Source organism: Saccopteryx leptura, chromosome 2 (genome assembly GCF_036850995.1).
Source record: "Saccopteryx leptura isolate mSacLep1 chromosome 2, mSacLep1_pri_phased_curated, whole genome shotgun sequence".
Taxonomy (NCBI): domain Eukaryota; kingdom Metazoa; phylum Chordata; class Mammalia; order Chiroptera; family Emballonuridae; genus Saccopteryx; species Saccopteryx leptura.
This window is the reverse complement of record NC_089504.1, coordinates 361,999,691-362,121,586: the sequence shown is the minus strand read 5'-3', so window position 1 is coordinate 362,121,586 and position 121,896 is coordinate 361,999,691. Positions and strand designations below refer to the sequence as shown.

At 49.2% G+C, this 121,896-nt stretch overlaps 1 protein-coding gene across 5 annotated transcripts; it reads right to left on the bottom strand.

The window, feature by feature from the left end:
- Positions 1–547: 547 nt before the first annotated feature.
- On the bottom strand, positions 548–89,846 carry MYOCD (myocardin). Of its 5 annotated transcripts, none has more exons than XM_066364905.1 (14): positions 89,491–89,846; positions 58,441–58,506; positions 48,037–48,092; positions 47,535–47,610; positions 44,702–44,863; positions 34,302–34,477; positions 30,723–30,848; positions 21,218–21,468; positions 19,810–19,963; positions 14,411–15,349; positions 13,260–13,403; positions 11,334–11,462; positions 8,219–8,276; positions 548–4,163 (listed from the first exon to the last, which is right to left on the bottom strand). In XM_066364905.1, exons 1-14 carry the CDS (start codon positions 89,543–89,545, stop codon positions 3,586–3,588), a joined length of 2,970 nt encoding a protein of 989 aa, XP_066221002.1. In that variant the 5' UTR covers positions 89,546–89,846; the 3' UTR covers positions 548–3,585. The 5 variants fall into 5 exon arrangements, with proteins under 5 accessions (XP_066221002.1, XP_066221005.1, XP_066221006.1 ...); XM_066364908.1 differs by lacking the exon at positions 89,491–89,846 and adding an exon at positions 62,841–62,880; XM_066364909.1 differs by lacking the exon at positions 89,491–89,846 and adding an exon at positions 53,599–53,644 and having other exon boundaries at positions 58,441–58,502.
- Between the last annotated feature and the right edge of the window lie 32,050 nt (positions 89,847–121,896).

Genomic DNA, 121,896 nt, shown 5'->3' with positions numbered 1-121,896 from the left:
TGTTAGAAGCAGGGCTCCTGTGCACTGGCTTCGTGAAAGCAATCTCAGAACTGCGTTTCCTGACTCTGCTGGGTACCTGTGAGCCAAAGGGACGACTATACATTCAAACTGGCTGCAAATGCCTGCGGGGCGCGACCCCATGGGCGCCAGGAGCATTAAGAACACCTCATGCAGTCAGTTCCCAGCTCTGAGAGCACTAAGAAACACGGATGTGGCCCTCTCTGTGAGTCTCTGTGCGTCTTCCCATCGGGCACAACGTGTCGCCAAAATAGAGGACACGACCGAGAGTTTGAAAGAACTTAAAATAAAAGTTCCCAGTCGGAGAGAGATGAATCCACACGAATTATCTGATCCGTGGGGAGATGCCAAGGTTAACAACTGTCTCCCAATCATCCCCGATTTTATCCCTGACGAACCCGTGTGAGCTAGGAAGAGACAGAGCGAGCGTGCCCTGTGGGGACTGGGGGAGGAGGTTGAGTCCGGCAACCCAGGACCTCGGGTGGGCGTGTGCTCGGCAGTAGCCAATGGGACCTGACCTTTGTCAATCGTGAGCCCTGTACATCATCAGCACAAGGTAACATCCTAGAATGACCCCGAGAGACGCAGGAACTTGCAGAGTACAGAGACCTCCTGACCGAGTCCATTCCTTCAGACGGAAGTAGCCACAGGGAGGTGTCATCAGCACTCAGACCACAGGCTCAGAGGAGGTACACTGTGAGTTTGTTTTTCAAAGGAAGGAAGGGGTAGAATGGAGTGTGTGGAGGGGTGACATACAAATCACACAACGTAACACGTGAGAAAGATACTGACCAGCAAAGCTTTGTTAAGATCCAAGTAGAATTTCAACATCTGAAGAATAAACACACGCGAGGAATGTGTTAAAAAGGGGGGGGGGGGTTCTTCCTCCTTGCTTCATCTTCAAAGAAAAGACTGGTCATTCCCCCCGCCCCCCGTTGGTTTTGGGTTCCGATGACTGACATCAAAGCAAAAGTAACAAATAAAAATTTACCCTGTGGCTCTTTTAAAATATAACGCAGACCAAGGAATGTAAAGCAATCTCTGTGTTCCTTCTGCGCTCTCCTACCAACGACAGTGACGGTACTGCCATTTCCGGCAACCGGTGGCGAGGCTGCTCCGTCTTTCCACACCCAAACTCATTGTCAGGATGAGCTTGTTCACGGTAAGCAAGTGGCTGTGAGTCACTGGTGGGAGCCGGTCGTCATACACAGAGAGGCAACGTGTGGTCTGGGTGGGTCATTAGAAACTCGGAGTGAGAAAGGCCAAGGGTCATTTCACAGCAGACTGAGGCTTAAAGGTTTTTGGTCTAGAACTCTGGAACACTGCTTTCCAAGATACATACACACACACATGCGTATAAGGCATATATCCACATGTAGATGTCTGTGTACATATATACACACAGACATACACATCTGTATATATCTATACACACATGCATGTGTGTGTGCGTGTTAATATATTTCTATCCCCGACCCCACGTAAGATCTGGCAGCTTTCAGAGTAGCCATCACCAAAAACACTCCGTTCACACACAAGTTTACAAGTTAACAATGGAATGACTTCTAAATCTTGGATTTATCAAAAAGAGAACTTCTAAAATCACAACATTTTTTGGTTATTTTCACCATAAGTGCACAGTGAACAACATTTTTTTTTTTTTTTTTACAAAATAAGAAAACAGTGCCCTAGTGACTGAAATTAAAAAAAAAACACCCACAAAACGGCAGTAGCTACTTTCTACAGCATGCAACACTTTTCTAAAAAACAGTGAGTTGAAGAAGGCACAGTGAGCTTTAGGGAGGCTGTCTGGACCTTGGAGTCCGCCCACTCCCAGCAAAAGCACGAGAGGTAATGAGGAATGCACACGAAACCACCGCCTTCCCCCCTGCCTACGTTTTCGGTGTGCAGCAGTGTTTTCCTTCAGAAACCCATACCTAAAACACCCCCTCCTTGTAAGTGTATTTCCTGTGTATCTTTACACTATAATGGTTTCCATATTCCCCAGAGCAACCCAAATCAACGACTGCTGTAAATCTAATGAGGGTAGAAAAGAGCCCTATGACTGATGGGTCACGTCATCAGTTTCTTCCTAAGGGCATTCTTTCAACTTCCTTTGGCCGGAAGTTATTATGCATATGGAGACTGAGTTTTCCAGGAAAACCTAGCATTTTAGCTTCTTAAAAATACGGCTTTAGCCTGACCTGTGGTGGCGCAGTGGATGAGGCGTCGACCTGGAAATGCTGAGGTCGCTGGTTCAAAACCCTGCCTGGTCAAGGCACATATGGGAGTTGATGCTTCCAGCTCCTCCCCCCTTCTCTCTCTCTGTCTCTCTCTCCTCTCTCTCCCTCTCTGTCTCTCTCTCTCCTCTAAATATGAATAAATAAAATTAAAAAAAAAATACGGCTTTACTAGGAATAGGGCAGATTGTTAAAGATTTAAGAAGTCTTCTTCTCCCAATGTTGGGGCAGAAAAATAAAGATATTCAAAAGAGGAGCAAAAAAATAAAAATAAAAAAATATTGTTATCTTGAAAGAAAAATAGAGGGGGAGAAAAATAAACCAAGGGCCACCCCTACTCCAGAAAAGGAAGTTGGACTTCCACAAATCGTCCTGTTAGCAACCCGGGGCACTACGCCCACCATTTGTGGAACACTGTTCTCTAGTGCTGTCTGAATTTCCCCTGATATGGCTTCCCGAGAATAGAGAGGTCCTTAGGTGGCCACTGCTAGTCTTTGGAACTAAAGGGGGTTGTGGTGGAGGACCCTCCGTAGCAGAAGTTTCTTGTCTGCTTCCCAATGCTCCTCACCGCATGGGGGCGATCTAACTGGTTGAGAAAGAGGGAAGTTGGGGCGCATCCCAAGCAGGTCAGGTTTTATCAGCGGCCACACAGAGTCCCAGGGAGAAGACTGGAAACCATCGCGGGGAGGGAGGGGGCAGCTCTGTGACTGAGGGACACGGAGCTCATTCCGTTTCCCTGGGAATGAACTGGTTCTGTCCTTACTCTGCCTCAAGAAGTCACTCCGTCACTGAAGCTGGGACTAATGTGTGTTTCGAAAGACAGGTCATAGAGAAATGACACTCAGCCTCCAGCACGGGTGTGCCTCCCGTAAGTTCTGACGGACTGACCTTCTGTGCTCCCGGGAGGGTCTGCATCTCCTTTCTACAGTATATTCAATAAACTCATGAGATAAGCTGACAAAAAATGAGATTTTTTTTACCCCAACAATGCCTTAGTTAAATTACGGGCTAGAAAAAAAAATATTGGTGTTTGAAAAGGTAGTGAAAAATATATATATATCTTTTTGGCATTCTTGATTCGAGAGAGCACATTTAAGCGCATTGCTAAGATCAATAGCAGTCATGGGACTTTGGTAAATATCACAATGCATATATACACAGAGACTCGTTTGTGCTTGCTGATGGTCACAGAAGTCTCCGTGGTGGCCTCTTTTCCATCTCCTCTTCCTCCCCCGCCCTGTCCTCTCGCTCCTCCTTTCGGACAACGTCGGCATTTCTGGTCCGATGACTCCGACTGGTCCTCCTGAGCACGGTGCCACCGGGCGTCCTACCACTGCTGCAAGTGAAGGTCCATGGGGGAGTTCAAACTGAGATCCGTGACGTCCAGAAAATCGATGTTGAAGATGCTGGGGCCGCTGGGGGCCAGGGAGCTGAAGCTGGGTGTGGAGCTGGGTGGCGTGAGGTCCAGCCACTCCATGGTTTCCCAGGGGGACTCCGTGAAGCTGAGCGGCTGCCCGCTGCTGTCCACGGAGGAGGGCGAGAACTGCGTGTGCATCGGCGACAGGGGCCCCGGCAAGATCTCATGAGCACTGAAGAGGTCTTCCGCCGCCTTCCCGGAAAATCCATCCATTATGCCGTCGAAAGAAGGTTCCTCACTCCCAAGTTTCAGAAGGGCCACGTCGCTCACCTTTCCTAAGGGGCTCTGGGCGTTCAGGAGGACCTCGAGGTGCTCGTCACTGTCTGCGCCGCTGCTGTAGTGATCGAAGGAGAGCTGGCCGCCGGACGACGCGTGGTCAAAGGAGGCGGACGGCTTGGGGAGGGCCGCGGCAGGGCTTTGGGAAGACCCGGGCAGCTTGGGGACTTTGTGAAGACACGAGTGATCCTCTCTGGCATCGGCCGGCATTTCTGTTGGATGAGACGCAACAGGAATTGTCAAGTCACGTCCGATAGAGCCTGCCACACAGTGTGAATCTCTGCAGTGCACGAGTCACCCCCAGATACAGGAGATGGCTCCGCGTCTCTGGTCACTGCTCCTCACCCCGTCTCACCTCGAGACTGCTCTGGGTGTCCCCAGATTCTTCTCCCCTGCCCTGCTCTCTCTTCCCCAGATACTTTCTTTCTGGTGGCTTCACTCTGTGTCTATCGAGCTTGCCACGTGGGTTCCTTTACCCGCTCATTCCCTGACCCTTGGTTGTCCCCTGAAGACAGTGCCTCCTCTGTTACCCCTTCAGCTGCCCCTCTCCGCGGGCCACTTCCCCCGCCTCCTCCTCTGTCCTCGGTGGTTTGAGGGTCACGCTGCCCCCCCCCCCCCCGCCGTCCCGTCCTCCCCAGCCTCCTGTCCCCGTCCCTCTTCCTCACACACTGGAAACTCGATTCCCCAGTTCCTCACCTTGTCCCCACTTCAGCTCTTGCTGCTCTATGTCATTTCAACATCCTCAGAAGGGATCCCTTGTGCCATCAACCTCTCGGTCCCTGGACACCTCCATCAACCTCCACCTCAGTGATGCCTTCACTCTCACTCTGTTGCACACCCTCCCCCTCTACCTTGTCATTTCCAAATACTGCCTCCCGCTGAAAGCTCAGTTGCGAGCATCATCTCCCATTGTCAGGCCATCCCCGCCTATTCCTCCGTCCCTCCAGCTTACCCAACGACAGTGGCTCGGCTCAGCCCGTGGAGAGGGCGCTCCCGGCTACCGACTCCACTGTTTTATCACCACCCACCAGCCCCTTCCGGCTTTCCTTTCTTTCCTTGCTGAGTCCGTAGTCGCTGGTCCACCACTATAAATTATTCTCTTACAGGTATCTTCAGTATCTTTGCTCTTTTCTCCCTTCCACCACTGTAACCTTGCAGTCTTACCAGCTACATTTTCTGAGCCCGCCCTGGGCGGACATCGTTAAGAGAAAAGTTACACAACCGGTTTCCCTTTGAATTCATGATGGTTTCCCTTTCGATTTGTTGTAGTAATATAATGTTATAGTAATTAGATATATAGAAATATAGAAGAACAAGAAGATACATAAAAGTAAGATACAATATTAAAATTAATTAAGGAAATTATATAAAGTGATGTCATCTGGATAGGAATTAATACAGTGTGTGCAGATGCGACAAACAGACTCTGACTTTCGAGCAGGGCCCAGTTAGTGTGTGTGTGAACTTATACATAGATAAGAAGTGGCTTGATGTCATAATTCTGTAAGTTAACATAAACAAGAAGCTTTCCAAGGAATATCTTAAAAGTGGCTTGATATAACATTTCAGGAAATTAACATAAAAGGGGTTCCCTGCGAGGAACTCCCAAAAAGGTGGTTTGAGGTGACAATCCTGTAGATTGTCACCTGTTAGAAGGCATTGGCCAGAAAAGGTACTAAAGCTGAGGGGCCCCCTGATGTGGTAGTCACTCAGATTCCAACGTGAACATGGACTGTCTCCACACCGCTCTGAGCTCTGACCAAAGACGGCCGAGAGAAGCACGCTGCCGGGACCCCCTTAAGCTGCACCCAGGCACGCTGAAAGGATTTGTGAGTAATAAATTGCCTGTGTGATTCTTGCAACTAACTTGTGTGTCGGTCTTGTGTCTTTCCTCCAGTGGCAGTTAGTGTCGGCACTGACTGGAAGAATCCTCAGAGCCGCCTCAAGAGGAGTCTCAAAGAGGCTGCCAGCCCTGCTGATAAGCAGGAGCGTCCCCCTGCACGGGGAAGTCGAATCAGGGACACCTGATCGACGTAGAGCTTGGACTCTACTGAGACACGATTCATGATATCGAGCCTACCACTGCCCTTAATACCGTGTAGTTATCCTACCGTGTTTCTCCAGAAAAGTCCGATGATTCCTGGTTGATGCATAACTTTCCTTCTATCCTCAAACCTCCCTTGCCCCTCCCCTGCACACTTACTCTTTGCGGACCTTGCCACATACTCTATTTAAAACAGAAAGGTGTCGGCCCTGGCCGGTTGGCTCAGCGGTAGAGCGTCGGCCTGGCGTGCGGGGGACCCGGGTTCGATTCCCGGCCTGAACACATAGGAGAAGCGCCCATTTGCTTCTCCACCCCCACCCCTCCTTCCTCTCTGTCTCTCTCTTCCCCTCCCGCAGCCAAGGCTCCATTGGAGCAAAGATGGCCCGGGCACTGGGGATGGCTCCTTGGCCTCTGCCCCAGGCGCTAGAGTGGCTCTGGTCTCGGCAGAGCGACACCCCGGAGGGGCAGAGCATCGCCCCCTGGTGGGCAGAGCGTCGCCCCTGGTGGGCGTGCCGGGTGGATCCCGGTCGGGCGCATGCGGGAGTCTGTCTATCTCTCCCTGTTTCCAGCTTCAGAAAAATACAAAAAAAAAAAAAAAAAAAAAAAAAAAAAAAACCAGAAAGGTGTCTGATAGGAACCTTCTCATCCTCCATCAGAAAGCCTATAATTATACATCTGTGCCTGTCTTTCCCTTCTCTGCTCTTGTTACAATGGAAACATTGCCCGTTCGCTTGCTTGCTGTCCACCTGCCTTTCCAGACAGCAGACTCCACCAAGGTGCAGACTGGGTCCAGCGCAGCCCGGGGCTACTGCCTGCACCTGCCTTCTCTGAACTCTCCAGGGTCGCTCCCTGAGGGCACAGCCCTGGGATTTTGTTTTCTTTTTTCTTTCTTTCTTACACCTTCTCCTTACGTGACCTCATGCATTTGTATGGTTTCAAATTTCAAGCACAAGCTATGCAATTAAAAAAAAAATAAGTGAATGACTTCAAAGGGGCAAAAAGAACATGCTAATTATTGCTAGCTTGAATGCCTGAGTGACTTCTCAGCAGGAATGGACCATCCAATGGGAGAGTGCGAACTGAATTTCATTCTGAGTCGGTAGCACAGACCTTGCTTGATCGGCGCCATTCTTCTTGTAATTGAGAAGACAGGGACATCAGGATGGGAACAGCAGAGAGGAATAGGATAGCAGAAGAACAGCGAAGAGAATAGAGGTGAGTGGACAGGTGTTGAAAGGACTGGTTACAATGTTCCTAGCACAACACATAGATACAGCTAATAGGACAGCAAATCTTAGAGGGACGGGGGGAGGGGTTTAGGGGAGGGGGCAAAGGGGGGTATAACAAGGGACACAGGGGTGGGGGGTGAGGGAGTTATACTCAATGGGACACCTGAATCCATGTCAACATGATAAATTGAAAATTAAAAAAGAAATTTTTCCTAGGACAAGGGACAATGGCAGTGAGGAATCAGTCCCTAGCCTCCCTTTCTCTGCTCCAGAGTGGACAGGGGACTCCGATGGAGTGACCACTCTACCCATAGACTTTTTGGTGCCATTTACAGTGAGCATCTGGGTTTACTCCCTAGAGTAGTACATGCAGGTGCAGGGCACCCTGACGGGCGAGACCCAGGGCACCGTGACAGGCGAGACCCAGGGCATACTGACAGGCGAGACCCAGGGCACTGTGACGGGCGAGACCCAGGGCACCGTGACGGGCGAGACCCAGGGCACCCTGACGGGCGAGACCCAGGGCACCGTGACAGGCGAGACCCAGGGCACCGTGACGGGCGAGACCCAGGGCACCCTGACGGGCAAGACCCAGGGCACCCTGACGGGCGAGACCCAGGGCATCCTGACGGGCGAGACCCAGGGCACCCTGATGGGCGAGACCCAGGGCATCCTGACGGGCGAGACCCAGGGCACCCTGATGGGCGAGACCCAGGGCACCGTGACAGGCGAGACCCAGGGCACCCTGACGGGCGAGACCCAGGGCAGCGTGACGGGCGAGACCCAGGGCACCCTGACGGGCGAGACCCAGGGCACCGTGACGGGCGAGACCCAGGGCACCCTGACGGGCGAGACCCAGGGCAGCCTGACGGGCAAGACCCGGGGCATCCTGACAGGCGAGACCCAGGGCAGCCTGACGGGCAAGACCCGGGGCACCCCGATGGCCGAGACCCAGGGCACCCTGACGGCTGAGACCCAGGGCAGGCAGTCTTACCTCCGCTTTCAATGAGGACGTCCAGGAGTTCATCCATCTGCTGACTACGAGTCATTTGCTATGATGAATTAACCAAAGGAGGACAGAGACATTAGAAGGGGGCTACCTCTTAGATAGAAAAGCATTAGAAGCAGTGCTAGCCGTATATGCACCAGGTTTGGTCAGCTACATTTTTAATGATGTAAAATACACAAAACGTAAAGTTTGTCACCTTAACCATGAGAATGTATAGATCAGTGGCACTAAGTGCATCCACACCGCTGTGCCACCATCACGGCACTAAGTCCATCCACACCGCTGTGCCACCATCACGGCACTAAGTGCATCCACCATCATGGCACTAAGTCCATCCACACCACTGTGCAGCCATCACGGCACTAAGTCCATCCACCATCATGGCACTAAGTCCATCCACACCGCTGTGCAGCCATCACGGCACTAAGTCCATCCACCATCATGGCACTAAGTCCATCCACACCGCTGTGCAGCCATCACGGCACTAAGTCCATCCACACCGCTGTGCCACCATCACGGCACTAAGTGCATCCACACCGCTGTGCCACCATCACGGCACTAAGTCCATCCACCATCATGGCACTAAGTCCATCCACACCACTGTGCAGCCATCACGGCACTAAGTCCATCCACCATCATGGCACTAAGTCCATCCACACCGCTGTGCAGCCATCACGGCACTAAGTCCATCCACACCGCTGTGCCACCATCACGGCACTAAGTGCATCCACACCGCTGTGCCACCATCACGGCACTAAGTGCATCCACACCACTGTGCCACCATCACGGCACTAAGTGCATCCACACCGCTGTGCAGCCATCACGGCACTAAGTCCATCCACACCGCTGTGCAGCCATCGCGGCACTAAGTGCATCCACACCACTGTGCAACTATCACGGCACTAAGTGCATCCACACCACTGTGCAACCATCGCGGCACTAAGTCCATCCACCATCACGGCACTAAGTCCATCCACACCGCTGTGCAACCATCACGGCACTAAGTGCATCCACACCACTGTGCAACCATCACGGCACTAAGTGCATCCACACCACTGTGCAACCATCGCGGCACTAAGTGCATCCACACCGCTGTGCAGCCATCACGGCACTAAGTCCATCCACACCACTGTGCGACCATCATGGCACTAAGTCCATCCACCATCACGGCACTAAGTGCACCCACACCGCTGTGCCACCATCACGGCACTAAGTCCATCCAAACTGCTGTGTGACCATCATGGCACTAAGTCCATCCACCATCACAGCACTAAGTCCATCCACACCGCTGTGCCACCATCACGGCACTAAGTGCATCCACACCACTGTGCGACCATCACGGCACTAAGTCCATCCAAACTGCTGTGTGACCATCATGGCACTAAGTCCATCCACCATCACAGCACTAAGTCCATCCACACCGCTGTGCAGCCATCGGGCACTAAGTGCATCCACACTGCTGTGCAACCATCAGGCACTAAGTGCATCCACACTGCTGTGCAACCATCACCGCCATCCATCTCCAGAACTTTTCTCGTCGTACCAAAGTGAAACACGGTCCCCATACATCAGTTCCCCATGCCTTCCTCCACCCAACCCCCCGGCAACCAGTCTACTTTCTGTTCCTATAAATCGGACTACTCTTTATGGTTCATTCACATCAGACTTTCCTTTCTTGTTAGGGCTACATGGTATTTATTGTATGTATGGACCACGTTTTGCTTATCCATTTACCCCCTGATGGACACTTCGCTTGCCTCCGCCTTTTGGCTTCTGGGAATAATGCTGTTATGGACACGGGCGCCACTGGGTTTTGACCCCTTTCTCTCGCTTTGACGTGAACGTGGCCCAGGAATGCGGCTCACATTCCCCTCGGTCCTCATTGCTATAGTTTGTGGGACCTGTTACCATGTGTAGGGAGTAGACCTCTCTACCCCGGCTCACTGGAGTTCAGTCGGGTCTTATTTGTGGAAGTCCACTTAGCTTGGCCTTTTTTTTTTTTTTTTTTTTTTTTTTTATCCTATGAAAGGTCAGTCAGCGTTTACATATACCAGGGAAAGGAAATGGGGAGAACTGACACGCATAACCGATCTCCCTCTTCCAACAACCCCATCCCGATAAATACAGGCACCAGTAATCGATACAGATGGGTGCCCAGGAAGCATTAGATGCCCACGGGGTCTGGCGGGTAACGTAAATGAGCCAAATGCAGAACAAGAGAGAAGGGCAGAGCATAGATCACATGCTGTGGTCCAAGAAGGCCGTGGATACTTCGTTCTGGAAGACTGTGTTCTGGTGGAAACCGGGCCCAGTGAAGCCAGATACCCTAAGTTCTTCAGAAACGAGAAAGACTACCTTTTGCATAAAATCTCCTAATATTTAAAATATTCTCTAAGTCGCTTGAAACCTAACTAATGGCCGGCTGATCTGATCCGTGGGGTATAGTATGCAGAAACTGATGTCGATCTTTTCTGGACTGAGCACATACAAAGGGCTAGCTGGCACTTTATCTAAACTCAGGCCATTTGGAATATGAGATCGTTAATTGCTTTTCTTTTTTTTTTCTTTTACTTTGAAACTTTTCAAACATAAATAAAAGTAGGAAATACAGGGAACTACCATTATCACCCAGCTTAAGAATCATCGATACTTTGCCTGGAACAGTGAATTCTGAAGCCAGGAAGAACCTTAGAAAGTATCACCCTGACAGCTGCTCTCATATATTTGAGTCCCTGTCCTGTGCCTAGACAAGGGGCAAGTGCTACATGTCCTAGAATTATTACAAAGTGGGTATCAGCCCGATTTCATGTTAGAGAACTTGAACACTTGCCCAGCCTCAGCGGCAGTGCTCGCTGTCTGGTGGCCGAGCTGGCCCTACGTCCAGTCACATCTGAGTGCCCAGACAGACCTCCTCTCTCTGTGGGTCACTCATAGCTCATATACACATCAGCACCTTTCTACAATCAGTGTCTCGGCACTCTGTCCGTCTGGTGGGGAGGGCCAAGACGCACTCTACCCCAGAGTCCACACACGTGAAGCTGAACCCCGGGAAGACAAGTCTAATTGAGCTAGTCTATTCTCTTACGGGTCGCGCGGTTACCTGCTTGACTGCGTCTTCATAGGACGGAGGCTGTGTGATCTCCGAAGCCGCTGAGGTTGACTTAGAAAACGTCGGGGACGAGATTGAAAACTTCGGCCCTGCCTTATTGGAAGAGTGTAAAACAGCCATCTGCGTGAGTAAAAAAAAGGCAGAGACAGTCAATTCACGTGTCAGATATGGTGCCACTTCTGCACGAGAAACTACAGGAAAATTTTGGAAAAACTGGTTTGGGACGTGTGGGGGGAGGGGAAGGGGAAGAAGCTAGGGCTTAGAAAACAAACCCACCATACTAACACTAGGATATATCACTTTGAACTTATGGCTGGGGGCATCTTAGGGTAGAGAGCTTGAGGATTCATCTCTCTCTTTAAGGGGTACCCCCTCTTCTGTTGAGATAAAATAGGACGAGAGGAGGAAATAATGTGCAAGAGTCCAGTCGAATACAAAGAGGTCCATCAACCCAGGAGCATCCAGAGTAATTTACCCTGTTGCATTCTTTTTTTTTTTTGGGGGGGGGGACAGAGAGAGAGTCAGAGAGAGGGATAGATAGGGACAGACAGACAAGAACGGAGAGAGATGAGAAGCATCAATCATCAGTTTTTCGTTGCGACACCTTAGTTGTTCATTGATTGCTTTCTCATATGTGTCTTGACCGCGGGCCGGGCCTTCAGCAGACCGAGTAACCTCTTGCTCGAGCCAGCGACCTTGAGTCCAAGCTGGTGAGTTTTGCTCAAGCCAGATGAGCCCGTGCTCAAGCTGGCGACCTCGGGATCTCGAACCTGGGTCCTTCCGCATCCCAGTCCGATGCTCTATCTATTGTGCCACTGCCTGGTCAGGTAACCTGTTGCATTCTTAACTGGGTGGAGCTGCAGAGAGTTGGAGGCACTACTGGGGGAGTCTCTTTATAAACAAGTCCTGTGTGCTGCGTGTTCTGTGGAACACCTGGGCTACTTCAGGGTCTCCATCTTCAAAGGGTGCCTTGTCCCAACGCAAGGTCTGTCACCCTTCTGTGTCATGCCATTTTATTTTGCTTTTTTCTTTTTCTTTTTTTGTATTTTTCCGAGTTAGAAGTGGGGAGGCAGTCAAAAAGACTCCCACATGCACCCAACCAGGATCCACCTGGCACGCCCACCAGGGGTGATGCTCTGCCCATCTGGGTCACTGCTCCGTTACTGCTGGAGCCATTCTAGTGCCTGAGGCAGAGTTCATGAAGCCATCCTCAGTGCCCGGGCCAACTTTGCTCCAATGGAGCCTTGGCTGCGGGAGGGGAAGGGAGAAACAGAGAGAAAGGAGAGGGGGAAAGGTGGAGAAGCAGATGGGTGCTTCTCTTGTGTGCCCTAGCTGGGAATCGAACCCAGGACTTCCACATGCCAGGCTGACACTCTACTGCTGGGCCAACCGGCCAGGGCTTATTTTGCTCCTTTTTTTAAAATCACCTCTTCATTGCTCCTCGGAACTCCCCATACCCTGGGTTCTTCGCATCCCTGATTCCTCCACCTGCTGATCTGCCTCCCCTCTTAGTTTTTGCTGTGGACATACTGCACCAGGACCCCAATGTTCTGGGACCCTCGGATCCCATCCACAGATCCGTGTCCTTCCCTCTGCGTCCAGTATTATTCTTTTCCTACGCTCTTTGATTTCAGCCTTCAACGTCACCGAAACTGGTTTGCTCCGCCATGTTGTTTTACAAACATGTCACAGTCAGGTTGATCACCGTGCCTTCTGGGACGAGCGCAGGCAATGACTCCTCGGACTGCCTCCTTCCTGACATCTGTACCCTCACTTCAGGCCGTTTCTAGGGTCCTTGTTTCTATCTAAAATGTCACTGTCTGTCTGCCTTTGACCTCATCATGGGGAGGTGAATGGTCACAGAAGAGAGGGGAAGCCAACTCCATCCCCAGTGTACACCTTTCCCCAGGTGCCTACCTTTTGCTGCACAGCTGGGCTTTTGGGACAAGGGTTGCCCCCAGTACCGTGACCGCTGTCCGCCGGGGCTCCAGAGAAAGGGGGCTGGAGGCTGGAAGGCTGGGGAGAGAAGCTGGAAGTATGGCCCTCGTGTGCCCCTGAGTTCTGTAGAAAGAAAAGAGCAGCAGATTAAACGACCGGCAGGGGCCTCCATGCGAGTGGGCTCTGCTGAGCCCGCTGAGCCCAGTGTCATATCTTAAATTCCACTCCTGAAGTCTTGGTTCTGGCTTTACGTGTATCACCCACGGCTTGGAAACTTTCGCGGCTCCTCAGGAACTGTTTGCGCTCCGCAGACCACCGCACAGAGATGCCGGTGAGGTCTGGGAGCTTCTCCTTGGGCTCTCGTCATGACGGGTGTGCCCTCCAGGCAGGTGTGATGGCCGAGGAGTCCTGAGGACAGCCCTGGGAGCCAAACCTGCTTTTCTAAATAGCGTGTCACCAGCACGCAGCCACATGCACTTACCAGTGGTCTACGGCTATGTTTTGGGATACAGGGCAGAGCTGTGTAGTTGTGATGGAGACCATGATGCACAGAAAGCCAAAAAAAAGTATTTAGTGTCTAGATTCTTTTTTCTTTTTTGTATTTTTCTGAAGTTAGAAGTGGGGAGGCAGTCAGACAGACTCCCGCACGTGCCCAACTGGGTTCCATCCGACATGCCCACCAAGGGGCGATGCTCTGCCCATCTGGGGCATTGCTCCGTTGTGGCCCGAGCCATTCTAGCACCTGAGGCAGAGACATTGGAGCCATCCTCAGAGACCGGACTAACTTTGCTCCAATGGAGACTTGGCTGCAGGAGGGGAAGAGAGAGAGACAGAGAGAAAGGAGAGGGGGAAAGGTGGAGAAGCAGATGGGCTCTTCTCCTGTGTGCCCTGACCAGGAATCGAACCCGGGACTTCCACACACCGGGTTGACACTCAACCATTGAGCCAACTGGCCAGGGCTTATTCTCTAGCTTCTTACACCACACGTGTGCCAACCCCTGTCTCCTAGAAGCAAGGTGGTCCTCTGAAGGCCGGACCAGGGTCCACCGTTCCCATCGGAAGTCCCCAGGTCACCGGGGCAGACCCCCCAGGAAGAGGGGCGGACCGGGCGCAGGGCGAGGCGTTCTTACCTGCGGAGGACACAGCTGGCTGCTGCCAGGTGAGGGGACCCCCCGCCCTTCGGGAGCTCCGGAAGAGGAAGGTAGGAAGTAAGGGTTGTTGGGGGACGGGGGCAGGCTGATATGCTGCGGGCTCTTCACGGCCCCGAGCGGGGAGTGCTGCGGGGAGCACTGCGGGCTGAGGAAGGTGGAGGACAGCACGTGGGCCGCCCCTGCGGGTTCCACCGCGCGGCCGCCCCCCGCGGGCAGGAGGCGGGCCTCGCCGCCGGGGCCGGGCCTGTTCGCCGAGATGTGCTGGGCCGCAAAGGGACAGCTGGGCGCGGCGTCTTCCTGCTTGATGGGGGCGCCCAGGAAGGGCGGCGGCGGCGGCGGTGGTGGCTTCTTCTCCGCGCCCTGGCCGCGCTTCTGCCTCTGCAGCTGCAGACGCAGCTCCTCCACCTGCCGCTGCTCCTGCTGCAGCTTCCACGTGAGCTCGTTGATCACCTTCTGCTTCTCCACCAGCATCTTGTCCTTCTCGGCGGCCGAGTCCAGCCCGTCCCGCTCGGAGGGGACGCCGCCCCCGGTCACACCACCCGCCACCAGGTTCTCCTCGGGGCAGACGGGGACGGGGGACGGGTGGAGGCCGAAGGAGGGGGACGCGTCCTGGAAGGTGTCCGGCAGGGACCCGGCCAAGGACAGGTCGGACGAGGCGGGCGAGATGGGCGGGCTGGAGCTGGTGCTGCCGAAGTGGTAGAAGCCGTGGGACAGGGCGCCGGGGGCCGACGGGGAGGACTGGTAGCCGGCCAGCGCGCCGGCGGGCGTCACGGGAAAGGTGACCGTGGTGATATCCCCGAAGTGGGGCACCGAGGTCCCAGAGCAGTCCTGGAAGGGCCGCAGCCGGTCCATCAGGGCCGTCTTGGTGCCGGACACGGGCAAGCCTCGTATTCGAAGCTGTTGTCTTAGTTCGGAGACCTGCGGAAAGCGGGGCACGGTTAGCGCGCTGTGTGCTCAGCGACAAGGTTCGAAAGCGCATTCACGGTTCCGCGAACTTGGACACGTGGCGGGTGGGATTTCACACCGTGTCCACTCTTCCTTTGATCCCTTCGTCCTGACTTCCTCTCCGGCCTCTAGTACTAACCGGGTTTGCACAATCTCAGCAATGCTCTCAAAACCTGTCATCCGCCATGTTGGCAGGGTTCTAGAATTGCAGGCGGATCCTAGAAACGTCAAGCTCAACTGGAGCCCAGAGGCACCTGTGTGCTGCCCCCCCCACTGCCCCCACCGGCTCCTTGTCACCGTTTTGTAGGTGAGTTCGGACGCCAGTGGGCAAGCAGTCACCCCGAAGCACGCTGACGCTCTGGACTTCTGCCCCCTCCCCTCCCAGCAGGTCCTTCTTGGCCGGGAATTCTCAACCCTGAGCCTGCACCACTGGTCTGTGGGTCGGGCCATCGCATCAACAGCTGGGCCAGCACAGAGCTTCTGATTTAGGAGGTCAGGGTGGGGACCGAGAATGGGTGCTTCTGAAGGGTTCCCCAGGGCTGTTGATGCCACTGGTCCCAGTTGTCAAGAAGCACAACTGGACGTTGACATTTTGTCCTACGTTTGACAACTGGCTGCATAACATTGTGCTCTATAGAGAGAGTGTGTGTGTGGTGACAAGGCCATCAGTTAAAACGCTGGCCCTGCCTCTTGCTGGCTCCGTGATCACTCTGTGCCTCGGGTCCAATTCTACAAGACAGAGACCATCACGCTTACCTAATATGTTTCCGTGAGGATGAAAGAGCTTAGCGTGTGTAAAGCACTGGGAATAGCGCCTGGCAAATGATCAGGGCGGTGCAAGGGTTTGCTGTTGTTATCACGTTGACACACATAGAATTATTTATCCCTGCACTTTAAAAAACAGTCACGAGTTTTAACCATCGGATATCTGAAACTATAAAAACTAAATAAGATAAACAATTGTTTATGGTATGTTACATTTTAGATGTTTGAATTGCTCAGTTCTATTTCTCTAAGATAAATTTTTCTATATAAATGAGTGTGTGTGTGTATCTAAACCGTGCGTGCAGATGAAAATATCTGAATAAAATGCTAATGATGTTTCTCTCTATCTGTATTTCCTACGCATTTCCCATAAGCATATTACTTTTATAATTAAAATAGAAACTATATTAAATATCTAAATGTCAATAATTCCCTAAAACTGCTAGAAGAATAGGTAGGAAAATATAGGGGTAGTCTGTAGGTAAAGATCTTTTGAGCATAAAAGCCAAAAAAAACCCAAAAACCCGATAAAAAGACAACAAAAATCGAAAACGCCTATGAGTCACCCAAAGGAAGGTGCAAATTAAAAAAATAATAATAATTGCAGGAAAAATAATAAATTACTAGTACGTTCAATGTATCACGTGTGTTTAACAATCATGAGAAAAAGAGCCACGCCCAATAAATAAAAACAGGTAATGACTTCCTCTAACCCTTCACAAAAGATAAAATTTGTACATGGCCAATAACGTCGACGTATCATCCTCGGTAGTCCAAGATATGCAAATAAAATAAACTACGTACACACTTTTGCATTCATCAGATTGACAAAGAAATTTGCAATAACCCTTTGTGTTATTTAAAGCAGCAAAAACAAGTGAATAAATGATTTTTTAAAAAGTGCTTTAATCCTTTAAAACCTGGCTACTCCAAGTATGCTCCATGGACAAGCGGAGCTGACGGCATCCGGGACTACGTTAGAAACCCTGACTCTCAGCTGCCCCCTCACCTGTTGAACAGACCTCCTGAATCGAAAGGTGCACTTTACTAAGAGCCGCAGGTGGCTCAGTGTGCAGCCCTGTGGAGCAGCGTTTGTGGACACACTGCTACTGGAGCAGACCAGCACACATGTTCAGGGCAGAGATTTGGCAATATGTGTCAAGAACTTCTCAAAATTCTGTGCTTTGCTTTAGAAATTCCATGCCTATGTAATTTAGCCTGGGGAGATAATTAGAGAAATTAAGAAATGTGTGTAGAAATTGTACTTTTAACAGCAAAAAAAAACTCGGAGGCAAGTTAAATGTCCTGTAGAGGAATGTTAACTAGGAGTGACATAATAGACTGCTATTAAAAGTTTTTTTAAAAAAACTATTGACTACGAAGAGTTGCAAAATATGAAAAATGTTCATACGTTAAAGCAAAAAAAAAATAAAAGTGTATGCCAGAAATTTAGGCTCATATAATTATTGTAGAACAAAATATATCCATATGCATTTCAAGTCTAGAAGGAAATATCATCTGTAACACTATTTTTGAGTCAACTGTTTTTTAAAATGCTCTTCACTTTTCTACCCATTATTATATTTTAACAGTGACTATGCATTACTTTGCACTCAGTAAAAGTTACATAAAAAGGACTGCAACAATTTACACTGCCCCAAGCAATAAATATGCTCCCCTCCCCTCCGCCCAGTCTTGCTCGCATTGTTTTTTTATTATTTTCTTTTAGATGTGCTGCTTTGAAAAAAAAAAAAAGTGACAAATGGCAACTCATTGTTTTAATTCTGAAGTACTTAAAATTAATGAGTTCTACACTTATTTTTAGAATCTGTTCTGACACTGAATAATTTAAACTACATTATTAAATAACGCAGCTCATTTTGAAGGCTTGTTGAGTTCAGTGTGCCTTAAGTTTCAGAATATTATGCTGTGTGTGTGGGCTTGCTTTGGACAAAGTAGGGTACACACCTCTTTCTTGCATTCTCTGGTGTCTCAATCATTGTTAACTTTTAAACCATTTACCAAGGAAAATTTCATACATACATGAAAGTAGATTGAAAAGTATAATGAACCCTTATATATCCATTAACATGCTTCGACAATTACCTACCCGTGCCCATTATTATTATTATTTTTTTTTTGTATTTTTCTGAAGCTGGAAACGGGGAGAGACAGTCAAACAGACTCCCACATGCGCCCGACCGGGATCCACCCAGCACGCCCACCAGGGGCGATGCTCTGCCCCTCCGGGGGGTCGCTCTGCCGCGACCAGAGCCACTCTAGCGCCTGGGGCAGAGGCCAAGGAGCCATCCCCAGCGCCCGGGCCATCTTTGCTCCAATGGAGCCTCGGCTGCGGGAGGGGAAGAGAGAGACAGAGAGGAAGGAGGGGGAGGGGGTGGAGAAGCAAATGGGTGCTTCTCCTATGTGCCCTGGCCGGGAATCGAACCCGGGTCCCCCGCACGCCAGGCCAACGCTCTACCGCTGAGCCAACTGGCCAGGGCCGCCCATTATTTTTTAAATACATACCCAAACCACTCCCTCCCCTATGCTTTCTGAATTATGCAGCCGCACATCATATAATTTCATCGGTAGGCATTTTGGTATCTTTGAAAGACGTCATCTTTTTCCAGCTCTTTCGTAAGTCCTGGGTGAATGCACACGCCGTCCTGAGCACCGTTCCGAGACACACCAGCTCACCTCAAAGCTCAGTGTCGTTTCAGCGAACTGGGGACCCTGTGCCTTGGGACCCAGAGTCCACTGCGGGCATGTACATTTTATGCAACAAGTCGCTGCTACATTTTACTCTGAATTATTGTTGCAGCAAATCATTTCACTTCCTCTGTAAATACTTTGCTATCTACCTCTAAAAGATACGTATATCAAAAGGAAAACAAAACGCCAGCACAATTTCATGATGACGTCTAAAAAAGAGGAACCGTTGTTTCTTTTTACATTTCAGAAAGTCTTAGGTTGGGGGGGGGGTCTCATCAGATAGGACATTGTTTTAAATTATTTGAAGGACATTGAATGACGAACATTTTATCTTGTTCAATAAAGGCTAATATCCTTATTTGATAATATTCCTTCTAATAAAAGGAAACAGAAATCTCCCAGAAACACTCAACTTTCATCCACTGTCATTGTTTCCTACTGAAACTATCTTTTAGCATTCAAAGCATTGGAAGCAAGTAAGTACTTTGAAAAAAAAAAAAAAAGTCAAATCTGTTGAACACACTTTATAGTATGAAAAGCGCTTTATGTGGTTCTTATTTTTCTAACTTCACCGGAGATCGATAAAAGGTCATCATGAAACTGGCCCCTGGCTTAGAGTTCACATCAACCTCATAGCTACTCTCTGTGCTAAGCTCTACCCTGCATATACGATTCCATTTGATTTTCATAATAAATCATTTAGGCAAATGAGGAACCCGAGGTGCAGAAAAATTCGGAAACCAGCCCAAGGTTCATAGCCTGCGAGAGAGCTGAGCTGGGTGTTCAACCACAACAGTAAATATCTGTCCCCTCCTTGAGTCCCTCCCATTGTCTTCTCCATCTGCTGATCCATACAAGAAAGCAGCTGGTGAAAATGCTATTTAAAATGTACTGATGTATTTGTTTCTTTAAAAAAAAATTAAAAGGAAGAAAAGAAAATCAGGCCGGATCTCTACCTTCAGATCATCCAGGTTTGGTGGGAGTGGGCCCGGTTTGAGGGAAGAGACACCGGTTGGTCCAGAAAAACTGCTTTTGACAGGAGACAGAGGGGTATTGCTCAGTGGTGTGGAAGAAGAGTTCGGGTTTCTGACCATCTGTTCGTTCGGTTCCCTGAAAAACATACAAAAAAAAAAAAAAAAAGAAGCACTTAAAATACGGTCCAATCGATCTCTGGGGGCGTGATATTATGATTTATCATAAATATATATTTGGTCTTCATATAGTTCTTTGCTAACAGCTATTAACTCCTTTGGAAGTTCCTAAGTGATGAGACTGACAAAGGTGTGTTTTTGCTCTGGCCGGATAACACAGTGGGTTAGAGCATCATCCGGAAGAGCAGAGGTTGCTGGTTCGATCCCTGATCAAGGCACCTACAGGAACAGATTGATGTTCCTGTCTCTCTCTCTCTCTCCTGTCCTCTCTCTCTCTGTCTAAAATCAATAAAATAAACATTAAATAAAAGAAAGAGAGGAAGGAAGGAAGGAAGGAAGGAAGGAAGGAAGGAAGGAAGGAAGGAAGGAAGGAAGGAAGGAAGGAACTAAAAAAAATGAGGTGACTTTTGAACTCTATCTAAGGAGGGATGCTGGTCACCAGAGAATCCCTCACGTGATTAGAGGGTTGAAGCTTCCAGTCTGACTGCCTTCCTTCCTGGCCTGACCTCCAGGCGGGGAAGACGGACTGGAGACTGACCTCACCAATGGCCAATGGTCTCAGCGGCCGCGCCTTCGTAATGACGCTCCTGTAAAACCCCACCGGGTCGGGGGGTCGGGAAGTTTCTGGGGTGATGCACGTGTGGGGGTGTAGGGAGAGGGGCCAGCGTGGAGATGGTGTGGAAGGTCCATGCCCTTTGGCCTTATCTTGCCTTGGGCGCCTCTTCCATCGGGCTGTTCCTGAGTCTGATCCTCCCCTAATAGACCAGCCACCCCGTGAGGACCACGTCCCTCTGAGTTCTGAAACCCCCGGGAGGAAGTCCGGGAAGCTCCCAGCTCGAGCCGGTTGACCGGAAGCCCAGGTGACAACTTCTGGACTTGCGACTGGCGTACCTCGAGGAGGTCTGGGCTGCAGTCTTGCGGAACTGAGCCCTGCGCCTGTGGCACCTGACGCTTTCACCCAGGTAGCTGGTGTCAGAATTGAGCGGAGTTGTCGGAAGCCCAGCGGATGTTGGAGAATCACTTGGCAATGTAGGGGAAAACCTAGCCCACACACTGGAACTGGGTGACCAGATTCCTGAGGGGGTGGGTGACGCAGCAGGGGACCCGCTGGGTCCCACGGTGCTGGCCCCATGCGCCTCGGAAAGAGGGATGCCATCCCTACCTCCGCGCACAACCGCCCCCCCCCCCGTCCCTCTCGTGGGCCCCGACTCACTTGAGCTGCGCGTGGGGGCCGCCGGGGTAGCTGAACCGCTGCTGCTGCTGCTGCTGCTGGCTGAGGATCTGCAGCTGCAGGAACAGCTGCTGCTGCTGCAGGAGCCGCGCGTAGGCCGAGTCCATGGGCGGCGGCGACTTCTCCGCCTTCTGGTCCGGGGGGATGTACTGGTGGTATTTGAGCTTCTTCACCTTGGGCTTGGGGTCCTTGGGCTTCTTGTGGCGGTTCTTGCTGTCGCCCAGGGACTTGGACTGCAGCAGGACAGAGACAGGCGGGGGGCGTTAGGCGGAGGGTGGCAATGACCTGGCGTCATGGGCACGGGGTACCCCGAGGAGGGTGTGTCTGACAAACGTTCTCTAAGGATCCGGAAACACAGTACATACAGCAAGGGCGCCACGAGCAGAGACCCTAGGACAGCGGTTCTCAACCTGTGGGTCGCGACCCCAGTGGGGTCGCCTAAAGCCATCGGAAAATACAGAATGCATATCAGGTATTTACATTCTGAATCGTAACTGTAGCAAAATTACAGTTATGAAGTAGCCACCAAAATTATTTTTTGGTTTGGGGTCACCACAACATGAGGAATTGTATTGCAGGGTCACGGCATTAGAAAGGTTGAGAACCACTGCCCTAGGACATCAAGCTATCTCGTGAGCAAATCTATTGCGAGTGTATCCCGCTGAAAGGACACACAGCCCTTATGGGGGGGGGGTCTTGAACCTTAGAAGTGGGTCCTGGAGTACAATGTTCTCCCTGGAGCACAGTGAGAGCGCGTCTGTATTCCGGTGAGAACCCTCCCCTCCCCTGGAGCTGACCGAGGGCCTCGTGCAGGATAGGATGCGTTCTGATCTTGGGATCTGGTTCATAAGAAAGCTCTTTCCTCTGTGTACACGCAGTCAGAGTGAGTTACCATAAGCCCTTTGTAAGGGGCCTTAGCAATGGCGTAAGCATAGATTAAATTAAGCTTGTCTTTGAAAATTCAGAATGTGAAGGTTTGTTGCTTCAGGCTGAAAAGTGAGATTAGACTGCCCCTCCCACCACCATTCCTAGATCCTGATATCGAATCTGGACGTGATACCCTCTGAACTCACGATCCTGTACCTACTGTGGGAAGGGTTGGCCACGCGCTGGGGCCCTTTTGGAAGTTACCCCTTCGTAGAGCGTGTTTGGGGACCCACTGGAAGAGGTTAAGGGCACAGGCTAAACAAGTAAGAGAAGTTTCTGACCATGGTCCAGTCACATGACTGCATCTTAGTTACCTCATCTACAAGTTGGGGGAAAAACATTCTCTACTTTTTATCCATGATCAACAGGAGGGTGATAAGAAAATAATAGGGAAACAGTAACAGGTCTCAGAGGACGGTGTGATTATATCTACAACCTGCTCCTAAAATGTAAAGCGCTCCCTACATTAGGGAGCACCGGGTCCGTACTGTGATGAGTTGAAAAATATACATTTTCAAACTCTGACTTGACTCCAGAAGGTCAAAATGAAGAACATAGATGTCATAACAGAAGGTTCTTGAGAATTTGGGGGAAAAGAAATGGAAGGGAAAGGGAGGTACCGGCAGTGCCCAGAAGAGGGGGCTGCTGAACAGCTGGCAGGCTTGTTCCCACTGGGCAGTGTCCCCATTGTAACCACAGAACACACATCCGAATGTGACCTAGCCAAGGGAGCGGGGACACCTGCCTTTCTCTGACTCAGAGTGTCCCACCCCTGAGGGACACTGTGTCTTCTCAAGGAGGCCTCCTGTTGGAGACAGTGAAGGAGGAGCACACCTGGTATCCCTCCCTGCTCACGCAACCCCGATCGTCCTGGCTAACGAGCCAGCCTCCTGCACTGGGGAGGATTTCTGCAGGGTCCTACGCTCAGCGCTGCCCTGCCTGCTCCAGGTCAGCTCCTGTCCCCACCTCCTCTTAGGACTAGCGTAGCCCTGGGCCTCGCTGAGGAGCTTCCTCCCCAGGTTGCCTGAGCACAGGGACGGAGCCATTCAGAAAGCCCTAAATTCAAATCGGAACTTCCTCTATGCGTGGCGAGGGCGCAGACTACAGAGCACACGGGTCTCTGAATTCGTGGAACTGTGCAGTTTCACACTCTTTGTTTTTGTTTTATTTTATTGTTTTGAGACCAGAGGATAGGTCTATGGTGGATTTGTTTTCCCTACGCCCTACTCCAGAACTGTGTGGCCAGTCTAAGGGGAGGACGTTCATCTGTCCAAAGCAGAGAGAGGTGCGTTTAAAGTCCAGCAGCTTCACCCAGGGGTAGATGTGTCAGGCAGGTTAGTGTGGTGCGATTGGGAACCGGGTAGCCTGTGGCTGAAGGCTTTCTCCTTCTCACCGGCACACACACCCACACCGGGCTGCCTGCCACACAGCACAGCAGCCCAGCCACCGCAGTCAGTCCTGCCCTGCACGGTGAAGTCCAAACCCTAGTCTGCCAACGCAGACTGCTCACCACACGGCCGAAACCCCTCCTCCCAACTGCTCACTCCTCCTGCCTTGTTCTTGCTGCCATTTTCTTTTCCTTGCAACTTCCTGTTGTTTGCAACTCCTTGCCTCTGGTGACTGTTGGCCCCGCACTGGGCTGTTGAGAGCGGCTCAAGCCTCAGGTCCCCAGGGAAGCTGGTCCGAATTCACAGCAGGTCTCTCAGACACCTGCAGGTCTCAGGGGGCATTGGGAAGCTGCCTGGTCACACCGCTGCAGAGGGGCTGAAATCCAGCTCTCCCTCTGCTGCCCAGGCTGGTGGCCCTGAGGGGTCGGGTGGGGGGCTCCTGGGGAAAGGGAACCTCTTTTTATATGGTGGCAAAATACAAGGAACATCTAAGTCACCATGGTAACTGTTTTAAAGCACACAGTTCACTAGTTCACTAGCATTTAGTATGTTCACGATGCCGTGCAAATGTCACTATGTCCTAAACATTTTTGTCACCCCCAAAGGAGACCCCACTCCTTCCTGCAGCCCCCGGAAACCATCGATCGGTTTTCTGTCTCTGTGGATTTGGATTCAGGACTTTTCATAGAAACGGAATCACAAAATAGGTTGCCTTTTGTGTGAGGCCTTTTGTGTCCACTCACCATCCTACTTTCAAGTGGATACTCGATACACCCATGGTATATCCTATATCAGTACACATATATACACAGATATCAGTACATATACATATCGTATATCAGTATGCATATATATATGTATGTATATCAGTACATATACATACTGCATATCAGTACGCATATATACATGATATACCCATGGTATATCCTATATCAGTACACACATATATATATAGATATCAGTACATATACATATCCTATATCAGTATGCACATATATATGTATGTATATCAGTACATATACATATTGCATATCAGTACGCATATATACATGATATACTCATGGTATATCCTATATCAGTATACGTATATATACAGATATCAGTACATATACATATCTATATCAGTACGCATATATATATACGGATATCTATACATATACATATCTATATCAGTACACATATATACACAGATATCAGTACATATACATATCATATATTGGTACACACACATATATATGCGTATCAGTACATATACATATCTATATCAATACACATATATACACAGATATCAGTACATATACATATCGCATATCAGTATGCATATATATACGTATATCAGTACATATATGTGTGTATACATATATATAAATCATATATCGGTACATATACCTATCGTATATCAGTACGCATATATATACGGATATTAGTATGTATGCATATCGTATATCAGTACGCATATATATACAGATATTAGTATGTATACCTATCATATATCAGTACACATATATATACGAATATTAGTATGTATGTATATCGTATATCAGTACGCACATATACACCATATACCCATGGTATGTCATATATCAGTATGCATATATATACAGATATTAGTATGTATGCATATCGTATATCAGTACGCATATATACACAATATACCCATGGTGTGTCATATATCAGTATGCATATATATACGGATATTAGTATGTATGCATATCGTGTATCAGTACGCATATATATACCATATACCCATGGTATGTCATATATCAGTATGCATATATACACGATATACCCATGGTATGTCATATATCAGTATGCATATATACACGATATACCCATGGTATGTCATATATCAGTATGCATATATACACGATATACCCATGGTATGTCATATATCAGTATGCATATATACACGATATACCCATGGTATGTCATATATCAGTATGCGTTTCCCTTTATGGCTGAATAATACTTCTTTGTACGGATATGTCACGTGTTCACCCATTCTTCAGTTGATGGACACCTGGGTTCGTTTAAAAACTTTTAACTGTTATGAATAGTGTTGCTGTGAAAGTGTTTATATGAACACTGTTTTCAGTGCTCTTGGGAAAATATCTAGGAGGGGACTTACTGGGTCATACATGTGGATGAAAATAAAAAGTTTTAATCAGTCAAGATGCGGCCAGGAACTGGGCCTGACAAGCTCAGGGAAAGCCTACACAGGGGCCTTGTGAACTCACGGAAGTACTAAGGTAAACACAGGATGGTCTAGAGCAGGGGTCCCCAAACTTTTTACACAGGGGACCAGTTCACTGTCCCTCAGACCATTGGAGGGCCGGACTATAAAAAAAACTATGAACAAATCCCTATGCACACTGCACATATCTTATTTTAAAGTAAAAAAACAAAACGGGAACAAATACAATATTTAAAATGAAGAACAAGTAAATTTAAATCAACAAACTGACCAGTATTTCAATGGGAACTATGGGCCTGCTTTTAGCTAATGAGATGGTCAGTGTGCTCCTCTCACTGACCACCAATGAAAGAGGTGCCCCTTCTGGAAGTGCGGCGGGGGCTGGATAAATGGACTCAGGGGGCCGCATGTGGCCCGCGGGCCGTAGTTTGGGGACCCCTGGTCTAGTCAGTGCTGGTCAACCACTAGTGGTAGTCAACCTGGTCCCTACCGCCCACTAGGGGGCGCTCCAGCTTTCATGGTGGGTGGTAGCGGAGCAACCAAAGTATAAATATAAAGATAGATTTAACTAGGCCCTGGCCAGTTGGCTCAGTGGTAGAGCGTTGGCCTGGCGTGTGGAAGTTCCGGGTTCGATTCCCGGCCAGGGCACACAGGAGAGGCGCCCATCTGCTTCTCCACCCCTCCCCCTCTCCTTCCTCTCTGTCTCTCTCTTCCCCTCCCACAGACGAGGCTCCATTGGAGCAAAAGATGGCCTGGGCGCTGGGGATGGCTCCTTGGCCTCTGCCCCAGGTGCTAGAGTGGCTCTGGTCGCGACAGAGCGATGCCCCGATGGGCAGAGCATCGCCCCCTGGTGGGCGTGCTGGGTGGATCCCGGCCGGGCGCATGCGGGAGTCTGTCTGACTGCCTCCCCGTTTCTAGCTTCAGAAAAATACAAAAAAAAAAAAAAAAAAAGATAGATTTAACTATAGTAAGTTGTTTTATAAAGATTTATTCTGCCAAACTTAGCGAAAATCTGACACGAAGTACTTGGTAAGTAATTATTATTATATGCTTTAACTTGCGGTAACTCTGCCTTATAAATTTTATAAAGTAAAATGACTTCCCTACTTTATAAATCACCATGACTGTGGAACTGGTGGGTGGTTAGAAAATGTTACTACTAACAGAGATACAACAGTGGGCAGTAGGTATAACAAGGTGGACTACCCCTGCTCTAGATCAAATCTTTCTCACTAAAAGTGGTTTATGGTGGGTAGTCACGTCCTAGGGAGTTATTTTCTATCTGAACAAAGATGGGATGTTTGCTTTGAAGCCTGTCTGTTGCCTTCGGCATCTGCAATAATGTCCCTGATCACATGCCTTTGAGGTGTGGGGTGCTCTTCTTTCTCTGGCCCCTCAGGGCGGGCATCCTACCACAGCAGGAACCAACAACCCCTTTCACTGTTATTATCATCATGTTGATTAACTGGCCTGTCCTTAGCCTCCCTCTGAGAGAGAGGTTTTTCAGGGTAAACATTGCACTTTCATCCCATCCCAGAGATTTCCCCTGTTTGCCTTTTCCCGCCTCCCTCATTTATCACCAATCAATTTCATGTGACCCTTCTGTCTTCCCCTTTAATTCTGATGGATCAATAAGTGCTGAGACCGCCATTTTCCGGAGCGTTTTCCTCAATCTGGTGAGACTTTGCTTCCCGGCAGTTGTCAACAGTTTGGCTCAAACCAACTCATAAGAAATTCTTACTCAGGTTTGGAAGTTTGTTTTCTTTTGTTGACATACAGTAATTCTATAGTTAATGTGCTGAGGAGCCTCTACGGTCCCCATCGTGGGTGGAAAGCCATCTTCCATTCCCACCAGCAACGTACGCACGCTCCCATCTGCACGTCCCCACTGGCCGTCGCGACTTCCCGTGCTTTGGGCATCGCCACTTCGGTCGGTGGATGGGATTTGATAGGGTGGTGGTTTTGGCTAGTGTTTTCCTGAGGATGAGTGGCACTGAGCACCTTTTAGTGTGATTATTGGCAATTTCTTTATCTTTGAAGAAATGTCTAGTCCAGTTTTGGGGGGCACATTTTTCTTACTTGCTCAAAAGACTCTACGGGGTGTTGGTGGTTGTGACACCAGCTAGACTCCAGGCTCCTTGAGGGTGGGAATCATGTTTGATTCGGTTCTGATGTGCCCCCTGTGGGTCAAATAAGTTTGTAAATATGATATATATGTTTGCTCGCTTATAGTTTGCATTGGGTGTGGGGGACAGGCTGTAAGCAGGCAGGGTCGTTGTGGCCTAAGGCTTAGTTTTAAGACTAAGCTTTCTCCTCACACCCTTGACTGTTGCATGATGTGGGGTGGTGCACTCTCGTGAGGAATCCCATTATGCCTCAGATAAGTGACTTTGTATCAGAGACTTCCTTGTTTGTATATTGGATTAAAGGTTTCGATTTCTACACTATAAAATGGAGCAGACCGGGAGCTTGCTCTCTCTTGGTTCTGAGACTGACAATAGAGAGGAGAGCAGAGAAAGGCCACGTGGAAGAGAGGAGAAGCAGCCAAGGCAGTGGAGTGCTGAAGGAGAAGCCAGTTTGTGCAGTTTGTACAGACAGAAGGAGATGGGAACAGAGGTGAATTAGGCTGGTAATTCTAGAAAACTCGGATAAGTCAGTGGCTTTGGGAACTCTGAATGGAAAGGGAAGTGTTTTCTCACTGTGTGTATTTCTTGCCTACTGGGTGCAAGCTAGGATTAAAGCTAATGGCTCACCAGTTCTTGGCTCCATTGTTTCATTACCGTCTGTCCGAATCTAATGTGAACCTGCACGGGCCAGGCGGCTGTGATGGTGGCCGTGGTTACTGGCTTTACACCCCCCCTCTTGGAGCCTGCATTGATAACACCTTCCTCTAGGTGGGAGGTCTCACAGTTTTCAGAGTATTCCCGTGCGTCCCCTCCGTGGCTTCACGTGACTCTTATGCAGTCAACAAGGCAGAGATGCTGTCCCAAGCTCGGTCACCTCCTCCTCTGAGAAGCCCTCTAGTACCCTCTTAATTCAGAGAGGATGGATACTTAACCACGAGACTTCACGGGCCTTGACAAATTGGGAGGGATGTCAGCTCCTCACACAAACAACAGGTCTCACTGTATCAGCTGGGTCTCTGTCCTGCTCTTTATAAAAACTGACCTGTCCTTCCTCCGGGGAGACTGTGACATTCTCTCGGCACATGGAGGTTGAAGGCCTCGCTCATTTGAACTATGAAATTTCAAATAACTTTGGTAGGAATGTTAATAAAATGTCCCTGTACATCACATTGGAACTGAGGTGAATCGTCCCCTCCTTCCGCCTGCGATGAACAAACCCCACCGATGGTCACATCGTCTCAAAGCTGTTGAGCTGAGTGAATGGGAAGTGAGGTTTAAGGGATGGCAGTGGGGGTGGAGGGGGCTGTGCTGGGCAGCCCTACTGCCCGCCGGCCCCTCCAGCATACGCGGCCCTACTGCCCGCCGACCCCTCCCGTGTACGCGGCCCTACTGCCCGCCGGCCCCTCCCGCGTGTGCGGCCCTACTGCCCGCCGGCCCCTCCCGCGTACGCGGCCCTACTGCCTGCCCGCCGGCCCCTCCCGCGTGTGCGGCCCCACTGCCCGCTGGCCCCTCCCGCGTACGCGGCCCTACTGCCCGCCGGCCCCTCCCGCGTGTGCAGTGAAAGAGACTATGGCACCATTATTTCAATATTAATTCTCACTCAGTTTGCAATTACTAAAAAAAGATTGCATGCCTGACCAGGCAGTGGTGCAGTGGATAGGGCGCCAGCCTGGGAAGCTGAGGACCCAGGTTCGAGACCCCAAGGTCACCAGCTTCAACAGCTGGGGTGTGAGGTCGCCGGCTTGAGCATGGGATCATAGACATGACCCCATGGTCGCTGGCTTGAGCAAGGGGTCACTGGCTTGTGTAAGGGGTCACTCTGCTCTGCTGTAGCCCCCCCCCAATCAAGGCACACATGAGAAAGCAATTAATGAACAACTAAAGGAGCTGCAACTATGAGTTGATGCTTCTCATCTCTTCTTTCCTGTCTGTCCCTGTCTCTCTCTCTCTCTCTAAATAAACAAAGAAACATTTCTGTACTCAGTAAGCAGTGGTCTTAGAGGTGAGGAGGCACAATCCCAAACCAATCAGAAGTTTTCGAAGATAAATGTGATAAGGAAGAGGCTACATGACCACCACCAGGCAGCTGATTGAGGAGAGCGCCCGGTGAACTGTTAGGCACAATACTGAGATACTTAACTGACAACTGCGCCGTGAGGCATGTTCACCTGCTTTTCCACACGGAGCCTGCTTCACCTGCTTTTCCACATGGAGCCTGCTTCACCTGCTTTTCCACACGGAGCCTGCTTCACCTGCTTTTCCACACGGAGCCTGCTTCACCTGCTTTTCCACACGGAGCCTGCTTCACCTGCTTTCCCACACGGAGCCTGCTTCACCTGCTTTTCCACACGGAGCCTGCTTCACCTGCTTTTCCACACGGAGCCTGCTTCACCTGCTTTTCCACACGGAGCCTGCTTCACCTGCTTTCCCACACGGAGCCTGCTTCACCTGCTTTCCCACACGGAGCCTGGCTGGAACACACAGGTCTTACTGGTGCCAGGTCTCCTACATCTTAAGCTAATTCTGTGTGCAATACCCACTGCCGTGTCTCTCTCCAGGATGAACTTACGAAGTCTTTGCCATCAGGGACATACTGCCTGAGCTGTGATCCCAAAGAACGGCAAACACCTTGTTCTCTCCTCTGCTGTGCTGCATAGATGCTGGGATCCTGGCCCCTGTGCACTGATGGCCCCTCGCCCAAGTCTCGTCACGCCACGCTCCCAGTGGACCAAACCCACACAGGGGTCTGGGTGGCTCCGCTCACGACACCAGACCTGACTGGGAGAGCGGTGCTCAGGCCGGCTCTGTGAGCGAGGGCTCGGGCCGGCGCTCGGGGGCTGGCCCGTCCGTACCTTGACAGCAGCGTGCCCGGGGTTGGGGGGGCTGAGGGGGCCCAGCGCCTGCTTCCCTGAGTCTGCCAGGTGGCTGGGCTGTGAGATCGGGTCATTCCTGTCAGTTTCCGAGCCAGCAGTTAGATCCTGAAATCCAAAACGTGGCATTAGTAAGAAGTAAGCGTAAACACCGTGTGGCCGAGGAGGGTGAGAGCAGAGAGCAGCCTCCGCCCACACGGAGCGGCTGCTTTAACCCTCGCTTCGTGGCCAAGCGCACGGACGGCTGCTTCCTCCAGGAGCAGGGGTCCTATGGACAGGTGTCACTTGTCAACCAGTCGAGGACGTTTTGAGGGGAGAGAGGGGTCATTATCAAGATCATTCCTCCAGATAAGCCTAGAACTGCCCTGTCTCTTCTTGGCAAACTGGGACATCCCGTCACCCTGCGTGCGTGTTTCTCCTGCCTGTGACCAGGTTCGCCTGTTGGACTTGATTATGGGAGTGACAAAGAAAGGACGAGGGAGGAGTGGGTGTACAGGAACTGGGGGGACGCCTAAGACACAAAAGCTAGATGACAGGGTGTTAGCAGATAGAGGGACTGTGTGTGTGTGTGCTTGTGTATGTGTGTATATGTATCTCTGTGTATACATGCGTTTATGTGTGCATGTGTGTGTTCTGTGTATAACAGTACCTCTGTGCGTGTGTGTACACATATATATGTAGGTATATATGTGTATATGTATGTGCAGATATGTGTACGTGTTCTGTGTGTGCATGTAATGTGTGTGCATCTGTGGTGTGTCTGTGTATATATAGGTGTATTTTGTGTGTATCTCTGTCTACATATGTGTATTTATGTGCACTTGTGCATGCACAGGTATATGTGTGTGTCTGTATGTGCAGATATGTGTACATGCTCTGTGTATGTACATGTAATATATGTGTGTGTGCATTTGTGGTGTGTCTGTGTGTATATATGTGTATTTGGTGTGTATCTCTGTGTACATGTGTATTTATGTGCACATATGTGTATGTGTGTGCATGCGTGAGTGCGTGCAGCATCAGGCCGACCTCTGTGAGAGGCATGTTTCTGTACGCAGAGGCCTTGGAAGGAAAGACAATGACCCCCTCTCCCTTTCCTTCATACCTGCGCTGTGACTTTGACAAACGGGGGCAGGGGGCAGCTCATGGTCTCCCCGGGGGCTGCTCTGCCCTCCCCCGAGCCCGGCCACCTGCGGGCTCTCTAGGACCCATTCCTCTCAGAGCCTCCGTGTCCTTCCCTGTCCCACGCAGCTGCTGGGTAAGACCACGACGTGCCCTCTGCACTCTGCCTGGCATTGCTCGTTCGGTGCCTTCCTTCCCCCCACCCCGCGAGGGTGAGGCAGGAACATAACTCGTCTTCTCCTCAAACCCCACTTGGATCAGGAGCTGAGGAATTCGCTGTCAGGTAAACAGCACCATGGTCTGGCACACTGTGTTATCGGAGGTGTGCTCCGGCTGCAGCGACCAGCTGGGGCACAGGGGAAGGGGCACCACTTTGCTTGTGGCCTCTTGCACAATCGCTGTGTAGGATTTCAGCTCTGCCTTTTGTGTCTGCCCTTCACTCCCCTCCCACATTCTCTCTCTGCCGGCAGCCTTGGCTTTGCTCCGATGGAGGAGTGAAGCAGGGCGTGACAGTGACCCGTAAGGAGTGAGCAGGGCGTGACAGTGACCTGTAAGGAGCACAGGTTTGGAAAACGGGGCCCTGGATGAAATCACCAAACGGTCCCTGATAATCCATATGGTGCTTGACAGTGTTAGAACGTATTTTTCAAATGTAACGTCCAGTTTCAATCCCCAGACTGATTCCTGGGAGGCCAGGAAGGGTCAATGCTGGCCAAAGGGCAGGGGCTGATGGTCTGGAGAGTTCTCTCCACGGTCGGCATGTAGTAAAACCAGGGGTGGAAGACTCCCACCTCCTGTGGGGGGGGCCCCCACGCCTGCTCCCAGGGCTCCGTGGGGACCAGTGCGCTGGCTGAGGACAGTCTCATTGGGCCTGGTGGCTTCCAGAGGTGGCTGCTGCAGGGGCTGGGGGAGTGTGCTGTGTCCCTGGAGACCAGGCAGCCCCTCAGCCTCACAGACCTCCCCCCTCCTCCTCTGTCCAGTCCGAGGTCAGGGATACCCGCCCGGAGGGCGCGCACCTAGAGTGGCTCGGGCCTGCTGTTAATAATCGCTATTGTTCTTTACAAGGTGCTTTTCTTTTTAAAGCAATATTTGCAATATACATTCTCCTGATTTGAAGAGTTTGTGGATTTATCCAGAAAGAGGCGAGTGCCGTGCTTGGTTCGGGGCTGGAAGTGGATCCGGCTGCGGTTTGACGGGCTGAAATCTGCTAAAGCCAGAACCCACGCGGGGCGCCCTGTCCCGTAACCTCCGCGCCCTCTAGTGACTGCTCGGTGCCTGGAAGACTGGGATTTGGACCCGGTCCCGCTCTGTCTGTCTGTCTGTCTGCCCCATGCTGCCTGGAGATTGTTGGGGGGGTCACCCCATCTCAGCAGACTGGGGTTTGGACCGGGTCCCACTCTGTCTGTCTGTCTGTCTGCCACATGCTGCCTGGAGATTGTTGGGGGGGGTCACCCCATCTCAGCAGACTGGGGTTTGGACCCAGTCCCACTCTGTCTGTCTGTCTGTCTGCCACATGCTGCCTGGAGATTGTTGGGGGGGGGTCACCCCATCTCAGCAGACTGGGGTTTGGACCCGGTCCCACTCTGTCTGTCTGTCTGTCTGCCACATGCTGCCTGGAGATTGTTGGGGGGGGGTCACCCCATCTCAGCAGACTGGGGTTTGGTCCCGCTCTGTCTGTCTGTCTGTCTGCCACATGCTGCCTGGAGATTGTTGGGGGGGTCACCCCACCTCAGTGGACTGGGGTTTGGACCCGGTCCCACTCTGTCTGTCTGTCTGTCTGCCACATGCTGCCTGGAGATTGTTGGGGGGGTCACCCCACCTCAGTGGACTGGGGTTTGGACCCGGTCCCACTCTGTCTGTCTGTCTGTCTGCCACATGCTGCCTGGAGATTGTTGGGGGGGGTCACCCCATCTCAGCGAACTGGGGTTTGGACCCGGTCCCGCTCTGTCTGTCTATCTGTCTGTCTGCCACATGCTGCCTGGAGATTGTTGGGGGGGTCACCCCATCTCAGCGGACTGGGGTTTGGACCCAGTCCCGCTCTGTCTGTCTGTCTGTCTGTCTGCCACATGCTGCCTGGAGATTGTTGGGGGAGAGGTCACCCCATCTCAGCGAACCTCCTTTTTGCTTTGTCAACATGGAGATAAAAGGCATCTACTTGGCAGAGCAGGTGCTTCAAAAGTCAGTCTGAGGTCACCGTCCTGGGGATTCTCCCACAAGGTTTTCTGGAGGTTTCTACCATGACCCACAGAACCCTGAACCGAAAAGGTATCTCCGAACCTCAAAGCAAAGCCTATGGCGGCAGCATGGATTTGAAGACGGTGATGAAATGACGAACGGAGGAGATGTGGTCTGTTTACCTGGGTGGCCTCCGGGGGACCCGGAGATGTGGTCTGTTTACCTGGGTGGCCTCCGGGGGACCCGGAGATGTGGTCTGTTTACCTGGGTGGCCTCCGGGGGACCCGGCACCGGGGTCTCCGCAGCCTTCGGGTCGGGCGGGGATCTCGCCGGGCCCTGCGGGTCGTCACCGCGACTATGGTCTGGAGAGAGCCCTTCGCTGCCGCTGTCCTCCTCAAAGGCAAATGCGTCTGCTGACTTGGAGAAGCTCACCTGGTTACCTGCGGGAGGACAATCCGAGACCGGGTCAGCGGCCCATTGAAGGGCTTTGTGAAAAACGTCCGTGTGTCCCCCCCGCATCAACCCCGATGAGGGTCAGCTAGCTCCTTGCTCCGATCCCAGTTCTAAGTAGGAGTAAAAATCATTACTTGGCTTCTCTTCTATTTACTCCGTATGGGAGCTTGTGTTTGTGAGAGTGACAATGTACTTGTTAAACTCTATTTTCGGGTTTATCCATTCTTGAACGTTTCGACATGGACTCGCATCTTTCTGAAACCAGGGGGGAGGAAGGAAGGAGAGGGGACCAGGGGGTGCAGAACGAGGCCAGCGGAGGAAGCCACAGGAGAGCGCCCCATCGCCCCCAGCTCCACGGTGAGAGACACGACTGAGATGACAGCGTGTCACCTGCACCATCTTCGGGGATCAAGCCATACGCACGGAGCAAGCTAGGATGGCCACCAAGGTGAAGTTCCTAAGTGTCATTACCAGCTAATGTCACCAGGGTGCCTCGCAGCCTAGCCAACTAACGCCCATCTGTTTAGAAAAGCCGCGGGGGTGTCTCAGAAATGTCAGGGTGATCTAAAGTGTGTGTTTACTATGTGGGTTTTCTTTCCATTCTTCATACCCCTCTGCGGCTGTTTTGGGGAAAGCTCACCGGCTCACACACGCAGAGAGCCCACGTGGTCTCTGGGAGGGGGACAACCTGGAGGGAGAGCTCGTCACACCGGATGGGACGATCATGACATCCCTTACAGGCCCCTTCTGTTTCTTAATGGCTACATTTCATCTGGTGTACTATCCAAAGGCACAGTACAAAGCGGGCTGTGGCCACATCACCCCTCGGACCCCACTCCAAGGCACAGCTCTTCCACAGGAATTCGGGTGTGAGCAGGAAGTTTTCCAGTCCCGTGTTCTGCAATCACACCGACAAGAACTTTTGACTCCTGGCTCCCTGCAGATAAGAGAGGGGGGCTCGCTTTCTCCCTGCTGGCTGGAGCGGCCCCGAGGAGCTGGAAGCAACAGAACAAGTGCGGTTTGGGGCTTGTCATCGCCACCACCGCTGGCATCTGTCACGGGCCCCTCACTCAGACATCCAAGGGTCAAGTCGGGAAAGGGGCCAGACAAGGACAGGACAGGTGGAGACGCTAGCTGTCGGTCCACTGGGCAGCTGCTAACCCGGACAGGCTTGGGGACAGTATTGCTACTCCAGGGAGTCAAAGATCCTTTATGAAAGTCATCCCTGCTTTTCTATTATTTAAAAGTCATGTCTACTTCTCTTGAAAATTCATACCATATGAAGTGTCCATGATAGAATCCTACTTCCCATTAATAATTTCTTTCTTCTTCTGGATTTAATTATATATATCAAGACATATACACACGGATTTAAAAAGCATTTCATCCGGACAGGACTGAGTGAAAGATCCTGTTCTGAAATGTACTCTTTTCCCTCTACAGTGTTTCCTGGAGATTTTTCCACGTGAGCACATAGAGATCTTCCTCAATGAAAATCATCATCATTGTTATTATTATTATTATTATTTTGTGGCCTCTGGTTTCTAACAAGCACGATGTGCAGGGTCAGAATATGCCAACAGACGCATGGAGGACCGACCGCGCAGGCGCTGCCCAGGCTCAAAGGTCCGGCCGTGGGGGGCCCCCGCCAATCCTCACTCCCCCCGCGCCCCACGTGGTCGGGATTTGTGGTTGCCAGGGCGGGGCGACCAGGAAAGGGCAGAGAGCCCACGCCCAGCGGCGCACCCTGTGGGCGAAGGAAGCCGTGACCAGGGGCGGGTCGCCGAGAGCACGCGGTGGCGGATGACGCCGCCTTGGGGATGACGTGCGCGCGCGCTCGGTGTTCAGTCTGGTCAATGAGACGCTGGATTCTGGAGTCACACCGACACGGTTTGTCTCTTGCTTCAACCAGTTCAGTGGCAAAGTGATTGCGGGCGAGTCATTCCACCCCATGGAGCCTCAGTGTCTCCATCTATAGGAACCGTAACAATGACAGCGACCTCTCGGGGTTTTGAGGATGCACGTAACAACACACGTAGAGCGTGTTCTATGTTATTTGCACGTTCCCTGCTGAGCAAGCCCTCAGTCATTTTGGGCTGCTATCATTGTTGTGACTGTTTTTTTGGTTAGGAGTGTCCACTTGTCTCAAGTTTACCGTTTTCAAAATAAGAAAAGAGACCACCCAGGAGGCAGTTGATCCCTGCGGTCAGCTTTGCGAGGGTTGGCACAACACCAGAGACAGAGAGACTGGTTTGTCCTGAGTGGTTCGTTCTGGGAAAGCAGAGACAGACTTTCCCCAGAGCGCAGGAAGAGTGTCACACGAAAGGAGTGTCACATTCCTCCTCCTCCCTGGCTCAAACCAGACCCATGTGCAGAGAGGGACAGAGGTCAGCTTATCTGGCTGCCTCTGGAACAACTGCGTCTATCAGCTCCGTGCTGCGAGCCGGCCCCTGCTCCAATCTCCCCTGGTGCGGGGCTCTCCGGGAGTGGTGTGCACTGGCTATTGTCCCCAGAGACACTTCAGGCGGTGTGATGACAAGGACCCGCTTTGGGAAGCCCTGATATCATCTCCCAGCTATGCTCATGGGGCTGGCTCTGAGCGCGGGCCCCTTGGGGGCCTCGGCCTGGTGACTCTTAGCTTTCCTTCTCCCTCTTGGGAGTGATTAGATGAATGAGTCAGTTGTACTTTCCTCTGCGTAAACATTTAAAATTCCGAGATTAGAGTGAGATAGTAGGAGTCCTAGTTACCTTTCTGCTGGGCCCGTCCCAAGGGCTGGAAACAGTGAAGTGGAATGTGGGAATGGACCTAGCTTGCTTATCTGCTCACAAGTCCGAGCTATTTTAATTCATGGGCCGACCCTCTCCTAACTTCCTCCTGGAACAGACTGGGGCAAAATCCGTTTCCCGAAGGAGAAGGCTGTTCTGCGAAAGTAAAGGCAGTTTCAACGTGGCTCTTGCCCGGAGACAGTTCGATACACTGATGATCCCATCGTCTGTGGAAGATGGGTTGTATTGTCCTGTGAAGACAGAACCCACTGCCCGGGTAGGTGATCAGATGCCTTCATTATAGAAATAGATGTCAGTGGAGTGGACGCTTGAAAGAAGAAAGATCCCGCCTGACCTGTGGTGGCGCAGTGGATAAAGCATCGACCTGGAAATGCTGAGGTCGCCGGTTCGAAACCCTGGGCTTGCCTGGTCAAGGCACATATGGGAGTTGATGCTTCCAGCTCCTCCCCCCTTCTCTCTCTCTCCTCTTTCTCCTTCTCTGTCTCTCTCTCTCTCCCTCTCTCTGTCCTCTCTAAAAATGAATAAATAAAAAATTTTAAAAAAAAGAAAGAAAAAAAAAAAAAGAAAGAAGAAAGATTCCTTTAGATTCCTGGCTAGACATTTGCCTTAAGTCTCTCAACATATCCTGTTCCTAGGACTACATGAATTGGGAAAAAGAGTTAACTTTCTTTTTAGCATTTGATTTTAGCTCTTGGGAATAATTCTGTAGGGACCAAGAACACCAGGGACATAAGGGGAGCTGAGCAGTGTGTCTAGCTTCCCCTCTCCGGGAGCCCCCCCCCCCCACTCCAGGGCTCCTTCCCAGACTCCCAGCTGCCAGCCCCACGTGGGCAGGCCCTGCCCACTCTCACGGCGGTCTGTGATCACCGCAGTGGGCAGCGAAGGCCAACACCGGGATGGCCACCTTCTCTCAGGCTCCAGCCGCCAGCCCCACGTGGGCAGGCCCTGCCCACTCTCACGGCGGTCTGTGATCACCGCAGTGGGCAGCGAAGGCCAACACCGGGATGGCCACCTTCTCTCAGGCTCCAGCCGCCAGCCCCACATGGGCAGGCCCTGCCCACTCTCACGGCGGTCTGTGATCACCGCAGTGGACAGCGAAGGCCAACACCAGGACGCTTTCTCTCAGGCCTAGCTGAACTTCCCTTCTTTCCACTCCTGTTCCTCCCAAAGCGACCAGCTCCCTGAGGCTCTTTCCTTTCTTTTCTCTTAAAAACATTTTTTATTGATTGATTTTAGAGAGAGGAGAGAGAAGAGAGAGAGAAAGAGGGGGAAGAAGCAAGAAGCATCAACTCGTAGTAGTTGCTCCCTGTATGTGCCTTGACCAGGCAAGCCTGGGGTTTCAAACCAGCGTCCTCAGCGTTCCAGGTGGACGCTTGACTGAGCCACCATAGGTCAGGCCTGGATTCTCTTTATCCCACCCCTTTTCCGGAATCTTCCTCAGAAAGGTATTTTTCATGTATGCCTCACTGTATTTCTGCCTCCCCCCTCAAAAAAAATAATTTGCACTTTGAAAATCATTTTTCCGAGAATGATCGATTTTTGTCCGCGAGAATGTTACAGGAAAGCAAACCTTTCCTTTTTATGCCTAAGCAACAACTCTGCCGTCCAGCCTGTTGTCTCCCTGCCTTACAACTCAACCACAAGAAAAGTGTCAAGACTTCCAGAGTCTCCGACAACGACTGGATTCTTAGGAACCACGATTTTGTTCTGTTGTGTTTTATCACCAAGTCTGAGCCCTGGGGACACAGGTCAGCAGGGACTAGTGCAGGGTCTTTCGGAAATGTACATGACAATCATGAACGGACGACTTCTGGGCCGGCCCTCGTGGACTAAGACATGTTGCTTTCCTGTGCCGAAGGGTTATGGTGATAAATAACTCATCCACCTGTCATCATGAGGCTGTGTATTGTGAATCAGAGGTTTGATGATAATTATTATTTTGTTTTTTCAAAAAGCAGCTGAGAAGCTGACTTGGGGATTCAGGGGGGGGGGTTGGGGGGGGGGAGCCTGGCTCGATCTAAGGAAACGATCAGGACCCCTGAGAGCAGGGGCTTGTCTGTGTGTGCAGAACACCAGAATGGTTCTACTGTTTGAGGAGTTGGGAAAGCGAGCTGGGGTTCTGTCTGACTCAAGCAGAAACCAGGACTCCGGGCAATAGACAGCTTCCTTCGCAGCTAAGGTGTGCTCCTATCAAGCCGAGAAAAGACTGAGATGACTAGAGAGAGAATGAACAAGCTTGGAGTAAAATCCCCAGGGCACTCATAAGAATCTAGAGGTCACTAAGTCATGTTGACCCGCCCAGAACCTGAGAAAGGCCACGCTCAACTCAGGCGTTGTCTCTGTTCTCGTAAATCAGCACTCCCATGGAACATCCTACTTGCTGCAGTCAGTGTCCTGGCCGGAGAGAGGGTGTCTGTGAGTGCTTTTCTATGAAGGAAGGACAGGGAGTCAGGTGCACACTCTGAGATGCAGCCCCCACTGCATGGAGGTCAAATCAGAAAGCCCCTGATTCCTCCACGTGACGTCATTTCTAGCATACGAGCCCTGTTTCCTCCGGCCGGACTCTGCAAACTTCTACCTGGCTCAGGAGACCCACTCTGCAGGCTGGAAGCGGGACTGGCGGCCGGCTCCATACAGGAGAGGGACGTTGCTGGGAAGACACTTGCTGCCTCCTTCCAGCCGGCTGCAGGAGGGAGGTGACATCTGGGAGTGAGAGGGAAAATCCCAGAGCGAGAACTGGTTCTGTCAAAAAATACGCTTCCCTGCATTGGGGGAGAGGTTCTAGATGGTTTGATCTTAGGATTCAAGAACAGTTGGCCTTTTAGTAAAACCCAGAGGGGCCAAGACAATGGCTGAGTTTTCCCACTCAGAGCTTGGCAGGGACACAGAAGCGCAGCTGCAGAGGGCCGGGGAATGTAAACACGGCGGAGAGGCACTCCGCACGGGGGTGAGAGGGGGCCGGGGGGGGGGGGGGTAGGGGATACACAGACGCCCGGGGAACAGTACACAGGAAGCCTCAACCCTGAGTCACCGCTTCATCAAGGGGACGAGATCACAAGCACCACAAGGGACAGGGAGGTGGCCCGGGTCATCGTCACGACAGGAAGGCCATGCCGTCTCTACAGCTGGTCTCTGAGCGACCCCCTCTGTCTCTGTGCCATTTCAGGTGCTGACGTCCCCTTGCCCATGGACACTCAGGCACATCGAAAGACAGCCACGGATGAGGCTGGCGCACGGGCTGCTACAGGTGCTCCCGTTTTCCATTACGGGTGCCACTTCCAGATTCTCCTCGGATTGGATCAACCTCCATCCTCCACCTCTTCCAATAGCCGTTCCTCTCTTTGGTTTTCACAGAATCCCTGCCTCCATCCTAAATGTTGTGTGAGAGCCTTGTCTCAACCCTCTTCCCTTTCTCTACATCAGGGGTCCCCAAACTTTTTACACAGGGGGCCAGTTCACTGTCCCTCAGACCGTTGGAGGGCCGGACTATAAAAAAAACTATGAACAAATCCCTATGCACACTGCACATATCTTATTTTAAAGTAAAAAAACAAAATGGGAACAAATACAATATTTAAAATAAAGATCAAGTAAATTTAAATCAACTAACTGACCAGTATTTCAATGGGAACTGTGCTCCTCTCACTGACCACCAATGAAAGAGGTGTTTCTTCTGGAAGTACGGCGGGGGCCGGATAAATGGCCTCTGGGGGTCGCATGCGGCCCGCGGGCTGTAGTTTGGGGACCCCTGCTCTACATCCTCCATTCCCCCCAACGCCCCGCTAGCGGGCACTCTTGAGTCTTCTGTACCCTATACTGCTTCTGTTTTTTTTTACACTTATCATCTCTTATCATGATTCATAATTATTGATTTTGTTTATTGGTTATGTCTCCCCGCTAGAATATAAGGTGTAAGAGCAAAAATCTTCGCATGTTTTGTTCACTGAACTATCCCGAGCACTTAGAATAGTGTCTGACACATTGCAGATGCTCCCTCAATATTAAGAAATAAATGAATGGAAGGGCAATTTTACCTAGCCCGTTAGTTCAGATGATGACACACACTCACGTTGCCCAAGTCTACACCTCTAGACCACTGCTTGCTTTCTTCGGAATCCTAGCTTCACAGAACCCATTGCTTACTTAATCCCTGCCTACGGAGTTCTTGTGAGTGAGCCTTTCAAATCCAAGAGTTAAAACAAGAACTTGTCTTCTTTCCCCAAGTCTGCTCTTCCCCTCATAGTTCCTACCTTGAGAAATGCCTGCCATTCACCCAACTGCCCCACCCCAAGAAGAAACCGTGGTGTCGTCTTTGACCCTTCCCTTCGTCCAAATCGATATACTGGTCTACAGATGACCTAATCATGCAAAACCAATGACCTCTCAGATCCTCTTTTTTCCACACTTGAAGCCATGACTCTTCTTCAGGCTCTCATCAATCTCGTACTAAACAAGTCCGTCTGTGTCCTAACAGAGCTCTTGAACTCTGCTTCATGTCTACTGGAGCCACTTCCCGCTGCAGCTAGACAAGTTTTTCTGCGTGCAAAATCTGCACCTGTTCACACACAAGGCACAGCTCTGATACCCATTAGCGACCCTTCCAATGGCTCTCCACTGCTTGTTATTAGTATTTTAAATTATGGTTCCCCTTATTGGGTAATTATAAGAGTGCTTAATGGTCCCCCCCTTAAGTGACAAAAGAAATTTGAACCCATCTACGGCTTTTAAGAAAAATTTAAAAATGCCCTAATAACCTGACCCTGGCCACCTCTCGGTCCTTGTCATTCTCTGTCCTCTCCTTTCAGGGGTCACGTAAGCAGTCACGTGTCCCCGGATGCCTTGGCTAGGTGCACACCTGCACATTCCCACTGTGTCTCTTATCTGTTCCCTTCACAGAAATCAGCGCAAGGAGTACTGGTTTCCTCCTTCCGTGCCTCTTCTCCTGCCGGGTGTAAAAGTCCTGGAGGTCAGAAAGGAGACTAACGTGCTGGCATGTCGCTAGCTAATTCTTTACATACATTTTGAAATAGAATCCACTTTGAAAAAAAAGAAAGCACCAATGAGAAAGTCATTATGATCGTTGGGGTTTTCGAGAGGAGCAGCTGAGGCACAAGGAGATAACTCAACGGCTCTGTGGGCGAAGTGACCGAGAGTCCAGCCTTGAACCCCGTTTCTCCTTTCCTGCCTTGGAGCAGCTTCATGTCCTGCTCATTATTATTACCTCTAACAGCCCTCAGAGTTGTTGCCTCCTACCTATCTCCACCGACCGTGGCCATACTCCGGTCCGTGCCCTCCCGACTCCTTGCCGGAATGGGTGCAAGGCTGTTAACCACCCCTCTGCCTCCATTCTCCCCACCCCCGCACGTGAAGGCAGCCGACATCGTGACCCTCAGCTCTCACCACGGGGACTCACCTGCTCAACGGACTTGGCTTAACGCAAAATGAAAGGAAGTCAAAGAAAGATAAGAAACCAACCGTTTATGAACAAACTCATGAATTGCTTCTTTGTAATAATAACCACTAATAAAATAAAAAGACTTTCAGCAAGTGTAATGGAAAAGTATCTATCTTGCAAGCTACTCTTAGCAGAGGAGGGTAGAGAAACACTGCCTTAGAACATCTACTTATAGTCAAAGCTGATATTCTCTATGAGGTGAGGGCCTAGAGAAATTCCCGTTGGTGATGGGAACAAAAGAGCTCATAAAATAGAACCATAAAACCGTGCAAAACCCAAGTGAGTTCTTTCTCTTCAACAATGCTCTTAAAAATGTTTATATGCACTAAGGATTAAAATATAAAAGTCGAGCATGGAAACATTAGAAGACAGTCTAGGAGAATGACTATACCCTTGAGCTAAACATGTTTTCAACAAATAGCTTCAGAAACCACAAAGGAAAAGATGAATAGACTTAACCATATAGAAATTAAGAACTGCTTACAGGTACAATCCATTCTACACGCACACACAAAAGCCCCAGGACACAATGGTAAGAGGATGGCAGTATCGACGACAGATGGAGGGTGGTTTCCCCCCATATCAGTAGCTTTTACAAAGCAGTAAGGGAAGAAAATACCCAGCAGGGGAGAAAAAAAAAAAAAAAAGAGCAGCCATGGATCGCCAATGACACAAAAAATCACATAGAAAAATGGAATCTCACCGTAGACCAAAGAATGCAAATGAAAATGAGATCTTTGGCCGAGCATATAAAAATCAATAGTGAATTCACATGCATGGAAGAGAATGTTCAAAGAAGTGATGAGAGGTGCCCGATGGAGGCATTTCCTGCCCTAGACCTTGTCGGAGTACAGAGGGAGAAGGGGTGTGGTCGAGGAGACTGGTCCACACTCGGAGGCCCAGGGGACCCAGCATGAAGGGAGAGAGTGTGGAATGTGTTCAACCACAACGGCATGTTTCGGGGACACTGACAGGTAGCCTATTGTCTCTCTTAGAGTTGATATTTTCATATTCACGGGTTCCAAATACAAAACTCCTGTGGCCTTTGAATGGTTGGGTGATTTTAGACTGTGAGTAACACATTTAATGATAAGTGTAATAATAAACTTAGTGTTCCATACAATGTCTTCATACACACTTGTTGACCATGTGTTGAAACATTTAAATGTCTCCGGATTATTAAATATATCATCCTCAGAGCTCTTCGTGAGCATAACGGGAAGAAAGGAAGTTTGCCTGCAAGAACATGAAGTTCCCCTTTCTTCCTTCTATCATCGTGTTCCCAAGTTTTACCCCAAAACCTCTATGAGCGGATTCAGTATGATCAGGTTATTGGGGTCCATTTGCTCTCAATGGTTCAATAGGGTCTACTCTACAAGATGATTTTATACAGTTCACGAATAGAATTAATGTTTGTGTCTCCTCCTTAAGTATTTGTACAACTGTTTAGCACATATGAGTGTTGTTAAAGAGTTGTCCCGTGCTGATGTAGCTTGAACTTTGCTCTGGGAGTCTAGGAGGTAGGGAGGTACTGTTGTCTTCATCTGAGAGAGGTGAAGTAACTAGAGAGAGCCCCCACGAACAGCACGCAGCCTGGGCTCGGATTCAGCCCTTTCCGCTTTGCCAGTCCACTCCCCTCTACAAGGGGAAGGCTGCAGGTGGACACGGCTCCTCAGTGAGGCAACCTTGTCGAGCGGTTTGGAGGGTCACACCCAGTCAAGTCCTCAACCTGCGCCACCAGAACGACCTTCATCTAGGTGTCCCTGACCTTGGAAGGAGGGTGGGTGGGCGGGGATCCGTTCGTTTCTCCTAGGAGCTCTGGTTTGGGGGGGGGAGCATTCCAGACAGCAACCCTGAGTCTCACCCCGGGAGAGCCCCTCACCCAGGAGGAGAGCCCCTCACCCCCGGGGCCCCAGCATGCCCGCGGATCTCAGGGCACAGGCAAGGGGCACGCCGTCTCTTCCACTACCTTTTATGGCCTCTTTCACAGCGGAGTCCACGGGCAGGATGTTCTTCTCCACCAGCTCCAGCGGCCCCGGCCGGAGGGCGATTTTCTCGTTGAGATCATCCGCCAGCCGGGCCCTTTTCAGCTTCATTGGGGCGGTTGGAATGGACCTCTCCACTGTGGAAGCTGAGGGGGGGAAGCCCACAGGATCAGCTCTGGAACCCGAGGTTATTGTTCTTGTTTCACTTTTGCAACCAAAGCCTCGTGTCATACTGGACTGCACCATCCTGATAGTTTTGCAATCATCATCATCACCACCACCATCATCATCATCATCATCCTTTCACATTTTTAGCAACGACGACTGAACACTTCCAAAGAAAGACAGAGTCAGTGTGCAGAAAAGTTACAGAAACGTTGCCTTGTGAGGATTTCTGGAACGAATGTACAGTGTGGTGGTTCTGTGAGCCAGCCGCCCACCGGGCCCCCGTTGCCCCCTGCGCCTGAGCTGCGACGTTTGGACGCAGAGCCCTGTCTGTTTCTTGGCACAGACTGAGTCAGCAGTATACATGATCTATTATTATTATTATTATTATTATTATTATTATTATTATTATTTATAGTAGTATGATTGTTTAAAGGCTTTTATATGTGTCAATGTGATACTAACTGATTCATATATCCAAGGAAGTCGTAAAAGAAAAAAAGATTATTTTGACACAGTTATTTAATTAAACAGAGGGATTTTTAAAAAAAATTGAATGTATCCAACATGCAGTACGGTCATTTGGAGGGTGAGAAAGGTCACTAGCTGAACCCTAAGTCACCCTTGCGCTCCTTTGTCAGGGAGAGCCGGCTGAACTTGGAGGGGAACCCAGTCACCCAGGGGCCGCTCGAGTGCAGAACCTGCTGCTGAGATTCCTGACGAGGCTGCAGCTGTGCTCCCCACTGAGCAAGCTTAGAAGGTGAGACGTTTATAGACAAGCCTCTCAACCCCGATGCTCTGTTGTTTTCATCCTGCTAACCCTGGCCTGGCGTCTGACCTAGAAATCTTGATGAAGCCGAGGTCTAGGGACGCCTGTTGTTGCAACAGGCCAGGCTGGTCTAGAAGTTGTGCCTGCAAAGCCCTCGACGTGCGGGCAGGATCAGGAAACCCCTCCCTTCAAATCCTTTAATAGGTAGGCATCTTCCTTAATTATTTCTATTTATTGTGAGGGCTATTGTTTTTTCATCGCAGACTCTGACTGTAAATATAGTTTCTGTGCATGGTTTTCTTTCCCTGGATTTGATTACAAATATAGTTTTGTTTTGTTTATTTTTTTCACCACACATCATCTTGTAAGCCTTCTCTCATTAGCTCACTATTCTTTTAAAGCCTTCTTTGTAGCGGCTGCAAGGTATTTAGTTGTATGGCTGACACAGAATTTGTTCAGCTCACCCGTCACTGCTGGACACACTGCCGGACATTCCACTGTTCGCAACACTTCACTACCTAAGTCATCCCACAGCGAACATCTCTGTACCCAGATCTTTGCATGGTGGGTTAATTCCTTTAGAACAGGAGTCTCAAACTCGCGGCCCGCGGGCCGCATGTGGCCCGCCGAACAATTTGTGCAGCCCACAGACTAATCCACAAAGTTCAAAATATTTTGGATAAAATTAAGTAAGCCTAGGGGCCTACTTGTATTTTTCATTTCTCTAGCATCCTAGCTAGATATTAGCTTAGTTAACAGCAGTTGTGATGTGAACTACAGTTTCTGGTCATTTTGTGACACTGAGTAAACTGCATGTACGATTGTGCTTGTTGTACTGATTTTTTTTTTTGTTTTCAACTGCAGTGAGAAAAGTGTTGTGTAACAGTTGCCTTTTGTAGACCTAGTGCGGCCCGCCGAACGGCTGTGATCTTGCTCTGTGGCCCACATGCTGAGTTGAGTTTGAGACCCCTGCTTTAGAAGAAACGCAGGCGTATCTTGTTTTAGTGCGCTTTGCTGACTCATGCTTCATCAACACTACGTTTCTGTGTGTGTGTGTGTGTGTGTGAGAGAGAGAGAGAGAGAGAGAGAGAGAGAGAGAGAGAGAGAGAAAGGGAGAGATAGAGACAGAGAGAGACAGAGAGGACAGATAGGGACAGACAGAAAGGGAGAGATGAGAAGCATCAATTCTTCGTGGCAGCACCTTAGTTGTTCATGGATTGTTTTCTCATATGTGCTTTGACCGAGGGGGGGGGGGCTACAGCAGACCGAGTGACTCCTTACTCAAGTCAGTGACCTTGGGCTCAAGCTGGTAAGCTGTGCTCAAACCAGATGAGCCGGCGCTCAAGCTGGCGACCTCGGGGTCTCGAACCTGGGTCCTCCGCATCCCAGTCCGACCCCCTATCTGCTGCGCCACCGCCTGGTCAGGTGACACTGCCTTTCTTACAAATCGAAGGCAAGACCTTCCACTACCCAAAAGATTACAACTCACCTTATTGCAATACTTGCTTTACTGTGGGGCTCTGGGACCGAACCTGGAATGTCGCTGAGGTGTGCCTGTACTAGACATTTACTACTGGGCTGAAGGATGGACACATGTTAGAGGAATCTGACACATGTTGGATGTTCCCTGGGTGCTCAGAGAGAGCTGGAAAGTGGTGCAGCTGGGCTTGGAACCCAAGTCTGAGACCTTGGTAGCCAGTATACGGCTTCCCAATTTGATTGCGTAAATGGCCTAGAACAACTAGGGGATGGCTCAAAAGTACTCACTTCTAATGGCAGAGTGACTTTCTAAGAGGACTTAGCGATTGCACCTAGATAAAGACCTCTGGCGAAATAGCCCACATTCGGCGGGCGTCCTGGTCTCTGGTCCCAGGTGGCCTTACCTTGGAGTATGTACATATTAACCAGGTCAGCACGGTCGAACCTGCTTCTGACCTTCCGTTTCAAGGTGTCTCCAGTCTGTCGGCACAAACAGAGAATAAAATCTGTTATCAACCACATGCAGTCGAGCTCAAGCAAGAGGTCACTGGCTTGGCTGGAGCCCCCCAGGTCAAGGCACATATGAGAAAGCAATCAATGAACAACCAAGGAGCTGCAACGAAGAACGGATGCTTCTCATCGCTCTCCCTTCCTGACTGCCTGTCCCTATCTGTCCCTCTCTCTGACTCTCTCTGTCTCTGTCAAAAAAAAAAAAAATTTTTTTTTTAGCCTAGTTGATTCTATTTTCACAGTTTTTAGTTCACAGGAGTAAGCCTCCCTCCGGCACGAGGGGGTGGTTGGGTTTCTTGTAGAAATTCTACCTGCGTTAGCCAACACTTAGCGTTCAGAGACCAAAACCCTGGAGTCTAAGTTCACAGCAAGAAGGGCAGTTTGCCCCCAAATTACCTTGTCACTATCCAAATGTTTCCTTTGCTCATGGAATACAGGTGGACTTTTCAGTGCTGAAACAGAAAGACAGACAGACACGTGAGCGGGTGCCCCGCGCTGCAGTGCTGTGCGTCTGCGCGTGCGCTGTTGGAGCCGTGCACAGGACGGACGGACGCGGTCGCCGCTGTTAGCCCGCAAGCAATTGGAAAGGGCTGGCGGACACCAGCTTCCCCACAGCCAGAGGAGACAGAGGACGGTGGCGTTTAGGTCTAAAACGGGGAAGCAGCAGAGGCAGGTGCGACAGGAAGAGAAATGGTGGTGACAGGGCATTCCAAGGTCCCGGGGAAACACAAGGGGGTGCCTGTGGGGACCTGGGGACAGAAGTGACGCTCTAGTTTCAGGGGGCGGCGGGCGTAGGCTGGGGAGAGGGACACCCTCTTTGACTCTGCTCTGCCCTTAAGTGCAGGACCGGGTGGAAGCGGTCGTCTGTGGGACAGGCCCCACGTGGTAAGAAGGGACTCGTCCTCGGAGGTGGCACATTGGCTGGCCGGGGGGGGGGGGGGGGGGGACATGCGACTGGGAGTGTTGAGTGGAAGCACAGAATCAGACTTGGAGGGCTGGAAGGGACCTCGGAGGTGACGACACATGACTCCTCCCACCCTACGCAGCAGAATGGGGACATGGAGGCTGGCAGAAGTCAGGTGGCCTGGCCCAGGGTCACGCAGTGAGGGCTGTGGAGCCTAAGTCCTCTGACAACCTAACTTCTTTACAGCTGTGTGTCCAAGGTGTTCACCACCAGGGGGCACGGGTGCTGGTCAGGCACAGCCCGCAGAGCTGCTAGCGACCTCGACTGAGGCCAGCCTCCTTCCTTTCCGCCGTCCCCTGCCGGCGATCTCTCCCCTCTCCTCCTGCCGGCAATCTCTCCCCTCTCCTCCTGCCGGCAATCTCTCCCCTCTCCTCCTGACCACTCACTCAACTCTTCTGACGCAGCCCAGTAGTAGGTCGTCGGGCCGTAAAACGTGACGTTTTTTCCGCCCGTTCCTCTGGCGCCCCGGAACAGCCCCAGTCAGGAGCCACGACCACGTGTCGTTGTACGTGACGAGGTGGCTCCGAGGTTCCCAAACGGCACTGAGCATTGTCCTGTGTGAGTCTGAACAAGCTGAGGGGTCACACGGTCCGCAGCTGTAACATGACTCCAGCAGGTGTCCACTGTTAAGCTACAGGCAATGAAATGTGCTTCCAAATTGCGGCCAGGAGGCCAGGAGAAAAAACTTGGTTTTCTGGCTAGATTGTTGGCGCTTGGGGCCGTGTGTGTGTGTGTGTGTGTGTGTGTGTGTGTGTGTGTGCGCGCGCGCGCGCGTGCCCGTACCTCATTCAGTCCTTAAGATCATGCAAAGGCCCTGGCCGGTTGGCTCAGCGGTAGAGCGTCGGCCTGGCGTGCGGGGGACCCGGGTTCGATTCCCGGGCAGGGCACATAGGAGAAGCGCCCATTTGCTTCTCCACCCCCACCCCCTCCTTCCTCTCTGTCTCTCTCTTCCCCTCCCGCAGCCGAGGCTCCATTGGAGCAAAGATGGCCCGGGCGCTGGGGATGGCTCCTTGGCCTCTGCCCCAGGCGCTAGAGTGGCTCTGGTCATGGCAGAGCGACGCCCCAGAGGGGCAGAGCATCGCCCCCTGGTGGGCAGAGCGTCTCCCCTGGTGGGCGTGCCGGGTGGATCCCGGTCGGGCGCATGCAGGCGTCTGTCTGACTGTCTCTCCCCGTTTCCAGCTTCAGAAAAAATACAAAAAAAAAAAAAAAAAAAAGATCATGCAAAATCTGAGTAATTTGCAAAAGGTTGTGCTGGACACTTAGCCCTCCTGGTGGCTGACCGACTATGTTACCCTTTATTGAGGACACTGCTTGGGAAGGTCCTACGCCTGCTCCCTCTAAATCTGCCGGCCTCTCCCCAGCACTAACAATGCTACCCCCCCCCAAAAAAAAACCCGTGCAGAATGGTCCCCACTGGCTGCCTGGGCCAGTGTCCCAGAGAAGCCCCTTCTCCTCCCTTCTCCGAGCAGATGAAGAGGCTTCCCTTCTCATAGAAAACGGAAATGTGTAGCTTGAACATCACACTTCCTAGTCCACTAACACCAGTTCTTCTTGGCCGCTTTCACCCTTTAAAGGGGCTTCTGTGCCAAACATGCCCTTTCCAATGCCTCCCTCCACTCTTGTCCTGACTCGGTGGCCCTGAGACAGCGTCTGGTGGAGTGTGCCGTCCCTTTGTGATGCTCACGCATTTCCGCTGATGTGGGTCTGGCCGCCGTCCTTAGTAAGGAAGCTGGCCTCTACCTGCGTCTGATGGGCTGTGAGTTAGATTGCTGGAGCTCTGAAAGCAACTCCCGTTTCCCTAGGCAACCAGATGCCGCCCCCACCCCGGCCCCCCGCTTGATGTCCGGTGGGCCCTTTCTGGTGGATTCATACAATCTGGTTTTCACCTGTGTCCCACACGGTGGTGTTTATCTAAGCAGCTATTCTAGACGGGTGTGGTTTCATCATTTATAATCCAGAAAAGGAATTGATCTGAGTGTGGCCCGATGTGTTAAAAAGAATAACACATCCACTTCCTTAAGAACAGCCCCTCGGCCCTGGCCGGTTGGCTCAGCGGTAGAGCGTCGGCCTGGCGTGCGGGGGACCCAGGTTCGATTCCCGGCCAGGGCACATAGGAGAAGCGCCCATTTGCTTCTCCACCCCACCCCCTTCCTCTCTGTCTCTCTCTTCCCCTCCTGCAGCCAAGGCTCCATTGGAGCAGAGATGGCCCGGGCGCTGGGGATGGCTCCTTGGCCTCTGCCTCAGGCGCTAGAGTGGCTCTGGTCGCGGCAGAGCGACGCCCCGGAGGGGCAGAGCATCGCCCCCTGGTGGGCAGAGCGTTGCCCCCTGGTGAGCAGAGCGTCGCCCCTGGTGGGCGTGCCGGGTGGATCCCGGTCAGGCGCATGCGGGAGTCTGTCTGACTGTCTCTCCCCGTTTCCAGCTTCAGAAAAATACAAAAACAAAAACAAAAACAAAAACAAAAACAAACAAAAAAAAAAGAACAGCCCCTAAGGGAAGAGCGTGAAGGCATCTTGAGGTATCACTTCCATTTTGAACTCAATTGACTTTCATGGGGTTTAAGACGAGGCGGTGGAATTGATCTAATTCTTTTATCCCCGAGGCCCTGCCATTGTCTTCAGCGGGGTTATTAATTGTTCTAAGAAACGTCGCCCTCCCTGTATCTTAGCGTGTAGAGCTATATAATTCATCACTTGTGGGTGTTAACAATTCCCCTGTGAAATGATTCGCACAGCCCAGTTCTCTGATGCCAAGAGCACAGAGGTCTTCTGGAACCTTCTCACCCAGGGTGGGAGAAGCTATGTGTGTTTAGCAAGAAGGACTTGGGAAGAAAGCCAAAGAGGTCAGCGTACTCTAACCGCAAGCTGTTGTCCTCAGGGCTTACGGGCTGTCATATGGGGCACTGGCTTGAGGTCACACTGTGGAAAAATACTCTGCCACGGACATTGGCCTTTTCAGTGACTCCAAAACAATGTGGGTTATAGCCGCCGCCTCCCCTGCTCTGCACAGAGGGCCAGCAAAGCCCATGATGCACTGCCCCCCGAGCTCACTTTTCGGGCCACACATAAAAGACCTCTTTTGCTGCCAACCCTGGGAATATCAAAAGGCAAGATTTTGTATTTAGGGGACATTGACATATAAGATCGAAAAGGAGTTTGAAATTCTAAATTAGAAAAAAGAAAAACCACTAAATCAATGATTTCAAATTAAACGACAGTTGTAAATTCCATCGGCCTCACACCTAACGTGATTCCCCGCCCCTCCCCCCCGCCCCACCTGGAGGAAGATAAACCCCTTTTCACAAGGTAAGCTATGTGCTCACCTCGGGGCTCAGTGACGGGCATTTCCTAGTCCTGTCCCTATAGCTGCAGCTCACCGGGTCAGCTGTGTACACACCTTGGCTTTCTTCAAGCTCAGGAAAATAACCCAAGGTAAGAAGGGGACCCTGTGTCGCTCTACGCTGCACCCTGACAATGTCACCTGGACACCTGTCAAACATGCTGATTCCTGGGCCCGAACCCCAGACCGACAGCATCCAAAGCTCCAGAGGTGTGGGCCCTCCAGGGGAAGCTGAGCCCCGGTGTGAGAACTGCTTTTCCAGAAGTCTACGGGCCAGTGGGCTCCGCTCTAGGGCCCTTGGGAGTTCAACAAGGAAGCCATGGTTTCCAGGAGTGAATTTCAGTGTCTCAAAAAGCTGACGGGCGAGGGTATGTGTGCCCTGGAGAAGGGGAAAAGTCTGCTTAGGCACACGGGACTGTCACTTTTCACTGCCACTGCCTAGATGCATAATGACCTGGTTCCATTAGTACTGGTCGTCCTCACTGGTTGGTGAGCTTAGTTAATCAAAGACAGACATAGGCCTTAATAATTCATATAGGTAAGGTTCTTTGGGAAGAAGACAAAACTATGAAAACATTCATTCTATGGCAGGGATCAGTCTAATTAAAGAAGTGTTGGCTGACTGGACCTTGGGGAGCCATCTGTTAGGCTCTGCTCTTGCTCCGCCATCTCTCTCTGGCACACCCTGGAAGCGAGCCGACAAGCCCTCCTGAGCTCTCGGTCTCCCGCCTATAAAATGGGTTTCGGAAAGCTGGACCTCGCTGTGCCTCACTCGTACAGACCAATGAGATCGGGGGTATTTTCCTGCCCAGCAGATGGCTCAGCTGTGTGGCTGTCACCGTGCCATGCAGAAGTGGTCACACTTGGGAAATTCCATTCTGTCCTGGGGTTGGTAATCCGTCATCAATTCGGGAACCAAAGGACCGTCTTAGGAGGGAGAGGGAGGGTCTTCCCAAGGTAGCTCTTTGATACTTAAAACCTGGCTTGAGCCCTTGGAGAAGGGGATGCAACATCTGGGAACATTTCAGAATTTCTCCTCGCAAAGAAGGCTACAAAGACACAAATTCAAAGGAGGCCAAGGTCGTCAAACTTTTTATAAAAACCGCCCACTTTTGCAGTGCTAGTCAACCTGGTCCCTACCGCCCACTAGTGGGCGGTCCAGCTTTCATGGTGGGCCAATCGCAGCGCTGTTTGGTTGCGCAGTAGGGACCAGGTTGACCAACACTGCAAAAGTGGGCGGTTTTTATAAAAAGTTTGAAGACCACTGTAGGAGTAAGAAACCAGAATGTGGAAGGAAAAGGGGAGAGGGGAGAAGGGGACTAGGGAATTTGGAATTGTTGACTTCAGTGGGTTTGCCACGGAAACCCACCGGGTGCCTTGTTCTATCTCTGAATTGGAGGCGTTAGGAAGGAGGGAAGAGGCAGACAGATGAAAACCCTTGTGCCGTGTTCTGCTCAAACAGCCAGCAGGGTGTGTGGTAGGGACGGTGCTGTAGGAGAAGCCAAGTCAGATGGATGCACGGGAGAAGAAAGAAAAGAAAGGCTCTGCCCGGTCAACGTCTCAAAACTATCACGAAGCTGCACGTGGTGTGGGTGCAGGAGCTGCCCCCGCCATTCTTCTCGCTATGCAGGAGGGGGGCACAGAGTTCGGGGATTTACCGGGGCTTTGCAGTAGGGAAGTGGGTGGCCGCTGGCTTGGCTTAGTCTGCAAAACAAATAGAGGCGGCAGCGTTCACAGACAGCTCTTCGCAGCTTCGCAGTCCCTGACGCAGGCGACCGGACCGGACCGTGGAACCCAGCGGCCCAGGCATTTCTGTCCTGGCCAGCAGCGGCTTTCTGGAAGTCTCTGTGGAGGGGGCGGAGCCACAGCCTCCCTGGACCCCGCCTCCTCCGCAGTGCATTGCAGTGCTCTAATCTCGTCCCCTGTGGGCAGGACAGTGAACTAACTGTTCTCTCGCCCTTGGATTCCTCTAGATGAGCCCCCACTTTTATCATTGTATCTCCGTGAGAGATAGAAAGAAAAAGTCATTTATTTCCTTCGATCTTCCCAGATCCCCACCCCCATGGCAGTGATGTAACATTGTCCAGTATTGTTCCTGAGGACCAGTTAGGTAAGGGGCCCCCACTAGACCGCAAGCGCTTCAAAACAGAATTTGTGTCTGACTCCTCTGTGCTCCCCTGGGCCTCCCTTGGGGCAGAGAGTCAGTATGTTTACTACATCGCGGTGTGACCATTCACGGTCTCTGATCCACAGAGCTGGTCCGCCTTCTGCACCAAGCTTTCCGAAGTGCTTGGAATAAAATTGTGATGCTTCAGATTCTGCCCTGTACAGCCATGCCCGAGAGCACGCATGGCGGGTGAGACCCTTTGTTCCTACGAGGAATGATGGGCAGATCCGTGGGTCTGCAAGGAGAGGAGGCGAGCTCTGTCTCCCACACAGCCACGAGAAGAGAGAACCTGGATGTCCTCTGCAAGGGGGAGGGGGGCAGGGAAGCCCTCCCCTGTGAGTTCTGGTTGGCGGTGACAACACAGGCAATTTGAAATCCCTGTTTTGAGATTCACGAGATCAGAGTTTGGAAATAAGTCCAAACAATGCATTCTTAAATATGCCTACGTGGCCCTCAATTGACTGCAAGAACATGACTTCACGAAGGTGTTAAGGACCATTTAGATTAAAGTGCGGATTTCACAGCGGATATCCTACATGTAAAAGCAGTCATAGAACCTGGGGGAGGTCCGTGCGCGCGGCTCGAGACCCCTCCCACTCTGTTTCAAGTTATTGTAGGAGTTCAGTGCTGGCCTCAGAGCCCCGCCCTCCTTGTCTAAAGGTCAAGGAACAGGCCTTTAAACCGCATTCAGAGCACCCACCGGGGAAAATCCTAAACCGGTAATGCGTCCAGGTAAGAAACAAGTAACCGCCTAGTGACGTGGTTACAGGGGAACATGTGAAGTCGTTTGTCCCTGGTGGCTGTGAACTCCTGGCTACTCTTTGGCAAACCCACAACCTGCAGGGTGCACGGCCAGGGACAAGGAAGGAATGAAACCCCCTTGGACTAGCTGCACTGGTCAGCTGAAAACTACGCGTGGAAGGGGTCCCTGGAGTCAGCCAGGGGAGAGACCTGACGATCGAACCGTCAGTTTGGCATGCAGTGGAAGTGAGGGCTGCCACGTGGCTGGGTCAGTGACATTCTGTCATGCTCTCTCGGTCACCGTGAGGCACAGAGTAAGGTGTAGAACCTGAAGCCACCTCAAAGACTATCAGTTTGTGGTTGTCATTCCTATCGATGCAACTGAATTTGTGTGTGTGTGGCCACAAAATGCATTGTAGTAGAAACTCAAGTGCTTTTAAAGTTCCCATGATTCTTTTGGATATTCAAGAAGAGAGCCCCAGGTGGGTGGGAATTGGAAGACACAGGTTCAGGCCCCAGCTCCTGCTCCAATGCCCGCTAGGAGGACATACACCTTGTCACCTCGTGTAAAAGTCAAGACTAATTCTGCCGAAGGGTAGCAGGCGTGTCTGCTGACCAGCTAGACACAGCAGGGCTATACCAGGATAACAGAAGAACAGTTAACCATTCACTTGGCCATCAGCTTTCAATTTAGGCAATTTATAACATTTTGAAATTTTTTTTTGGGGGGGGGAGATTGCAAATAGTTCAAATTTTATCGAGAGAGGGTGATTTTTATTAATAATTTTATTTTGCCAGCACTTAAACTCTCACAATTCAGATTGGCAGCAATTGGAACCGTTTGGGGACTCGGCTTTGGGACATTTGGAAAATGTCTTCGGCCTCCTCAACCGCAGTTTATTAAAGTCCGTGGGGCGTGGACGAGGCCAGTGACTTTCCGACTCTGCTCTGCAGAGAACCGGCGCCCTGGGGATGGTACTTGGGGCCGTGGGGTGGGATGAGGGGGCTGAGGAAATGGGCAGAGGCCCCTCCCTTGTTTCAGCCAACACACACACACACACACACACACACACACACACACACACACACACACACTATACCTTCAACAATTAATAATAAAATTGGAAAGCACACAATGAGATGATCGCTCGGATTATCAACTTTTCTTCCCTCCAGCCTAACCCTCTGCCTTCCACCTTCTCTCTCTTATTCCGTTTCAACCAATCCAGATAAAAGAAGGAAGGAAGAAAGAGCCCTCTTGGGGACAGAACAGGTTCCACCTGGAATCTCACCCTTTCTCCTGACCCCTTGAATTTCCCCGAAAGACAGCCGTGCCCCCGGTCCGTGTCTGAGCTGCCTGGCACACCGTCCTGCGCCCTCTGCTTTGAACCGAGTTCGTGCCCTTAGGTGAGTAAACACACTGCAGGTATTATATCAGCCCGTACCTGTGATCCCTGACCGGGCTGAAGGGGCGGGCTTTCTCCTCCCTACCCACCATCTCTTGACAGGTGAAGGGATTCCTCCCTGGTCTGGCTTTCTGAGAACAGCTGTGTTGTCAAGCTTTTCCGGGCTGGTCCTGCAGGGGACTTGGTCATTGGCTGGGCCTGCTATGGCTCAGACATGTTCCCTGCGGAGAATCTACCCCTTTGGAAAGCTGCATTGGGGGCGGGGGGGGGGGGGGGTCTGAAGACTAAGGAAAACTGATGCTGTTGAATTAACCTTTATCATTTTGTTATATTAAAAAAAGAAAAAAAGTCATTTTCTTATACCTAGGACCCCCCCACCCCTGTCATTATCTCGATGCAATGAGCCACGGATACAATACTGTCAAGCCGTATTTCATTCGTTTGTATGCTATCTGATTCCGGAACTCCTGGAGAACAGTTTGACAAATGGACAATTGCTTTACCCAAGTGACGTAGAGCTGTTATTTTAATAATGGAACACAGGGTTAATTCCTATCTTATTGGGTGGTTTTAGTGGTTGCCAGAAGTTTAATCCTATTAACCTCAAAAAAAATAAATAAATGAAAAGTTTACTCTCATCCAAATGCAAGCTGCAAGATTCAGGCTCAGGGAATTGAAGCACATGGGTGGACCGTTAAATCTATTGCAAACAGCTGGAGGGGGCCTAACAGTCCTGGGTCTGCCCACTCCATTTGCCCTTCTAGAAGGACGACAAAGAAACCCCAGTGTGGGCACAGATTAGGTTAATACTATTCCAATCAGTGGCGCAGGGTGTAGAGACTGTGGTCTGTGGAAAGGGTCCCCAGGGGACCGCCCTTTCCTTCAGTCCTAGTGAACAACTCTTTCAGATAATGGTTAAGCAAATCAGATTTTATACATTTAGTGGCGGGGTTCCCAAAAAGACTGACCTCGTCAGCCCCCAGTGAAGCCGTCTGTCACTGAGTGGACCTGAAGTCTGCAAACCTTGGGTCTCTCCTCTGTCCTGAGCATGTCCCCAAGCAGTGTGACTCAAAGGAACGAGGCCACACACAGGCGTGCTATGCTGGTTTCTCGTCCTGTTATGCACATGTTATTTAAGCGGTTTTTAAATGACAGGGTGAGTTGTTTCTTTCGTGTTTAGCAAACTTCTAAAAAAAAAAAAAAAAGAGAGAGCTGTTCCCCTCTAAGCTCATCCGCTGTTGACTGTTGGCTGGGTTTAGCCATGAACCAAAAGCTCCTTTTGCAATACAAAGGCAAAGCCTGAAAAATTCTTAGTTCTCTTTTGGCTCTGAACACAGAATAATACTCAGAATGTTTAGATCTTAAATTATAGTGCTCTAATATTACCCCCTGCGGGACATTTTACCAAGGACACATTTCCACTTGTTTCCCACTAAACCCTGAAGGACTGGTCATAGCAGGGACCTGGATTTCTGCAAAAGTCATTATGAATCTTAATTTTTAAATTTTCTTGGGGGAGGGAGCTAGAAACTGTGATTGAAAAAGCTTGAACTGGGACTTCATCCATCCAGAAAACCTTTTTTTCTTCTTCTCTCTTTCTACAGAAAACCAAAAGTTAGCTTTAATTGCTAAACTGGTAAAAAAAAAAAAAATTCAAATATATCTTTTTAAAAAATATGCTAACCCTTCTTCTTTGATCCAAATTATGGCCGGTAAGTCAATATTCTACCATCTATGCTAGAACGGTGTTGCTACTCAGCAACCCAGAGGGAAAGCAGGGGACAAAGTTCAAGTCACTGTGGACGCGGAGCGTCCCAAAGGAGTGCAACCCAGGAGGCGAGAAGAAGATGAAGCGATGAATGAATGCTTCTGGAGAGAAGAGGGATTCTATCCCTTTTTGAAAGTAAGAAGCGTGAACGGTCAGTGTTGACCCTAAAACCAAACCCACCACACTGAAATGTTCGGGAGCCACCCACCCTGTGCGTGAGCGGTATCCGGGACACAGCCTCCCGGGTCTGACGTTTCTGGTGCTATGGAAGCTGTGAAGATGCACGGAGCTTAGACAAAATGACCTCGGAGGTGCCATCCAGCTCCCAAATCACACGCGGGCTCCACCCCCCACCCCCCACCCCCATAGTGTCCCAAACAAGGGAATCCGTCACTAAGGCGAAGACGCAGCTACTCACGTGGTAGGATGCCTCGGTTAGCCAGCTGTTCCTGCGTCCTTCTCTGTTGAAGTCGTAACTGCAAAACTTAGAAAAGGAAGGGTCAGTCTGTGAGTTTCGGCCCAACGTGGTCACAATCTCATATTTTCAGCACACTTTTTTTTTTTTGCATGGCTCTCCTCTCTCTCTCTCTCTCTCTCTCTCTCTCTCTTTTCCCCCTAGAACCGTTGTGAACAGTTTGTGTTAGGTACATTGTTATTCCTGTGTCAGACCTAGAGAAAAACACTGATGAGGGACACTGAGGGGGTGGCAGGATTTTTCAGTGAGTTAGTGATAAATGAGGAGGAGAATACTTGTCCCCTCTTTTAATGAATGTTATTTTCACAGCCCCCAGCTCCCTTCTTGTCCCCACGATACTGCTTGGAAGAAGATCAATCCACCCAATTCTTCTGGGAATGTTTGTATAATTTTAAGAGGGGAGACAGAGTCAAGAAAGCGTAGGCTTCGGAAGACTCATGTGGGTTTACATCCCATCTCTAAGCAACTTCCTAGGTGAGTAGCTCCAGGGAAGGCCGCCCTGACCTTCAGTTTGCTTGTTTGCAAGTAGGAACAGTGCCGACGTCGCAGCGTCGCTATCAAGTTTGAGAAAACACAGCGTATGCAGATAGTTCAGCAGAGTGATTGGGTCAAAGTAAGTCATGGATCAACGGTAGCATTACAAGACTTTGGCCATCTGTAAATTCTAAGAAGGGCTCCTGGTGTCACGCTTTGCACAGTCAATAGGTACTCTATGTAGAAACATTATAGAGGCCCTGGCCGGTTGGCTCAGCGGTAGAGCGTCGGCCTAGCGTGCGGAGGACCCGGGTTCGATTCCCGGCCAGGGCACACAGGAGAAGCGCCCATTTGCTTCTCCACCCCTCCGCCGCACTTTCCTCTCTGTCTCTCTCTTCCCCTCCCGCAGCCAAGGCTCCATTGGAGCAAAGATGGCCCGGGCGCTGGGGATGGCTCTGTGGCCTCTGCCTCAGGCGCTAGAGTGGCTCTGGTCGCAACATGGCGACGCCCAGGATGGGCAGAGCATCGCCCCCTGGTGGGCAGAGCGTCGCCCCTGGTGGGCGTGCCGGGTGGATCCCGGTCGGGCGCATGCGGGAGTCTGACTGTCTCTCCCTGTTTCCAGCTTCAGAAAAATGAAAGAAAAAAAAAAAAAAAAAGAAACATTATAGAAAAGCTTCCAGGAGGAAAAAAACACCTGACTGCTAAAGTAGCGCTAACTGCCATTCATTATGGGATCTGTGTCCTCTAGGGCAGTGGGCCCCAACCTTTTTTGGGCCACGGACCGGTTTAATGTCAGAAAATATTTTCACGGACCAGCCTTTAGGGTGAGACGGATAAATATATCACGTGACCGAGACAAGCGTCAAGAGTGAGTCTTAGACAGATGTAGCAGAAGGAATCTGGTTATTTTTAAATTTTTTAAAAATTTTATTTTATTTTTTTCAGAGACAGAGAGAGAGTCAGAGAGAGAGATAGAAAGGGACAGACAGGAACGGAGAGAGATGAGAAGCATCAATCATCAGTTTTTCGTTGCAACACCTTAGTTGTTCATTGATTGCTTTCTCATATGTGCCTTGACCGTGGGGGCTACAGCAGACCGAATGACCCCTTGCTCGAGCCAGCAACCTTAGGCGAGCTTTTTTTTTTTTTTTCTCAATCCAAATGAGCCCGCGCTCAAGCTGGCGACCTTGGGGTCTCGAACTTGGGTCCTCCGCATCCCAGTCCGACGCTCTATCCACTGCGCCACTGCCTGGTCAGGCCATTTTTTAAAAATAAAACATTGTTCAGACTTAAATATAAATAAAATGGAAATAATGTAAGTTATTTATTCCTTCTCTGTGGACCGGTACCAAATGGCCCACGGACCGGTACTGGTCCACGGCCCGGGGGTTGGGGACCACTGCTGTGGGGCCTCTTTTCTTTATGTTTATATAAGACCAATTATAAGTTTCCCTCTGTGAGCTACCTTCTATTAGTAGTGTTATGTCACAGGTATATTCCCATACTATTTAACACCCTTCAAAGCATATGATATTTTGTAGCTGCAGAGTACTTTATTTTTTGTTATTCTCTGTCAGTTATTGAACCAAATGGCCACTATTGGATATTTAGTTTGTTTTCAATAGTTTACTATGAGAAACATCGGTGGACATTCTTCGCAGTTACTGTTGGCCCACAGTCTTGACATTATTAAGGGTGCCCTCCGGGGAGGGGAGGTGCCCCGTTTGAAGTGTCCTGTGTGCAGGCTTGGGCTCAGAAGGCGAACAGCTCTCGCTCAGAAGGTGTTCTGATTCTCTCCTCACTAGTGAAGGGGCCGGCTGGCTGGCCACTGCCCCTGGCCCTTAGCTCCCATGCCCTGGACGCTGCCTCACTCCTCCTGTCCACTGCAGCTGGTGGCCTGGCTGCCGTTCGGTGCCCCACGCCTAAAGAGAGTGGCCGGGGAGCGAAGGTCATCCCGGCCCAGCGGCAGTTGTCCCTGGGAGGCGTCTTCTGCAGGTTTGGCCAGGCTCCGCTGCTGGAGGTGGGGCTGGAACGACCGCGTCCCTTTCTGTGGCGACTCCCCTGTCCACGGGAGAGCCCTGACCCCCCGGGCCGCAGGCCTGCGCTCGGGGAGGCGGCCTTTCTCCCGGGCTCGGCGGTCCCCAGCCACTGCCCGGCTTCCTTCCCTGCTGTCTTTCTGTGCTTCGCTGAGCAGCAACGGGCTCCCCGCGTTCAGCGTGCTGTGGTCACTCTGCTGTCCCCAGATCTGCTGGCCATCCTCCGGTGCGCCACCGTAGCTGAAAACTGAGCAGAGGCTGCCTTTCCGCCCACGCCTTCCCCCCACTCCTCGTTCTCGTCGCTGACTGATTCCAGGTGTCCACAGGGCTTTCCTCCCGGCACCGATGGAGAGTGCGTTCCTGGGGCCTTTTCCACGTCATCCAGACATGTTCTTTTATGCTTCTGACATCTGGGTGTCAGTCTTGGTTAGCTTCCAGAACCAAAGCTTCTCTTCTTAAAAATGGACGTTTGCCTTCTTCTGTCAGGGTTTTAAGCCGCGTGTTTGCACTGAAGTTGCCTCTTGACTCGAGGTTCTGGGCGCTGGGTCCTGACTCGCTAATCTGCCTGCACCTGCTATACTTGTTCAGGACTCCACCGTTTCCGTTGCTCCAGACGCAGGACAGGTTTTCATGTCTGGCTGAGAGAACCTATTTTCCTTTCTTATAAATGTTTCTTGACAGCTCCAGCCCACCACCTCCACCCCTGCTCCCCAAATGAACTTCAGGACCAGAATAGCAAGTTCCTCCACTACCCTAAGCACTACCTCTCCAAAAGAAGAGGGAAATGTTTCTTTCATATTTTATAAGCGTCAGTGTAAACTCTATTATAAATTCAGAGAAGCAGCCCTCTGCTTACCGATTATTAATGAATATTTAGAAACTTCTGGATCAACTATAGTGAAAGACCAGGAATAGGTTCCCTGCATGCAGCTGGGACCAGGACTGGGCACCCAGCTCAGGAATGGGAGTTAGAATAGCTTTACACACGGCTGGGCTGCAACCAGAACACGGCACCGGCTGGTCCCCAGGGGAGGAAGAATCTAGGTCTTTGAGAGTTTCCGGTTGAAGCAGGGGAGATGTCAGGATTGATGGGCATTATTGCATTTCTCTTACCACTTAGACAGCCACCTTTGCCACATGCCCAGACCTGGTGGGTGGAACCTTTTATTTTTAGAGAGAGAGAGAGAGAGAGAGAGAGAGAGACAGACAGACAGGCAGGAAGTGTGTGTGTGGGGAGAGATGAGAAGCATCAATTCATGGTTGCTTCAATTTAGTTGTTTATTGATTGCTTCTCATATGTGCCTTGACTGGGAGGTTCAAACTGAGCCAGTGACCTCTCTTGCTCAACCAGTGAACTTGAGCTCAAGCCAGTGACCTTGGGCTCAAGCCAGCAACCTTGGGCTTCAAACCAATGACCCTTGGGTTCAAGCCAGTGAACGAGGGGTCATATCAACGATCCCATGCTCAAGTTGGCAACCCTGTGCTCAAACCAATGAGCTTGCACCCTAGCCTGCAACCTCGGGGTTTTAAACCGGGGCCCTCAGCATGCCGGGTCAATGCTCTAGCCATTGAACCACCACTGGTCAGGCCGGGCAGAACTTTGTAAGATGCAGAAGGGAGGCAGCTTGATGAGTGGAAAGCACAGACTCAACTTTGACCCCACTAAGCTGGGTAACCTTAGTCAAGTCACCACACCTATGCGTCCTAGCCTTCTCATCCAGATAGAGTAGTAATATTAATATCAATCACAAATTATAATAATGATTTCACAGGGTTACTGGGATGAAGTTAATGAGTTAGCCACTTTCTCAACTACACAAAGCTATCAAATACCTTTCTGTTTTATGTATGAAAATGGTTGCTTCAGGAGAAAGCCCACCCGTTCAGTTCTGGTTAGAGAATCTGAAGAAGGAAAGGGAATGTTAAGTTGCCGTGGGAGCACCAATGTGTAACTTGAAAAGTCCCTGCTGCCTTAAATGTCAGCCAGGACAAGACATCCTGTCTCTGGAAGGAGGGAGTACGAATTGGGAAAGAAGGTTTTGTAGGACTCTTGTAGGAAGAGGCCACTGAGGACACAGGTGACACGGGCTGTAGAACGAGGCGGGGAAGGTGTAAGACAGAAGGAGGAGTGAATGGAAGAGGCTGACTCATTCACTCATTGAGATCACTTCTTTCCTCTTCTGGATTTCTTCTTTGATTTCTTCTTTCTGTCTCTCTGGCATTGATAAAACTGAGAAGTACCAGTCTCTGGGTCAAAAGTTCTTGTACAAATCAGCTCATGGAGGCCTCTCACAAACAATTCCCACAAAGACTGTGCATTATTATTATTCCATGTCACGGCTCAGGAGGCCCAGAGGGTGGAAGTCACTCATCCAAGGTCACAGAGTTAGAAGTGAGGGAAGCAAATTTCAAACCCCTGACGTTGGACTCTTCAAGTTTCGCCTCATGGGTGCAAATTTCAAGTGAAGCTATTTGGATGATAAAAGAGTAACCTTTGCCATGTTATACCTTGTGTTTGAAAGGCACCATTTGGGAGGGGAGTTAACTTCGTGAAGAATTAGGAGCCATTAGAACACGAGGAACATTTCATGCTACCTCCCTCGTAGGCAACTCAACGTTAGCAACCCTCAGCTCAGCATCACTGCCCTCAGTGTCTCCATAGCAACCGTCAGGCAGGGTACCATTCTCTTCCCCGCAGCTGGGTGACCGTTATTAACTGACATAGGTTACAGGCCCAGTTGAGTATCCGATTAGGAGGAGGATCCCGGATCCCAAATGCTCCCAGACTCTGACGACATCACACCAGAGTTGTTGCCATGGTTTCGGTGAGAGTATATTGCTTTTCTGAGGATTGCAAAACACTTTACGTTCCAAAAAACCCATGCTCGCTCGTTCCTGACAGAGTGGAAAATGTGTCTCCTTGGCTGAAATGTTCCTCTTGAGTCCAACCCAAAGATGACATTTTTAGGAAAGTTTGAGAAGAATCCTGTGGCTGTTACTGAGTCACGGTAGGGTAGAAATGGATCTTTTCTATTTAAAGAGTTCTGTGCTACTGTTTGAAAATGTCACATTGCTAGGGAACGGTGCAAATGGAAAACTTTCCGTTTGCCATCAACAAAGAAAGATCTTCACTGCATGTGAAACGATGGAATTGAAGAGATGCTGTGATACCTGCCTAACTAGAGTAACAGGTTGATGGGCATTTAATTTAAGATTATTGGTCTGAATACACTCTGTTCTCTAAAAAGGAGATCGCTCACCTAGAATATAGCACATGTCATTCTAGACCTCATTCTGCTACTGCACAGTTATTACTCTAGACAGGTCCCTGAATCTCTCTGGATCTCAGTTTCAATATAAACCCAAAGATTAGATTAGATTAGATTAGATTAGATTAGATTAGTAGAGTGGATTGATTAGATTAGATTAGATTGATTAGGTCAGTGTTTCCCCAATTCACCTGATGAGAATTACTTGGGTCCTGAAAAACAAAAACAAAAGCAAAAACATTTCTTTGACCCTTTTCCCAGAGACTATCGTCCAGTAAGTCTAGGGTCTATTGAAAAGATATTTTAACAAACATTCTAGGACATGTGGTGGAGGAAAATGTAGGTTTCAGAAATAGAAATAAGCAAGGATATTATGTGCAGAAATGAAACCACATTTTTATACTGTTTTGTGCCTTGCTTTTTTTTACTGGCAAAAGAATTTTCGTGTAGGTGTGTCCATGTAGACTCCCATTTCTAATGGCTGTCAAGTGTTTCATCATGGTCCAGTATCTTTTTAATGAACCCCGTTTTAATCTATATTTAGTTTCCTTCCTCCAGAAACGACGTATCATTTTGTACTGCTACTAGGACTGTGCTATTACACTATACCCTATTAACAGTAGATGATGCTATTGAAGAACAAAGCTTTGCCAATGGAATGAGTAATAATCATATCTCATTGTATGAATCAAACATGTTCCCACGGATTTATTGACTCTTGTTCTCTTTCCTTTTGTGAACTTCCTGATAACGTTCTTTGCAAATTTTTCCATTGAAATTTTTTTTTTTGTTGCTATAGATTTGGGAAAGCCATTTATATCTGAAACACACCCAGCAGTCATTTATGTTGTAAATTTCCCCTGAGTTTTAGTCTGCCATCTAATCTTGTTTGGGAGAATTCTTGGCATTTAACAGTATTATATGCAATCATTTAAGAACTCTTTTGTGATTTCTATCATTGGAGTATATTTAGAAAGATCTTCTCCATATCCAGATTTTATATCCACTTAAATATATTATTATATTTTTATGTTTTTAGTTTTTGCACTTGACTTTGCTGTTGCATCAGGAATTAAATTTTTATATAGTATTAGGAAAGACTTTAACTACCTTTTCAAATTCTTAACTAATTATTCTAACAATTTTTATATCAAATGGATCGTACATATCTACATATTTTAGATAATCCATATACTTTTAGATATCATGTCTGTCATAAGTATATACTTATAATACCTTGAATCTGTTTCTGCTTCTTCTTTATAGTCTGACCTAAATAATTTATTTTGTGTAGTGGCAGGCAGGCTGGGTTGATACTTGACTTAAATGTATACTTTGCAGGGGGTGGGAGTCTAATTTGGAATACCCTGAACCCACTCAGTTACACAATCCTCGTTCAGATTCCCCAATCCTGGCCTTCAAAATGATTTTCAAATAATTCCAAAGTTTCGAGGGACCAGAAGGTAGAAAGGAGCTTCTGCCCCTCAGAGGCGGCGTGTCGAACTGAGAGAGCAGTTTAATTTGCATACGTGCTGTGCGTCTGTGTGAACGTCTACATACAACATACAGTACAAACAGAAAGGGCCAGCTTCCTCTGGTGAAACCTGAGTCTGAGCCTGCTGCGAAGGTACTGAGCGTTTCCGGGAAAAGGGAGAAGACAAAAGAGAGAGCGAGGATGGGGGGAGAGGTAGAAAGAAGAAGTGAAGAAAAGGAAACTAGAAAAATGTTTAATTTCTTTATTGTGAGTATGTGTGTGTAGGTGTGTAAATATCCTCCTGCTACTCAACTGTTGTTGTTTTTTTCCCCCTACCAAATCCTTAATTTTTCTAAAGCAAATTCCCCTTAGCCTCATGTGGCCTGTTGTCTGTGCCGCCTACTTGCATTACCCTCTACAGTCTCTAAGAGTAGTCGTATTTCTCAAGGAACACCAGAATGCATGGTCTAAAAAGATGTATTTTTTTCCGCTGAACTACCAGTTAATGTGTTTTTAAACTTTACCAAGTCATAAAATAATTTATGTTTGTTATCCATGTAGTAAAACCATATGGGGTGGGGAGGGGGGGAAGAGAAGCAGTATATGTAAAACTCTAGAAAAATAGCCACTGATAAAGAAAATAAACGGTGTGTCCTCATAGTAACGAACCATGTATTCACCATCTACAGCAGGGGTCCCCAAACTTTTTACACAGGGGGCCAGTTCACCGTCCCTCAGACAGTTGGAGGGCCGGACTATAAAAAAAACTATGAACAAATCCCTATGCACACTGCACATATCTTATTTTAAAGTAAAAAAACAAAACAGGAAGAAATACAATATTTAAAATAACAAACAAGTAAATTTAAATCAACAAACTGACCAGTATTTCAATGGGAACTATGCTCCTCTCACTGACCACCTATGAAAGAGGTGCCCCTTCCAGAAGTGCAGCAGGGGCCAGATAAATGGCCTCAGGGGGCCGTATGTGGCCCGCGGGGCGTAGTTTGGGGACCCCTGATGTACAGAGTCATCTTCCTCTCTCTCCTCCAGTGTTCCACGAACTCTCGTCCCTCCAGGAATGGCTCCGCCGTGGTGATGTGGGGAGCTGAAAACAATTCCCCAAACTCTGCTAAGTGAACCTGAATGTCACCCTCTCACAACACTTCACAATAATGATACAAGGAGTGAGTCCCTCTGAGCTCCAGTCCCCGGACCCATGAAGGGAAGGAATAAGTTAGAATTAGGTACTTTCAAACATTCTAAAAAATTACTGGAAACATTTTTTTTTAAGCTGAACTATTACATGGAAGGAAAAAGTAACAGCAAAAGGGTGAGCGATAAAAGTAGAACCTCATAAAATGTCCAAGTTCCGTGGAGCAGAGTTTGAAGGTTGTTGGATTGGGTGGCCCCTAAATCCCTTCCAACTTAAAGATATATATATTTTTTTATTTAGGTATAAAAAAATAATCTTGCACTTCCCAGGAGATACTGTTTAAAACAGATAGGGTAATTTTATCCAGGAAAAAGAGCTGGCAGTGGGTTGTAGGGCCATTGAACTAACATGACTTCATTCTCCCAACTCATCTTGGTCCTTTGAACTCATCTTGATCCTTGTGAGTGAGTGAAGCCTCACGAGCACAGGAAAGTTTCCGATTCCAGCAGAAGACCAAGCACAGGGCCCTTAGCAACGGCGGCAGAAGGAAGCCTCCTGTAACATCAGCAGACAGTGCTGGGCTCTCACTTCTTTACAATGGACTCTCGTTCCCTGTTGGAACCTTCTATACTCCGTCTAGAAACCACCACTTGGTAACTCCCAGAGCTGTCATTTCTTCAGATCCACGATAATACTTGTATTCTCGTTGCTTTGTACTTTTCCCATGTTCTGCATACACAGTAGTAAGCCCTATATCTAAATGTAAATTTTTAGTAATTTAAATGTTGGATGATCAGATGCTAAATTTCAGAACTTCATAGAAAATCAAAGTAAGTTGTATTTAAAAAAAGATAATTTGCCTCCATTTCTGCTTTGCACCTAGGCGAAATACTTAGTAACTAGTGCTTAGAAATTCTCTCAAAGTTCTTTCTGACACACCATATCAACGGGGTGTCCCTTGAAAGTCACTATCAGTGGGTTGTCCCTTGAAAGTCACGTGAAGGTTTAGGAGACCGGGCCTTGTTTCTCTCACTAAATGGATATGTGACCTTGGTCAAGACAGTGCACATCTTCCGTTTCCTCTTTTGTAAATCAAGAAAGATGGACAATGATCCTAGAGGCTCCTGAAAGTGTGAACATTTCATGATACTTGGCTTCATTTTGGACCAGGGTCTGTCTTTATATGTCTCAAATTCAGGCCTCCAGGATTTTTCTTAGTCTGTAGAGTTTTCCCCATGAGATGACAATATTTCTTCTAAAGGTGCTTAGTGTTCTGTTCAAAATGCTACAGGAAAGATTGCAAAGCCATAGCCTACCAAGGGTTCTAAAAAGATAGTTGTGTAATGTAGGGTCCCAAAGTGACCCAGAGAGAAAATGTGAGCTAGACTACTTACTACGTTTATGAATGAATGTCACAGGACCCTTCAGAGGACTTAAGATCACCAGGCCAGTCTGGTGGTCCTGTATTTATCTACCCATTCAGCTGCTCAAAAAGCATTCAGCATTTCCTTATTATTTGCTGAGGTATCTCTAGGTAGTGAGGATGATACAAAGTAATTTAAGGCATGCATAGTCAAGTAGGGAAGAGACGACATACACATTTGAGTGAAAGTGTTAGCAACATACAATTAAAAACGCAGATACATAGAAGGAGGGCTGGACCTTTTAGTAGAAGAACACCTTTACATTTTCAAGTAAGAATCATACGAGTAAGATGACTGATAAAGGGCATAGTTTAACTCGATGCTGTCACCACCTGAAGTTTTAATCATTTTTTGAACAAGGGTCTTGAATTGTCATTTTTCATTGGGCCTCACAAATTATGTACTGTCCCCCTACTCCCCACCCCTGCCCCAGAATATTGCCTTGGTCAAAGAAAGAGATTTTACTGTGAAGGTATAAAAGATAATAGTAAAAAAGAGGGTGAGAATTCAATGACAAAAAGCCTCGAATGCTATACTGGAAAGTTTGGACTTTCTCCTGCAGAAAGAGCAGGGCGGTCCTGGCCGGTTGGCTCAGCGGTAGAGCGTTGGCCTGGCGAGTGGGGGACCCGGGTTCGATTCCCGGCCAGGGCACATAGGAGAAGCGCCCATTTGCTTCTCCACCCCCCACCCCCTCCTTCCTCTCTGTCTCTCTCTTCCCCTCCCGCAGCCAAGGCTCCATTGGAGCAAAGATGGCCCGGGCGCTGGGGATGGCTCCTTGGCTTCTGCCCCAGGCGCTAGAGTGGCTCTGGTCGCGGCAGAGCGACGCCCCGGAGGGGCAGAGCATTGCCCCCTGGTGGGCAGAGCGTCGCCCCTGGTGGGCATGCTGGGTGGATCCCGGTCAGGTGCATGTGGGAGTCTGTCTGACTGTCTCTCCCTGTTTCCAGCTTCAGAAAAAAAAAAAAAAAAGAAAAAAAAAACAGAAAGAAAGAGCAGGGCTAGCTTTGTTTTTGTGTGTATGTGTGGTTTTTTTTGTTTGTTTGTTTGTGTTTTTTTTTTAGCTACAGAGTAACTTGGTAACATTAAGCTTTCAGAATGACCAATCTCGTGCTCATCTGAATGGGGAAGACACTGCTGGTTTGAGGACTCTTATTGTGATCTGTGGGTAGGACAAGAAAGCCCACTTGAGAACAAAGAGGAGAGAGGGAAGATTTGAGAAAAAAAGTGTGAAAAATTTACTATGTCTTGATAATCAATGAACAAAAGAAAGGGAGAGAAAGAGAGAGAGGCAAGAACAGGTGAGTCAAATCTACATGACAATTTTTTAAACCGGACTTTTTGCAGAAATCAAAGTGAAACAACAAGTTAAAGTCCTGATACTATGATTATTCAAAGCAAAATTGGTAGAGCTGCCAAGAGCCTTAAAGGGAATGCTTTCATCTGGGAACTCGACAGTAAGGTGAACACACTAACGTCATTCATTCATCGACTATTGTCTGACCACCCACTATACTTGCAGGCACCGTATTAGACACGGAAGGTTCAGTTGTGAATAAAACTGGAGGAGGGTTCCGCCTAAGTAAATTTTGAAGTCTAGGGAGAGAGAGATGTTGAAGAGTCACTGCGGAAATGTCATGAAAAGAGTTACGTGGGGTTTGGGAATTAGAGAAACCCTTTCAGGTCCTTTCTCCCAGGATGCTTTATATCAAGATGCTGCTAAACCCACAATACTTATTTCGCTTCCTCACAGTCCCACCCAACAGCAGCCAGATTGACTTTCTTTTTATCTTTTTTTCCTTAAGTGAGAAGTGGAAAGGCAGAGCGACAGACTCCTGCATGTGCCCGACCGGGATCCACTTGGCAAGCCCACTAGGGGGCGATGCTATGCTCATCTGGAGCCCTTGCTTTGTTGCTCAGCAACCGAGCTATTTTAGTGCCTGAGGTAAGACCATAGAGCCATCGTTAGCCAAGGGAAAGAGAAAAAGAGAGAGAGAGTGAGAGAGAGAAAGAGAGAGAGAGAGAGAGAAGGGGGAGGGGTAAAGAAGCCTATGGTTGCTTCTCCTGTGTGCCCTGACCGGGAATCGAATCCAGAACTTCCACACACCAGTCCAACACTCTACCACTGAGCCAACCAGCCAGGGCCCGGGTTGACTTTCATGTAGACACCCTGACATAGAGACATTATTGCCTTCCAGTGTCCTGTCCAACACAGGCCATTAGGAAGCTGTTGGCCAATGGATGCGATCCTGGAGAGCAGAAAACAGGGCCATGATTGGAAGCTTCAGGTCCCTCCCAGAGCTGAAAACTGATGTTGTGGGACCCATATTTATAGCTCTAACTGCCATCGTCTCGCCCCAAGGGTGGCCCACCCACAGCACTCCTTTTTCTAGCAGGCATTATCTGAATCTGGGAGAAGCCACGCTTCCTATGAGCAGCGTAAGTCACTCGTGGGTCTGACGTGTTCTTCCGTGGGGTACCTGGGCAGGAAATCACCGGGTAAAGAGGAGACAGGGCCACCAGAGATAGAGAACTGGGGGAGTGCGGCCTGAGAGACCCTGCTGTCCAGGCTGCTTCTGCCCCGATCCTGGCCCCATTTCCCAACAAGGCCGAGAACCGGGAATTATTTTTGCACGCAGCGCGGACGCCTGAGAACACTCTGCCCCTTGCCTTCTGAGTCCAGGTACCAATAATAACTGCTCTCTGGCCAGCCACTGCCCTGTGCGCTGATGCCTTAGCCAAGTGGGCGCAGTGACCAAGAACGACACGGGCCCGACCGTCTACCCATCTACGGTTGGGAGCGTCCGGAGAAGAAGAGACGGAAACAATGATCAGCTCACGGAGGAAGCCCTCCGCGGTCTGGAGGCGGAAGGAGCGAAAGGGGGCTGGCCTGGCCGGTGTGGCCCTCACAGAGGAGCAGGCGCCCCCGGGAGAGGCCGGGACCAGGCACACGCTGTTCTCTCTGAATCCTAACACGCGTTCTGACGCTGCTCCCTTTAGAAAGGTTGAGAAACATTCATCCAGGCTGGCTTCTTGCTCCGGGCATTTGGAGGTCAGAACAGAGGAGAACACTCAAATCCAAGAGAGCTCTAACTCTGCAACTTTGCAAACATTACAGGGAACTAGTAATGGAGTAGATTCAGCAGAGGATCACATCGGAGATGTGGAAGATAAAGAAGAAACACCTAATCAGAAAAGCAAAAGGCAAAAAGAATAAAAAGAAACGAGGATGGTTGAAGTAGCTTCTGGAACAACTTTAAGCGCATCAACATTCGCATCAAGGGATGCTAGAAAGAGAAGAATGACAGCAAGGCATTGAAAAACCTATGTGAAAAAAATAATGACAAAAACTTCTCTAACCTAGTGAAGAAAGTAGACATACAAGTCCAGGAAGCACAAGTCTCAGAACTACCACAACGTGGCTTCGATGACCGAGACTCGGGCGCGGTCTGAAGTTGTTTTAGGTAGAGGTCTGTTCACACAAACACTGGGAAGCTTGGCTTTCCCTAAGCACCGCACTCTCAGTGTGTCAAAATATTTGAAGAAGAGTAATTCGTGCCTCAGAAAGAATTCTCTCTCACTCACGACACTGCCAGTTTTGTTGTGAGCCAACGGCTTTTATGTCACAGGATTTCAAGACGCTAGAAGAAGAGGACCACGCACGGACCTCAAGTGGGGATGCCCAGGGGCGTACCGTGTCACTAAGGGGCAGAACTCACAGTCTGCACGCTCCCGGAAGGGACAGGCTGAGACCGTCAGAGACTGTCAGAGAGCTCCCGCCAGCTCTGGTCAATTCGGGTGCCTGTGAGAAGCAGTACAGGGGGGTAGTCGCTGAAAACACGGACTGTGAAGTGAGGGGCTCGTGAGTTCAAGTCCCAACGTTTCTGTTCATGAATCGTGACATTTCTTTAACGGCGAGGCGCTTTGGTGTCTTCACTCAGGAAGGGAGGGGGACAAGAGTGCCTCCCTGTGGGATTGTTGTGAGGGTTAAATGAGTCACACATGCTTAGAGCGCGCCCAGCAACACATAATTCTTGGGGTGCAGTGAATCTCCCCCAAACCTCTGTCTGGGTTGGAAGGACAGACCAGCAGCAGGCCGCCCTGTCATCAGAGCTGCCCGTGAGGAGAGCTGTTCAGCGGCAGGAACTTTTTCTTCCATCACAAACAGGTCCCCGAAGTCCAGAACAGAAACTCGGCAACTGACATAAACAATTTCAAACAATAATATCAGAAGACAAATCGCTCCATTTGGGCATCAAGATTCCTCTCGGAGGCTTTCCCCGCTTGTTTATGTGGTCCGTGGCCCAGAGCCACGAGCGAATTAAGCAGACAGCGTGCGCACGCCCGGAGGTGGTGGGAGGGGCCCGCGGGGAAGGGACCTGCCATCTGACCTGCTTTCCTTGAAAGCTGTTGCTGGAGGAGATTCCTTGAGAAATGGACCTTATGACGTGTGTGTTCCTCCTGGTGTCCTGCTGCTCACTGAGAGGGGTCCGAGATCTGAGGCCAGGAGATCCAGGCTCCAGCCCTGATTTGCTCTGTGTGCTTGCGTGCGCGCACCTGCCCAGTGAATTTCAGCAGGTCATTAACCCTTTTTGAACCTTGGTTATTCATCCCTCTAAGCCAGGTGTCATTATAAAATGCCGTTATATACCCAAGTAGGCAATTGCTGACATCAAACTAAAGCTCCTTCCGCAGGCATAAGTTACTACACGCATATTAATGAAGTTAATGTAGGTACCCGATGGATAACTGGGTGAGAATTTGAAACAGATGAGTTATTAGAACTTGGAACAAAGGGTATAGTTTGCGAGGGCAAGGAAAAGAAATCATTCTCAAATTAAAAGGAAAATTTTTTTTCCACGTCCCCGTAGTCTTTGTCTATATATTTACTTCTTTTTGGGAGTCTAAGCTAAGCCTGTGGTGTGCGATGCTTAGCAATTTAGAGCACATATTGCCTTGTCTGATTATAAAATAAATGCAGGTTTATGATACAAAATTTGGAAAATGGGCAAAAGTTACAGGCTGGAAAGCGAAATTATTAGCCATTAAAATCTGTAGGGACAGCCAACACCTGCTAATACTTTGCCTTTTTTCTCCCAACTCACAAATATACTATTCACAAAACTTAAGGGATATTTTCAAAATGAATATGAAGCTCTAAAATATCTCCTCATTTTTGTGAGCAGTGTATGTACATGCATATAGAAATGCCTGCTCCACAATTTATCAAGAATTTGGACTGTAGGATACATGCAACCTTGCAAACATTACAGGGAACTAGTAATGGAGTAGATTCAGCAGAGGATCACATCAGAGATGTGGAAGATAAGAAGAAACACCTAATCAGAAAAGCAAAAGGCAAAAAGAATAAAAAGAAACGAGGATGGTTGAAGTAGCTTCTGGAACAACTTTAAGCGAGTCAACATTCGCATCAGAGGGATGCTAGAAAGAGAAGAATGACAACAAGGCATTGAAAAACCTATATGAAAAAAATAATGACACAAACTTCACTAACCTAATGAAAGAAATAGACATACAAGTCCAGGAAGCACAGAGAGTCCCAAACAAGATGAACCCCAAGAGGCCCACAACAAGACACATCGCAATGAAAATGCCAAAGGTTAAAGACAAAGAGACAATCTTAAAAGCAGCCAGAGAAAAGCAATTAATTACCGACAGGGGAGCTCCCATAAGACTGTCAGCTGAGTTCTCAACAGAAACGTTGCAGGCCAGAAGAGAGTGACATAAAATATTCAAAGTGATGAAAAGCAAGAACCTACAACCACAGGCTACCCAGAAAAACTGTCCTTTATAATCAAAGAACATATAAAAGAGCTTCCCAGACAAGAAATAGCTAAAGAAGTTCACCAGCAGCAAAGTCGTAGTACAAGAATTGTTAAAAGGAAGAAGAACAAAAACTAAAAAATATGAATAATAAAATGGATATAAATGCATATCTATCAACAATTACTTTAAATGCAAATGGATTAAATGCTTCAATCAGAAGATACACGGTGGTTGCATGGATAACAAAATAAGACCCTTACCTATTGGGGCTGACAAGAGACTCACTTCAGATCAAAAGACACGCACAGACTGAGAGCACAGAGAGGAAGGTAGGCATTTCATGAAAATGGAAACAAACAGCCAAACAAAAAAAAAAGCTGTGGTAGCCATATTTATACCAGACAAAAGAGACTTTGGAACGAAGGCTATAACGAAAGACACAGGAGGACCCAGCAATTCCACTTCTGGGTATTTACCCAAAGAAACTCAAAACACTAAATCAAAAAGACATGTACATCCCTACATCGCTTGCGGCGTTATTTACAATGACCAAGATATGGAAGCAACCTAAGTGCCCATCAATAGGGAAACAGATAAAGAAGAAATGGTGCATATATACAATGGACTACGACCCAGCCATAAAGGGGAATAAAATCTTTCCATTTGCAACAACATGCGTGATCCCAGAGGGTACGGCGCTGAGTGAAGTGGGTCCGACAGAGAAAGAAAAATGCCATACGATTTCATTTATGTGCGCAACCCCCCAAAAACAAAATAAAAGAACATGCCCTGGGCGGTTGGTTCAGTGGTAGAGCGTCGGCCTGGCGTGCGGAGGTCCCGGGTTCGATTCCTGGCTAGGGCACACAGGAGAGGTGCCCATCTGCTTCTCTACCCCTCCCCCTCTCCTTCCTCTCTGTCTCTCTCTTCCCCTCCCGCAGCCAAGGCTCCATTGGAACAAAGTTGGCCCGGGCGCTGAGGATGGCTCCTTGGCCTCTGCCCCAGGTGCTAGAGTGGCTCTGGTCACGACAGAGCAACTCCCGGGATGGGCAGAACATCTCCCCCTGGTGGGCGTGCCGGGTGGATCCCGGTCGGGTGCATGCGGGAGTCTGTCTGACTGCCTCCCCGTTTCCAGCTTCAGAAAAATACAAAAAAAAAAAAAAATTAAAAATAAATAAATAAAAGAACAGGACAGAAACAGACTCAGAGATACACAGAGAACATTTTGATGGTTGCCAGATGGGAGGGGGCTTGGGGGGTTGGGTGAAATAGGTGAAGGGATTCAGAAGTACAAACTGACCGTCTACAGAACAGTCACAGGGATGTACAGTACAGCACACGGGATGTGGTCAATAATAGTCTAGTAACTGTGTATGGTGTCGGATGGGTACTGGACGTATTGGGGTGATCACTTAGTAAGTTATATAAATGTCTAATCGCTGGGTGGTACACTTGAAGCTAATATAATATTGTAGGTCAACTGTAATTAAAAATTTACATATATTGTAAAAAACAAATGAAAAATAAGAAGTGTTACAGTTTAGCAAGCTGCTCCATTAGCTGTCTGATCCCCAAACTTTGTTTCCTCCGGGGAAACCTTGCCCCTTCGTTTTAGTTTTCGACAGAACTAAGGGTATGGGATTCAGGTTTCTTAATGGGGTCTCAAAAACAGCCACGAGCTCTGCTGACCCTTACAGCCATTGGCAACCTTGCAAGGGTCCCAGACAAAGCCTGGAGCTCTCTTTAGAGACACTGAAAAATGACAACTCCCCTCTCTGGGGGGGATGAAAATAGAAAAATTTCTTTCCTCAAAAATTTTTTTTGAAAGGAAGAGAATAAGTGATGACATGAAGACGCATCACTTTATTGAGTACAGCGTCAATTCTATAACAATAATCACTACACTCATCACGCAAACACAGCCTGGGGTAAAAAGGAAATCAGATGAACTAGCAGCAAACCTTAAGAGCTAATCAACCAGAAACTGGTTGTTGCTAATTTAGAAACATATGACATTTCATAATAACATTGAAATTATTTAAAAACCTTATAAACTAGCATTCTAAAGCACATTGCTACAAATGCTGATATAATAAGTAATATATGATTATATTAACCTGTGCATTAAATTGCTACCATTGTGGAGTACATTAAAGCACATCCCTGCCCTGTCAGACACTTTTTATATGCTTTTTCTCCTAAAGCGTCACCAAATCTTCCTGGAGAGGTACTTTTCTTCTCACATTTACTAGTAGAGAAGCAGAGGTTCGAGAGCTTTGGAGGATACACTCAAGGTCATACAACCGGGAATGGTGGAGCCAGGATTTGAACCTAGACTGCAGCCTAGATCACTATATATACATTTAAAGTTTCCAACATAACTATTATTACGGGGCTGTGGGCTCTCAGTCTCAGCTGAGGACCGAGTTTCTCAGGTGTAGCTTGACTAGAAGCAAGCCTTCGGATTGCTAAACTAGCAGGGTGTCCCGCCCGCTCCAGATTTAGCAGTTCCTCAGATAAGGTGTCTTTCATCCCCTGTGACTTCCTGACAAAAATAAACAGGCAAATGATGCTCACTGTTAATTGGCTTATTATCAAAGTTACTTCTGTTTATTCTAGAAGGTAATGGGAGACACTGAATAATCAAACGAACAATAAAGAAATATGAAAAGAATATAAGAGAAATGAAAAATTACAAATAATCTCACGATCACCAAGAGATAATCACTTTGTAATGTGTCCTTCTAGGTTTTTCTGTTTTAACACTTTTGGTATGTTTTGACCCTTAACTTGTTGAGATTAAAATATTTTAACTTTAAAAGTACTTTCTTTTTCCTTCCTTCCTTCCTTCCTTCCTTCCTTCCTTCCTTCCTTCCTTCCTTCCTTCCTTCCTTCCTTCCTCCCTCCCTCCCTCCCTCCCTCCTTCCTCCCCTCCCTCCCTCCCTCCCTTCTTTCCTTCCTTCCTTCCTTCCTTCCTTCCTTCCTTCCTTCCTTCCTTCCTTCCTTCCTTCCTTCCTCCCTCCCTCCCTCCCTCCCTCCCTCCTTCCCTCCTTCCTCCCCTCCCTCCCTCCCTCCCTTCTTTCCTTCCTTCCTTCCTTCCTTCCTTCCTTCCTTCCTTCCTTCCTCCCTCCCTCCCTCCCTCTCTTTCCTTCCTTCCTTTCTTTCCTTCTTTCTGTCTTTTTACTGCCTTAGGGTCAAGATATGAGGCTGATATTTAGAAATTATTGTCATTTCTTTGTGTGTGTGTTGGAAAGGGTAGTAAATTTAAAATCGTCTTCTAATATTCTATATCATGTAAAAAGTTTAAAATATATAATCAAGTAACTTTAGTATTCATATTTCCTAAGTCCTCATTTAAAATTTTGTCTATTTGTTTAGACTTACAGATGTATATTTTTAACTACTTTTTCTTTTTCCTTTTTTTTTTTTTTTTTTTTTTTAGGTGAGAGAAAGGGAGACAGTGAGGCAGACTCCCACATGCACCCTGACTGGGATCCACGTGGCAACCCCATCGCAGCCTAATGCTCAAATACCAAGCTATTTTTAGCACCTGAGTCTGAGAGCTCAGACCATCCAAGTTATACTCAAGGCCTGAGACCATGCTGAACCAATCAAGCCCCTGGATGTGAGAGGGGATGAGGGGAGAGAGAAGAGAAGAAAAGCAGATGGTTGCTTCTCTTGTGTACTCTGACCAGGAATCGAACCTGGGATGTCCATACTCTAGGCTGATGCTCTACCCACTGAACCACCGGCCAGGGTTGGTATCTTGCTCTTTTAATGTGCATTTTCTTCTTTAAAAGTGTTTTTTTCCATTGATTTGAGAGAGAAAGAAAGAGCAGCACCAACTCGTTCCACTTAGTTGTGCAGTCATTGGTTGTATCTCATATGCACCCTGACCAGGGATCAAACCTGACACCTTGGTGCACTGGGACGATGCTCCATCCACTGAGCCACCCAGCTAGGGCCTCCATTTCCTTGAATGTTAATGGATTGAGTGTATTCCATGGGCTCATTGACTATTTTCCCTTCTTAAGTTACATTTCTTTTAGGTTGTGTGCTTCTAGTCTTATTGTTTAGAGAATTCCTTTTAATAACTTTGCCTGGCATTCTCATCCAAGTTTTTTTTTTTTTTTTCAATGTACTGTTTATCTTTCAAATATTTTTGGTGATTTTCTTTTCTCCATGTAACATTTTAAAACTTTTTAAGTGGCTAAATATGCCAAATTTTATTTTTATGTTGACTTTGGTGATGTATTTTGGAAGGTTTGTCCCACCCCAAGATTATAAAGCTGCTGTCTGGTTTCTTCTCATATGTTATAGATCTCCTCAGCTCTTTGATCCATATGCAATTTATATGACCAAATAGCTACATTCATTTATTTCAAAACCAATAGTAAACTGTCATCACCTACTTTATTGCTGATGTGAACAGCCACCATTATCATTAAAGATTAATAATTGATTAGAGGTTAGATTCCTACGTATACACATAAATCTATGTAGATGAACACACACACACACACACACACACACACACACACACCATTCTGACCCTTTTGATAGCATTTGTCCATTTCACTTCTAATACTAATTACTAGACATTTCTTTCACTTTTTCAGCTTTACTGAGGTATGACTGACAAATAAAATTATGTTATAGTTAAGGTGTACGATGTGATGATCAGGTATATACATTGTGAAGGGATTCCCCACCATCAAGTTATTGAACATACCCATCAGCTCACATATGTACCCTTTTGGGGGAGGGGGAGAATGAGAACATTTAAGTTCCAGTCTCCTCCGAAGTTCAGTTGCGCAATACAGCGTTATGCACTATGGTATCCACGTGTGCATTAGATCCGCAGACCTTATTCACCTTATAATGGAAAGTTGGTGCCCCCTTTCCACCCTCTCCTTACTTTTCCCTTCCTCTGCTCTATTCTCTGTTAATAGATGCCGGTTGGGGCAAAATTGAGTTCACAGCTGTTGATATGAAAAACAACACAAGAATTAATAAATAATAATACAAGAATAAACTCTTGTTTCACGTGCTCACAACAGTGAGCCTACTTTTGCCGCACCCTGTCTTTCTTGAATAACTATGCTTGGTGCCTCACGGCAGGCCTATTCTTATTATTGTTAGTGTTCAAAACTGTCTTGATTTTTTTTTTTCTCAAGCAAACTGAGATTGAAATAGTCAAGTGTCATGAAAAGTCTTAGGATTTAGGGGGAGGGGGACTGGTGACATGTATAATTTGTAGGCTGATTTGTCCTAGAAACAATTGTCTTGATAAATCATTATTTAGGAAATCAAACCCAGTAAAGGAGATTGGGTATCACCTGGGATTGTAGTCCAGAAGGAGGTGCATTAAAGCCAGTGGGCCAGGTGAGTGTATGTGAGAGGTGAGGGTGGGTGGGGTGGGAGGTGGGAGCTTTAGGCTGTAATAGAGAGGGTCATCATGGCACAGGGGAACAAACGATCGGACCTGGCCTCGCCGTTTCTTGGTTATGTTACTTTGACCACGTTCTTTAACATCTTACGTCTTTGGGCCTCAGTTTCTTCATCTATGAAATGGGAACAATCATATCTGTCTCATAGCACTTCTACAAGGATCAAATGAGATAGTCCAAGTGTCACAGATAATAGGTTCTCGGTCACACCTAGTCCTCTCCACTTCTCCTTTGATGAGTCATCAGTCATATTTGGTAACGGGTGGTCCCCAAACAGCAGAGCACACAGAAGTTCTCAAAGTCATCGGGTAACTACGGCTCTTCTTCCTCTCTATTCTCAAGTACAAAGGTGTGAAAGGCTCCGTGAACATCAGTCACCACTGGATTAGTACCCAAGATGGCTCTGGGACCAGTGCTCACTGCCATGTGGAGATAGAATTAGGGTTAAGCTTTGTGCATTGCAAGCTCTCCGGAAATACTAGCGACCAGAATGGAACCTAGAGCTTCATCTTTCATTATCTCAACACTTGGATGTTTACTCTAAACAACGAGTATCCATCCTATAATATAAAAACAGCCCAGAGGAAGGAAAAGGCTATATGCATAAAGATGTTCATATCAGGGTTATTTATAAAATAAAAAACAAACGGGCTGAATTTTTCCAATATAGGTGGGAAAGGTTTAGTCAATTACGATCCGCTCACGTGGTGGACTCTTACACAGTTTTGGAAACCAGAGGTCCGCTGCTAAGTGGCAGCTCGGAAGACGACGTCCAGTACTACATTGACAGATAAAGCCCGGAGTGTAAAATTCAGGCATGCACTCAGATATAACTTTGTAAAACTGCGCATCTCCACAAATATCTTTACAACGTAGTCAAGAGATGGTCAGGTATTGTTCAAAGAACCCTGACTAGCATTGTCCGGGTTTTGCCCATTTTGGAACCTTCTCCTGTCCTGTCCAGAGCCCATTCTCGAAAGAATTCCACATGGAACTTGACCTCAAATTGGGAAACCAGCCCAACCGGTCATGGGGACAACAAAGTTGAATGACTTTCTGGAGGGAGAGTGTTTCTGGAAGTAAGAAAGTCAGAACAGCTTATAGGGTATTTTCCAGTCGTTCCACCCTGGGGCTACTTGACTATATTTTATAAAAAAATTTTAAAAAGCCTGATGATTTTTTTTTTTTTTAGTACCACTTAAGAGGCTAAGGGCAAAGAGGTGCAGGTTGAGGTATGGAAAAAAACTGACTTATATGGTAATTCTAACTGGCCCACAAGATGAGAGGCGCTAAGCAAGGCATACTAAGTATTTGAGAGGTTGTGTATTCTATTCATTATCGCTACGCACACACCAAGGAATGGCTAAGTTCCCATACTTGAGATAACCCAATAAATACGTTTTGCAAATATGACAGTGGCTTCGTTCACTGTTTCCACTGTTCAAATCCTACTGTCTTTCTAATGATCCAAGGTGGCTGAATACAGCAAATATCAACAGAGGTGACTGAAACTATAAGAGAAGTACCCCAATTGTGTCTGTAAGGAAATGGGAGAATTTCTCTTTACTCAACTGATGGGAGAAAAGAATTTTTTTTTCAGTGGTTCTAGAGGGCACCTTGCAGGGCCCTATCAAAACAAAAGTCAGAAATCACCCTTATTTATTCTAAATTTCAGGAAATAAACACAAAATAAACACTACCTTTTATTTTAACAGAATTTGGAGACCCTGGTGCTCCACCTGAGAATAATGGTCCAAGTCTGCTTAGGTACTGCTTGACTGACCAGCCGTTCTGGATGGTCTCAGAATAGACGTCAGTGCAAATTACTGACTTCAAAAACAAATAACTATGACCTGCTTCATAAAGTTGAAAGTTGAAATACTCAAAGTGTAAAGCTGCAAAAATATTATTTGGCTAATGGTTTTTGTTATTTTTTAAAATTCTGTTTGCCTGACCAGGCAATGGCACAGTGGATAGAGCATCAACCTGGGATGCTGAGGACCCAGGTTAAAACCACAAGGTTGCTGGTTTGAGCACAGATTCATCGGGCTTGAGTGTGGGTTTACCACCTTGAGCATGGGGTCACTGGCTTGAGCATGGCATCATAGACATGACTCTATGGTCACTGGCTTGAAGCCCAAGGTCACTGGTTTGAGCCCAAGGTTGCTGGATTGAGCAAGGGGTCATTGGCTCGGCTGGAGACCCCTGGTCAGGGAACATATGAGAAAACAATCAATGAACAACTAAGGCACTGCAGCTATGAATTGATGCTTCTCATCTCTCTCCCTTCCTGTCTGTATGTTCCTCATCTCTCTCTCTCTCTCTCTCTCTCTCTCTCTCTCTCTCTCTCTCTTTCACACACTAAATATATAAATAAATAAAGTTCTATGTATGTCCATCCAAACCTTTCTACTACTCCATGCTTCTCTCTTGCACATTTCACATGCCAACAGGTCAAGTCATCTCTTCCTGTGTGCGGAATAGGGGCTTCTACCTGAAAAGCAACCCTCATTGATTCTAAGAAGGTCTTTCCCTCAAAAAAATGGCGTGAGTCATTTTATCAGCCTGGAAACGAAGGCCCAGGGAGCTGAGTTGACTTTCGCGAGGTCGCGGGGCCACAGAGTGGGTGAGAGGAGTCTCGCTGTTGGTCTGCCTGCAGGAGATCAGGAATGACACTAAGGGAAAGACACCTGCTGGCTCTTCCGTCCTGATCCAGACAGAGACACGAGGTCGACCACTGGTCACCATCTGCTAGGTGACCAGAAGGTTCTCACTGAAAAGATGGGAATAAGGGCGAGGGATGAGCGGTTAGGTTCTAGCAGCTCTTGTTCAGGTCTGGTTTTTTTTGGAGCATGTAAAAGTCTCATCCTGGGCTCGCGGACTTCTGTCACACACTTTTGTTACTCTCCAATTTAATCCTATTAGATTAAAACCCATTCAACTTGGTTTAATCCAAGCTGACCAAAATCTCACTGACTGTGTCTGTCATACACGATAGCAGATAAAAGATGAGTGCCACTCTCTCAGGTCTGAAAAAACTTAATTTTTTGAAGTACCTTGAGTACACAAAATTAGATTAATTGTAATTCTTGGTCCATGTCCCACTGTCACACTGTTATCATTGGTTCACAAAGAAACATTGCTTAACTAATTTGCCCAAGAAGAAGCTATGCATGCAACCACGCTTGACCTGGGAACACTACCACCGCCCTCCTCTCACCTTGGGCTACACCCCTATCTCTCACCTTGCCTCTCCCACTCCAGAGGTGACCACGCTTCCGAAGTTTGTATTTATCGTCAGTCACCCCCTTTTCACTCTAGTTTCAATACTTAAACATGTATAATAAAAAACGTACGCTGTTTCCTTTGTTTTTGACTGTTCTCTGGGTGCAGAATAAAATGCATTCATTCAGCACATATTCAAGGGTGCCTTCTCTGTGCCGATCCCCATTCTAGGCACTGAGAAAGAGAACCGTAGAAACACACAAAAATCCCCACCCTCGTGGACCCATAGCAAACACATAAGCAAGTGAAATGTCTAGTTGGTCCAATAATAATGAGAGCTATGGGTGAAAACAAGACAGAGAATTTTTGGGGCTGGGACGTCTGCCCAGTAATGAAGATGGTGAGGGAAGGCCATGTGATATATCAGTACATCCACCACAGTCAGACCAGAGAAGCAGGTGGCCTGAGTCAGACCCTGAAGATTCTGTTGGCTTTTTAAAGAGATTTTAAAGCCTCACTTAGGACATAAAAGACAATCATCTTTTAAGGTCCAGCACATTGTGTTCCACTGTGGACCCAGTTTGCAGGGCCTGTGCACACAGGGTATTCGAGGCAGCTCCAATATTCCATGTGAGGACATAACGTGTGTCTTTTCTGCTTCCCCCTTGTGTCTGCAGGTTCTAGCACAGTCTCCATTGCCAGGGAAACGGGAAAGAAATATTCACTGAATAACTGAATCAGTAAAGATATACCTCTCGTAACGACTATAGAAATTGTCCCCGGAAGGATGGTCTTTAGATATAACTCGCATCCAGCATTTTTTCAGATTGCCTGTGAGCTCCTTGAGGACACAAGGAGTGGAATCCTAGGATGAATATTCTTAAGGTGGGATACTGGTCCTGAACCCACAATAGGCTTGAGGAGTGAAGGGTGAGCCAACTCTAAATGAAGCAGCCAGGAGGGGAAGCCAGCCAGCCGCGTTCTTACCTGGGTGGGCGGGGAGAGCTTCCCAGCACCATGCACGGAGAGATTAACCCTATTCCACATATCACTGTTGGAAACTGGCAGCGTGACAGAGAGGAGTTAGTCCTGCAGATGGAATTAAGGCTGCTCATCAGCTGACCTTCAACTGGGGAGATGATCTCAGATGAACCCAATGGAATCACAAGAGTCTTTGCAGGTGGAAGACAGGAGAGTCGAAGTCAGAGAGACATACGAAGACGCCACACTGCTGCCTTAGAAGACAGAGGAAGGGGCCACAAGCCAAAGTATACAGGCAGCCTCCACAATCTAGAAAGGATTGGAAACAACTTCTCCTCTAGAGTCCCCCAGAAGGGACACAGCCCTGCCAGCACCTTGACCAGCGAGACCCTCCTCAGACTCCTGACCTCCATAACGGTAAGATGATACATTTGTGCTGCTTTAAGGCAGTAAGCCTGTAGTGATCTGCTGGGATCCCAATGCCGTCACAGGAAACCAATGCCGTCACTGAGAAGAGACTGAGCGTCACTGAAGGAAGGAGGCGTTCGGTGACGGAACAGTTTGTACTGGAGCCCATCATGACCACTGGCTTTTAGTTCCTCCTCTTCTGATTATGCCTAGGAGACATTCCTGAACAATTTTGATGGAACAAGTCAAGTTTTCCCAAACTTTAAGACTATTCTACAATTTTGTGTCAATAGCAAGATGGAGTTGGGGACTAGTTAAGACAGGTGTGCTTCCGTAGGCTTCACAACCAAAAGCTTGCTGTCAACAAAATTTTGAGGAGGACACTGAACAAATGAAACAACGGAGATGATTTTCTTGAATGCTACGTTGTTCATTATAAACATGGTGGGTGTGAATTATCCATTTAAGAAATACTTACTGTATATCTAGTATATGTCAAGCTTCCTGAGAAGACAAGAGCCCGGAAACATCACAGTAAGGTGTTTATAAAGCTTATGGTCTTCAAAACTTTACAACACTACTTAGGGCTATTCACTTGGAAAAATGCCAAATGTTAAGGCTGCAGGCAACCCCAGAGATGAACTAATCAAAACCCTCTATTTTGTAGATGACGATGAGGAGGCTTAAAGAGGTCAACTGAGTTAAGCAAAGAAAAAGAAATTATATCTATATATTTATGCCTATACAGTAGTTTTACAGCCTAGGGCAAGTAATGTAACTGGGAAGAGTGCCTTTTCCATAATACATAACAAGGCACACAATTAAAATATTTGTCGTAGGTTATAAAATGAATTAACGAGGAAGGCAGGGCCAGAGCCTGAATTTCTCTTGAGATCCCGGTGGAAATGTCCTCAACAGTGTCCGTACGGTAAACCCCTCTGGGCCAACCTTTGCGTCCGGTCTCCTCAAGTCATAGGAGAAAACTGTTCAGCCTCAGAGAGGTGAAGGTTCTAGTGTCGAGTAGAAATCAGTCCTTTAAGGTGATCTGCACGATGGAGGACAGAGAAAACACAGAGGGGACGGCCTACGGAGTCCTGAGATGTCCCCCTTGCTTTGCCAGGAAGGACAGACCGCAATTGCAGACTCCGGAGGCCCATCCCTGGACGCTGGAGAAGGCGGTGGTGTCACCTCCCACCACCCAAGGCTAAGCTGAGTTCAGCCTCTGCCTCTCCAGGGCCTGCCCTGCACGTCCCTTGGCTACGTTCAGTTGCTGCCCCGAGTCCCCGGAGCCCCGTGCACCCAAGCAGCCTATCTGCCGAGCTCCTCTTCCTGCTCCGCCCCAGAGGCTGAAATGGATGTTCTCTGTAGCCTTCCCTGAGCCGCATGCTGGCTCCGCCCCCGGAGACCCCCGAGAGCGCGCTCACTGCAGGCTCAACTCCTGCCGAGTCTCCGCGTGCATGCCTAACATGCAAGGTGGGCGTTCCGGGGAGCCTGTGGGTGCTGAGTCTCGAGAGCCTGAGGGAATCTGGCCAGAGAGGCCAAGGGGGCTGATGCGAGACCGTTCAGACTGCGGGCAGGGCTGCCAGAGAAAGCGCGGCACGCTAGTTCAGTGTGGATTTCAGATCAAAGTCTGCCTTCTATGTTATAGCGTGCTAAAATAACCACTGCGTATCTGAAAGTCAAATTTCACTGGGCCTCCTGTGTTTTTATTTGTTAAATCTGACAGCCCCGATTTTGTGGAGGATAGAGGCCAGGTCGTAGCAGATGCCAGGGCCTGCCTTTGTGTGAGCTGTGGAATGGGCAAAGGAGAAAAAGAGAGAAAAGCAAGTCAAACACAATCGTTCTCTAGAAGCAAAATTCGTTGATGGCCCTTTCTCTCTCGGTTGAGTCTTTGTGCAGAGTGGTGCGTGTGTGTGTGTGTGTGTGTGTTTGCATGTGTGTGTGTTTGCATGTGTGTGTGTACGCACATACATATAAGTGCGTGTGTTTTGTTGACACAAGGATCATGGTATTGGGGAAAACTGATGGATATTGTGGTCACAGATATGGACAAAACAACAGCGAGATTAAAGAGAGTAAAAATGTAGTTAGTTTAAATGCAACCCCGTAAAATGTTACTGAAGGGTCTGAGAAATCATCCTGTCCAACCTTGACATTTACAGATTAAATAAACCGAGACTCAGAGAGAAAAAGACGAACACAGAATCCAGCGTCCTAATAATAAGAAGAATAGAACAACATTTTTTGAGGCCTTACCACGTGCCAAGCATACTTCTTAGCGGTCAACTTGTATAATCACATTTAGTTCTCACAACAACCCTATCATTATTCTCATTATTCAAATAAGGCACATTGAGGCATAGAGAATTATGTCATTTAGCCAAGGTTCAAGGTTATGTAGCTATTAAGCAGAGGTGCATTCTAAAATTACAGCCTGTTCGGTTCTAAACCCACACACTCCACCATAAAACCGTGCGGCCTCTAAGATAAGATGAGTGTGTATCATTAGACAAGTTCATACATGTCGGCTTTCACGGTGTACGGCTCCTGTGGCGTGGTTTTGTACTCAATTACAGGGTCACTTGAAAGTAGCTTACAGGCAGCCCTCGATGCTGATACTGTACTTGTCCACTTCCTAGCGAGAGCAGTCATCCACCCCCTTGTAAACCAGCCCTATCTCACAGGGTGTCTTCTCTGATCAGAGAGCAACACAGTTTCATTTGTTTATTTATTTACTTATTTATCTGTGGGGGAAATATTTTTTTCTTTTTTTTTTTTTTTTTCATTTTTCTGAAGCTGGAAACAGGGAGAGACAGTCAGACAGACTCCCGCATGCGCCCGACCGGGATCTACCCGGCTCGCCCACCAGGGGCGACGCTCTGCCCACCAGGGGGCGATGCTCTGCCCATCCTGGGCGTCGCCATGTTGCGACCAGAGCCACTCTAGCGCCTGAGGCAGAGGCCACAGAGCCATCCCCAGCGCACGGGCCATCTTTGCTCCAATGGAGCCTTGGCTGCGGGAGGGGAAGAGAGAGACAGAGAGGAAAGCGCGGCGGAGGGGTGGAGAAGCAAATGGGCGCTTCTCCTGTGTGCCCTGGCCGGAAATCGAACCCGGGTCCTCCGCACGCTAGGCCGACGCTCTACTGCTGAGGCAACTGGCCAGGGGGGGAAATATTTTTAATGACATAGGTCACACCAGGGTCCACTAGCAAAGCAACCATTAGCAGTCAGATAGAATTTTATGAGTTTACAGTTTGAGCAGCTCATGAAGGAAAAGAAAAGAAATAAAAAAAGAAGAGAGAGAGAGACGTCAAAACAGAGAAGAAGGATTCCTAATCCACTGTTAGTCACAAAATAAACCAAGTTCTCTTCGGAAGAGGCAGGCCCTCGGGTAAGCTCGCTGCCACGCCAGACTTCTGCGTGGCCGCAGCACCAGTGGTGACTGTGCCCAGAAAGAGAAGTCACCGTCCTCAACATTCCATTTACTTAGTTTTGCGTTCTGCTTGTTTTTCTTTCGAATTATCAACCTCTTGCACCTCGGACGATCAATCCGCTCGGGCCATTCCCCGAGCCCGGCTTCCCTGTTCATCAAAGGTGGGGGATTAAGCACGAGTGTGTCTGCTTTGATACCACGTTTCCTGAGCTACCCTCCCTGCGCCACGAAAGCCTGTCTGAGCTTTAAGAAGAAAAAAAAATGAGGCAGCAATTGGAATTCTCAGATGCCACAGCTCCCTACCTGGGAGACACTGGGACCCCCCCGGTTCACTAAGACAGGAATTAGGAGCGGCACAAACACTGCCTTCCCTCTGGTCTGCACTTGGGGAAGGAAGGATTTGTTTGATAACGCTGTTTTTGCCATCCTCTGCAGGACCTTGCCAAGTCCTCTGAGAGAGACACACCAGCCCCGCCCCTGCCCCCCACAAGAACCGGCAAGGGCAGGCTTGACAGGAACGCAGCTTTTGGCAAAACAAATCTGTATCCTCCTCTCTTCAGAAAGGTGGCAGTGTTGCCCTGCAGTTTTGACCAAGTTGCACAGCGGTGGCGAAGTCTCCAGCGGATTGACAGACCAAGCAGCTCACCTCACCAAGGGAAGGAAAGAGAGGATTGAACCGCCGCTGACCCCAACACCCAGCGGCTGGCAGACTCGCTCCAGCACCTCGGGGCACCGATTAGTAAACTCTCTAGCGTTTATCTTGTTTCAACAGCACAGAGACCACGAAACTCTCCAATGGACCCCACAGATACCCTCCAAGCCAGGAGCATCGAAGGAACCCCCAGAGAACCCTCATTTCCCAGCCTCCATGCTTCTCGTCATCGTGGAGACGTCCATCCCAAGAGAAACACTGAGTGGTCCTAACGTGGAGGGGCCAAGGAGAACTTGGCCCACGAGGCCCGCCACCTTCCAGCACCTGCTCTAGGAAGCGTTCCCATCGGTGTGCTCAGAAAGCAAGTCACCTTCTAAGGAAAAGCCCTGCCATAGAGCGAGTGTTTGCTACTGGTTTCGTAGAGCCAGCAGGATACACACAGTTGCAGAGAAAGAGCTTAAGGAGGCCCGAGTCTCCGTGTCTAAACGTGGAACCCCCACATTCATAGCCGCCGTGGGCACCTGGATGCCTTCTGTGAGCAGCCCTCGCTAGTCCCCTCTCTCCTACTCACCTTCACCCAGCGTCCTGTGAGAAGTTTCTCTATGTGCTACTGACACAGACATTTGGGGAGAAAAGTCTCCATTTATAAATATCAGATGGTTTTGGGAAAAAAAATATTTGTGGCACTGGGCTTTTTTTTTTTTCTCTCTCTTCTACAGTGATGTCATTTTAAATACTTGTTGTGCTCCAAATTTGCTATTTTTACTTCCCCCAAGTGACTTTTTTTGGGAAATACATTTGTTTGGATTAGCGACATTTTGAGTGACCCCTGCGATCTAATACGCAGCCTCCGGTGCCTCTTCTCATCAGTTACAACTAAATATCATGCAGCTCACAAGCTTGAAATCCCTTATTTGTTTGTGTTCAAACTTGTTACGTACGGGGTGTACCTTCCCATTTTCTATTCACAGATACAGAGCAAAAAATAAAATGAAAAATAGTGGCCTTTCCACAAACAGAAACCACACTCAACAACTCAACGCATGGAAAACGGAAGACATTGAAAAGGCCCCCAAAGTCAAATAAAATGTTCACTTCCAAAACTGTGCTTTTGGGGAACAAGGTTGAAACAGCCACGGCGGGCCCTGAGACATTGATTGAAAAGCAATCTTGAGTAGAGAAGGGCAGAAGAGAAAGAAAGTTCAGGAAGGAAATCTAAATGCCTCAGCCCTACCTGATCTGAACTTGCTCCTAATCAGCAAAGAATGCTCAGCCCCCAGGAGGGTCATGTTGAGTCTCAGCGAGCCGCTGGTCCCTTGGCCAGACGCCCCCTGTTTTCCACCAGGAACAGGCTCCCGGGTGCCCAGCTGACCGCAGCTAACAACCCAGAATTCATCCAACTTTCCAGGAGCTCCCCTGGGTAGGAGTACAGTGGCAGCCAGCGGCCGAAGCCAGTGTCCCCAGAAAACTGGTGGCTCCCCCCTCGCTCGCTGTGCGGGGCTGATTAACTCTTAGCCGGCAGGACCCTCCGCCTCCTCCTGCGTCTGGTCAGCAGCGGCGGCATCCCAGGCGTTCTCGGCTGATGTCATAGGCTGCCGGCGATTGCGGGGTATCACCACCACGCCTTTATGAAGGTCCCAAGTTTGCTATCTGATACTTTTTTTTACTACTGACAGGAGCTCAGCCAATCAGGAGCGGCGAGCGGGGACCAGGGACTTGGAGCAGCCAGAGGCGTCTGGAGAGCCGCCGGGTCTTAACTCTTTGCAGCGGGCTGCGCCCCGCCTGTGCGCAGGGGCGGGAGCCAGGGCGCGGGCCCCGCGCTGGCGAGGGGCCGAGCGGAGGAGCCCGGGGCACCGAAAGGAGGGCTGCAGAGAACCCGGGCTCGCGGATGGTTCACCGACAGGGCCTGGGCGGGGCGGGTGGGAGCCACGGGCTGCCCCGTCGCTCAGCTGCTGCCCGGGAGGCGCGCGCGCGCAGGGAATCTCCGACCGGGATGGGACGCCGGCCGGCGGGACGCGCGCCTGCGGGACCCGCTGCGCAACGCGCTCTGCGGATCAGCGGGACCCCTTGCAGACAAAGCCTCCAACAGACCGAAGTCCCCATGTGCTCTCCCCTTTTGAGGGGTCACGGCACAGACTTCATACTCTTGGCAGCTACAGGAAGTGGGATACGCGTCCACGGAGAACATGAAACGCCCGGCATATTTTCTGGGATATGCGCTTTCTGGACAAACTTGACTCCGTGGGTCTGCGCCCATCCGGAGGGACACCCACCGTCCTCTGCCTCCCGGGGGAAGACACAGGAGTTGAATGCCCTTTTGTGCTCTCAGTAGGGTGAGATTCTCCGGAGCAGGGGACTGTCAGAGCTGGGGTTGGGTTTCCCGTGGAAAGGCTTTTCCTAGGAGCGAGCCCCTCCTTAGGGCAAAATCCACTCCAAATCCAAGACTGAATTATTGCGCTTCCAGAACATGCCAGGTGGTGAGGACTCATCAATAAATAAAATAAAGACTGTGCTCTCAAGAAGCCACTTAGTATATAGAGTGGCAGAGATAATAAAAAAAAACAAAAACAGAGACAGGCTATCTATGAACATAAAGTTGGGTTAAATTTATTTACAACGTTACATTTATATGCACCTCCAGGTATCAGTAATTACAGAGATGCCTGCTTCTATGCCTCAGGAGATCCCTAAACCCTTAAAAGATCAGTCTGGGACAGATGAAGACCTGATATGACAATAATTCGTGGTACAACTTGTCACGCCCCGAGTTTGGGCCTCTGCCTGAATTCGCTGATTCCTGAGTCTCCCCTTTGCATCTGACCAATCGTTTATATAAGTGAGGTCTGCTGGGGTAGACCACTAATCCCAGATGTGTCAGGGAGGAGGCAGAGCAAGCCCCCCCACCCCCACCCGGGCTCCCTTAGGGAACAGGGGCCTGGCGGCAGAGCCTGTGTAGAGGGTGACGCTATGTGCACAAGCATTCCAATGATTCCAAAACATTCCTGTATAATGCGTGATGACTTTCTTCACCCGGCTGTAACAGGCCGAGTGACTTAGAACAGTGCGAGTGTGTTATTCTCCAGTCTCGGAGTTCAGACATCTGAAACGAGCCTCAGTGGGCTGGAACCTAGGTATCGGCAGGGCTGGTTCCCTTCTGCAGGATCTAGAAGAGAATAGAGTTCTTGTCCTTTCCAGCTTCTAGAGTCTGTCTATGTTTTCTGGCTCGTGGCCCCTTCCTCTATCTTCAAAGCCAGGAACTGCTGGTCGAGTTCCTATCATGTTGGGATCAAGCTCTGACCATGCCCCTTCCACCACCCGCCCCTTTCACATTGAAGGACCGTTGTGATGATATGTGACAGGGCTCACCTGGATCAACCCTCAAGCAAGGTCAGCTGATTATCAACCTTACTCCTTCCCGTCGGTTACCTTACTCTCTCTTGCCACCTACTTGAGCGTAGTCACCGACTCGTGGGGTTAAGATGTCAACTTGAGAAGAGGAGGTTTTATTCTGCCTGCGAGACAGCACGGACCTCTCTTTCTAGCAGCGTGTTCTTGTCCCCAGTGGAGCCCCGGGTTCTGGGGCTCTAGAGCAAACATGTCAAGTGGAGAGAGGTTTGGTCACGGGGGATGCGCAGGGACCCTGGTACGCGTGGCGATGCCCGTGGCAGGGAGGCGGTCTGGGGAAGAGATTGCTGGGGCAAGATACATTGCTCAATCATCTGAGTCAGGGAAAGAAAAAAAGAAGAAAAAACTATTCTGAGCAACTTGAAAAACAAAAGAAAGCCAGACAGATTTTTATCCTGAGGATGGTGGAGCTGAGAAGGCGGCAATTTGGCAAGGAATTATTATTATTATTTTTAGTGAAAGTTGTGATAAAAACAGCCCGGCGTAAGGGGTCTGCATGACCCAGATGAGTTGGACAGGAGTGAATTGTTTTTCTTTTGCAGGCCTGTGTGTGTGTGCGTGTATGTGTGTGTGCGTGCACGTGTGTGCATGTGTGTGTACATGTGTGCGTGCGTGTGTGTGTGTGTGTGTGTGTGCAGGGAAGCACAGTTTCTTTTTTGAGTGCGTTTGGGAAACGCTGGTAACCCCAGCCCTCCTCCCCTCCACGTTCCCATCATCCTGTGGAGCTGCCCTCTGGGAGTTCTACCCCCTATGGCGTGGAACATCTATGGATATAAATATGCTCATCTAAAAGCCCAGCCTTCTCCCTCTCCATGCAAGCAATTTTTGTGGAAAAAAAAAAAAAAAGAATTATTTTTTAGTGGAATTCAATGAGGATGCTCCCACGGAGAACAGCATGGCCGGCTGAGCTTGGGGGGGGGGGGGGCGGAGGTCAGCGGGCTCGTGCGATGGCAGGCCACCAGGCTCTGCCTCACACGTGGGTCCCCTCAGCAGCACTTCTCTGCCTTGCTACCCTGTGACCGTCTCTCCCGAGGCCTCGAGCCAGCCTGGGACGTGAGCTTCCAGCCTCAGGAAGAGCCCCGTCTGAATCGAAGCTGCCCCAGTGACCTGCAGTGATCGGAGTCCCGTGAGGCACTCAGCACTGCCATGGAAAAGGGAGTTAGAAGTGCTTCTCAGAAGATGTGGGGAATTCTAATGGAACAATGCGTTGGGAAGGCCCAGCACAATTCTCTTTGGGGCGCCGCAGGCTCCTCCCTTCACCCTCTCCCCGCCGCCTCCAACCAGTCTTGCTGATTTCAGGCAGTGCCGACTCCTCCTCCTCCTCCTCCTCCTCCTCCTCCTCCTCCTCCTCCTCCTCCTCCTCCTTCTTCTTCTTCTTTCTTCCTCTTCCCCCTCCTCCTCCTCCTCCTCCTCCTCCTCCTTCTTCTTCTTCTTTCTTCCTCTTCCTCCTCCTCCTCCTCCTCCTCCTTCTTCTTCTTCTTCTTTCTTCCTCTTCCCCCTCCTCCTCCTCCTCCTCCTCCTTCTTCTTCTTCTTTCTTCCTCTTCCTCCTCCTCCTCCTCCTCCTCCTCCTCCTCCTCCTCCTCCTCCTCCTCCTCTTCTTCTTCTTCTTCTTCTTCTTCTTCTTCTTCTTCTTCTTCCTCTTCTTCCTCTTCTTCTCCTTCTTCTTCGTGGCTGTCCTTCCCCTGGCCGTCAGTTATCTAGGGCCGTCTGGCAAATGACCAGCTTAGCGCAGCACGCACATTGACTATTTACCACAGTTTCCCCGGGTCAGGGTTCTGGGCCTGGCTTAGCTGGTCCTTTGCTCAGGATCTCAGGAGGCTGCAGTTCAGGCGCTGGCTGGGCTGTGGTCTCATCAGACGATTGGCGTTCTCTTCCGGGCTCACTGGTTGTTGGTAGGATTCAGTTCCTTGCGGCTCCAGAACTCATTCTGGCATACTGTACTTCCCCACGTAGAAGACACACCTTTTTGGGGAAACATTTGGGGTCTAAAAACTGGGTACGTCTTACATAGCGGTTGTAGATTTTTTACTTGCATTTCTCGTTTTATTGCGTGGATGAGGAGTTGTATGAATTTTATGGTGAATAAAACTTGAGTTAAATAACTTTATGTAATACTTTTTTTTTTCTCAAATTTCGAGCCCCAACATTAAAATGCATCTTATTCACGGGGAAATACAGTAGCTCCTCAAGGCCAGCAGGAGAGCCTCTCTCAGGGAAGTCTCTTTTAAGGGACTCTTTTTTTTTTGTATTTTTCTGAAGCTGGAAACGGGGAGAGACAGTCAGACAGACTCCCGCATGCGCCCGACCAGGATCCACCCGGCACGCCCACCAGGGGCGACGCTCTGCCCACCAGGGGGCGATGCTCTGCCCCTCCAGGGCGTCGCTCTGCCGCGACCAGAGCCACTCTAGCGCTTGGGGCAGAGGCCAAGGAGCCATCCCCAGCGCCCGGGCCATCTTTGCTCCAATGGAGCCTTGGCTGTGGGAGGGGAAGAGAGAGACAGAGAGGAAGGAGGGGAGGGGGTGGAGAAGCAAATGGGCGCTTCTCCTATGTGCCCTGGCCGGGAATCGAACCCGGGTCCACCGCACGCCAGGCCGACGCTCTACTGCTGAGCCAACCGGCCAGGGCCTTAAGGGACTCTTAAGAGTCTCACCAACCCAGCATCTGCTCCCTTAACTCAAAATCATGCTAATTAATTCAGAACCCGGATGATCCCTGCAAAGTCTCTGCACTTCACCCGCAGAACGCAACCTCATCATGACAGTGTCAGCTGTCACCATCAGCAGCCCTTCCCGCGCTGAAGGATCAGACCAGGGTGTAACTCACCGAGGGTGACTTCAGAATTCTGCCTTCCACAGCTGTGACCCTTGGCTTTCCACCAGACAGTTGGTTCAAAGTATTGATTTCTTTTTTTTTAAAGGGCAACTACCCATAATTTTAAAGTAAGTTTTCAAGCATTACGTTTGAGCCAACCAAGGGCAGATTCAGGTTGTGGGACCCGAAACTTGTACAATTTGGGGGCCTTAAAAAAAAACAAAACAAAAAAAAAAGGGCAAATTGAGAAATGTGATGGTTGGTGTCAGTGTGACTGTTGACCTAGATTGATAAATGGAATTACATGAACCGGAGCATGGACGATTCATTTCTTTTCTCATAAGATCTTTCAGTCAACTGACCAGCAATGGTCATGCGGACACATTTCCTGATGGCCTCCTGGCTTTCCCTTCCCTCCTGGAGCTCGCCAGAATTCTGAGCTGCTCCCAGCAGCCCCTGGGGCTGGTGCAAGGGGAGGTCCTGGAAGCTTAAGCCTCATTCACTCCGCAGCAAATCCTTCTCCGGGGCTAATAAGACGTGTGCAGGCTGAGCGAGACCCGTGCAGGACTGTGTTTGCAGCCTTTGCTGTAAAATCTGTGCTTTAATCTCCAAGAAGTTCCATCTAGACTCCAGAAGGATGGGTGAACTATGAACTCCTGAGTTACCTGGTTAAGGGATTACCTATTTAAGCAATGAAGCCTCAGCCCATAAATTGGTCTCAGTTCCAGAAAGTATTTATGAGCCACAGAGTGTGTTCTAGCACTGTAGGGTACACACAGGCAAAGATCTGATTCCGGACCTCTAGGGGCGAGGATGACAGTGACAAGGCATCCACCAGCTCCTAGCAAACCAGACACCGTTATTACCTGAGTGACAATGATTATGACACTCGTAACGCAATGAATTCTCTCAACGGAACTCAAGTGAGGCACCTTAACACAACCTGGTTCCTAATGCAACCTGGTTTGTATTTTTTTTAATGAAAGCGAATATAAAGGGACTTTTGCCTAATTGAAACAGAGACTTACACAAACGTAGGGCAGTAGTTCCAGTGGAAGGTGTCTGTCCCAGCCCCTTCCTCCTCCACCTGCCAGCCCCGCCTCTCACCCCTTTCTCCTCTCTCTGCACTTCCCTGTTCTTACTCCTGCTCAGCAAAAAAGAATTCAACTCGGGTCTGATTTATTTATTTATTTATTTTATTATTATTATTATTATTATTATTATTAGAGAGAGAGAAGGACAGGGTCAGACAGACAAGAAGAGAGAGAGATGAGAAGCATCAACTCATAGTTGTAGCACTCTAGTTGTTCATTGATTGCTTTCTCATATGTGTCTTGACAGGTGACTGCCAGCAGAGCGAGTGACCCCTTGCTCAACCCAGTGACCTTGGGCTCAAGCCAGTGACCTCAGGCTCAAGCCAGCGACCATGGGGTCATGCCTATGATCCCAGGCTCAAGCCAGATAAGCCCGCACTCAAGCTGGTGACCTCAGGGCTTTGAACCTGGGTCCTCAGCGCCCCAGGCTGATGCTCTATCCAGTGCACCACCATCTGGTCAGGCTGATAGCTTCAATTTAAAACCATTGAGTGGGCCACACTTGCTAGAGGACAGAGTCCTCGTGTTTAAAAAGTCACGTGACCATGCATTGCCTCTAACGCTTCTTTCTGTGTCCTTGCCACTGTGATGCGGGGGGAGGAGCAGGAATCAGAAACAAAGACTGTGCCTCTGACCGTGTTTGATTGACCTCACAGTTGCCCCACTTCCATTCCTGCCTTTCTCTGTCTAGAGACTTCTTCTTCATACTTCAAAACCCAGCTCAGACTTCACCTGATTCAGAAAACCTTCCTTGACAGCCCCGGGGCAAAGTTCATGACACGCCCCTCACTTTCCGGCCTCCACACCTGGTAGGTCCTCCTGCGACTGCATCTGTCCAGGGGTATTAGCAGTGACTTTTAACAGGAAGGCCCTCCCACCCACTTGTAGGCTACTGGGAGACATCTGTGTCTAGAACTCATTATCTTTGTAATTCTAGTTTACTAATTTTTGTATCATGCATCATATCATAAGCTGTCCTTCGACATGTGTGCCTGTGTGTGTGTTTTATTTTTGATCTTCTGCAAATAGATTGTGAACTTGAGGGTTTTGGCTACGTCTTCCATTCTTCAGACGTACCAAGGCATCTTCCATGCAGCTGCCCAAAGACTCGTTGTCACAGGGGTTGCTGGGTGTTTCCTGTGGTGCAGGGGCTGGTTTGTGCAGCCTCATCTCATTCCGGGCCTGATACATCAAACACTTTCCAGAGATGATGATGAAACCTCTCTGGTTCATACAGTCTGCTTTCTCTTCCAAATGTGCGTGTGTGTGTGTGTGTGTGTGTGTGTGTGTGTGTGTGCTCGCGTGTGCGCGCGTGCGAGCGCACGGGTAACAGGTCACATTCTGTTTCCTAATTCCTCCCTTCGCGCAGCACGCCTGCCATCTCCCCCGCACCCCAGAAAACAGAATGGAGGCCCATAAATCCCTGACCTGCTTCAGGTGACCTTACAAATCATGCCTGCCTCGTACCATTAACCCGGGACTCCTATTATGGCGAAGGAATGGTGAGGCGCTACCCCAGCATGCAGCAGGGGCGGGGAGGGTGGGGACGCTGGGGGCGGGCCCTGGCACCACTGAGTGGACCACGGTTGTTCAAGAGCTTTCCGAACCTCTTCTTCACCGCGTCCCCCCACCCCCGCCCTGTGTCTGGGGCTGCGAGGCAGGGAGCAGGGTTTTCAGTTGTAGAGGGCACTCTCTAGAAGGAGTACATGTCTCTCTCTCTGAAAACAACACGACCCATTCAGGGAACGGGAGCAGCTGCGCTCAGAAACTGACATCTGACTGTGAAAATCTGTACGTTCTGACTGAGAGGGTCCAAAGAGGGGGAGTTCCAAGTGCTATTAAAACCAGCTATGATAACAGTAGAGCCAATTCACAGTGGGAGGCTTGTGAAAGCAGCAGGACTCTCAGCTGTCCCTGGAAGCCAGGGTTTTGCAAAAGGCGGCTTAAAAATCATCTAGTTTAGCCCTGGCCAGTTGGCTCAGCGGTAGAGCGTCGGCCCGGTGTGTAGAAGTCCTGGGTTTGATTCCCAGTCAGGGCCCAGAGGAGAGCGCCCATCTGCTTCTCCACCCTTCCCTCTCTCCTTTCTCTCTGTCTCTCTCTTCCCCTCCCGCAGCCAAGGCTCTATGGGAGCAAAGTTGGCCCGGGCGCTGAGGATGGCTCCATAGCCTCCGCCTCAGGTGCTAGAATGGTTGCGGTTGAAACAGAGCAACGCCCCAGATGGGCAGAGCATCGCCCCCTGGTGGGCATGCCGGGTGGATCCCTGGTTGGGAGCATGTGGGAGTCTGTCTCTCTGCCTCCCTGCTTCTCACTTCAGAAAAATACAAAAAGAAAAAAAAAGTCACTTAGTTTAGCCAATGGCAGAGGACCGCTCAGATCCACTGGCGAGTTCAGCAGCCACATTCCTTTGACTTGAACTGAGATGCCATTGAACGGAGTTTTACAGAGACTGACCCAGCGCCTCCCAGACGTGGACCCGTGTGATCCTCAGGCAGAGTGACAACCTTTGGTTTGCCTCTTCTTACACGATTTGTTTTCATTAAGATTTTTTTTTTTTACTAGTTTTAGGTTCCCAACAAAACGGAAAGGAAGTCACAGAGAGAGTTCCCAGATAGCCTGTGTAGTCCCACACAGGCACCTCCTTCCCCATTGTCACCACCTCACCGGAGAGGTGCCTTGATCACAACTTACGAGAGACCACATAGACACATCAGAACCACCACACCCACAGTTTGCCCATTCAGGCTCAGCCCGGTGTTGCACGTATTCTGTGGGTTTAGATGCATGCATTATGACGTGGACCCACGGTGACAGTATCCCACAGCAGAGTCCCGCTGCCCTGCAATCCCTCACGCCTCTCTTCCTCGTCCCCGGCCCCCCACAAGGGTTCCTGTTTCGCTACTGCATCGTTTTCCACAGGCTTCTTGTCTCCAGGAGCAAACGTCCTTTTAACTTTTTAAGCTCTGCTCTGCATACTTTCCTTTTCTGACCCTCATAGCAATGTGTGAGGTAGTTGGGACACTTTTCTGACAGCTAGAGTAACTGCTGTCAGAGAGGGGGCACTGACTCACTGGACATGGCCCCCGAGGTGGACGCCAGGCCGAGTCTTGGGTCTCAAGGTTTCCGTGCGACAGTCCTTTCCGGGAGCTCAGGCCGTTTCCGGTTTGACAGGTGACTCAGAAGCCTGGTCAGGTTTCCCTCCCTGGGTACACACGACCTTCGACAGGTGTTGTTATTCCCCTGGCTGGTCGGTGTGCACTTCAGGGAAAATTTACACATCTCTACGTTGCTTCCTGACTCGTGCAGTATTCTTTTTATACCACATTGCTAATTTCTACTTGTTTCTTTGTTTGTTTGTTTTTCCTGGACAATTCTTTGTTACAAACTGACCTTGGTACTGACCCATGCCATAGAAAAAATAAAACCACAAAACCCAGGATTTTGTTACATTATAATTTAAAGCTAAAGAATGCAAACCATGTGTCTAAAACTTTCGAGATGTGAAACTGGGGTAACTTTCAGTATTCTTGAGAGAAAATTGATTAAAAATGACCAAAGGAGAATTCTAGAAGATCCGCTTAGACTGACATGTCAGAGCACGGGTGAGGTTTGGAGAGAAGTTATGGAGCCATGGGGCTGTGGGTGGTGTGATTTTTCCCCTTGTGCACGGGGCGGTAGCTGCCGGCTGGCTGGCGAGGACAGAGGGTGTGAGGTTGCCGAGACAGAGGCCTGAGCATGATTCTTCGACCCTCCCTTGTATTACCTGTGTGACCCTAGGCAAGCTGCTTAACCGCTGTTCTTTGTGCCTCTGTTTCTTCGACTGTAAGGCGAGGGTATCTATTTCTTAAAGTTCTAAAGAGGATTAAGTGAGGAAATAAATACATGCAAAGCACTCCGGACAGAGCCTGGTACACCGGAAGTCCTCATCAAAGGAGATCCATGATGATCAATCACCATGGCGGTGGTGACTGCACCAATGACGGGTGATATATCCCTTGACCGACCCGTGTACAGGTAAACTGCTCTACAAATGCTACGTGTTAGAGTCCTTTGGGAAATGGATCTTTTTTGTGGTGGAAACATCCAGGGCAAGTCCAAAGCAGTTTTGAAAGAGTCAACATCTTTTAAATAGCCTCGGGTCACATCAGGCCTGGGTGTCCCTTGCAGGACACCTGTGCCTCAAGGGTGGACGTGGTACCGCAGGTGGGGGAACAGCGGCGGAGGGATCCCGCCGTCAGACCTCCGAGTTGCAAGTTGGGATTGTCTGGCATCTGAGCTTTTTCTAAAGATTGCGCGGGAACGGTAAACGTGGACTGATCCATGTTGAAGTTAATCACAGTACCGGGAACAGTGATAGGCGGATTTAGACGGAAAGTGTTGTTTTTGCCCTATTTGAAAAGAAAAGAAACCCCCTACAAATTACTATCGACGTGGGTAGAGCTCTGTGAAGTTAGAACCAGTAATTCTAAAGGTTGTGTGTCCTCTTTTTGTTTGTTTGTTCTTGCTATGCCGAGTTCAATGATTGGCGATTTTGAAGACAGAGAATAAAGCCACGTGTAGGAGCCGATTCACACCTCTATGACCAGAAAGTTTCCTGAATTTGGGCTACAACAGACATATCAATGGGTGTTATTATACATACGTATCAACATGAGCTTATATTAAGTGAATGCTTACTCTAGGGTAGGGATCACAATAGTTTTATTGTCTCATTTAATGCTCACAGTAGCTGTAGGAAGTAGGGTCGGTTGTATTAATATTTCTGTCTTACAGATGAAAGGGGGGGGGGGACTGAGGGCTAGAGAAAGTGCTCTCCTTAGACCAGGGACTCCACCCCAGAAGCCACCTCTCAGGAAGCTCCTGCATTCTGGAGTGCCTCCCTTGGAATCTTCTAAGTCTTCTTTCAGTGCCTGGGCACCGTGGGAGCCAACCACGCCATCTGGACTGGAGCTCTGAGGATAGGACAGCTAGGGTGGGACCCACTTCCCGGTCTCTGTTCTCCCCTCTGGGTTGTTCTCTAACCTTCTAGCCTGGAGGCGGGTGGGAGGGGGGGGGGGAAGGTCGACCAGATGCCCAAAGGAGCTCCGGAACTGAAGCCGCATGACCAGCGCTGGTTCCGAGTGGGCAGCCTGGGGGGCCGGTCACTTCCCCTGACCGTTGTGTGACTGAGCTGATATGCTTGATTTTACTCAAATCATGTATACAAACAGGAGTCCTGCAACGATTATTTTCCTAGAGCCCTTGTTCTGAGTGGCCCTGGTTAGAGAGGTGAAGAAGTTGGATCAGAATCATCCAGCTTGTAAATGGCAGGGCTCTTACCTGATTGCAGGTGGGTGGGAAGTACTCACATATTTGTTCTTCATTTTTAAAGATATTAGGATTGTTATCTTTATATATTCATTTTTCAAAATAATTGATTGCCTCAATAGTATGTATTAAGTCATTTTTGTGTAGAATGATCAAACAAGTTTTCCTCACTTTTGTTTGGTCTGTGACCACCCTCCACGCTAAGCCTACCTTCGCTAAGAACATGAATGGACTAGTCTACCCCACCCAGGTTTATTTATGGGACACTGGAACTTCCCAGGATTGAAGTAACGGTCTGGGATTGGTATTATGACACCAGCTTTGAGCCACTCATCGGTGGGGTAACCTGATCCTTGAAGAGACATGGGTGGACTTTTAGAAAGAGCCTTCAACCTTTTAGTTGGAAATGATACCACATCTGGGAACACACACACACACACACACACACACACACACACACACACACACAATAAAGTGCATTTCTGATGCCTGATAAAAGTATCACTGCAGAGAGAGAGGGAACAACAACAGTCTACTCACATTCATGACTGTGGAATTTAAGAATTACTGACGTTTTCTGTTTATTAAAGATTATAACTCACTTCGACATCACGCAGCATGAAAGCTCTTTCACCAGATGACAAGCACAGCACGGTCTTTATGATAATGCCGACAATAAAACCAGAAGACTTTACTCTTTGTTATTTATCGGGTTGACTGGACAAATCATTTTTCTACATGCCAGACTTGAAGAACTTTATTTTCTCTTTCCCTCTTATAAATAAAAACAACACAGAGATGATGAATTTATCTCGGTGCACTTTGCGCTAGAGAAGCAACGTCAGTTGGCTTTGGCGCAGAGAGGTCCAGTCTGCAGCTCTGACATCCTTGTTTTCCATGAGGTTTGCAGAAACAATTTTTTTTTAGCTTGTGGCAATGATAGAAATTTAAAAAAAAATTTTTCCATCATAAATCTTAAATTCATGTATTTTTCTATATCTTCAGCCACAATGTTAGACAACAGCAACACTCATGTCTTAGTTAGTTGGTGTAATAACATCCTAAATATTCTCCCAACTTTCTCTACACAGGAGCCAGACTGGCCCTTATAACATAAATTAGTTGAAAGAACTTCCTTGCTCAGAACCCTCAAGTGGCTTGCCGGTGCCCAGGGAATTAAACCCACTGTCTTACCATGGCTACTCTGGGTATCTCCTGAGAGCTTCTTTTGTCTTCTCCTTCCTCCTCTGTCTTATCCCTCACTTGGGAAGGTGATGTGCCGGCCGATGGGGAGGTTGACCTCTACAGTCAGCATTGATAGGCTCCTTGGCCCTCTGACGTCTGGGTGTGCTCAGCCAATAGGGAGCTCCGGCGTGGACTGGAGGCAGGTGGGAAGGTGAGGCCAGGGCACTGGTCTCTCGGGTCCCGACCCCAGCCGCTCCCCTGTGAAGGCCACCGCTCCCACCAGGCAGTCTGTCCCACTCAGCTCCCCGCCTGTGGGTCCTGGTGACCACGATCTGCTCACCCTTCAGCACCAGGAGCGGTCAGGGTGTCCCGCTGCTCCAGCCCTGGGGGTATCGTACTGTGCGTGTGGTTTTCCTGGTGACCACGACCTCCTCGCCCTTCAGCACCAGGAGCGGTCAGGGTGTCCCGCTGCTCCAGCCCTGGGGGTATCGTACTGTGCGTGTGGTTTTCCTGGTGACCACGACCTCCTCGCCCTTTAGCACCAGGAGCGGTCAGGGTGTCCGGCTGTTCCAGCCCTGGGGGTATCGTACTGTGCGTGTGGTTTTCCTCCTCCATCCACACCTGCCCAGTTTGCATGTGCCCTTCGTTTCTCGCTGGGCGTCAAGTCCCCCAGGCCTGTCCCCTGCCCACCCTGGGCTCTCCTTGCTGGCTGCCCTCCAGCCGCAGGGGTCTCCCCAGCTCTCCACACGCACCCCGTGCTCAGCTCAGCCGCTGTCCACTCTGCCTGGAGGAGCTCTGCCCTGGTCTCTGTCCACCTGCACTCCACACACCTGAGTACCAGCCACCCAGAAATGCCTTCTCCAACATTCTTACCTTTGGTAGCCTCCTCCCCAATACTTAAAGAAAAATCCATTTCTATGTTTTGTTTTCTTAAATTCCCTTCTCATTAACAAAATTCATCTCACGTAGTTATCTACTTGTTTTGTCATTGTTGTTGTTGTCTCCGTGACTGGACCATGAGCTGGGACCTTCTTGCCTCTCCTGTTCTCCTTTAGCCCCAGTGCCTAGAACGGTGCCTTGAACCTACCAGGAGGTGCTCACTCTGTGTTCGCTAAGAGTTTGTCCAGTGCGTCCGCTGGACCGTCTCACTGTGCAGGTGAGCAAGTTGAGACCAGTGGCCATGGCCCTGGCCCAGGCCCTCCTGCAGGGACGTGAGCCCGGGGTTCTGTGACTCAGGGCTGCCTCTTCCAGGTTCCATGTTTCCGTCTCTCTCTCTCTCTCTCTCTCTCTTTTTTTTTTTTTTTTTTTTTTTGTATTTTTCTGAAACTGGAAACGGGGAAGCAGTCAGACAGACTCCCGCATGCGCCCGACCAGGATCCACCCGGTATGCCCACCAGGGGGCGATGCTCTGCCCATCCGGGGCGTCGCTCTGTCGCGACCAGAGCCATTCTAGTGCCTGGGGCAGAGGCCACAGAGCCATCCCCAGCGCCCGGGCCATCTTTGCTCCAATGGAGCCTTGGCTGCGGGAGGGGAAGAGAGAGACAGAGAGAAAGGAGGGGGGGAGGGGTGGAGAAGCAGATGGGCGCCTCTCCTGTGTGCCCTGGCCGGGAATCGAACCCGGGACTTCCGCACGCCAGGCCGACACTCTACCACCGAGCCAACCGGCCAGGGCCAAGTTTCCGTCTCATTGGTAGCGTGTCTATCCTGTAGAAAGGGGCCTCTCTTCTTTACTGTCTGTTTCCTGAATATGTATTTTTATTATAACGGGTAATTTCTTCACAAGCATGGATGGTCTAACCTACATTTCTCCCATCTCTCTTTTTATTCTCTTTCTCTTTTGTTCACACATCTGACCTCCCATGCTTTCTTGTAGCTATGAGTCGCTGACGAAAAAGATAATGTTTAGATAATGACTTGGAAAAAACCATGCTATTATTGGAGAGCAGGTGGGAAAATCGAGACCTGCGAGGCTTTCGAGGAAGCAAAGACACCTGTGTGACAAATAGTAAAAATAATAACCAAGTAAAATAATACTTAAGTCACCGCGCTTAACTGATGGGTACTCACTCTGGACCGAATGTAGTGTGAGGCGCTTTACGTACAATTCCTAGGAATGCCTGCACATTCCTCACGGCAGTCCTCTGATCTATAGGTCTTTCTCCTCTTTTAGGAGAAGGAGCTGGACTTGAAGGTTAGGAAACTGCAGAAGGCTTACAGGAAAGGTGGACTAGGTTCCGACACAGGTCTCAGTCATCCTAACCTTAGGACGCTACCTTCTTCAGATCCAGTGAGGCTCCCGGTAAGTCAAGGTAGGGATCTGTGGGTTATTCACGCTTCCAAAATGGGGGGTGGGACAGAAGTCAGACCCTGATTGGGAGTTCAGCCAAAGTCGGGAAAATCGGGTAGGGGTGAAGGAGGGACATTGAAGGAACAGAGAGCACGAAACAGCCAGTGGAAAGCAGAGGGCAGGCACCAGGTCTGGAGCACCCCAGTCGGAGGCTGGGCTCAAGGCTCGTCCTCAGAGTGCTGCTTCTGGCCCTCTGAAGTTCTGCCATCTTCCCATAACTTCACGAGTGCTCTTGAGAAACAACATGGAAAGAAAAACACCTGCTCTTCAAGGATGGTCTTTCTCTTTGACTCAGTGAGAAGAGGAGATCCTGGCCGGACCCTTTATGGGCAGAGATAAGTTGTCCCTGAAGGATGGTGACTAGTGTGTGAGGCCCCAAGGAAGCACCAACACAGAACAGAGTTAGGACTTCAGAGTGTCTGGCAAAGATGGACAGGGCCACGGTGAGGGCTCGGTGGTCTTCGACTGGCAAACTAAGAGATTTCAGACCACCGCTGGCCACCCGAAGTTCAGTATTAGATGTGCTTCCTTGATGACAGCCACCTGCAAATGCCCACTCTCTGGCCCAGAGGAGTTTCCATTTCAGAAAAGGAACTAATGGCCGAAAGGAACGGTAAGTCTTGTCTATCAAAGGGACCAAAGGCAGGAGAGGCAGCGTCCAGACATGAAACAATACTAATCTGCACGCTTCGAGCCTCCCAAAGAAACTTCCTAATCGGTTACCGCACGGGGGCTGCTGTGCAATTGACAGTAACAGAAAATACTTCTCAGTCTACTTCAGAGCTGCCCAGGGTTCTCATCATAATATTTACTTCTGGGGAAATAGGCTAAATTCTCCTATTCTGATACAAAACAGCAAGATCAGAGAATGGAACTAAATAGATGACATGGCTGTTTAAAGATCCCGTGGAATGTTTTCTAGAAGCGTAAATATTTGATTGTAAAACTTTCAATATGTTGTGTCTATTAACTGGTCATGTACAATATTTAAATAATTCAGCGAGCTGAAGTGGGCCCGGGTCATAGGGGAGGACGCAGTGAAGGCCCCGCCTGGCGAGACGCCAGCCTGCTGTCATAACACCACCCCCGGGACTGGCCCGAGACACTGTGCCTTCTCTCTGGGGCTCTTCAGTTGGGACCAAGCCACTGACAAGAGCGGGGGGTGGGGGAGGGGTTAACGGGTACATGAAGGGACATTTCAGATTTCCCTATCACTCTCCATCGCTGATATGCTGTGCATAGAAGTCTTTACGTACCTTTTCACATTTGGACCTTAAGATGTTCCATTCAGTCAGTAGCCCTTGGCATGATTCTTTGGCTTTCTGTGCTTGAAGGTGGGCCGTGGGGTGGCGTTTCTGCAATACCAGCCGGGGCTTATGTGCAATTACTCTGAAATTCCATCCACCCTGTTCGTATTCCGACTCTCCACGTGTACAATCCGCAGAGGGGCATTGGATTTATCGTCAGGAGGACCGAAGCTGAGAGACCTTTCTCGCCATTTGAACGTTGGCAGTTCTCTCAGTCTCTCTGGGCCTCGCTTTTCCTCATCTTAAAATGGGCTCAACCTGTCTCCTGGATATTATTCTGGGTGGTGATGAGGCTCAAAATGAAAACAAGATCGAACAATTAAAAGGATAATAAAAGTCCCATAAAAGACCGTTCTAATGGAAGGGAGTATTGCAGTCCCTTCAGAGTGTACCCCATTGGGTAGACGCTCCAACATCTAACACTGAGCTGAGCACAGTGTACATCTCTTTACAAGTTTGTTGATTGAATGAATGAGCACACTTGGCAGCCTAAGTGTTCCTCTCCTCCTCCAAGGAGTCAAAGAGGATGAATATCCAAAAGTGAGGAGCCCTCACTCATCAAGACCCCAGCGGACTCTCAGCATTCTCAAGGGTTACATCCTGTAATCTCAAGGACCCCCCACTTCCTGAATAATGTTGATGAGAAGGGCAAAGCTGCACTGAGACCCAGAAATCCGGGGTGGCAGACTGCGCTCACTCCTGGCTTGGCTACGCTTTCGCCTGGCAACATCCCAAGGGATGGAATCCTTAGGAAAAGGGCCCATTGCTAGACTTCATGGATTCTAGGATGCCTCACAAAGAGTAAAAACCAGAAATCTTAAATCAGCAAAATGACAAAGATCTGCTGATTGGTTTTTTTTTAAATAATTGGAAGAAAGTGATTTTAATAAAGCAGTGTGAACACTGCATCCATTATAGCCCTCTGTGTACATTCCTTTCCCTGGGAGCATGCTGGAGACAGCTCTCAGTCACATCTGCATAACGGGATTGCTTCCTCCCACACTTTCGGAACATTGTCCCTTCGTTTTAGGGAGAGGCTGCTCTCTGTCTAGTTTTCACAGACTGTGTGTTCTCTTGTGTCTGAATTCAGAACTCATTTTATTACACGATGTGCACCCTTCTTTCACACATCCTCTCCCTCCCTGACTACGTAGAGTGCCTACTGTGTGCAACACAGGGGAGGTGGTACCTACAGGAGGTAAGGTGTGAGACATCCCCTTACACCTTTAAAGACCTCACGCGGCAGGGGACAGTGGGGGTGGGGAGGCAGGAAAGGGCGCGTGCACAACAGTATAAACAACCGTGTCACTGCCTTGTCCCTGCTGGTACTGCTTGGCGGTGCTCTCTGTCCAGTGCTGAGCACACCGTAGGCAGTAAGGAAACATTTTCCAAATGAATAAAGGAATGTATGTATGAAACACTAACTGGACATTATTGACTCTAAGATGACCCTTTTCCCATCTTTTACTATAACCCAAAATGTAATGTTCCTTACAAATCAATGGAATGTCACCCGGTACTTGACAGTTTTTGTTTTTCCTCTCTTAGTAGTGCATAAAATAATGTTTTATTTCATAATCAATACTCTAATTTGGTGTTATAGGATAAATAATGATACGAGAAAGGATTTACTTACTAACTCATTTATTTAAAGTGAGAGGAGGGGGGAGATGGGGAGAAAACCTCTTGCATGGGCCCTGACTGGTATCCATTGGCAACCTCCGTCTGGGGCTGACGCCTGAATCAATGGAGCTATCCTCAGCACCTGGGGCCAATGCTCGAACCATTGGCCACTAGCTGCAAGAGGGTAAGAGAGAGAGCAGTGGGAGAAGGAGGGGCAGAGAAGCAGAGGGTTGCATCTCTAGTGTTTCTTGACTGGGGATTGAATGCAGATGTCCATATGCCAGGCTGAAGTTCTATTCATTGAGCCAACTGGCCAGGGCTAAGGAAGGATTTATTTAAGTATTACAATACGGCACCCAATTCCTTGGACATCAGAAGAAAAGGGGTTTTCGTTGTTTGTTTGTTTGTTTGTTTTTGGACCAAGGAATACTACATTTAAAGAGCAGAAAGGAAGATATTTTGAGGACCAGGTATGGGAGCAGAGGGTCAACAGTCAACATGGGAACAGGAGAAAGGAGACTTCGAGTGTCAGCAAAGAGAAGTGATTAAAACATATTTTAGGGCTATTGAAAGATAGATACTCCTGGAATGGAGAGTTCATACTGAGAGTATGAACATACATACAGCATAAGCCTGTAAGTAAAGGTAAGATCATGGGACACTTTAGAGAGCTTTGAGTAACAAGCTGGGAAGTTTGGATTTCATCTTGTATACGAATTTTGAGCCAAAGAGTAACACACTAAAAATAGTGTTCTAAGAGGATTAATCTGGGCAGGGTGGATTGAAGAGTGTAAAACTGAGACGAGTGAGAACAGGGGATTGTCTTTGTAATCCAGCAGAAAGGTAATGAGAAGCTGTAGTAGGATTGTAGAAATGAGGATGGAGAGCAAAGGTGAGATACGAGAGGAATTTTAATGAATTGGTCAATGGTGTCTCTTAAGTTGTACATAACTATTATTATTTAATTCTTTCTTTGTGCTAAGCAGCATTGTCCTAAGTACTTTTAAGAATAATCTCACTTCATAGTCAAACAGAGCTTACTATTTTCCCCATTATTTTCTCATTATCTCATTATATTTTTCATTTTATAGCTGAGGAAACAGTTGCATTACATAAATTTGTGTCATTGAACACCTCTTACCTCAAATTCTTTTTTGTTTAATGCTAGTATTACTACCCCTATATTTTTTGTTTGTTTTTGCAAGTTATTTCTTTGTGAGTCATTTTATTTTACTCTTTTGTGTCATTTTGTTTTAGGTATTTGGCTAAAAAAACCACACAATTTGTATTTTTAAATCTGATTCAATTCCAGAATCTTCAAATGGTAGAGGTTTAACCCATTAACATTTATTGTGGTAAATTATTTGGTTAGTATTACTTCTCTCATCTTGTTCTGTTTTCTGCTTTTCTGTGTTCTATAGTTGTTAATTTTCTCTATTTTTCTTTCCTATAGTAATTTTTAATCATCATTTTATTTAGAAATTTAAATTTAATGGGGTGACATTGATCAATAAGAGTACATGGGTCTCAGGTAAATATCTCTATAGCATTTGAACTGTTGATTGTGTTGTGTGCCCATCACCCAAAGTCAAATCATTTTCTGTCACTGTATATTTGCCCCTCTTTACTCCCCTCCCCCTAACGCCCTCCCCCACAACCCCTCCTCATCACAACCACTTCACTTTTATCTATGTCCATGATTCTCATTTTTATATCTCACTTATGTGTGAAATCATATACAGTGTGTCCGTAAAGTCACAGTGCACTTTTGACAGATCACAGAAAAGCAACAAAAGACGATAGAAATGTGAAATCTGCACCAAATAAAAGGAAAACTCTCCCAGTTTCATACCTATTCAGTGCATATTTTTTAGGGCTCCTTAGGTAGCTATCCCGTAGAGCCTCTACAGACTCGTCACTGACTGATGGCCTACCAGAACGGGGTTTCTCCACCAAACTACTGGTTTCCTTCAACTGTTTATCCCACTGAGTAATGTTATTCCTATGTGGTGGCGCTTCGTTATAAACGCACCGATATTCACGTTGTACTTTGGTCATGGATTCGAATTTAGCGAGCCACAGAACACACTGAACTTTCTTCTGTACCGTCCACATCTCGACTGGCATGACCATGGGCTGCTTCGCTGTAGACATGGTGTTACATCATCATCTGTGCATGCGCACAGCTGCCACATCATCCTACAGAAACTGGGAGGGTTTTCCTTTTATTTGGTGCAGATTTCATATTTCTATCGTCTTTTGTTGCTTTCCTGTGACTGGTCAAAAGTGCACCATGACTTTACAGACACACTGTAGTTCTTAGCTTTTTCTGATTTACTTATTTCACTCAGTATAATGTTCTCAAGGTCCATCCATGTTGTCATAAATGGCAATATGTCATTATTTCTTATGGCTGAGTAGTATTCTATTGCATATATGTACCATATCTCCTTTATCTAATTCTCTATCAAGGGATACTTTGGTTGTTTACATGTCTTGACCACTGTGATTAATGCTGCAATAAACATGGGGGTGCATGTGTTTTGTACCAATGTTTTCGAGTTTTGGGGGTACATACCTAGCAGAGGGATTGCTGTGTCATATGGTAGTTCTATCCTTAATTTTTTGAGGAACCACCATACAGTCTTCCATAATGACTGCATCAGTTTACATGCCCATCAGCAGTGAATGAAGATTTTTTCCTCCACAATCCCTCCAACACTTGTCTTGTTGATAATAGCCAATCTAACGGGTATGAGGTGATATCTCCTTGTAGTTTTGATTTGCATTTCTCTAATAGCTAGTGAAGATGAGCATCTTTTCATATATATATATTTGTATATCTTCTTAGGAGAAATGTCTGTTCAGGTCCTCTTCTCATTTTTTAATTGGATTGTTTGCTGCTGAGCTTGGTGAGTTCTTAATGTATTTTGAATATTTATTGGAGTCATTGTTTGTAAATATCATCTCCCATTTCGTTGGCTGCCTTTTGTTTTATTGTCCATTTCTTTTGCTCTGCTTTTTAAATTCTATATCTTATTCTTAGTCTTTTAAAACATTCTTATCTCTTTTAAAACAAGTTGAACACATATTTTTCTATTAATGCTATGATCTTTCATTTACATGTTCCCTCTGTTAGCCACAATATTCTCTTTCTTATTGCCTAGCCATAACTCTGTCAACTGGCACGTCTTCTGGGAACTCTTCTCTGATTCTTTCAAACTAGAGTATAATCATTTAATTTTTGTACTCTCCGCCTTCTAGTTTTTTTGGTTGAAATGATCAAGAGTATTAAACCCAGAAAATTTAATAATCAAACTTAAATAACTTACTTTTTCATTATATAGCATTTTTGACAAGAATTATTCTTACAATTTGCACTCAGTTGCAAAAACCATTTTAACCAAAATATGAAACTTTAGCCAAAATACTACTGTTTTTATTACTCACTACCATTTATTTGTACTCTGCCTTCTTTGATCTTGCTGTACCTCTCTCAGTTTTATTTACTTGTTTATTGTGAAGTCACCTTCTCTGCTCTGTTTTCCACGCATAGGTATCCTGGTACAGTTTTAAAGTCTGCATATTGAAGAACATTTTTGTTTGTCACAATATTTTCTCATCTAAAATCTGTAGATTTGAGTCTGGTTCTCAGTGTTACAAAGGAGAAGTTTGATGTAAACTTGGCCTTTTCATTTTGCGGGTAACTTTAAAAAAAATCTTTGGATGCTTATGGGATCTGCCCCCCTCCCATCCCAATACTTAAATAAAAAAATACAAACAAAATACGTCTGATGTGTGTCTCAATTTATTTAATAAATGTAATACATCGTGAAAAGATTCATGACATATTTTAGCTCAAAACTAATTTTACTTTAATACTTTTGTTGTTGAATCTTTGAATACTCTGATCTCTCTGGAATTCTTGTTCTACAAAAATACTAGAACTTCTGGGCCATTTCTCCCATGTTTCTCGTCATTTTAATACTTCTCATTTTTACCTCTTATGGGAAACTTCTTGAACTTGTACTGTAATTAAATTATTTAGTTTTTGTACAGAATTATTTTGCTACATACTGCACTTACTGCATTTTAAAATGTATCTGCCTGGCTGGCTGAGTATCCCTGTTGGTTAGAGCACTGTCCTAACATGCCGAGGTTGTAGGTTTGATCCTTGGTCAGGGCACATACAGTAGTCAAGCAATGAATGCATGAATGTGTCATTTAAAAACATCAATAAATTAAAATTTTTTTTAAATGTATCTGTCATTTCTAAAATCACTAATAAATATTTTCAGAGGTCAGATTTTCTTTTCAGAACCAGCATCATAAGCGTAAAATCCTCCTGAAGAACATAAAAAATATGGACTAGACATCAGGTTGCTTATGGTTATTTCAATAGCTGCTACTTTGGTCCCCCGAAGCCTCCGTCCTCAGCAGAGGACGGTCCACAGCTGCTTCACTCCCCACTCTCCCCCTCCCACACCTCTGCCGAGGTGGAAACCAACTTCCACCACCGTCAGCTTTAACCTTTAACTAAGAGCCTAGGTTTGAGTCTGAGGGGCAGGGAAGATGGAGCCAGTTTCTTCTTTGCATGGCCATTTATTAGTTTCTCCCCCCCATCAACTGCAGATATTTGGAAGAAAGACAAGAAACCCACCAGTAAATCACTGTTCATGAATTTAACAATAAATCACTCAACAGAAGCGGGATTTACCCAGAAGGACTAGACCGGGAGGATCCGCTTCAACCTCAAGACCACTTGTTTGCATTAATAGCATCCTTTCTGCATGCCAGGAACCTCTGGGAGTTCTCACAGTAGTTTGATTTTTCGGTTAAGGAAGAGCGGAGGGAGTTTAGGTGTCCTCCATCCCACGGGCCCACCTGACTCTGAGCTGCAGCCCCTTCTACTCTACTCAGAGTGCCTCACTGCGGTCTCCAGACTCGACAGTCTTCAGAAGTGGGGCGTTCATAAAAATCTCAGTTTCTGGGCCTAGAGCAGAGCATTGACCAGCCACCTTTTTCTGCTCCTCATCTTTTGGGTTCATACTTTGAGTCCTGCACTAACATCTTTCTCTCTCAATTCCTGGCTCTTCCTGACTCTGCAACTGTCCGACATTAGGATCGCAGAGGAGAGTTAATATTGAAAATAAAACATGAAGTGAGGGGCTCTCGGTTCTGAACCCTGATTCTCTGTCAGCTTGCCTTGTGACCTTGGCCCGGACACTCAAAAGCAGATCACAGTTTTCCATAGAAACGCGTCTGTGAATCCAGGATGGTTGAGCTGGGTTTCACAGTGGAGAGTGTGGGAGACCGGGCAGAACCCAGGGGCCCAATCCCACCCCGCGTCGTTTGGCTGACAGAGCTGCGGGCCACACCCAGCCCTGTTGGTGGGCAGGAGGGAGGGTCGGGCTGGCACGCTCCTTCCTTACCTTTTGGTCATTGGTTGGCAGACCCTCAGCGAATAAAAAGGCCTTTTCGTGCAACTCTAATCAAAACACACTTTGAAAAGGGTGTCAGCTGCCAAAAATTTATATTTATCCCAGGAAAAAATTAGAAACTATTTTTGGGTTATCGGCACATGACTGGCCTGCCCAACTGCAGATAAACTGGAATTACTTGCTGGCATACCCCCTGGGCACACTCAGAACATGCCTACCCCCCCCCCCCAATCCTGCCCTTGGAAACGCAGGTCTGGGCACCCACTCCTCCCTGGCAGATAAAGGGTGTGAGGGGGGTGAAGATCGAGGTCTGAAATCTGGCTCCTCTATTTCCTAGCTCTGTAGTGTAGCACTGGGCACGTTATTTAACCCCTCTCAGCCTCAGTTTGCTCGTCTGTAAAACGGGGAAAAGGCCTGACCAGGCGGTGGCGCAGTGGATAGAGCGTCGGACTGGGATGCGGAAGGACCCAGGTTTGAGACCCCGGGGTTGCCAGCTTGAGCGCGGGCTCATCTGGTTTGAGCAAAAAGCTCACCAGCTTGGACCCAAGGTCACTGGCTCGAGCAGGGGGGTTACTCAGTCTGCTGAAGGCCCACGGTCATGGCACATATGAGAAAGCAATCAATGAACAACTAAGGTGTCACAACGAAAAATTGATGATTGATGCTTCTCATCTCTCTCTGTTCCTGTCTGTCTGTCCCTATCCATCCCTCTCTCTGACTCTCTCTCTGTCCCTTTAAAAAAAACAAAAACAAAAAAACAAAACAAACAAACAAAAAAAAAATGGGGAGAAGGAACAGCTCATTTCAAGGCATCTGCAGAGACGAAACGGCATACAAAGCCTCGTTATGAGTGGGCGCTTAGTAACGGTTCTGCCCAAATCTTCCTAGAACTGTTTTTGGCTCCGAAAGAAAAGGTCCGAATCTCCACGGAAGGGAAAGTGGGGAGCACCCACGCATTGACCTTCATCCACGGAAGCGGCTCTGGGTAGGTGGCTGCCGGGCAGAGAAGGCCAGTGAAAAGGACCTCGGGGACCAGGTCTGCAGCCGCGGTGGTGAGCAGGCAGGAAACCGTGTCACCTGCAGGTCAGCGGGGCGCATGCACCAACCTCAGGCGTTCGCATGTTCACCTGTCCGAACAGCATGCCGGCCCTGCCGACGCGTGAGTCGGTGGAATGGGGCCCTCGGACCCCCAGTCTGCAACTCCTAGGCTGGGGGAGCTCGCTTTTCATTCCTTCGGAAGCTGTGTCATGAAAACCGCTTTGCCTGGGGACCTGTCCGTCTTTTTCACTCGTGGTTTCAGGCCTTTCCTGGCGCAGCCCTTCATTCGTTCCCAAGCGTTTGGTAAGCACCTATACTGCACCAAACAGTGTGAAAGAGACATTTAAATACATATATCTATGCAAAGGCGGTGGCAGCCATGCCAATTTAAAGCAAAGCATCTAGAAATCAGAATAGCATTTCAAGCTCTGGAAAGAGGGAGTCAAGAAGGCGCTTTGGGGGGGGGGGTCAGGGGCGGAGGGGAGGGGCTGGCACAGGGGAGAGGAGTGCCTCCCGGTGGTGTCGCGTGAGCCCTAAAGGGCTGTGACAGGAGGCATGCGGGGGACAGGGGCTCGCCGCAGCCCCCAGAGCCGGGGGATGTGGGTTCTGCTCATCTCTCAAAGTGTACGTTTGTTCCCTTTTTCCTGCTGGAGCGTTGGCAGCGTCTTGGAGGAGAGGAGTGTCCGCCGTTTGGTCTCCGTGGTCCCCTGGACATTCCCTGACACCTATCTTCCTTGTTGCCCTGGAAGAATCTTGTTCTGGCCGCTGGGAAAGCGAGGTGCCAGCCTCCTCTGTCAGCGGGGGTGCCAGTCAACCGTCTGAGGCCTTCGGGAACGCAGATAAAGTCAGTGAGTCTGGTGCTGGGTCTGCATGAGCCTGCGGACTATTCCCGAGGCCACGGCTGACATCTCCTCCTGATAATGGGGCATCGGGACTTCCTCCTCAGCTGGGGAGAGAAGAATGGCAGGCACACGGGTCCCTAATTGTCCCTAATCGCAGAGGGTTAGAAACCACCGGGAAGAAAGACCTCACACGTTAGAGATTTTACCAGGAAGCTGTGGGTCAGATTATCAGCTGCCCACCGATAAAGACTGTTGATTCCGCTGAGGGAGGACGCACCAGGCTGATCTGGCAAAACTGACGAGAGAGGGCCTCCTTCCTCTACTTGTGGCTTCCAGTCTCCTTGTGACAGGGCGTGGCGCTTCTTTCAATCTGTTTAAGAAATCCAGGAAAGAGAAGATGAGGCGAAGGAAGGGGTCTTAACACCTCCCGCAAGCCTATTAAGTGCTGGAAGCTAAACTAAGTTGTTGTTGTTGTTGTTTAATCTAGATGAGCTCATTCACTTCTCACAGAGAACCAGGATTAAATGAGCGACAGACATGGTTGTGCTCAGAAGCGTCTGAAACCATTCAGCCCCTGCCTCCAGCCACACCACGCACCTCCCCGCTGATCACTAACTCCGTGTCCCTCCGTTTTCTGCCTGTGCCCTCAGAGTAGGTTTCTGCCGACCCCCTGGCGCTGAGAGCAAAGTTCAGACATATTCCCCTCGCCAGGCCCTGCCCGGGGCCCCATCAGAGCAGAGCGCGGAGACGAACCCTGCAGAAGCCGCAGTGAGCTCTCCGCCGTGAGCGTGCTCAGTGGGACGGAGGCCTCCTCGGCTGGGCTCTTGGGGCTCGCCCCTTGGGGACAGGACACGGGTTCACACAGGTTAGAAGACTTGGGCAGGGCTCAGACCTGGGCGGAAGGTGATCGGCTGGCGGGCGCGTTCAGGAGCCCGTGAGCGTGAACAGAGCGGCGGGGAGTGGAGAGCAGGGGTGTGCGTGTGCCGGGGCGCCGACTGCGGGCGGTGACGGCCATTCCGTGGTGTCAGGGCACCAGCGGGCCCCCTTCTCGGTTCATAGTTCCTGCCTTCCGGCTGTGTCCGCACATGGCGGGTGGGGTGCGGGAACTCCGGGCTCTCCTTTATAAAGGGCACTAGCGGCATGCAGGAGGGCTCCACCCTCGTGACTTCATCACCTGCCCAAGGTCACAGTTTCTAACACCACCCCGTGGGAGGTGACATTGTGACGCATGAATTTTGAGGGGATGTAAACAGTCCGTCTGCAGCATGTCATCAGGATAGCTCAGACTTGACCTTGGGCACGTTTCGGAACTTCTCCTTGCCTCGCTGCTTCAGGGTGGGTCGTGACACCGGCCTGTGGATCGTCACCATGATGGAAGCAAGTCGTGTGTCGCGGTCCTGAGAACCGTGCCCTCCGCCACGTCAGCGCCGGCGGCTTCCGCCAGACGCCTGTTCTCTCTCCCTGTCCGCCGCGCTCCGCCCTCACCCCTCCCTCTTCTCTTCCCCTTCTTCTCTCTCTCCTTCCTTCAGCCGATTCTTACGGGATGCTGACCTACATGTTTTGATTTCTTGTTTACTATGTGGTATCCTTTGTGCTTACTTTAAAGTCGGGGAAGGGAAAGGTCCTGTATTTCGTCTCTTTCAATGATGTCTTTTTGGTCGTGCATGGTCCTTAAGTGAGACCAACCCAGGGCTGTACGTCCCCAGATAGAAACCCTTCCCCACTTTACCTCTGTGCTCCTTACCTCATTATCAAGCCTTTTCTTCTGGGCCCTAGCGTTGCCTAGATTAGACTCTACATGGCACCGTCAAGTACGCGAGGATCCCTTCCGGCCATGACAAAAGGTTCCTCTGTTTCGTGAGAAATCTTGAATTCACTTTGAGATGACTTCAAGAGGGGACAGAGATGTGCTTTTTAAAAAGGAGTTATTTTTGCCTGTGGAACACAGCATTTCTACAAATAAGAAGCCTCATCCAAAACGTGGGTCTATCTAGGCCCTAAGCGACAGGCCGGCTCACCGTTCAGGAGACAGTGACTCTCTCCTCTCCCGAGTCTTCCCCCTTGGAGGACGGGTCAACGCGTCCGGACAAGGGAGCTCTTGGGAGTAAGCGTAGTGACTCGCCCATTTCAAACGTGCCAGGCGGTCTTGCAAAGTAAAGAGTAACAAAACCCCAGGCCGACCAAGCAGTTTTGAAACTCCAGGGACTCTTGACGGTGAGGATCTGCGAATGACGGAGAGCCGCCTGTAGTCGCTGGAACAAAAGCACTTGTGACAAGTGGGGCCGGGATGCAGATGCGCCTGAGGCGCAAGGTTTTCTCTCTACAGTACAGCGAAGGGAGAGACCGCCCCCCATCGAGGAGGAGACGCTGTCTGTTACTCTCTCTACAGCACAGCGAAGGGAGAGACCGCCCCCCGTCGAGGAGGAGACGCTGTCTGTTACTCTCTCTACAGCACAGCGAAGGGAGAGACCGCCCCCCGTCGAGGAGGAGACGCTGTCTGTTACTCAAGAGCCAAGTGAGGCCCGTTGGCAGAAGAGAGTTAGTTGCAGCTCTTGAGCTGGTCCAGAGAAGACAGTCATCGATGGGTGAATCAGGATTCCGGATTCTAAAGCCCGACACTCAGGAATTTCAGGCACTGCAGTGAACGGGAACCCTGCGTGAAGGAAATGACTAATCTGAGGGGGGAACGGAAGTGGATCTGAAGGTAACAATGAAAGGAGAGGCCCCACCTGTCCGTGCCTTTGTCGGCCCATCCACTGGGAACTCCTTGGACGGGCTAGCTGCAGCAGAGGTGAGACCCTATGTGAAAAGGTCAATCGTCCGGGCCTCTGAGAATCCACAAACATGTGGAGAAGAGTCAGGCCGACTCGCCAGCGCCACCTGCTCAGGAAAGTCAGGAAGTCCTGCAGAGCAGAGAGGGGGGGAATTCTGTGCTGGAATAGTGGGGCCCGGCGGGAGGCCCCCAGGTCAGGTCCAGCGCTGCTCTCTCTACCTGTTCTCGTTCTCGGGCAGATGCAGAGGCCAGAGGGAGACCACCTGTGTGTCCAGCCTTTGGGAGCACCGCCTCGCTGAAGCATGAAAACTCAGGGCTGCAGTTTGGATGACCACCGACCTCTCGGAGAATCAGACGGGCGGTCTGCAGGACCACCAACCTCTCGGAGAGTCAGACGGGCAGTCTGCAGGACCACCCGCCTCTCGGAGAGTCAGACAGGCAGTCTGCAGGACCACCAACCTCTCGGAGAGTCAGACGGGCAGTCTGCAGGACCACCCGCCTCTCGGAGAGTCAGACAGGCAGTCTGCAGGACCACCAACCTCTCGGAGAATCAGACGGGCGGTCTGCAGGACCACCAACCTCTCGGAGAGTCAGACAGGCAGTCTGCAGGACCACCGACCTCTCGGAGGATCAGACGGGCAGTCTGCAGGACCACCCGCCTCTCGGAGACTCAGACGGCAGTCTGCAGGACCACCGACCTCTCAGAGAATCAGATGGGCAGTCTGCAGGACCACCGACCTCTCAGAGAGTCAGACGGGCGGTTTGCCGGACCACCGACCTCTCGGAGACTCAGATGGGCGGTCTGCAGGACCACCGACCTCTCAGAGAATCAGGACGGGCAGTCTGCAGGACCACCGACCTCTCAGAGAATCAGGACGGGCAGTCTGCAGGACCACCGACCTCTCGGAGGATCAGACAGGCAGTCTGCAGGACCACCGACCTCTTGGAGGATCAGACGGGCGGTCTGCAGGACCACCGACCTCTCAGAGAATCAGGACGGGCAGTCTGCAGGACCACCGACCTCTCAGAGAATCAGGACGGGCAGTCTGCAGGACCACCGACCTCTCGGAGGATCAGACGGGCAGTCTGCAGGACCACCGACCTCTCGGAGACTCAGACGGGCGGTCTGCAGGACCACCGACCTCTCGGAGACTCAGACGGGCGGTCTGCAGGACCACCCACCTCTCGGAGACTCAGACGGGCGGTCTGCAGGACCACCCACCTCTCGGAGACTCAGGCGGGCAGTCTGCAGGACCACCGACCTCTCGGAGACTCAGGCGGGCGGTCTGCAGGACCACCCACCTCTCGGAGACTCAGGCGGGCGGTCTGCAGGACCACTGACCTCTCGGAGACTCAGACGGGCGGTCTGCAGGACCACCCACCTCTCGGAGGGTCAGACGGGCAGTCTGCAGGACCACCGACCTCTCAGAGAGTCAGACGGGCGGTTTGCCGGACCACCGACCTCTCGGAGACTCAGATGGGCGGTCTGCAGGACCACCGACCTCTCAGAGAATCAGGACGGGCAGTCTGCAGGACCACCGACCTCTCAGAGAATCAGGACGGGCAGTCTGCAGGACCACCGACCTCTCGGAGGATCAGACAGGCAGTCTGCAGGACCACCGACCTCTTGGAGGATCAGACGGGCGGTCTGCAGGACCACCGACCTCTCAGAGAATCAGGACGGGCAGTCTGCAGGACCACCGACCTCTCAGAGAATCAGGACGGGCAGTCTGCAGGACCACCGACCTCTCGGAGGATCAGACGGGCAGTCTGCAGGACCACCCACCTCTCGGAGACTCAGACGGGCAGTCTGCAGGACCACCCACCTCTCGGAGACTCAGGCGGGCAGTCTGCAGGACCACCGACCTCTCGGAGACTCAGGCGGGCAGTCTGCAGGACCACCCACCTCTCGGAGACTCAGGCAGGCGGTCTGCAGGACCACTGACCTCTCGGAGACTCAGACGGGCGGTCTGCAGGACCACCCACCTCTCGGAGGGTCAGACGGGCAGTCTGCAGGACCACTGACCTCTCGGAGACTCAGACGGGCGGTCTGCAGGACCACCCACCTCTCGGAGGGTCAGACGGGTGGTCTGCAGGACCACCGGCCTCTCGGAGACTCAGATGGGCGGTCTGCAGGACCACCGACCTCTCGGAGGATCAGAGGGGCAGTCTGCAGGACCACCGACCTCTCGGAGGATCAGACGGGCGGTCCGGAGGCCCACCCACCTCTCGGAGGATCAGACGGGCAGCCTCTGCTCCCACTGCAAAGACTTGGGCACACGCACCCTGACGCGGAATGTCACGGCGGTCCTGTGCCCATCTGTGTTCTGCAGGGTGCGTGCCTCTAGGTTCAGGGATGAGAAAAAGACATAGGACCTAGATAGAGACACGTTTCTGTTAATCACGACAATAATCTGCCTACTGCAGAATGTGCAGACAGGAGGACTCTAAAAAAAAAAAAAAAAAGTCGAACTCCAGCACGGTGTAGAAAAGTTAGGATAGGAAACGGGGAGTTTGGTAAAAGCCCCAGACTTTTAGTGACGAGATGAATGAGATCTGAGAGTCGAGTGGTGGCCATACTTGGTAACGTGGTGTTGTACAGTTGAAGCGTGCTAAGAGAGTAGAACTGAAATGTTCACACACACACACACACACACACACACACACGTAAACGTGAGGTGTTGAATGCCTTAATAACCCAGTGGTGGCAATCCCTTCACAATATATGCAGACAACAAACCATCACACTGCACACTGTAACTATCTTCCAGTTTTATTTGTCAATTATGCACCCAGGAACATGGAAAACCCATTTTCAAAACACCCCCAGTGCCTTATGTCCGGAGTTTGTGGTGATGGTTAGAGTCAACGGTTTGAAGGTCAGCATGCATACTCTCAAATAACTCCTTTATTTTCGTCACCAGGCACTTGGGTGTGAAAGAACCCCTCAAACGTATTATCTATGAAAACGGAAGGCAGTACGTACAGCTGAAAGACCCACTTCGCAGCATCCGTCCAGATGGCAGGCGTGCTGGGCAGCACCCCCATCTGGAATGGCTTCTAAATGCAGCCTGGTCCTGTGGGTGTGGCAACTGCTCTGTGAACATTTGTCGTACACGGAGATGAAAACAGTTTCCAATTCTGGGCGGCCCTCCACGACAAGTTTCCCCATCGTGGGAGTGGAGATTACTAAACTTGAAATCGACAGGTTTTGAGCAAATCAGGGACATCATGCTTGCTGCGGAAATGGACCCCAAAACAAGTATGACCCCCTTTGCTTCCCTTTGAATGTCTATCCTGCCGCCAGCCACCCAGTGTGAATAGAATCATGGAGACTGGGATTTCCAGTAGAAATGCTTCAAGCGCTGGGGGGGGGGGAGCTCTCTAGAAGCAAACAGTTTTCTCATTTTGCTCCGGAAATGAATTTAGGACACCACACTGTTATTAGATGATAACAAGGGCTTCTCTTTCTTCTTGCTTTCCAGGGAAAGCACAAGAGATACTCTTGCCTACAATTTTAAGGATGAAACACTTTAACTGTTGACTGTCGTTCAAGAAAACAGCATTCTTCTCAAACTTCCAGATTACTTCTTTGTGTCCAAGGGCAAGTATACACACACAAAGCCCTTTACAATCCAAGATGCTGATTTTAGGCAAATCGTTGACTCCAAAAGATGTGGATAGGCTCGCTGCAGTCTCTGTTTGTGATGGTGATGGCTGGGGACCCTTCTAAACCAGTGACTCTTACCCTCCGTTGTGGCTAGGAATCGCCATGTGACCAGACTCTGGCCTGTGAACTATAATGCACTATTGCATGAGACTCCTGCAATCTGAAAGAGAGGGGACCCCCCTTTCCCTCATTCCTCCCTCCTTCTGCTTGGAAGGCAGTCATAATGAAGAGCAGCTTCGCAGCTATCTTAGGACCATGAGGCAGCCTGCAGAACGGAAGCCACGTGCTCAAGGTGGCAGAGGAAACAGTCAAGAGCCTAGGTCCCGGATGACATTGTGGCCCCATCTACCAGCCCTGAGCCTCCACTTGGACTCTTTTTAAGAGCAGGCTGCTATTATGAGGGTTTTTCAGCAAAACCTAATTCTCACTGATGATACACCACTCACCTTGCTCTGCCAGCGGAGGGCTGTTTCTACGCCGAGTGGAGGGATCACGATGTTAACTGTTTTTTGGGCGAAGTACTCACCCCAGCTTCCCTTCCTGACTGGCAGCTGCCCGAGCCTATCAGGCGTGCCCTCAGACCATGGCATCAGGAGCTGGCGGGTCATCAGACTGATGGCAAGTTCCAGCTGGCGTGCTGTAAGCATGACACTGCTCCTGCAAGAACTTTTCTTTTTTTAATATATATATATATATATATATATATTTAGGTAGAGCGTCGGCCTAGCATGTGGAGGACCCGGGTTCGATTCCCGGCCAGGGCACACAGGAGAAGCGCCCATTTGCTTCTCCACCCCT

Excerpts from the sequence above, each read along its gene's own strand:
- MYOCD (XM_066364905.1), bottom strand. The coding sequence starts at position 89,545 with ATGACCCTCCTGGGGGCTGAGCATTCTTTGCTGATTAGGAGCAAGTTC. Across the intron at positions 58,507-89,490 it reads TAGGAGCAAGTTCAGATCAG|TTTTGCAGTTACGACTTCAA; the intron begins GTAGGGCTGAGG and ends TCCTTTTCTAAG. Across the intron at positions 11,463-13,259 it reads GCCCAGCTGTGCAGCAAAAG|ATGGCTGTTTTACACTCTTC; the intron begins GTAGGCACCTGG and ends TTACTCACGCAG.